The 136,689-nt window shown below is 47.5% G+C and overlaps 1 protein-coding gene across 5 annotated transcripts; it reads right to left on the bottom strand.

Annotated features, from left to right (window-relative positions):
* Positions 1–51,408: 51,408 nt before the first annotated feature.
* Positions 51,409–133,251, bottom strand: TNC (tenascin C). 5 transcript variants are annotated; one of them, XM_087822862.1, is made up of 28 exons: positions 133,097–133,251; positions 107,538–108,128; positions 103,626–105,035; positions 102,103–102,366; positions 100,992–101,107; positions 100,117–100,273; positions 97,732–98,001; positions 96,765–96,950; positions 96,437–96,526; positions 94,792–95,055; positions 88,930–89,202; positions 87,828–88,100; positions 86,954–87,226; positions 83,640–83,912; positions 81,112–81,384; positions 73,702–73,974; positions 71,899–72,171; positions 67,811–67,933; positions 66,583–66,726; positions 64,402–64,521; positions 62,473–62,616; positions 61,605–61,735; positions 58,267–58,399; positions 56,555–56,706; positions 55,678–55,774; positions 54,643–54,804; positions 52,286–52,449; positions 51,409–52,142 (listed from the first exon to the last, which is right to left on the bottom strand). In XM_087822862.1, exons 2-28 carry the CDS (start codon positions 107,992–107,994, stop codon positions 52,032–52,034), a joined length of 6,606 nt encoding a protein of 2,201 aa, XP_087678988.1. In that variant the 5' UTR covers positions 107,995–108,128; positions 133,097–133,251; the 3' UTR covers positions 51,409–52,031. The 5 variants fall into 5 exon arrangements, with proteins under 5 accessions (XP_087678988.1, XP_087678989.1, XP_087678987.1 ...); XM_087822863.1 differs by having other exon boundaries at positions 133,160–133,251; XM_087822861.1 differs by lacking the exon at positions 133,097–133,251 and adding an exon at positions 118,547–118,980.
* Between the last annotated feature and the right edge of the window lie 3,438 nt (positions 133,252–136,689).

Below are 136,689 nucleotides of genomic sequence, written 5' to 3'. Positions count from 1 at the left end.
CATTAGCTGATGGCAATGTCGGGACTCAGACTCTTGGTCTCTTCATTTCTTTTTCCAGTGCTCCACTCTGCTTCTTTACATTAGTCAGGCTAATACTAGGGTATGCAGTAATAACAAGTTAGGCCTGCAATATCAGGAACATAATAAAATAAAATTTTGTTATTCACTTACGTAAAGTCTAGTGGTTGATAGGTAGCCCTTGTGGCTTCCCAAGTGGCTGTGGAGAAGGAAGACAAAATGGAAGGTTACACATGGAATATTCTATGGGCCAGGCCTGGGAGTGGCTCTTGTCACTGCTGCCTGTATTCTATTGGCAAGAACTCAGTCATCTGACCCCAATCTAAGTATGGAAGAGGCTGGAAAATGTAGTCTTTGTGTGTGTCCAGAAAGAAGCTATAGTGTGGTGAACAGAAAGCATTTTCTCCACACACCCTGTCAGAACTATGCCTTAACAATTGGCTTTCACAATTATAAAGAAAACTATATAAATAAGGCCGAGGGCCCCATCCCCATGCCTATCCTTCACAGGAGACTGTATTAGTCTGCTCAGGCTGCTATAGCAAAAGACCACAGACAAGGTGGCTTAAATAGCAGATATTTATTTCTTCCAGCTCTGGAGGCTGGTGCCACCATGCTGGGATTCTGGTGAGAGCTCTCTCTCTGAGTTGCAGATGGCTGCCTTCTTGCTATGCTTCGCATGGCAGCGAGAAAAAGAGCAAACTCTCTGGTCTCGTGTAAGAGCACTAATCACAAGGACTACACTCTTGTCACCTCCTCTAAATCTAATTACCTCCAAAGGCCCATCTCCATTTATCACCACATCGGGGGCTAGGGCTCCAACATAGGGATTTGGGAAGGATGCAAGCATTTAATCCAGAACAAAGATCTTCTGCCATGTTCTGCCTACACCCAGGATACTATATGATTAGAAATATGGATACTTGGATTCTGGCCCATCTGTGACTCTGGAAACTGGAGTGTCTAGTCATGGGACTTCTTGATGCAATAGCTTCCTAAAATACCTTCCTTTGAGCTGCAGTAGTGAACATGAAGGACATTTATAGAAAGTGTGGTGGTTATTGTGCCATGGCCAAGGGGGAGAGATTGTGTATCCATCTTTTCATCTGCGTGTATTTTGAGCACTAAGTGTGAAACACCTTCCTAGAAATTAGAGATACAATGGCGACCACTAACACACTGGCTAGCTGCACAAATCCTCTCAATTTTTTTTTTTTTGCCTAGTCAGGAACATCGACATTACTTTTATGATTATTTGAATTATACATAATTATGGATTGTAATTAGTGCTGAAGGAAAGGCACTCCATCACATGAATGGGCAAGATGAAGGTGCCTGGTCTAATTTGAGGGATATTAGATCTTCCTGGAGCAAGTAATATATGATTAGAGGTCTGAAGGATAATTTGGAAGTGGAATAATCATTAATGATGGTGGTGATGACAGCCCTTACTGAGAGCTTATGAGTGCCTCGTGCTCTTTCACCCGCCTTACACGTGCCATCCCAATGGTCTTATTACCTCCCTTGTTCCTCACAGTCACTCTATGACCTAGGTATTACTACTAGCCCAGTTTTACAGAACTAGTTGGGTGAATCTCAGTAAAAGAGAGAAGCCAGTGGGCAAGTCCTGCTGTGGGAGAGAACATGGCACTGGGCGCATTTGAGGAACTACGAGAATGATGAACTATCTGGAATTATTTCTTGTAACAATGCTAGGGGGAAAGACTTCCCCTTCTCATCCAAGTGTGGATGTGTTGAGAGAGACAGAGGGGTGCAAATGTAGAAGTTTGTGGTTGGGTATCAAGTGGAGCTGTCTGCAGACTTAGGAGCTATGGAGAATTTGATTTAAAAGCTTTGTGTCTGGATTCCCCATTATGTTACCACAAGAGCTCAGAGAAGTCTAGTCTTTTGGAAGCTGCATAAAATCTCAAGACCAGGAGGAGGGAATTCAGAGTTTGCTGGCTCTCTCCTTCCTTCGAAGCTGCAAAGTGGAGTCTGGCAGCTTCCGAGGTTGGTGGGGAGCAGAGAGCGGGGAGAAGGCCTCCGCTTGGCCTTATTTGAATCTGCAGCGAGGACCTGGGACGTTAACAGTTTTGTATGATACAGTGAGAGCTCCTCTAGTCTGGCTCAGAGTGTTTTCAGAGCGGCTACTAGGAAGGACTTCTTCTCTTCTTAGAAAATGATCAGCTCTTTTTGAAGTTACAGCGTGACTTTCTACTCTAGGCAGCATTTTGTTTTCATTGAATTGACTTTGATGTGAAATTTCCTGGCATTTCTTAATTCTGTAGAGGAGGTCGCTCCCTCTGAAGCTGAGATAAGCGGTGTTAATTATTCGTGTGGCTATGTCCCTGAGTGGTGCCTGAGCTCACACGTTGGCTGACGGTATTTACTTATTCAGCACCTACTATGGGCTAGGTGCTGGGGATGCTGCCGTGAGTGCGCCCACGAAGCACGGCCCATCTCTTCGTGGCCATGGCATTCACAGCCTGAAGGAGCTTATAGACATTCAGCTACAAAAGGTACAGCAATAACAATGTCATCGAGTGCTCAGATGGAAAAGCACAGCTGGCTGTGAGGCCCAAGAACAAGGGGGCTTACCTGAGCGAGGGAGATGTGCTGGGAGCCTCTGTTCGCCCCGTCAGCCCGCCTCCCACCTTCTCCCCCCACCCCAGGAGGCTGGCCAGAACCAGGCTGGCGAATTTACTTCCCTAGGCCGTCCTCTACGAGGCCCCCTGCTTAGCTGCCACCCTCTCCTGAAGGCCACCGGCTCTGAAAGGCAGCTCCTTCCCGCCCCTACTCTGCCCGGGTCCCTGTGCACCTCCCCTCCCCTCCCGCTTCAGGCCCGCGCGGGGCGATGTTGCTCCCTGGTGCCGGCCACGGGACACGCCTGCTTCTGGCTGGTGCTTCTAAACTGTGCATACCTTCCTACATAGCCCTTTATAACACTCACCCCACTTGGTACGTGACACCTGTTTCCTGCCAGGGCCTTCACTGATATATATCCAAGAGGGTATTTTTGTTTCGTTTTGTTTAAAATATTACAGATGTCCCTTTTTCTCCCCAAGGACCCATTCCACCCCGCCCACCCCCCTCCCCAGTCCCTCTCCCCACCATTGTCCGTGTCCTTGGGTTGTGCATATATGCGTATACATTCTTTGGTTACTCTCTCCCCCTCCATCCACCCGGCCTCCTCCATCCCCAAGAGGGTATTTTTTTGAGGATGTGGCTTTTAAGGCGAGACCTGAAATGTCAGAAATTGTGGACCAGGAAATTAATGGGAGGAAGTGGGTTTTAGAAAGAGAAGAGCCTGTGTGAAAGCCCCAAGGCCAGAAAGAATTTTCTATGTTCAAGGGTCACCCAGGGGAGAGGCATATATGCAGGACTAAGGGGAAGTGGTGCCAGATGACCCTGGAGAAGTGAACAGTCACACCTGGCTTTGTAGTTGCTATGAGAAAGTTTGGGTTTAATCTGAGTGTAATGAAAGCCATTGAAAGAGCTTTGGAAGGAGAGTGTCATAATCAAATTTCATTCATTTATTTATTAATTTCCCTAATGTCATTAATTGACACTTGCTGTATGCCAGGACCTGTACAGAGGAAGGGGAGAGGGAAGCACATATAGAGACATGTAAGACATAGTCCTTTCATCAAGTAGCCTACTGGAGGGGTTAGGATATGGGTATAGGGAATGCTAATGAATACAAGACATGATGTAAGTGGTAGGAGAGGGAGCACCAACTACACATTTTCAGTGGCGGTGAATAGGGAAGACTTCCTGGAGGTGGCAGCATTTGAGGGGGGATAGGCAGATCTTAGAAATTGATGATAGAAAGGCATTCCAGGGAAAGAGCAATGTTTTAGGCAGTGCTATTCAAAGTAGCTGGTCTGAGTACCAGTGAAATAAGAAGCTTGTGTCCGAATGGAAGTGCATTGCTTCCTTCAGCAAGAGAGTCTTGCAATGGGCCAGCTGAGGAGGCAGAGGGTAGGGAGAAGGAGAAGTCTGTGAGAGTGGGGTGCAGCCAGACCACAGAGGGGCGCAAATGGCTGGGTAAGGAGTTGGGATTTTAGGCTGTGGGCAGTGGGGACACTGGACATTTTTGAAAAGAATGGCAAGTTTAGAGCTATGTTTAGAAATATAATCTAGCAGGACAGGGCTGGATCCAAGCGGGAAAGCGTGAGGCAGTGGCCAGAAAACCGCCATGGCAGCCGTTGTGGCCATTCAGTTCTCTTTCTTGTGGCTTCATTAACTTAACAGGAGCTGCTTTATCTTTGAAATAACACCTATGGTCTAAAACCTGCTGCTATTTACCTGCTCCTTTCTATGCTAGTTTTTGAGATGCTGGAACAAAGCCTCAGGTCTTCAAAGAAATAAAGCAGAAATCTTGAGAATGAGAGCGAACTGTCGTCTGCGACTTCTTAGCCCGTTGATTTAGGGGAGGGGGCAGAGGGTGTACCGATCTAATCAGTAACCTGTATGAACTTGGGCAAATTGCAGAATTTTGGGGGGTGGGGGGAGGAGGCTATACATGTCTATTCTTAACTTGTGTAAACTTGGGTAAATTACAGACTATTAGTAGGGCGGACCCCATCATTTTTAGAGCAATGTCAAAGAATTATGCAGAGAAATTTGGCGAATTATCAGCATGCTGTTCATTTGTAGAAAAAAGAGATCAATCATTTTAATTAACAAAAGGATTTATAAAAGAGAAAAGGGAGTGGGGGAGGAAAACAAAACCCAAACAAATGGAGGCAGCCTAGGAAGAGGGGGGCCCCCAGGCACGTTTTCTGGGTAACCTGGTTAGCCGGCATCAAGCAAATTGTTCTGCGTGGACAGCATCCTTGCGAAGACGGGCTCTGGGGAAACCGTCCCAGCTTGTGGACTCTCTGCAAAGACTGGAAAGTTTAGCTGTGGAACGTACGTGACAGCCTGTGAGGGTGGACGGGTTCAGAGTGTTCCCAGGCAGAAGGAAGGGCACCCAGGAAAACCCCAGGCCGGAGGAACCTGGCACAATTGAGGACCTGAAAGATCGCTCCTGTGGCTAGAGCACAGAGAGGGGAGGGAGGCCGGAGCTTCTGCACAGGAGCCCTTCTGTGGCACCTTGAATCAAGGGGCTGTGCGAACGTCAAGGGTGTTGCTGCACCCTCATTACTGTGACCCCCATCACCACAGCTACCACTTTGGAGGGCTCAGCATGGGTCAGGCACAGTGTAGGCCCTGCCCATGCATTATTCTACAGGAACTCCCCATAACCCTGGGAGGCCAGCTTTGCCATCCCATTTTACCAATGAAGGTCCTGAGTTCCACAGAGTCCCTCGACTTGCCCAAGCCATACAGTTCGTAAGTGGCAGAAAGGGGTTGGAAACCAGGCCCAGCTTCCTGCATGACCTCAGTGCTTCTAATGTACACAATGCTTCTTGCTGTGGCTCTCTTCCTCCTCAGTTACAGCTCTTGGCACAGTGCAAGTTGGTATTTGCTCAGCTGATTATTGCCATGATTACCATTCTGCTCAGGAGATGCCAGGTTTAGGGCATTGCCTCCACCCCCATCCCAAGTGGTATAAATAAGAATGAAGGAGGCATGAAAATAAGACGCCTGCATCCTGAAATAGGAGTCTATGTTCTAACAGATGCAATAGAATCGAGATGAACTATCGAATGAATCATGGATCCAAATGAGTTGCCCACAATGACTGGTTAAGGGCAGGGTGAACCCCTTACTAAGGTAAGTCCATCACCTTTGAGTGACATCACTTTCACTTTGGACTCTGTGTGTCCACCCAAGGAGTCCCACAGACCCTGAGGCATAGCTGATGCATGCAAATGTTTAAAAAACCCCCACCAATGTCCTTACTAACAAATGCTTTCTTATATGTAATGAAATATAAACATATCTCTTCCCTGCTTGGTCGGCAGGATTAAGTGAAACCCCAAGTCAGAGGTTCTCAATGTGTGGTCCAGGGACCCCCGAGAACTCTGTGTCCCCCTGAGAACTCCGGTGCCCACCGGATCAAAGCTATTTTTATGACAATACAAGATGTTTTTGGCCTTTTTTATTCTCTCATCTGTATAAGTAGAATTTTCCAAAGGTTACATGAAGTGTGATCTCTGCAAAAGTCTATGAAGGGGCAGATGTGAGAACCCAGCTGTCTCCTATTAAGCCAGACATGAAAGAGATTCCCAAAATTGTAAAACCAATGCCACTCTTCTTAGTAGTTTTTGAAAATATAGTTTTTCTTTAAAAAACTAAAAAATGTCATTTATGTTAACATATAATGGCTTTATTATTAGTATTTTTAAATGAATTAATAAATTAAGATTCTTAAAGTTTCCCAGTTTTTATTTCTAACTATTTATAGATAAACCCACATTTTGTAGTTCTTGATTTTTAAAAGACTAAGGAGTCTGAGATAAAAGTGACTGAGAACCACTGATTAAATTAATGTTTAGGGCACATGATTAACTCAGTGTTGCCTCATCCCAGTTCAATAAAAATAATTTGTAATTAATCCTTAGTAATTTTTACAAGAAAATGCCAGCAGCAATAATGTGGAGGCTTCCTGCTGCCTGAAAGGAAGCAAGAGTTGATAAGCAGAGACACAGTGCTATTTCACAAAAATAATTACATCTGGTTATTACTCTAACCCAAGAGCATGCATTGTAATATGTAACCAGAACACATTCTCTTAGCTATTAGCTGCTATTTCTTTAAAAGGGAAAAGATTCTTTATTAATGGAGGGGAGAAAGGAGGAAATTCACCTCTTGGAATTTCAGTCTCAGGCTCCTGTCCACAGGTGTGTAGAGATTTGTTTTTCTGAAGAGTCTTAAAGGGAGGAACTCACAAATCCAAGCGTTGTGGCCCTGAGCCTGCCATCAGCTTGCAGTCTGATGTTGGGGAAACCTTTCCCTGGGGTCCAATCCTCATGGAGGTGGAGAGAGTGCATCTATTGAGTCCTTCCTTGAAGGACCCATGTCTGTTTTGAGGCACCTGGAGCAGAATGATGAAAGGGAGAAGAACAGGGACTTAGAAAGTCAGCCGAGTGATGGAGAAGATGAAGAATTTGGATTTGGGTAAAGAGAAGCGAGAGGAGATGGCAGGGAATCGTCCATCCAAAATTCCAGGGTGTGGGGCTATGGAGATGGAGTAGGCAGGGTTGGAGCAGGACTTTCCTTGAGAAAGGCAGGTCACTTTTTTCCCCCAGTTACAGTTGACATTCAATATTATATTACTTTGAGGTGTACAGCATAGTAGTTAGACATTTATATAACTTATGAAGTGTTCCCCCTGATAAGCTTAGTACCCCCTGACACCACACATAGTTATTACAATATTATTGACTATAATAAGGGAGGTCACTTTCAAAGAGCCAGCAAGGACATTGGGAGGTCCCCTTGCTGCGTAGAGATGAGTTTGACAGGTCATGTTGAAGGAGACAGATAAAGTCTGGCTCAACTCTTTTTTTTGTTTTGTTTTGTTTTGTTTTGTTTTGTTTTGTTTTGTTTTGTTTTGTTAATACTCACTGGAGGATTTTTGTCCGTTGATTTTTCAGAGAGAGTGGAAGGGAGGGGGAGAGAGAGAGAGAACCATCGGTGTGAGAGAGACACGTCCATTGGTTGCCTCCCGCATGGCCCTGACAGGGGCTGGGGAGGGAGCCTACAACCGAGTCACGTGCCCTTGGCCGTGAACCAAACCCGAGACCCTTCAGTTCTCGGGCCCTTCAGTTCACGGGCCAGCGCTCTAACCACTGAGAAAACTGGCCAGGGCTGGCTCAACTTTTTGACTGTACAATAACTTTTTTTTGTTAGGTTGTGGACTTGAATCTGTTTTTATGCAAAAATCATGAAAGGACAAAATGTATCCCAGATGGTGGCCACAGTCTTGTGACAGGTTTGTGTAATTCTGCTGATTCAGGCAGCCAGTGCTCAGCAGTGCCTTTGGGATGCTTCCCAGTGACGTCATGGCCTCTTCCTTGCAGCCTTTGCTGGTTTGGCCCCGAGCACTCCTATGCCCACGCTTTCTCGTTCAGCCAGTCCCATCCAGCTCAAGTCCTTCAAGTCATCTCGCCTGATCTCACCCCTGGCCTTTCCACGGACCAGTCCTATCTGGGAGGTTCCTTCCCCCGAAGTGGCTGGCTGGCTGGCTGGCTGGCTTTCAGGTTCTCGGTTTAAATGTCATCGCCATAGAACCAACTGCTCTAAGATAAAGTGAATTTATGGTTTATCTACCTCCAACATTCTGTTTCATGGCATCTTCTTTTGGGGCTCCATAATACCTACTGTCTTTTGTGATTTTTGAGATTTAATTGCCATTTTGAAAGTTAATTGCCATTTTATCAAACATTATGTGTACACATATGTTAAAAAAAAAAAAAAGCTTTAAAAGGTTTATAATGAAAACAGTGCCCTGAGTACTAATCCTTACCTCATTTGGTCCTGCTCACCAGACAAATCACTTTTTAACTCTTTTCATTACTTCTTATGGCATATGCCTCTATATTTCTAGCAAATATGCTTATATTGTTATCTACTGATTGATCAATGTCAGGTATCCACTGACTTTCTGTTACAGTAGATGAACATTTAGAGCTTTTATGCATCTCATGTCTCCTCTTTTAATATTTATATCATAATTTTTGGGTGTGGCTGTGTTCCAATAAAACTTTATTTACAAAACTAAGTAACAGGCAAGATTGGAACATGGGCTGGAGTCTGCCAACCCCTGTTCTAAATGACAAAGCACATCAGATGCGAACTTGCATCAGTTTTTATTTTCTTGCAGCCCTCGTCCTGGAGGCCCCACCCGGAGCCCTCCGCCCTGCTGTGGCTGCATGGGCCTCCCCGTGGCGCCCCGCCCTGCCAGCATCCTGGAATTTCCCTCCCCGGCTTTCCTATTTTGGACTCCTGGGTCTCGGCACCTTCCTCTTTCTTGCTTTATTTCTTTGCTCAGCTGGAGGGCATTGTAGAATAACTTCCTAAAAAAAAAGGGTGTGCATGAGAGGTACATTTTCTGTCTTCCTGTGGCTGAAATGTCTCCTTATTTTTGTCGATAGTGGAGCTCTGTCATGGCTTCGACATTAAAAATTTCCTCAGGAGTTTGAAGGCTTTCTCCAGTTTTTTTTCCAGCTCGTAGCATGTCCAGTAGAAGTCTGACTGCAACTCTGATTCCCATTTGTTTGTGTGATCATTTCCTCCTCCCGCCCCCATCGAGGAGCTTTCAGGGTCACCTCTTCAGCCGTGGTTCTGAGCTGCCACGGGGCTGCGTCTTGGCCTGGTCACTTCTAGGCCAGTGCCTCAGCTCCGTCCTGCTCTGTGCCTGATGTATGTGAGTCTGGAACTTTTCACACAATTTCTCCTGACACTAGCTCTCTTGTCTTTTGCTTGTAAGGTGGCTGTCAGGCTCTGTGGGCCAAAGCGGGACATCTAAGGGTCTAACTCTTCCGTATCCAGCTGTGCAGCCTCACATCTGGCCCCTTGCTTCTGTAGAACTTCAGGTGTCCGAGTGCCTCGTCTTGCAGGCGTCCTGCTGAGCACATACTTACGTTCAGCATTTGCCTCCCAGTCTCTTTAAGTTGATGTTTTCTCCCCTCTGCTAAGTCGATCATTGCTCACCTATCTACCCTGTCTTCCAACATTTGATTATGTAGTTTGGTGCCCACTTATACCTTAAACCTTTCTGTGGCCATTTCACTGGGAAAAGGAAAAGACATAAACACCATGGTCAGTTTGCCACGCTTCCCCAGGAGCTCACAGTTTGTCATTACACGGGTGAGTTCTTGCCTAAAGCCCGTCTGCTCCCCTGTGTGTGCAGAGGCCGTGTCTGTTTATGCACCTACTGGTTCCCTAATGCCTGGCTCAAAGTGGGCCTTCTCTAAATATTTAGTGAATAGAATGACTTATGCTGGGGGAAATGGTGTAAGGAGCAGAGGCCTCAGGTAGGGGCCTCTGGGAGATGATGCTGGAGAAGCTGAGCCCAGATTTCCGAGAGCCTTGAACACCGGCCCAAGGAAGGGCCTCTTGTCCAGTTGGAAGGCTGTTGATGGTTTTCAGTCATGGTGGAGGGTGGTGGTTGGAGGGTGTTTTTCTGGCTCTGGTATAAAAGCTGGGTTGAAAGGAGTACATACGTAGTGGGGTAAAACACCCTGAACTAACAAGAACTGTGAGAAAGGAGGAGCTGGACTGCAGAGAGCCGCGGAGAGAGAATCAGCCCCATTTCTGTTCTGATTCGATATGGGGAAGGGCTGAAAATGCATCTCGGTGACTGGTGGTTCCACTAGCCGAGAGAAAGGCCCACAAAAAGGTCCATAGGGGGATGGAGACGAGCAGATAATGTTTTTTGTTTGTCATATTTGAGGCAATAAAGGAACATCCAAGTGGAAACATGTAGCAGGCAGTTGACTATATTAGAGGTAAGGAATGAAAACACGTATTAGGAAGTTACTCCCCCAGAGAAGTCAAAGGACAGAAGGACATAAAGAAAGATTCTTATTTGCTTAAGTGACAGAGATGACAACAGACTGACCCAGAATGTGAAGTCGGATCTAAGTCCATTCTCATGTTCAACCCAAGAGCGTCCTAAACTCTTAAACCTTCCTCCAAGATGCAGCCGGGAAGAGGAGGGGCTGGGGCTCGGCCTTGGGAAAACTCACATTCAGCGGGACATGCGACTCTGGGACGGAGGTGGGAGGCGCAGGGGGAGCTGAGGAGGTCTGCGAGAATGCTGACCCCAGGGCGCGCAGAAGCCTGGACAGGGCGGCGGGACCTGGGCCTTCGGTGGGCCCCCTTGGCCTGGGCGCCCGCGGAGGTCTGCGCAGACCCCACCTGCTTTCACTCGGCGGCGCCCCGGGGCCCAGCTGTGCTCCCTTCACCCGCACTCTCCCACCCTGCCCGCCGCGGAGCCGGAGAAAACCACGGCCAGGCAGCAACTAATTCTCAGAGCCTGAGCAGGACAGAAGGGCTGCCTGGTTTCCCCAGGGCAGCAGCCCCAGGGGCCCGGGGAGGCGGTGCCCAGGGGGCCCCAGGGAAGGGCCCGCTCCCCTGGCCGGCTTGGGGTTCAGGGCTCGGGCTGAGCAAGGAAGAGGGAGCCGCCGCCTGAGAGCAGGGCCCTGGGGCGCGGAGGTTGTGAAACAAGGTGAGAAACCTCCGGCCCCGCGAAGAAAAGTTGTGTTCCTGGAATGTGGAATTCAGAGTTTTTCACACTCAACATTTCTGTGACTAGAAGGTGAGATAAAGATTGATGTCATCCCACTGGTTTTCACATTTGTTTTAAATGATCAGATTTTAAACAGAAATTATCAGTGTCATTTTGTTTCCTTTTCTAAACTGTGGTTGACTTTTGTAAAGGGCCGAGGAAGACGGCAGAGCTGAATCATAGGAAGTGTCGGCAGGCGAGCTGGGTGCCCGAGGTTACAAAAGCCTGGCCGCCGACCTTGCTCTGTGCTGTCCCTGACCAAGGCTTCCTCACCCCGAGGGCTGCGCTTTCCGCCAGGGGCAGCTTCTCTTCCTTTTTCCTACCCATACAGCCTCTTGGAGTTCATGCTTAATCTAGCGAGAGAGCAGGGGTCTTGAGTTCGAATCCCACCTCCTCCTCTTTCTTACTGGGTACTAGTGGAACATTCACCTAACTTCTCTGAGTTTCGGTTGTCTCCCTAAAGTGCAAATAGGAAGATAGAGTATATCCACATCTATATGTATACATAATGATTAATATATAGTAAATGATCAAGTAAATGATCAATATGTCTCACACATATGATTAATTATTGCATTTCTATGATTAATCTATTGCTGGCACTTTGTAGGTGCTGAGATCATGTTCATGCCTCCCATTGAACAGGGTTGGATAATTTTTTTCCTATTGCTAGTCACTGACTCACCAAAAAAAACCATAAAAAATGAATTTACTGTATGCTGTTAATTCAAGGGAGAGAGTTGTGGGTGTTTGTGTTTTGGATCCTATTTTTAGACATTACAAAAATGTTCCATCCACTGGATTTTGAAATTAAAAATGGGGAACATTATTTATATCTGAGTCAGATTTTACAACAGATAAAAATATTACAGGTATGAGTTCAGTTCTAGGTTATAGGCATTTCAAGGAGAGAGAGAGAGAAAAGGGAAAGGAGGGAAGGGGAAAGGGAGACAAGAGACATGAATTGGCAGAGAAACAAAGGACACAGCAAGGGCAAGCTCACTGGGTGCAAGCACTAGAGTTTGCAGATTTGGGGTGGTGGGAAGGGCTTCATAGAGGGGGGGATGCTATACTGGGTGTCAAAGGAAATGCAGTGACTTGGTAGGCAGACAAGATTGTTAGGTGTGGGGGAGATTAGGTGTGTGCTCTGGGCAGAAGAAAGCTCCGAATAGCTTTTGGAATGACCCAGTCCTGTGTGAACTGGGAGCTGGTTTATTTGAAACACAGCTCTGTGTGCTCAGGGAGCCACTGTGGCAGGTAATCAGGGTCATGGATGTTGCAGTGGACAGGTAAGGATTTAATCTTGATTTACCAGCCCTGCGGCTTTGGTCAAACTCTTCACCTTTCTGAGCCCCAGCTTCTTCATGGTTGAAAGGAGGGTGAGACTCTGGAACGTGGTAAACTTGGAGTGAATTGACATAGCACATGTAAAAGTTTTGTGCATTGCTGAGCACACAGTAGACACTCAAACTGAAACCAGTATTCTCATTTTAACGTTGGATCTTAGTGGCCCTCTGAGCAGGTTGGGTCAGAGGTGAGAGGTGATCCCCTGTAAACAAGTAGATGCTATGTTATTTCTGACTTGAATTCTCCTCTTGAGAGGTCTTAGACACGTTTCTGAATCACAGTAACTCTGGCATCGCTATGGACATTTTCTGTGGAGTGCACGCCTTTGCAATTTCTAAGACTGGAATGAAATCAAACCAAGGGTGAGAGGTTCACCATCTTCGCTGTAGATTACGCCTTGGTGATAAAAACCTTAAAGCATTAGCTCCTGAGGGCAGAGCTCTTCAGAAAGCGACCATCTCCTGCTCGGGGTAAAGCTGTTTCCAGGCTGTGGTTATGAGTGGTACCAAGGATACCCACCGGAGAGGATGCTGCAGATCTGGGTCAGTTCTCTTAGAACAGACACTCATGTACAGGATGTAGAGAGAGCAAGTGAAACCACGAGGAGAGAGCATGAGAAGAAGGGAGTCGTTTTCAACCCCGAGCCGCTTGACGTTGGCTTTCTGTCCCCTGGGAGGACAGTTCATCCCTGGGAGGTTGGCATGGGATTGATACCAACTGAGTGGGCCTCCAGCACACAATCCTTCCTTCGCAGGTAACACAATGTGTCCAGATTGGTTCTTTACTTTTTGAAAACAGAACTAATGCAATTTACATACATTTGCAGAATTCAAGGACACATTTGATTTTGTTAAGAAATACCATGAATAAAAATAGGCGAGATGATATCTAAATATGCATACAAGTAATGCCATTAATAAATTTAAGAGACACACAGGTATTCATACTAGAGAACACTTTTTCTCCAATTATTATGTAAATCCTGAACCCTGGCATGCATAAATTATATGAGCAGAGGTGTAAAGACATTATTAGCCCCAAAGAAGGTAGGTAGATGATCACTGCATGGGGAATGATCATTACATAGTGAAGGCCTGTATTTGTTCCGATTGAGGAGCATGTGCTACTGTTGACATTCTCTGAAAAAAGGACACAAGACGAATAAAGACAGAGATGTAAAAAGAGAAAGCAGCTGACAGTCATCAACTTTTTCCTTTGTAGTTGAAGTTTTTCAGCTAGAAATATTAAGGGGGGAAAGTCATTCTTCTATGTTTTTTTACTAAAATGGGGCAATAAGTGACATCTATGTTTTTACAGAAGACAAATTTCTGAATTTTAGCTAAGCTTGACATAATAACCAGTACCCCCATCAATACTTCTAATTACTATGTGCTGGGCAGTGTTTTAAATACCTTGAATATATTAACTTGTTTAATTATCAGAATAGCCAAATGTGATGGGTTTAATTATGCTCAGTGAAAAAGCTGAATAACAGGAGGTTAAAGCAACTTGCTAAAGGTCACTTGCTAGTAAGTGATGGTGCCAGGATTTGAATCTGGGCCCCAGAGTCTACGTTTCCAATCACTACACTATACTACATCTTTCAAACAAAACAAAACAAATTAAAATTTAAAAAGCAGTGCATGCATTTTAAATTGTAAGTCAAGTACATTTTTAAAATTTGTATATATTTTTACTTCTGGAAACAGATTCAGTAAATTTCCTTCCATTCAGTCTTTTCTTTTCCCCTTAGATGTTAACAAGAATATAATATATCAGTTACTTATTGGTACACGGACATCTTCACATTAAATATTAAAAAAATTAATCATGTATTTTTAAAAAATAAATACAATGTATAATAGTACCTTGCACAAGACACATGACTTTCATTTTTAAATAACTACTATACAAAAGTGTATTACAATAAAATTTATGCACCCCTACAAAGTGATCCTAATTATGTTTTTTAAAAAGAAACTGCAGAGGCTTTCTTTTCTCCACTGTATGTTTTTGACTCCCTTGACAAAAATGATTTGATTATAGACGTGTGGGTTTCTTTCTGGGCTCTCCGTTCTGTTCCATTGGTCTGTGTGTCTGTTTTTCTGCCAGCACCATGCTCTTTTGATTACTGTTGCTTCATAGTATAATTTAAAGTAAGGGAGTGTGATTCCACCAGCTTTGTGGGGGTGTTTTTCCCTCAAGATTGCTTTGGCTACTCTTCCCCAGTCTTGTTAAATACCCATCACTCTGCAATACTGTTGGTAGCAATTTTAAGGTAGAAGTTTCTGATTTACTGTAATTATTCTTCATTCAAAACAGCCATAGAACCATCATTTTAATAGCCTGAACTTTGACCCATGTTTCATGAGAAACTTCATCTGGAACCCAAAGCTTAGCTGTCTTTTTTCCTGAAACCACCAATTGATCAAAACTCCAGCTTCATTCCTTTGTAACTGTCTGGATTCTACTCTGTCCCCCAACTACAGTTCTCCACCAACAATCCATGGCCTCCCAGGGCCAGGCTGAGGGGCAGAGCCTGCAGGATAGCAGCCCCGAGGGCAAGGCTGGGTGAGGAGCTGGCAGCCAGTGGGAGCCAGGCTGGTGAGAAGGCCCTGCTCATTCTTTATTTCCCTGCGCCTTTGGCCAGAGTTGATCTTAGGGCCATGTTCTCAAACTTGAGTGTGCATCAGAATCTCCTTGTTACAACACAGATGGCTGGGCCCCAACCCCACAGTTTGTGATCCAGCAGGTCTAGGGTGGGTGTTGAGAGTGCGTTTCAGAAAGGTCCAGGTGATGCTGGTGCTGGTGGTCCAGGAGCACACACCAAGAACCATCGATCGAGGAGCCAGCAACTGAGCTACCTCAGTATTATTCCTTCTGGAGGGGGGCTTGTGTTTATCCTGAAAAAGAGAGGAATAATAGTGTAAGGGGGGAAATTAAGGTGTTCTCTAATATCTGAAGATCTGTTGTGTCAAAGCGAGAATGGGAGGTAGCTCTTAGCAAGTTGCCTATTATGTCCCAAACTACACAAGACATTTTTAACCATTTAAATGATTTGAAAATGAGCAGCTTTTGGTTAAAGATGATAGATGGAACACACATTTATCCATGTTCTCTCCTATGGCACCAATCAAGTGACAGTGACTGACCTTTTAGCACCGTGAACTCTCAAGGACAAATGGAGAGACGCTATAATGAGAAGACTGAAAGCTGGCCAGCAGTTGGGCAGCTGGTTTTCGTGGACCCCAGAAGTCTGATTCATTAGCTGGCAGAAGCAGGAGAGCAGAGAGATTTACACCCTAGAGCTTCAGAAAGGTTCTGGATTCTGGTACTTCTGAACAGGGTGAAGTTGGACCAAAAAGAGGGCGACTGGTTGAAAAAAATCTGTAAAAGCAAAGGGACCTCTAGATCACCCCAGCCAACCACATTGGGTGACATCTTCTCCTACTCCCTGGGATATAGCTGGAGGTTTACTCTTGAGGGAGAGAATCAGAAGGTCCCTGGACTTGTGGACACCAGGTGCAGCTGGAAGAAGAGGTTCCTTACAGAAAATGGGTGGGAAGATTAAAGGAAAGACAACACTTGGAACTTTCATACCCCTGGCCCTCCACCCATACTAAGCTCCCAGCATCTTGACCTTCAAGAGCGTGCCTTCCAGATAGTAGTATAGGGTTGGGATTTAGAAAGTACTCAACCACCTGTAGCTATGACACAAAAAGTTTGGGAAAGGGTGGAGGGGGCTAGTGGTGCAGGGGAGGCCTGCCAAGGGTGTCCAAAATTAATTTAAGTCAACACTGTTGTGGGGCAGTCACTTGGCACCGGAGAGCAAGCCATGAGCTCTGATGATTCAATAGTGAGTGAGATTCAGGGTGCCCACCCCTCAGAACTAGACGAAAAGGTTGGGGGAAGGAACAGCCTGTAGAAAGACAGACAGCAGTGAGCGAGCATGCTGAGTTTGTGGAACCACACGCGGCTCAGGGTTTCTGGCATGGAAAGTGTAGACGCGCAGGGAGCGTGGGAGGCGGGGAGGCCAAAGAGGCGCTCCTGTGTTTACTCGCCCGTGTTCTCTCAAAATGTATTATTATTTCATATGTATTTTGGATCTAGAGAAATGTATCCATTCTGTTTTTTCCTTTCTTTTCCCCCATCAAAGGCAATGTTTTTAAAGATCTATGTTGCTATGACAATAATTAAGCCATTCCTTTGAACTGTCTGATATTTCGTGGTATCCTATGGTGTGTATCCACCTATTTTTACCTACCCATTTTCTCAGGGATGGACACCAAAATTATTTTCCATCCCCTCCTCCCACTTGCTCCAAAAAAGGCACACAGCAATAAACATCCTCAGGCGTGTCTCTGATGCACCTGCGTGAGGACATCGCGTGTTCATACCCTGGAGAGAAATTGCTGTCTGTGTACAAGGAATGGGGCTAAGTATTGACGGTTTGCCCTTTAGGATGGCCCACCACCGGGGCATGTTGACCATCCCTGAATCCAGTTCTGGTGTTTTTGTTTAACCCCCAAAATTTCCTTGTGCCTCTTTGGGTTACTATTATTAATTTGTAAGAACACTTAACATGAGATCTATCCTGTCAACAAAATTAACTATAGGCACTATGTTGTACAGCAGATTCTAGAACTTATTCATCTTGTATAACTGAAATTTTAGCCATAATTGAACAACTCCCCATTTCCCCCTCCCCAACCGCTGGCAATCATCATACAATTCTCTGTTTCTATAAGTCGACTACTTAGGTACTTCATATAACTAGAATCGTGCAGTATTTGTCCTTCTGTGACTGGCTTATTTCGCTTAACGTAATGTCCTTCAGGTTTATCCATGTTGTTACACGTGGCAGGGTTTCCTGCCTTTTTAAGGCTAAATATTTCATTGTATGCATATATCCCATTTTCCTTACCCAGTCATCCATTGAACGTTTAAGTCGTTTCCTTATGAATAATGTTGCATTGAACATGGAAGTACAGATATTTCTTCGAGATCCTGATTTCAGTTATTTTAGATAAATACCCAGAAGTGGGATTGCTTGCTCATTCGGTCTTTCTATTTCCAGTTTTTTGAGGGATTACCATACTGTTTTCCAAAGTGGTTGCACAGTTTTACGCACCAACAGTATACTAGGGTTCTAATGTCATAGCATCCTTGCCAACCAAGTTCTTTGACACAGCTTTATAGTTTTGCTCGTGTGAAATGTTTATAATTTTTTCTGAGCCCAAAATGTCATTTGCATTTCTTTAATTGCTGATGAATTTAACCGTCTCTTCATAAGCTTGTAGCTTCTGAGGCTTCGTCTTCTGTTTATATCCTGTTGCAATGTTTCCAGTGGGGCAGCTGTTTCTTGTTGGTTTGTATGATGTTGTAATATATTTTACCTATTAATCTCTTTTTGCATGCTTATCTTAGCAATGAGGAATGCCCTTCTGTCGCAAGGCCTGCCTCAAAATGTAGCTATACAGTGTTAGAAACAGAAAAATGACCTTGAAACTTGAGACAGAATAAACTGATGGTGATGCTGTGTGTGACATATTTATGACTCCAAGGACCCCTGGGATTACATTGTCACTAAGTCTTTCCCCTTTCATCACTTCAGTTACTTCAGCTATAGGCACGGCATATTACTACCATTATCATTTTTCTTTTATTACACAAATGAAAAATGCTCTGCTATTGAAACATTGGACAATACTTAAACTGATAACAAAATTATTAAAATCCACCCACAACTCTGCCACCTAGACATGACTGCAGCTAATCTCTTAGGATTATTCCAATCCTTGGAAGTGAATGGCTGAGAAGATATAAGCATCAACGTAATATGTGCTTCCACCTCTATGCTCTATATTAATCTCTCTTGTAGAACCTTCTACATTTTACTATAGTTATTTGTTCAATAACTATTTGTAAATAACTCTTTACTATAGTTGTTTAAAAATTGTTAGAACAGGAGTCAGGTGACTTAAGTTTTAGTTTCATCTTTGATTTGTCAAAGCTTTCTTTTTTTTAAAAAAAAGAGGAGACCTTGAAAATCTTGCAAAAGCACTTTGATTCCCTTCCTTAAATGACTGGGAGCTGTTGAAAGACGTCAAGTGGTTGAATCACCCAACATAAGTTTGGTAGAGGAAGTTCTCCCTGGAAGCAATGATACAAGAATGTAAGCTAATAAAAATAACATTTATTGCACTAAAGGTGTTATCTACAGTGTTTCACTGGATATTTTTAGTACTATAATATAAGGATCATCACCCTCAAGTTAGAGATAAGAAATTTAAAACTCACTGGGGTTAAGTGATGTGATCAAAGATGCACACAGCTAATTTGTGTTGGAGCAGGGAGTCAAATCCAGCACCTTCAACTACCTGGTTTCTTTTCAGGCACAGAGGCTGGTTCGAAAGGCATCTCAACAGCCTAGGTGGGATCACTTTCTATGTAATGGTGAGAAGTGCAAGTGCCTAGCAAGCTACATGCTTACAGCAGCTGCATTCATTGCTGGCTGTCCCCAGGGGTTTTTCCCTATGAGTCATACACAGCAGGGGAATCCTGAGGGAAGCTCAGTGTTTATTTCTTGAATTTTAGAGTCCCAACAGACACCGTAGTGATTGCAGATAGAGATCTACATCCTTGCCAACAAAGAGATTGACAAAGGAGAGACCTTGGGTAAGTCCCTTTCTCTCTGGACCTCAGTTTTCTTAACCACAAAGGATTAAATGATCTCTGAAGTTTTCTTTCATTCTCACACTCAAGGATCCCTCATCTTGCCTAATGTGATGCCAGGTTCTAGGTGGAGCTCAATAATGGTATTAATGATTTGCAGGAATTGAACCAACTGAATATCATTACATGCGGATATGCTTGAAAATAGGCTGTAGGTGGGCAAAGGACCTGAATAAACTGTTCGCCAAAGAGGACGACACACAGATGACCAACAGACATATGAGAAGATGCTCAGTGTCACTAATCATCAGAGAGATGCTAATTAAAACCACAATGAGGTATCGCTTCACACCCCTCAGAATGGCTCCATCAACAAATCAACAAACAATAAGTGTTGGCGAGGATGTGGAGAAAGGGGAAAGGGAGCCCTGGTGCACTGCTGGTGGGGATGCAGACTGGTGCGGGCACTGTGGGAAACGGTGTGGCGTTTCCTCAAAAGACTAACAATGGAGCTGCCTTATGACCCAGTGTTTCCCCTTCTGAGAATATGCCTGGAGAAACCTGAAACACCCATTCGAAAGAATACATGCAGCCCTATGTTCCTGCAGCATTATTTACAATAGCCGAGACCTGGGAGCAGCCCCAGTGCCCATCAGCAGATGAGCGGATAAAAAAGCTGTGGTGCATTTACTCAGTGGAATACTACTCGGTCATTAAAAAGAAGGAAATCTTACTTTTTGCGACAGCATGGCTGGACCTGGAGAGTATTATGCTAAGTGAAATAAGCCAGTGAGAGAAAGACAAATACCATATGATTTCACTCATATGTGGAATCTAATGAACAAAATAAAACAAACAAACAAAAAAATAGAAACAGCCTCATAGTTACAGACCAACAGCTCTCAGAGGGGAGGAAAGTTGCAGGGCTGGGTGAAAAAAGGTAAACGGATTAAGCAAAACAACAACAAAAAACCAAAACAGTCTCTTAGACACGGATGACAGTTTGGTGACTCCCAGAGGGAAGGGTGCAGGGAGGCAGAAGAGGGTGAAGGGGGATAAATGATGACGGAAGGAGACCTGGCTTGGGGTGGTGAACACACACTAAATATACTACAATATACAGGTGACGTGGTATAGAATTGTAAATTTGAAACACAGGCAATTTTATTAACCAATGTCACCCCAGTAAATTCAATAATTGATTAACGAAAGCAAAACTGCTACTAATACATTGTGGATTTTAACTTTCGTAGGAACAAATTTTATGAGAAAATAGCACAAAGTACACAGGGAGGTCCCCTGGCAGGACATCAGCCGCAGGTCGGCCCTGCTGTTAGAGATACATGTCGCGGGCTCCAGGGAGCCAACAGGGGCATTGAAACAGGATAATGGAAAACAGACCATCGGAAAGAAGACAGGGAAGGAGAAAAGGGGGAACGAGAGCTTTCGGGACAAGTTCAAAAGAAGGAACAAGAAGGTAAATTTAAACCCAATTGTACTATTAATTATACTGAGTGCAAGTGATAAATGTCCCCATTCCAAAGCAGAAGCTCTTGGAGGGTAAAAATGTGAGACCAACTATGTGCTGCCTATAAGGAACCACTTTACACATAAAGGCACAGGTTAAAATGAAAGGTATTGGGAAAAGAGAGAACGTGCACATTCTAACCATAAGAAAGAAAAACTACATATATATTAATATCAGGCAAAGTAGCACTCAAAGCAAGGAACATTCCCAGGACTGCAGAGGGGCATTTTTTATAAGAAAATGGGTATAATCCATCAAGAGGACTCAACGATCCTACACTGTACCCACTTAATAGAGGTTCAAAATATATGACTCAAAAATGGACAGAACTGAAAGAAGAATTAGACAAATTCACAATTTTATTTGGAGACTTCCAACTTTCATCTTCTTATACCTGACAGATAAATAGGCAGAAAATAACTAAAGACATAGAAGAATCGGACAACATCATTGCAACGGACCTAACTGACATTGTAGAGGGCTCCACCCGTCACAGCAGAATTCAGATTCTCCTCAAGGCCTCATGGAACAGTCACCAAGATACACTGTATGTGGAACCGTAAAACAGTTCTCAGTACAATTAAAAAGACTGAAATCATGGAGAATCTGTTATTTGACAATAGCAGAACTAAATTAAAGATCATTAACAAAATGATAATTTCTAAATATCTGAAAATTAGACAACAGACTTCTAAATAGCTCATGGATCCAAAAATATAATAATACAAAGGGAACTAAAAACAGCTTGAACGGGAACCTAGAGGTGCCTACTACTTGCAAGTCGAGCGCTGTGTAGGAGAAGGCAAGCCCTCTCCATTTTTCTCATGCCCTGCTAACTGGAACGCAGATGCGATAGTGGGAGCTGGAGCAGCCACCTTGGCCACAAGATGAAAATTATGTTAAAAGCAACAGGTAGAATCTGGATCTCTGATGATTGTGGAGATATCACCCCAGTCCTGGAAAGAGAAATAACATGTGAGTGTCTTTGAATCATTGCTAATTTGGGCCTATGTTACATCAGTGAAGCCTCTTGTACTATTACCATCTTGGGACAACCAGGACTGTTTATAGGAGGCCAGGCTGTGAGGCTCGAGCTTCGCCACTGAGGGAAGCTCTGTCCAGAGAGTCATAACGTCTCTGTCTCCCCGGGCAGCTGTCTCAACAGATGCGCTCCCGTGGCTCGGGGCTCACCCCTTGGCTTTTGCCTGGTGCCTTGGGAGACACAACTCACGGCGGAGAAAAGAAAGAAAAAGCATGCAGCGATTTTCCCTTAAAGGCCTCAGCTTGAAAACTATTGCTCTTTTTTCTTTTTTGAGAATGTCTGAAATGATCTCGCAACCAGCACATCCAGGACTGAGTAGCAGAGTGGGTGTGTGCCTCGCTCAAACCATTTCCCGTCATTAAATGCCTCTTTGGAGCTTTTCATTACCCCTCTGGTGGAAAGCAGGAAAATGACAGGATAATTCAAAAGCAAATTCCAAATTCAGAGCAAATTCTGTCCTCACCTGTCCCCCTGGGGCCCTGGGTGAAGAGGTCATTTTTTTGATTGAGTTACATTAAGTCGGAGTCGAATTCCTCAGCTGTGAAATGGGACAGCCCTGCGTACCGAGGCGGGGCGCCCTCGGCCCTTTAGGGAGCGGGTTTATGCAGCTCCCTCCAGCAACGAAGCTGCCTGGAGGCTCTATCTATTCTGCTTTCTAACTTAGTGAGCTTTTCACTATCTTAATAGCTAGTCCCGAGATCTGCCTGTAAAGGAATCCGATTTACTTGGAAAGATCCTATGTCGAGTCATCCTGAGCAGCAGGTGAGTCCCAAAGGGGCTCTGGAGGAGCTTGAGCGAAAGAAAGCGCTGGCAGCTGGCCCTGTGGCCCAGCGGTGTCTCTCTCCCCATCAGTGAGGAAGAGCAGAGTCAGGCAAATGTAATGGGGGGGGACCAGGGGGATGGCCTGTGACTGAGGATACTGTCGCTGGGGACAGGCGGAGCTCTGCTCTCCACTGCCTGCTCGTGCCCGGGTGGCCCGGCGGTGACTCTGGGGAAGTCATCCCATGGGAATTCCCTCCAAGCAGGGTGAGCAAAGTTTCACAAGGGAGAGACACCTGCCGTTGGATTCGCGGGCGTTGGTACGCAGCCCTTTCTTATCTCCTGCGTAGCTCTCCCAGCCCGTGCGTTATACTCACAGCTCTTTGGGCGAGACGCCGCCTCCGTGTGGCATGTGCACGTGGAGAGGCTGAGGAAGGGCTGGATTTCTCGTCTGGTTTGTCGCAACGTGGAATAGACGGCGGAATCAGTTACCCACCCCCCGAAATCTGCGGAAATCTCACAGGCTTGGCTTTTCCACGGAGCAAGGGGTTGATCTGAGCCGGCTTTACCTGGATTTTATGGGGCACGGAGGAAGCAAGTGCCATCCGGACGCCAGTCCGTCGTTTGGTGCCTCCAGCAATGTGTCGTCGGTAAGTTTATTTTATTGGCTGTCTGTCTCTTGCTCAAGTGAACTGCTGTTGTATCCCGGGTAGTTTACACAAATCACTGAGGTTTTAAGGAAGCAGTTTAAAATGCCAATTATATGAGCAAATGGAGATTCTTATCTCTGGGATACAAAGGAGGGTAGTTCATCTATGCGCCATGCCTTTTGGAATGTATTTTTATATACTCGGTAATTGGATGCGGTGGCCAAGTGCAATGCGTGGCATGGAAGGGTAAATAGTTAGAAGCCCTGGGTTCAAGACCCAGCTCTCAGGCTAAGTTGCTGTGTGAATTCGGGTACTCTCTAGCCCTCCCTGACATGTAATTCTCCTGTGATACAAGAGTGTGAAACACATATTTGTAAATACATTGGATTGCAAAAAAAAAAAAAGAGAAAGAAACATACACACAGCGAAGTTGTGGGTTATTGCATTTTTGTACATTTCTATATTTAATTTTTTTCCCTAATGACCATGCCTTCCTACTCATCAGAATATTTACTGCTGTAGTTTTTGATGGAATGGCGTGTTAATATGATTCTCTTCTAGTTTATACAGGGAGATCCAGAATATTGTCTGCAAGGAAGTGCCAACGAAGTCAAAGGCTAGGACGCTGGGACCCTCCTGGCCTCAGGAAAGACTGGTACAAACTCCTGGAGCTGGGAGCGGGCCATTTGTGCCAAGTACTGATCTGAAGTATGAATGAGAAGGATTGTATTACTTCTCTCCCCTCCTCCTCATTTCTTTAATAATCTCATGGCTGCTAGTAAATAAGAGAGGGGCTGAGATCTGGAGAGTTAAGGCACCCATAGTAGTACCATGTTTGTAAATAGACATGTTCTTTGGAAGAATCAGGTAGAAATATCTCCAGTGGTAGTGACCGAGCCTTTAGCGGAAATGTTGGAAAACCCCTGCTCTCTATCCCTGTTGGCAAAAGTGCATATTAAGGCGTCTTTCTGGAATCCAATTTGGCAACAAATATCAGAAGACATAACACGTGTATACCCTTTAGTGTAACAATTTTATGTTCAAGAATTTAAAGAAACTATCTGATGCTCACAAAGCTCTGTTTATTTAAGATTTCATTGCTCTATTACTGTCAACACCAGAAAATTAGAAATACTCTGGCTGTAAAAAATAAGGAAATTGTCAAAAAGTTATGGTGCGGGCATATGTGTGATACTATTAAACCACTAAAAACCACGCTTTCAAAAAATATGTAATGATGTAGGGAAACCCCTCACTGCAATGCTGAACCGTAAGAGGTCACTAACAATACGTTCCAACCCTCTTTTCACATGGACTTTTCCCCAGAGGGTCCTCTCATGGTTTCTATTCTCGCCGCCTTGTCTTCTGGGCCCTGCTCTCCTCTCCTCCTTCATGTGAAGAGTGAATCTTCACTTTCTTGGAGGTCAGGGTTTCTTAACTCTTGATATGGGGGCTGGAAGACGCTTTGCTGCAGGCGGGGCAGGGCCGCCCTCTCCTCGGCGAGATGCTCAGCAGCATCCCAGGCCTCTGCTCACTAGATGCCAAGGACAGCCTCCTCCAGGCAAGACAGCCAAGCACGTCTCCAGACGTTGACAAATGTCCCCTTGGGGGATAAACCACACATCCCCTTCTTCAGTTTGGTGACTATCCAAGTTTGGTGATTAAGTTATTTTTGCCAGTAAGAGGAGAAATTAAGGATTCTTCCCAGTCCCCCCCCCCCACACATACACCCCCCTCCCCACTTAAACACATCCTCATACTCTCACATTAACACAAATACTAATTCTCTAAGACGGCTCAGTTCATTGCACAGCAAGCATTTCTGTCCTTGGAACATTCTCGGCACAGATCTCTCCCCACCGGGGGAGAAGGCGCTGTGAGGATGCAGCCCAGTCCCTCCTCTCATCCCGCTCTGGTTTCCCATGGGATGGAGGCACCTGCACTCGCAGAGCCCTGTGATCAGGAACGGGAGCTGAAGCCCCATCTGACTTTACCCGTTGTTCCAGAAAATTCTTGCCCAGGGAGATAAAGCTCTAACCAGTAAATAACTTCGTTGATGACCTCAGGCACCTCATAAAACCCATTTATCCTGCTTGGGGACAATTGGATGCTCATCTGGGCAAAAAAACCACCCTTCTCAGGGCAATAGATTGCTCAGCTGAGCAAATCCTCTTGCTTATCCAACAACTGTTCACTCATGAGCACGTCCCTCCAGAGGACTCCAGGCTTTCGGTCCTGCATCCTAAGCGATTAGGACAAAGGCCTGCCCGAGACACTCAAATCCAGGTCCTCAGACCCTGCACTCGTCAGCCTCGACCTCCCCTTTCTGAGACACACTGACTCTTTCAAGGTGGTCTCTTCCTTACGTGGCCAGCGAAAGCTCAGTGCTGCCTGATAAGTGGAGGCCTCTATGGGAAACAGGCAGCTGCTTCTTCGTGTCTTTGACTAGATGCGGTTCCTGGTCATGCGCCCCCACACTGCCCCGTGAAAGAAGAGGGAGGCCGCGGGGGCGTTTACCGTTCCCCTGACCAAGAAATGCAAGTAAAGTGGAACAGAGTCAGGGCCACAAGTTTCATAAGGACAGAGAAAAGAAAAGGGCAGAAACACATATACATTTATTAATATACACATTGGACTGCAAAGAGAGAGAGAGAAACACACACAGTGAAGTTACGGTTATTGCATTTTTGTACATTTCCATATTAAATTTTTTTCCTAATGAAGATGCCTTCCTACTCGCCAAAGTAATTACTGCTGTAATTTTTGATGGAATGATATGTTAATATGATTCTCTTCTAGTTTATACAGGGAGGTCCGGGATATTGCCTGCAAGGAAGTGCCAAAGGCATCAAAGACTGAGACGCTGGGACCCTCCTGGCCCCAGGAAAGACTGGCACAAGCTCCTAGAGCTGGGAGCGTGGCACTTGTTCAGGTACTAACCTGAAGCCTGAATGAGAAGGGCTGCATTCCCCTCTTTCCTCCCTCGTGTGTCTTTAACAGTCTCATGGCCACGTCCTAAATGCTCTCGGCAGTGAGATGCGGCGGATAAACTGTGGGCGTATGACAGGATGTAATGACAAGGCTCTAAAATTAATGTGACCACTGATCCCCAGAGACGTGGGCAGATGTCAAAGCCGAGTTGCTCTTGATCCAATAGGTCACTGTAAAGAGCCCTCTGGGTTTGAGACCGTGAGCCAAATGCTTCACTTTCGATTCCAATTTCTTTACCTGCAAAGGCTAGATACTTGTACCTGCCTAATGAACCCCATGGGTTTATTATAAAGACCAAATAATTGGCCCCAGGTCACACAGTTCATCAACAACAGTGCAAAAATTTACAGCCAGCTGCATACATTCCACTGAACCTTACGCTCTCTGAGTAAGGAAAGGCATCTGGGGTTTGTAGATTAGTCACAGAGGAGGGGACAACATCAGTGCTAGATTTCCTGCTATAAATTCTTTTTAAAAGGTTTTTATTTACTGATTTGAGAGAGAGAGAGAGAGAGAAATACTGATTTGCTATCCCACTTATTTATGCATTCATTGGTTGATTCTTGCATGTGCCCTGACCCGGGATTGAACCCGCAACCCAGGCATATCGGGACAACGCTCTAACCAACTAAGCTACCCAGCCAGGGCCTATAAATTCTTTGTGTCAGGCTCAGGTGGCAAGAGGGCCGAGGGCAAACAACGCAAGAAGAAATGAGCAGAATTTATGCCCAATTATACAAATCATCATAGAAGTGAGTTACATTTAATAAGGGGCAGTTCCCAGGGCTAAATGCTCTTGATTTATTTCCCTGCCACTCTCCGCATTTCGATTTCAAGAATCAAATAATCCAAGAATGTCATAATCCAATGTTCACAGAATGACACATGCATGAAATTTTGCAAAAATAGCTAAATATCCTTGTATCTATTTTCTCTTTTCAAACTATTTTTGGGTGTTGGGTAGAAATGACTTGAGGCAATGTTGTCCCACTTCTTTGACTCTTAAAATGCAAACTGGGGAAAGTACCTGAAAACGGAGTTTGATAGGGCGAGGCAAAGATTTTTCTAAAATCCCTCTGACCTGCTCAGAGGATGAATAAAGTCACACATTATTGCTTGGGAACCCACACGCCCACTGGCAGGAAATGCCCTATTCCCTTTTTTTTTTTTTTCAGACTCCCTGCACTTTTCCAGATTGCCCACAAACCTTAGGTGCTTACTCAGTTCCATGGGGATCAACAGTCCTCTAAATTTCGAAGCCTGGAGAGAGAACTGGAGTCTGAGCGTCTGCTCGTCCCTGCCACACAGTGGCGCTGTTGTTACTCGGTCCCGCAGAGCCCTGAGGTGGTTTTTCCCAAGTCCAGTAACATACTTGCTGGTCCAGGGCCCTGTCCAGGCTGCAAATCATACTTGGTCTCCAGACTAATTGTTCTCTTCAGTTACACCCACGAGCCGGGACATTTTTGCCTGTATCACTTCATTTGGGTTGAGGTGTGGGGTGAGGTAAAGCAGAGCACTCCAGCACATTCTTTCTCTAAAAATGCCCCGGTTCTTTGATCTCCTTAGCCTCTGGAAGAATTCATTGTAAGCCCTTTCATAAAGCCAGCAGGTGAGTGATGGGGTCATGTTCATCGCTGTTGTTATGTCTTAGCATGGATGAATTTCTGTGCTTCAGACTATGGGGTATTTGATAGGTATTTCTTTGTAGGAGGTCTTTGGCGGGAAGGTTTTCTGCACAAACTCCCAGGGAGTGAGAGAAGGTGTTGGTAACATGTTTTTACGCTTCATTAAGGCCCAAAGGTTTCAGAATCAGGCCCCACTGCCATTCACTGGGTATCTGCTCTTCTGTGCCCAGCCCTGTGCTGGGCACTCAGACGTGAACAAGGCCAGGCTCCCAGCTTTGGGACTTTGGGGGTTTCAGAGCTGGTTGGAATTGCTTTCCGAGTAAGTTCTATGCAGTGTCCCCTACAGACAGGTTAAGCCTCAGTGACAGAGTGAGTCACCAGGATTACACCGCGGACTTCCCCACCTCGAGGCCTTCACTGCACAGGTCCCCCCGCTTGTGGTGACCTTCCTCCCTCCAGTGTACCCGTGCTCACCCCAAGCCAGGAAGCCTGTGTGAATTCCTATCCCGACCCTCTGAACCCTCCTCTGGGCAGCTCTAGCCCTTCTGCCATCTGCCTGGGGATGGACCGAGCTGCACATGTATCTGTCTCCCCAGCCGGACTGGGAGCCCTGCCAGGGCAGAGCCCAAGGCTCTTTCATTTCTGTGTTTTCTCAGATGCCCGTCATAGAATGGAAGCCATCCAAGTGCACCCTTGTGCCGTGAGTTTGCTTGGCTCTCGGTGCATAGAGCTGCCTCCCCTCCTTCCTGAGGGCCTCCCTGGTCCTGAGGCCTGGGCTCTAGAGAGGTCTCAGCGAGCGGCTGTCCAGCTGGGTGGAAGGGGCCCTGGGCAGAGCGTCAGGATGCTTGGGTTTCTATCCCTGCCCTCTCAGCTTCCGAGGCCTGGGCCAATTCCCGAAACACTTTCCCTTTCTGGGCCTCAGTCTCCACCTCTGTATTAGGGGCTTGTCCCTTATGATTCTGAACAGATAAGAATCTGTCACTATTTGCTCTGCATCTCTCAGATCAAACCTCCCCTGTGTCTGTCTCAGACTCTCTTTCCCTCCCCTCTGTCCTTCCTCTTAGGTGCGTAATAAATGAAGAGTTTACAGTAAAAGCACAGGAAGAGCTGAGTGATGTGTTCTCTTCAGGAAAGTACCTGGTCCACCAGGGAGCCAGCGGTGGCCTCAGGAGCCCATCCTCCTGAGCTGTGGCTCCTGAGGCTTTTCAGTGTGGACCCAGCAGCCAGCAAGCCTTTGATGTAGCTTCGACATGCATGCCACACAGTGGCCCTGATTCAGACTGTGGGAAAGGCCCAAGCAGTGGTGTTGGGGGGCAGTCAGAAGGTCCACTGGGGAAATGGCACAGAACATGAACCTCAATAGTCACACCCCACAGGAGGCCCAGACATCAGGCAAGACCAACCTCTTTCTCCACCGAAGCTCTGCTAGAGAGGAAAAGAGGCCCTTAGAATCCATCTGTGTGCACCTCGAGAAGCCAGGAGATGCCGAGAAGAAATCCCTGGAGAGACAACGCATAGACAACCCCCAAACCTTCAGAGGTATCTGCCCTCTTATCAAATACTGAGGAATCCCCTACTTATTTATTCATGTCTTGCTTTTCTTAGTAGAAATAAAGGTGATGGAGGAACCTGAAGGTATAGTCTCAACTAAGGGCTTTCATTAAAGTCATTCATTCATGCATTCACTTGCTTTGCAAAGATTTGAGGACCTATGTCATACAAGGCACTATGCTGGACATGAGGGATACAATGATTAGATAGATAGATGATAGATATAGATAGATAGATAGATAGATAGATAGATAGATAGATAGATAGATAGATGATAGATGATAGATAGATAGATGATAGATATAGATAGATAGATAGATAGATAGATAGATAGATAGATAGATAGATAGATAGATAATAGATAGATATAAGTAAAGATATAGCTAGAGACATAGACATGGACATGGACATGGACATAAACATAGACATGGACATATCTACTGGACCCTTGCAAAGCTCAGAGTCTGGTAAGGGACATGGGCATTATACAAACAGTGGCACAACTAATTGTGGTAACTGCCTGGAGGGAAGACTGGTGAACCACAAACCTATAAAGTGGGGAAATCCTGATTTATTCTGGGAGTCAGGAGAGATGTCCTAGATAGAGTCATTTGATAGCTAAACTCCAATGAAAGGAGACCACCATTTCCCAAACCCCTACCACAAACACTTGTGAAACTGTCATGTAGGTCTGACTGCTTGAGTTTCAATCTGTCTCTCTATGAAGTAAGTTTTACAAAGTCATTGAGGACCCAGGTGTCTTCTTTCTACCATCCTGTCTCCAGCCCTAGAAGACTGCTTTCAGTTTCAGGTCACAGAGTGGCTGCTGCTGCTCCAGGCATCACGACTATTTTCAGGTGCAAAAAAGGGAAGGACCAAGCACTAAAGGGGTTACCCAGAGCCCCACCCATTCTATTCTGCCAGCATCTCATTGGCCAGAACTGGATCTTTCTTACTCTAGGATCTACTCCTAGTTGCAAAGATATGTGGGAGCAAGGAGGGGGATTTTAAACCGGGCACTTTGTCTCTTTGAACCAAATCTGAGGGGAAAGGGTGGTAAAGTAACTGTACCTGCTCGAGGCAGAGTTCACACTTATTTCTTTTTGATCATCAATATCTTTTCCCCATGTTGGGCAACACTGACTGAATTTTCTCTCTGGAAATGAACTTCCTCCTACGATGGAAGATCTTGGTGTCCCGCCTTCATGAAACCAAAGAATAGACCTTCAGAACTCTGAATCCTGGGCAAAAGAGACAAAGATGATAAAAGGGCTGGGGTGCATTCATTCCAAGGCATGCACAAAACGATTTGCTATTTCCTACTACCTAGAACTTGGGAACTGCCAGGTTTCTGTTCTTTTAGACTTGGTTTTCTAGTCTTCTCTCAGGTTCGGTGGGTCTAAGCCTCTGGGCTCTCTTCCTGGATTCCTCCCTTCCCCATTCCCCACCTCCACCCCACCCCAGCCCCCAGCCCCCAGCCCCCAGCTCTTCACTTGACCTCAGCCTAGTCAGGTGGTGGGCTTTTCTGCTTTAGGTCATTGATTTTATGTCTGTGCCCCTCCCTGCCCCACCCACTGGACTGTACACTTTTTGAGGGCAGGGATGGTCTAATACATTTTAGGGCCTCTGGTGCCTCGCATGGTGATCAGCACGTGGGGTTTCTCAATACATGTTAATTACTTTTTTTTAATGTATCCAGCAAGGTACCAGAATGGTCACAGAACAGACAAAGCAGAGGGCAAGAGTCTTCTTGGCCGTGGAGAGAGATTCCTGACCATGTCTCCAGACCTTTCTCTGAATCCTGCTAGCTGGACAGACATACTGACCCCTTACTCTTCAGTTGAGTCCTGACTCATGGAACCCTCCCCTCCACCACAAATTCTCCTCCCCGCCCTCCTCCCCCTCCCCCTCCCCCTCCCCCCTTCAATGTTGTCATCATTAATTTCTCCACCATTAGTAACTCCTGTTGAGCATTTCCCATGTGCCAGGCCTGCTCTGAGTTTTATCTGTGAGGATAGGCCTCTCGCCCAGGAGTGCAGCTAATTCATGGCAGGGTTAGGACTCAAATTCAAGTCGGTTTGGCCCAAAACCTGTGTTCCTGTCCCTTCCCTCCAGCTCTCAGCCACAGAGGCTGCGGGGAGCATGGGGAACCCTCTAGCCGTGCCCCACCTTCAAATCCTTCCATGGACTCTGCAGAGCCCGCCGCGGTCCACTGCAGGCCCCTCCCCCCGATGACGGGCTCTTCCCTCTGTTGGTACAGAGCCGTCCTTCACCTTGACCTGTGTCCCACTTCACATGTCAGGGAGGGTCTCACGCAACCTCTGAGCTCTCCCAGCGGCGCCTGCTGCATGCACGTCCTGCCCCCCACCGCCGCCCCCGTCCACCTGTGGGAGTCCTGTCCTTCATGCGAGACCTGCGTTAGGCGGCGGAGGCACACGAAATCCTCCCGGATGCACCCCCTTGCGCAGCTGAGCTCTCTCTTTCCTACACCTCCTCATTTCCTTGGTGTCAAAGGAAGCCTGGGTGGGGGCGTAAGGGGACTAGGCGTTGGAGACAGTCACGCTCTGTTGAAACCCTTATTCGGCCCGTATTTGCTTTATGAATTTTGGGAAGTTACTCAGCCTTTCTGAGTCTCTTCGTATCTGTAAAACGGAGATAATAGTGTGCACTTTGGGACTGTGAGACAGTTCTCATAAAATGGCTTATGTCCCTGACCCCAACCCCGACCACCACTTTTTTGGCATCTGCCACCCACCCTCTCTGGACAGAGATGCTAAGCAGCCGGCAGGCCTGGCTCGACAGCTCATCTTCCAGGGAACAGATCATCTTCAGTGATAATGGCGTTAAGAGATGACACCAGGGGCTTTATCACTTCTGGCTCATCTGCCAGGGCACTCGAGTCCATCCTGGTGATTTCCTGACCTGATGTCTCAGTCCCCCAGTGGCTGGTGAGCAGCGCCCTCGACACAACTGCTTGCCCCTTCAAGGGTGGAAATTCTGCCTCAGCGGCCTTGCCGCTGGTTCATGCTGGTAGGTCGGATAAAGGGCACTGCTGACGGGGGTGAGGGGCATTCACATGTGAGAGGAAAAACAAACTGGTTCTAGCTGTGCGGCTGCCTGTTACTCACTGTGCGACTCCATCCAGTTTCTGCCCCTCTCTGGCCTCTGTTGCTATCCCTCCGACGGGATGGCGGGACTCGATCCCCATGCCACGTCCACTGGGCTCTGTGAGCCTTGCTTCCGGGCAGGCAGCTCGGCTTCAGGTGCCTTATGGTGACTGGGGATGGGCGGTTATTGGTGGTGGGTCATCCTGAGCTAGAGTAGTGTGAGGTGTGTGTGTGTGTGGGTAGGGATGGGGGACCAGGACCAGAGGGGACTGCTAAAGGGATGTGTGACATCGAACTAGGGATGGTCACTGGAAATTCAGTACCATATGGAATTCTTGAAGACGCTGGAAGATCCTTTGTAGATAACCCTGAAGGCAAGCGATTGCTGTTCGTTGGGGACCTCCCGCCTACCTAGATGATGCTGGTGGGAGCTTTGCATCTCTATGCACATTTTCTACGCAGATAGTTGTTACTCCAATACTTCGCCTCAGGGCACAGCATCATCATTGCTCCGAGCAGCCTCTCTTACTTTGCTTTTAGCTTATGAATATTATGTTTCTTCCCTGCACACTTGGTCCCTTCTCCCATTCTCTCCCTCAGGAGGAGATGTGTACATTTTTGAAAATGTGTAGTGTTGATGGTGAAGGCGAACACTTTTAATTTACCCAGATGGTGCTGTGATAGAGATCTCAGTCAGTTTCTTTTTCCTGCACTCCCCATCTTATTTGAAGACTCTGTCCAAATGAATGGATGTACTTCTGGCGGACATTTGTAGCTGCTACATTATGTCTCAGTGTGGAACCAGCACACTCCTCCTCCAACGTATCGCCTTTAATGTCCAGAGCAGCGGCCTGGTCTTGTCCCCTGGGACACTTGTCGCTTTTCCCCAGTGCTTTTCAAAGGCAGACTCGGGCTGCCAATGAGGCAGTTTTAGGTGCTGCATCGTGTGACTGTCACTAACGTGGAATGATACACTATATTGCATCATGAAGGTCCCATCCGTTTGGTGCTAGTAACTCATTGCTAACCCTCTTTGCTCGCTTAAACTTCCCTTTTTTAATAGTTGAGGAGCAGGCTTTAGGCTAACATATTTGCAGGAGGCACACTAGCTGAAATTTAATTATGTTGGAAATACATAATAAACGTAATTTAATAAAATATGTGCATTTAAATGGTTCCTTCTACTTTTAATAAGCAACCCTGGCTTTCTACTCAAAGAGATGACATTCCATATCTAGTAGAATCTAAAATGTTACTGATTATAAAACATTATCATCATATATTCTAGTAAGACGGAAAAATAATTTCCTAATCAAACGATCATGCACCATTGACTGTAAGAAGCTGGCAGCTTTCAAAGATGTTAAAATGTGAACAAATGGACATCTGCTGTTGTTTCCTTTAACAAATAAGGTTATTTGAGTAAAGAAGAGGGTTGGTTTAAAGAAAAAATAGTAAATGAGTGACAACTGTGGTGCTTAAGTGACTTTGGTAGAAAGGAGGACACGGGTGCAGGAGAGACTAGAGTTTGGGAAACAATGCGTTCTCCCTCGAGGGTGGTCCTCACACCAGCTTTGTAAGGGAGGGAGGTGGCTTAATCCTGTTCCACGGGCAGGGACAAGTGGCCTTCTCAAGGCCACAGGTTAAGAGCAAAGTTATACCCAGGCAAGTAGGTCAAAAGACCTCACTTCCAGGTACCACAAGTCCATAAAACTCGTGGCCTGGTTGCAGCGTGGCCTATCTCCTGCCCCTTCTGTCTGAGAGGCCTCGAGGGGCGCCCAGCTCTTGTCCTGTTTCCTTCCAATCCTGAGCCTCTTCAGAGGCTTCCGTGTGAGCAATCACCTGCTGCTCCCGTCTGAGTAGGAATTAGCGCATTCTGGCACCTTCCTCACTGTGGCTGCATCATCAGCGGAAAAATAAAATAATATTATATTTTATTATAAAATAAAATAATCCCCCACTAAGGGATGCACACTGAGGGCAGAGAATATCTGTTAATCGTAATCGCAGCAGCAATTGCTTTGTTAGATACAGACTTTCACTTGTATTTTCATCTGACCCCTATCACAGTCATATGAGTAGACACTATCGCCATTTGACAGGTGGAAAACTGACAATGTTGGTTTGACCCAAATCACGAAATTTATCATCGATAGACCTATAAGTAGGTCCATGAAGGCACTGCCTTTTTCTTTTTTTAAAATTAAGCTTTTATTTCGAGATCATTGCAGATTCACTATTGTAAGAAAAGCTACAGGGAGGTGCAAGAGATCTGCTGTGTTCTCCCATTGGTGTCACGGTGCAAAACCACGTAACCAAATCACACCGAGGGCGCTGACGTCGGCACGGTCGGGATCCAGGCCATGTCTGTAGATCTATCCCCGGCGTCGCCCTTTTATACTCGCACCCGCCTCCCTGTCCTGCTCCCATCCCATCCCGACTCCTGGCAACTGCTAACCTGTTCTCCATTTCTGTAAATTTTGTCATTTGAGAAAGATGTTACATAAATGGAATCGTATAGTGTTTAACTTTTGGATGATACTGTTGTTTTTTTCACTCAGCTTAATTCTCTGGAGACTCGTGCAAGTTGTTCAGCACATCGGCGGCTGGTTCCGCTTTATCGCCGAGCCGTGGTGTGGAGGCCCCACACTTCGTTTCATCAGATGTCCAGCTACTGAACGGTATCTGGGTTGTTCCACTTTGGGGCTCTTACGAATAAAGCTGCTATGAACGATGGGGTTCAGGCGTTGGTGTGAACATAAGGCTTCATTTCTCTGGGATAAATGCCCCAAAGTGTCCTTGCTGGGCTGTGTGGTAGATGCGTGCTTCTTTGTGTAAGAGCCTGCCAGGCTGTTTTCCAGACTGGCTGTTCTATCCTACACTCCCCCCAGGAATATATGAGTGACCCCGTTTCTCCCCACCCTCACCAACGTTTGGTTTTGTCACTAATTTTTATTTTACCCATTTTGATAGGTGTGTAGTTCTCTCTCATTGTGGTTTTAATTTGCTTTTCCTTAATGGCTAATGTTACTGAACATCTTTTTATGTATTTGGTTGCCCTCTTTGGTGAAATATTGCTTCATTTCTCCCCGCCGAATTTCTTTTTAGTTTTCCCCACTGTCCTTTTTTTAAGTTAAAATTTGTATTGGGATAATTGTAGATTCATATGCAATTGTAAGTCACAATACAGAGATCCACAGTAAAAAGATGAATAACCCAGTTAACAAGTGGGTAAAGGATTTGAATTGACATTTATTCCTCCAAAGAAAACACACAAATGGCCAATTGAAAAGATGTTCAGCCTCAATAGCCATCAGGGAAATGCAAATGAAAACCACAATGAGATACCACTTCGCATCAACTAGAATGGCTGTAATTTAAAAGGGGAGATGATCATGAGTGTTGGCGAGGCTGTGGAGAAATCGGAACCCTCACACACCGCTGGTAGGACTGCAAATGACACACCTGCTTTGAAAAACAGTCTGGCAGCTTGTAAAAAAGGTAAACATAGAGTTCACTCCTAGGTATACACTCAAGAGAACTGAAAACATCTGTCCACCCAGAAACTTGTACATGAGTATCCATAGTAGTATTACCCATGAGAGCCAAAAAAGAGAAACAACCCCGATGTCCATCAACTGATGAGATAAATGAAACATGGTGTAACCACACAACAGAATATTGTTCATCAATGAAAATAAATGAAATATTGATACATGCTTGAATAAATGCTAAGTGGAGGAAGCTAGTCACAAAAGGCCACGTGTTGCATGGTTTCATTTATATAAAATATCCCAACAGGCAAATCTACAGAGACAGAAAGTAGATTAGTGGTTACCTAGGGCTTGGAGGGGGGTGCGATTTGGGAGTGATAGGTAAACGATTGGGGTTTCTTTTGGGGATAATTAATATGCTCCCACATTGTGGGGATGGATGCACAACTCTGAATATACCAACAGCCACCGACTTGCACACTTTACACAAGTGAGCTGTATGGTATGTGAATCAGATCTCAATAAGCCTGTTTTTATAGAAACAAATGACACAGAGGGATTCTGCGTGCCCTTTCCCCAGTCTCCCCCAGTGGTAATATTTTGCAAAACTATAGTAGGATAGAATATTGAGGCCGGGATTTAAGATTGATAGAACGCACCGATGTTTAGGTTCCCCCAGCTTTAGTCGTTCCCATTCTGCTGTGTGCATGTGTGTATTTAGCTCGGCATGTTTCATCCCTTGTGCAGGTTTGTTTATCCACCTGCATGGTGGAGATGCTGAACGGAGTGTCGCCCAGAGACCTTCAGGTCACCCTCACTGTCAATAACCAAAAGCAAGGCAGCTGCCCTCTTGCCTCCTAGCGGGTAGAGCATCCTGCTCCTTGCTGTCAAGGGCAGATGTCATAGAGGGACATGAATTACCACCCACGCGGCAGGCGCGGAAGGTCAGGATTGCGGGCCCCATTCATCTAGATTCTAGAGTCACCCACACTTCAGAAAGAGTAGGAAGTTATCTTACCAAAAGGAAGAACATGAATTCTGGACGGGGGCACGCCCCCGTGTCTCCGCTCCCCGCTCTCTCCTCCCACCGAGTTCGGAAGCCATCTCTGACTCCCAGGCCCAGTGGGTGACTTGTCAGCGCTTTCAGAGAGCTGGTATTTATTGGGTTGCCACCAGCAAGTGCTCTCAGGGAGAGGACTGGCAATGATTCATCTGTACTAATCCCTGTGTTTTCATCAGCCTTGCTTCTGTGCATAGGGACAGCCCCGGTGGCTCTTCCACGGCATCATCACTTTGGTTTCTCTCAAACTGTTTGCTCAGAAAAAGCCCAGAGTTTGGCCTCAGCTTATTCTGGGCTTCCAGGGGAATTTCCCATCCTCCTCGGATGCTATGGGTGAAGTTGTTAGAACATTCTCTCCTTACCTGGTGGGACAGAAGAGAAACCGGGCTTCAATATAGATATTTTTTTTTTTTATCAGAGACAAACTTACTAGGATTGCATCGTTTGGTTTAAGAGACATGGGAAGAAATAACCATCATTACTCTCTGTCTTTCAACTGTCATCCTACTGCCCCCGAATCACTGGTCTTGTCATCGCTGACCACATGCTCGTCCCAACTCTACCCTCCGCCTGGATCTTAGAGCCCAGCCACGACTTGGCATCTCAGACTCAGCTGTGCACATCCACCCTGTACAACCCCAACTGCGTCCCCTGAACTCTGACTTATCATTCAAACCCCACCTCTGCAAAACTTCAAACTCTGCTTCTCGCAAGCCTAGTTGAACTTTGCATTGTGACTGGTGCACGGTGGCATCTCCAAAAGTGAGTACTACTATTAACGATAACGATGAAATCTTGATTAGTTGAGCAACTTTGTGAGACAAATGGAAGCCCAGAGATGTGAAAAGACTTGTCCAAGATCACACAGTGTAATGGTGATAAAGATTTTAATAACAAATGTAAGTTTCTCTTTTTAAGCTATGCTTTCCCTGCAGCCTCCTACCTCCTTCAAGTTTATTATCCCAGAGGATAGTTACTTGTCTTCCTAAATAAGACCATCGCCTTGCAAACTGGGCCTTATAGAGAAGAAAAGGATGACCAGCAGGCTAGAGACCCAAGGAAGAGGTGATGTTGTAGCTTGAGTCTGAAGACAGTCTTCTGGAAGTTTTCTCTTCTTTGAAGGGAGGTCAGTCTTTTCCTTCAGGCCTTCAACTGATTGGATGAGGCCCACCCACATTATGAAGGGCAATCTGCTTTACTCAGTTTACTGATTTAAATGTTAATCTCATCTAAAAAATACCTTGACAGCAATACCCAGACATGTTTGATCAAATATCTGGGTACCATGGCCTAGTCAAATTAACACATAAATTTAACCATTTCACCAGCCTACTGTTTTATGAAAAGGAAAAGACTTGGAAGTTAAGGAGAGGGGACTGAATCATCCCATGAAGTCAGTTGACCAAGAAAAGAGAAGTACTTTAGACAAATGAAAGAAACATCTATTGCTTCTACTCTCTGCTTGGGGAGCTTCCAGGCAGAGCTACCCCACAGGATGTCCTGTTAATGTCAGGGCAGCCGTCTCAAAATAAATGTGGCAGTGTAGCATTTATGAGGCTGAGGGAGGCTTAGAGGTTTCGCCCTCTCAGGCTGCTCTCCTCTCCTGTGTGCTGTGGACAGCTGGGTGCTGGGCTGGAGTACCAGTTAGAAGGTCCATCATAGCAGGGCCAAGGCGGTTCTGTAGAGAAGGCTGCAGAGATGACAAACCATTTGGGCTGAGGCAGAATGGATTCTCAACAGCCCTATGAAAGGTCTGGAGGTGGTGGGGCTGAGTTAGCCAGAGAGAACCTGGGCTTCACCCAAGCACAGAGAAAGAGAGAGCAACTCAGCAGACCTCCCTTCACTTGGTCAGCAGACTTCACTTGGTCAGTCTGCATTTAGGTGGGTCCAGGCATTACTTCTGACACCAACATCCAACTGGCTTTGTGCCCCTCATCCCCAGTGTTTTGCTTCCATCCTGAGGTTGCATAAAGGACACCTAGGTACCACCTTGGATAGGAGTTGGGGATGGCAGGCAGGAAACCATCCTTTCATAAATTGGATCTTTTCTCCACCCCACTGGCTAACTCTGGCCAGCCTCACTCCCACCCTCTGACCATGGCCTTCAACCATTCACTCTAAGGCCAACTTAGGCTAACTAAGGGAGGGGCACCTTCATCATTCTTTGCACAACACATGGCTATCCTTTTATCTTGAGAAATTTAAAAAATGCACAGAGGTATTAAGAATAATATCACATATAATGCCACTATCCAAGTTAATGTGTCATATTTGTTTCTAGTCTTTTTAAACATGAGTGAAATGTTATAGATGAAATCACTGTCCCCTTTGCCCTTCAGCCCTTCGCCCATTTTCTTCCCAGCTTCCCCAGAAGCAGCCAGGTTCATGAGTTTGAGGTGGGTTCTTCCATTCCATTAAAAAAGTACTTTCATATACACAGATGCACACATCCACGGAAAATACAAATTATTTTGCACATGTTTTTAAAATCAAATTAAATGTACCCAGCTGTGTACATAATCTGAAGACTCCATTTTCACTCAATCTTAACGAGACTTCATGTTAATGATTCTAGTTAGTCATCTGCTATAATGTATTTGCTTTTCTATTGATGGACATTTAATTTTTCCCTAATTTTTATACCAATAGCCAGAATCTCAGCGGTCATCTCTGCACATTTCCCCGAGCTTCTAGAAGAGGGAGTGCTGGTTTTCTTGCACAGGTGTGAGGTAGCCATCACACTAGGAGCTCTTTCCACCTAGAGGTGGAATTCCTTGAGGTCAGGGCTGTGTTTTTTCCGTCTCTGTGTGTGCCTGACACATAATGTTGAGATAAATAAATAGATACATCAATGAGTGAAATGCCCTCATCCCTCCCCCTGCTTTCCCAAGCCGGCTTCCTCTCTCAGTCTTGCATGATTGGCCAAGGGAATTTCCTAGCACGACTTGAAATGTGTGTTACTAGCACTATCTTGTTTAATTGCCACAACTTTCCGAGATGCACCATTTGACGGGGGATAAAACGAGGCTGAGAAAGGTGAAGTGAATTCCTGTCATCACACAGCCAGTTAAGAGTGATGGTGGGACTTGAACCCAGGCCTGTGCAAATCCAGAGCCTGTGGCCACTCCACTCTCTTCCGCTCTGTCTCAAACAGTGGGATTCGCTTTTATGGAACAGCCTGATCTTTTGCCTCCATAAACATGACATCAGCTTCGGCAGTGCTCTTCCTTCAGTGAAACCTCCCTTCCCTCAGCCTGCTGGAATTCACCTGCATTAATTATCCCGCAGCTCTGACTCATTAACTCACACCTTTCTATCTCGGGCCTTGAGTCGACATTAGGATCCCAAAGCGTTAGCAGGATGCTTTGTATCAGTGGGGTAGCCCATGATTCTAGAGATGGGAAAGCCAGACCAAGGAGCGGAAGAAACACACGCCCCAGTGAAGCAGAAGCCAAGCCGAGGCCAGCACCGGGTCTCCTGTGCCCAGGTCTGGTGTCCTTCCATCTGGCTTTCAGGTTATCTGACGGGGCTGGTCCTTCTCTAACAAGGAGGGAAGCTGAGTGGTGTATGGCTTTGCCATCTCACTGATTGCGGGGGTGGCAAAGAAGGGCACGGGCGAGACTCGGACCTGGAACGGACATCCAAGGGCCGTGCGCTCAGGGCAGTCGGCGTGGGAGCGCCCTGCCTGAGAGGGCCTGCGCTGCCCGGGGCTGGCCTGCTGCTGGACACACAACTCCATTCGCTCCGTGGCGAAACTAAAAATGAGCTGCTTGCTCACATCATGGTCCAGGGCGGGCACTCCCGGCTCCACGGCCAGTGGCTGGGATTTCTACCACACTGTCCTTCCTGCCTCTCAGCATCTCGGACCCGTGCGCTGCTCTCTGAAATGGGAGTCACGCGGCCTGCTCTGCCCTCCCTCAGCGTTGTGACTTCAAGCCCTGGAAAATGTTTGTAAGTGCCCTGCAGCCTGCCCACCCCAACCCGGAGTCCTTTCCCTTCGGGCCCTGAATGTGGATGACAAATCTGAGAAACGTTTTTCAGGAGTGGAGGACAGCCCGGGACAGGGTCACTGTCGCCAGGAGGCTCAGGCCCAGGAAGCACCTCTCTCCAGACGATGCTGGTGAACCCAGGCTGGGGTGCACTTTGACACTGAGAATCAGCTCCTACCTCTCCTAGCCCCTCGGGCCAGCAGCCAGAAAGCCCACATCTGCGTGGTCAGCTACTGGCCTTGAACTTGGGCTGTGGCACCGCTGGACCCTGGTGGAGTAGTGGGTTGGCTGGAGCATGGGATTAGGAACCCTGCGACTCTGGACCAGGGTCTTGGTTCTGGTGCTCAGTGGGCTCACTTTTCTCTATAAAATAAGGAGAATGACTTATGTGGTTGTTTTGACAACTAAATGAGCTCATTATGAAAACTGCTTAGCAGATTGAAAACAAGCAGCGCTCAGGAAAGCTGCGGTTATTTTCATGCCATATCCCATGTGCTCGAGATGACTGCCGGGCACTTGCATAAGGGTTGACTCAGAACTTCCCCTGTGGCTTCCCAGTGGCCCCATTTCGGTGAGCAGCCTTTTGCCTCAGTGTCCCTTTTCTGCCCATCCCAATTTTCCCCCTGAATCTTAGCTGGCTTAGCAGAGGCTCAAAGACTCCTTCTAGCCCGGGTGAGGCCGGATCCCCAGCCACTGCCATCACCTGAGGCCTTGGCTGGATTCCCAGCCTGGGCTCTTCCATCCTGAGCACCTAGGCGGCGAAGTCTGAAATCTACAGCTTTTCCGTGACCGTTCACTGGTGGGCTGTTATCGACCTCAGGGATGTGATCTTATGGAGCACTTCTGATTCTCACTATAACCACAATAGGCTTCCCCCGCAGCTTATCAGGCCTAGAGCAGAGCCTGAGACAAGGGCTTGGGAGGTGATCCCAGCACGCAGGACTGAGGGTGTGGGCAGGGGAGACAGGGAGGGAGGAGAGGCCAGTGTGTGCTGCGCCCGGTTCCCTCCCGCTGGGCTCCTGTGAGAAGCATGGCCAAGGTGCTTTGGGATTGTCCTGCGGAAGGAGAGGAGCCTGGGACATCCCCCCAGAGCTCCCGCCCCTCACTGGTGAATCTGAGGGAGGGAAGTCAGGTATTATTTTCAAACTGGGGGAGTCCAAGTGGGGACTCTATGCACAATTTCATGTTTTTAATGTTCTTGCATCTTACTTTTATGCAGAAAGATTTGCAGTAGTTTTTGGATTAAGCACAAAGTAGCATGGAACCAGTGGGATGAAAGGGAGAGCAGAGGGCGGTGGAAGGACTTGGGAGGAAGAGACTGTGCACACACCTGGGCCATGAGGGTGGGAGAAAGCGGGCCAGGGATTTGTCCTACTCTCCTGGCAGTGAAGGCGGGAGGCACATATTGATGGCATCTACTTCACGTCCAGATCACAGCATCAAGCACACATCCCTCTGCAGCAGTAAACTCCTCGGGCGCAGGGACAGGGGACCGGACACAATAAGAACACAGCACCAGGTTCCTTGAGGCATAAGTCACTGTGAGTACAGTTTACTGTCTGTGTAGCTCTACTGATGAAAGGCTGTTAAAGGTGTGACTTCTGCCCTAGCCCGTTTGGCTCAGTGGTTAGAGCGTCAGACTGAGCACCGAAGGGTCTTGGGTTCGATTCTTGGGTCAAGGGCACCAACTTGGGTTGTATGTTCAATCCCCGCCCTGTCGGGGCTTGTGCAGGAGGCAACAAATCTACGTGTGTCTCTCTCACATTGATGTTTTGATCCTCCTCCCTCCCTCCCTCCCTCCCTGAAAATTCAATGAAAAAATATCCTTGGGTCAGGATTCACAAAACAAGAAACAAACAAAAACAGATGTGACTTCTGTGACTCCACTAAAAGATCTGGGGACTTTGCTTTTTGGAGCTGAAATGGCAAAGTAGAAATCGTGGCCTGAACCACGAAAGACAGACACAAGCGTAAGCAGCCAGCAGAGATACACTCGCACCTTAGGTTTCCTCTCCGCCCTCTGCCCCGGCTCTCCCGTGGAGCAGCCGCCTGAGCTCAGGCTCACCAATTCCCCGGTCCGCGCTGCTTTCTGAATTAACGGAGAGCACTCTTCTCAGGCCCGCCCACTGATCCTCCAGGCACCGATCCTCACTGATCCTCCAGGCACCGATCCTCACTGATCCTCAGGCCCACTCCTGATCCTTCGCTTCGCGTGGCCTGTGATCCTAGGCGGCAGAGGGGGCCCGCCACTGGCTGAGCACCTCCTGCAGGGCGGACGCCCTCTGGGGGACTTCGGACACATCATCGGCTCGCTGCAATCACGCGGGGCGGCTATTATCCCTCCCGATTTATAGATTAAACAGTCTGCAGCCCCGGGAAGCTATTCCGCTCGACCAAGTGAGCCCTGAGGCGGAGCCAGAGGTCAGAGCCACAGCGTGATGGCTCTGGTCTTGGCGCACTGAGGCCTCCCCCACCTCCCTCGCCCGGTGCTGCCAGAGAGAAGCTGCTGGGACACGACGCCTGCCCCCAGCACCCCCGCAGGCTGTCTGGGGAGTCGATCTCCTGGCTCCATGTCTAGTGGTCTTGTTATAATCAACCCCAGACTTTATTATGAAAACATGTATTATTTGCTGTATACTCAGCTGTTTGAGCCGGTGTTTAGGTGAAGTGCGAGAGGGAATGAAGTGGTGACTGAGATGGGAGCTGAGCTGATAACCGTGTAGCTCTTTGCCACATAAGATCTCCTTTGTAGAGACTCCTGCAGCCTCCTCAGTGAAGGTTTAGAAAGTGAAATTTAGTTCCCATGGCCCAGGAGGCAGTGAGATTCTCTGGCAGTTAGTCACGGTTGGAGCTGCACATTTCTTTTTCTGTAAGGAGCTCGCTTCGGAGAAATGAATGAAACCTACTATTTTTAGGAGGTTCAGGGTTTTGCCAGCTTGCTGGTTCCCTGGAGGAAGGGCTCTGTCTGTGCAGAGGAACACTCAGCACTTTTATTTCACCTCCTATATCCTCAAGGGGCCATATTCTTTTTAAGAGTAACATCTGTGCTCTGTGGTGTCTTAACTCTTTCCCGATTTCTTTTCCTTTCTGCACTTGAGCCTGAAAACCTGGAGCAGAAACATTTGGACATCTCATAGGAAACAACTAACTGAACCAGAGGCGCAGAGTAAGCCCATCTTAGGGCTGGAGGAGACATGATGACTGCACCATTTTCAATCTCCAAGACCAAGGACCCTGCAGTATCAGGTGCTCACTGCTTCTGTGACAGCCTGCTTGTCCTTTGGATGGCTTTGGTCTCTAGAATTCCTTTTCTTACTTGAGTGCAATTTGTCCCCCAGTAGCTTTCACCATTGAATCCAAGTTCTTCTCTCTGTCACCCAACAGAACACGTCTTCTCTCTCCCTTCCATGGCAGTCCTTCAGAGATTTTGAGACAGAGATTATGTCCCTATTTGTTACCCACTTTTCTCTCTCTAGAGAGGTGGTGTTTGTAGTCTTCTCACTATCCGGATTGCCTAAATACGTGCCATTCCAAGGATGACAAATATATTAACAAAGTATCTGTTAAGTGAGTGCAACTCTTTTTTTTTTTAACCATGTTTTTATTGATTTTAGAGAGAGAGGAAGAGAGAGGGAGAGAGAGATAGAAACATCAGTGAGAGAGAAACATTAATCGGCTGCCTCCTGCCCACCACCTACTGGGAATCGAGCTGAAAATCTGGGCATGTGCTCTGACCAGGAATTGAACTGGTGACCTCTCAGTTCATAGGTTGATGCTCAATGGCTGAGCCACACCCACTGGGCATTTTTTTTTTTTTTTTTAAATGGGTTTGTTGTGACCTCTGAATCTTCCCCAATATCTTGCAGGCAGTTACTATAAGTTAATTTCTTAATAAAGGACTCCTACCTGTGCAGCTACTGTGTTCGAGCTTTATGCACTGTGGGTGCAGCCCTGGAGATGCAGTGTGAACCCCGTGGGACCACCTGTGCCCTCATGGAATTTGTAGCCTGCTCTGGAGCTAACCCTGCATTGCACCAAGTTAAAAGTCCTTTGCTACCTTGGAGTGGGCTTTTGGGTGGAGATAGATGTCTTTCCAAGCCTGACCCTGAGGCTCACCTGAAAGGTGTCCAGCTGGAGTGTGGTCCTCAGCCTTCCCCGAGCTGGGGCCACTGTGTGTCTCTCTCCTAAACCCCTTTCACACACCTGGGGCCTACTGCCTCTCTCCTCTGCTAACTGCTTAGAGGGCCAGAGTGTGGGGAAATATAGACAGAGAGAAGCCGAATGCCCCTGGGGATGATCCAGCCTCAGTTTATAATAGGAAACAGAGGCCTTTTTTGGAGAAGCTCTTGAACCCACAACTAGGTGAATCTAGTTTAGTGATGTTCCTCTTATACCTGGAAAATATTCTCTGAGTCTCTCTGTCCCTATCATTTTAGTAACATTTTTAAAGTCAGTGCATGTAAATAAAAGGCTTGGGAGGTCTGCTAATGTTTAAAAAATTGATTTTAGAGAGAGAGGAAGAAAAAGGGAGAGGGAGAGGGAGAAACATCTATGTGAGAATTGATCAGTTGCCTCCCATATGATGGGTATCGAACCTGCAGCCTGGGTATGTGCCCTGACCTTGGAATTAAATCCATGACCCTTTGGTACATGGAACAATGCTCCAACCAACTGAGTCACACCAGCCAAGGCAGAAGGTCAGCTAATTTTGCTCACTTCCCATACATCTATGAGATAGGATGGTTCTCGGTATGGTGGGGCAGTAGGGCCTGTTCAGATCTGGGAGATGCTCTCCAAGAGGCCATGTGTGTGGAAAGTCCCTGGAAAAGTGATTTTGGTTGGACATATATCATGTTCTGTCTTTCAAATGACTTGTATTTATGCTGTTTTCTCTTTAAATGCCCTGCTGGATTTCTCTCTCCTTGGCTGTAAGACATGGGGAGCGTGCCCGAGGGAAATGAAAGTGAGCCACACATGTGCTGGGAAATGAGCATTCCAAGGTCTGAAGTGGGCGAGTGCTTGCCAGTTTTGACGAACAGCAGGACAGCCAGTGTACCTAGAGCATCCTGAGAGAGGAATTGAGGTCACAGAAGTATAAGGGCCAAGTCTTCAAAGGCCACTGGGACACCTTGGGCCTTGGGCTAAGCCGGGAGGCAAGCTTTGCAGGATTTTGCACAGCAGAATGAGATGACCTGACTCAGCATTTCAAGAGGATCACTCTACAACCCTTTGGGGGCATAGACTGGCTCTAGGAGGCAAACGTTGGGGACACAGGGCCCTTGACTTTATGTTCAGTGTTGCCCAAGCTGCTCAGGATAATCTGAGGGATCGCCATCTAAACCAGGTTTTAGTGGTGAAGAGAAATAAAAAATATCCAGGGCGACAGGAGCTAGTCCCCAGCTCCAGGTGTGCCTCACTCTGTGCTTGAGAGCTGAGCTGTGGGAAAGGATAATAGAAGTCTTGTCTCCGAGGGGCCAGGTACAAGCCAGAGCAACAAGCATTAGACAGCAGGAAAGTAGGGGCGTGACCTTTACAACCAGCGGCAGGGAGCAGGGTAGGGAGCAGAAAGCAAAAGTAACTTAGTGGTGGGGCATTAATACAAGGGAGCTGTTAAACATGCCAGAGACGGGTGGTCATGGCCCTTGCCAGGAGGTCCTTGCAGGATCTGAGTGGGGGTTGCACATGTGGCCAGAAGCCCTGTCCCGGTCCCCGAGTCCCTGTTCCCCACCCAGTACAGATTTGCAAGAGGTGACAAACCAGAGGGTTTGCCGTTGTTGACAGGAGGCTTTGTGCAGCAGAGGGGGAGGCGAGAACTGTGCTGCTCCCTGAGCAGGGTTTGAGCCCCTTATGGAGGGGGATTAGAGTGGATGTGAGGGTGTTTTCTCGAAAGTTTCTGCGAGCCTGGGAGCCCAGTTGGCGTCGCAGGTCCACAGCACCACTTTCACCCGGAGCTCCGCATTGAGAGCCCTCCTACCCTCCTAAGGCCGGGGGAGACTGCCATCTGCTGGACGACGTGAGGACTGCACCCAGGTACTCGGCTGGGACAAAGGCCTTACATCTTCAGAGACAAACCTGTGCTGGCATTTTCTCCCGGCCAGGCACTGTCCATTTTCTCTTTTAAATCATCACAGATTCTCTCCCAGGAAGGTCCTCCTCAGCTTCATTTTTAGGAATACTCAGAAAAATTGAGCGAGTAGACCAAGATCCTTAGGTAATGGGAAAACTAGGGATTCAAGCTCATCTCTGACTACGAGGATTCCTTTGAAGTTATGATCACAACTGCTCTGCAAACTGTACAGCGTGGCATGGGAACTGGCAAATGGCAGGTGTTCCCTGTGTCCTGAGTGAGGCGATGGAGAAAGGGATAAGCACACAGGCCTGGCCGGTGTGGCGCGGTGCTTAGAGTGCCGGCCTGCGCACCGAAGCGTCTCTGGTTTGCTTCCCAGTCAAGGGCACGTACCTGAGTAGCAGGTTTGATCCCCGGTCAGGTCCGGGCGCCTGCGAGAGGCAACCGATTGATGTCTCTCTCTCTCTCTTTCCCCCTTCCTCCCTCCCACTCTCACTAAAAAAATCAGTGGAAAAAACGATCGGAGCAATTATGAAGGAGAGACCCTTCTCCTGCTTTTCTGAGCTTTCAATTTCTTTTGGGGGCTCACTGGGGAGGGAGGAGGGTGAGAGGAGTGAGCCCTCTGCTGGCCACTCACTTACCGCGCATGCTCGCAGCCTGGCGGGGTGCGCAAGGGAGGCTCCCAGCACAAGGGGACACAGGTGGGGGAGGCTGCCTTTCTAGGGAGCTTTCTAAAGGGCAACGCTGATCACGCTGCTCCTGCCTTAAATGCCTCCTGCAAGTCTCAGCTGCGCTCCGAGGACCACACCTTCAAGGCCAGGCCCGGCTCCACCTTCCACCTTTGCGGCCAGCCACGGCCTGGTCAGTCTCACCAGTGTCTCACCCTAACCACGGTGACCTCCGGGGAGCTCCCCCCAGCCCCTCTCCCACTTTGCCCAAATTCCGAGGAGAGACACCCCAGTGCTCCAGGGCCCTGCAGCCTCCCATTCCTGGAGTTCATGGGGCCTCGACTCGAGCTCCCCACATCTCTAACTGGGCTGGAATAATGGAAATGACACCGTGTCTAGAAAAGAAGCCCTGTGGGAATTGAGGGCAGCTCAGGAATGGGGTGCGGATATGGGGAAGCCCTGTGGTTATTACCTTCTAAACCCCTCTCAGAATCAAGAGCTCCGACTCCAGGACACCACGCTTATCCATCACCTTTCACAGGGACTCCTGCTGTGACCTCCCCAGAGGCCTCTCCCATCTGGCACCTCCTGACCCAAATCCAAACCGGCACAAAAAGATGATTTTTTAAAAAGCAGACATGGTCATAACACTTCCCTGCTTAAAATTCCTTAGTAGCCCCCTGGCTGGCTGGCTCATTTAATTGGAATGTTGTCTCATACACCAAAAAAAAAGGTCGTGAGTTCCATTCCCAGTCAGGGCACATCCTTAGGTTGTGGGTTCGATCCCCAGTGCTGGGCATATGCAGTGCTCATTACTGACTTTTATTTATTTTTATTTATTTATTTTTAAATATATCTTTATTGATTTCAGGGAGAGGAAGGGAGAGAGAGAGAGAGATGGAAACATCAATGATAGTGAGTCATTGACCGGCTGCCTCCTGCACGCCCTGACTGGGGATCGAGCCCGCAACCCGGGTATGTGCTCTGACCGGGAATCGAACCCCAATCACCTGGATCCTAGGTCGATGCTCAACTGCTGGGCCACACCCGGCTGGGCTCATTACTGGCTTTTCAATGGAAAGGGAAACCAGAACCTTGGGAGGAGAGATCCAGTGAGCACAGCCCATGAGGAGCTCTGGACGCTCTGGGGCTGGCACTGCTCGGCGGGAAGGAGGGTGGCTTTGGGGGAGGGGGCAGGTCGAGGCGCGGAGAAGGCGGGATGGACCCTAGTCCCAGAGCACGGGATGTGTGGGGGCAAGCAGCCTCACAGGCTCCTGGGTTAAATAATAGTCCCTATGCAGGTATCCGAAAGGCAAAGCCTAAGTTATGTGCCCGTGCCTGGCTGCCATGGGGAGGAGGAAGGGGTACTCTGTGTGGCTTCCATGGTGGCAGGCAGGGTCACCCAGGGGGACGTGCTCCAAAACTAGAAGGAGCTTGGATGCTGGGAAGGCATTAGATGACCAATGCCTGACCCTGGGAGAGGCGCGAGTAGACATAGTGAGGCAGGCCAGCGGGCAGCCTTGCGGGTGGCGCTGAGTGCCGAGGCACCCACGGGAGTGCGCGCACCCTGAGAAGAGTTTCAGCGCAGGGGAGGGGCTGGGGAGAACCGTGGGGGCTAGCAGGGCTCCCCAGGCCTAGCAGCTGAGGTTCGGAGACCGCCCTGGGCCTGAGGGGCAAGTGCAAGGGCAGATTCCTGAAGCCTGAAGAGAGACTTGTGTGGAGGCGTCAATCGACAGGCCTTGTAAACTGTTTTGAGGGAAACTGTGAGCCCACCACGGCACTATAGAGATGGGCATGAACAGCAGGTACCCTGACTCCCCCTCCAGCCCCCAGGCATGGAAGCCCATTGAGATAATTCACACAGGTGGCCTGGAAGGGTACAGAGGAGGGGGAAGGGAGGCGAGCAGGTGGGGAAGGGCAAAGGGAAGACTGAACCCGCTCATGGGGGTGGGCGTGGGCTTGGACTCGGGGGCTGCAGGAGAATTTCAGGGGACTTTTGAGATGGAGGAGATGGCTTGAATGAAGCCACAGAGTCAGCGACTGGCTGAAATGCATCTGAGAAATGGTGACCTCGCACTTGCAGAAAAGCCAGAGCTTTTCAAGCAGAGCTTGGTGTGTATGGACAGCTTGAGACCAGCTGTGAAGTACTGAATGCCATGGCCTTCGGCTCTTCTGGGGGCATCTACACCCTTCCCCAATGCCACCATTAAGGACTCTGTTCATGTGACTTCCTCATCAATCAGAATTTGATTCTGGTGCAGCTCTGGGGAGCGCTTTACCGGCTCAGCTCTATCTGTCTTTCTTGGGAGGGGATGGGACTGGAGCTCAGAGACCTCCAGGGCAGCAGCTTGCAGAGGGTTAAGCCTCCTACTGGGGCTTGATGGTTGCAGGGCACCCATTTGTTTGGGTTTCTGGAGCAAGGCGAGCGTTGCTATGGCTGAATTGCAGGCACTAAGCCTTATGATCTGGAGCAGCACATTGTATATATAAACAAGACAGCGCTTATTAAAGCATGATCGACTTGGCAGCAGAGGGGCTGGCCAGAGCCCCGAATTCCTACGGCCCTCACTTCTGAGCCATCCCATTCTGTCTGAATGAGTCCTATCAGCCCCAACATTTTCATTAAATAAGTCAATTTGCTGAAGGTGCCTCAGGGATTGAACTGGGAATCGCTTTCCCCACCCTCCCAACGCCCTTGTTCTAGGAGAGAAATGCGGACAGTGTGGTTCTCACTCATAGTCCCCGAGCCCAAACAGATCCGCCTGCTGGGCAGTGAGCTCCCCTTTTACTAGATGTATTCAGGCTGAGGTGGGGGGATGCTGGGGTGTCTTCCTTTCGGGGGGCTTTGGGTAGGGGTGGAGGAGATATTCCTAACAGACATTCTTTGCAGCTCTGACTCTGGGGTTGCAGGATCCTCATTTGGCAGGATCCTCATTCTGCAACCTGTAGGTTGTCCCCATGGCTCACATTTCCCAGGGAAGGAGAGTTTTCATCAGGGCGCGGGGCCCAGCAGGGACGTTGGGGCCAGAGTTTCAATCCTACTTCTGTTACTAATTGGGTAAGTAGCGACAGACACGTCATTGCACTTCTGGGAACCCCAACCCATCATAGGTAAAGGAATAGTAGGATAACTAATGCTTATTAGCACTTAATATATGCCAGGCACCCTGCTAAGGGCCTCCTATAAAATAAATGATCTTTCAAGAAATGCTTTGAAATTAAGAAGTGTGAGCACCCCCACTTCACTGATGAGGAAACTGAGACACGGAGAGGTTAGGGGCGGAGGGAATGGTGGAGCCAAGATTTGAACTCAGGCAGTTCCGCCTCTGGGAATTTTAACTCCTGCATGATAACAATTCTCACCTCCTCTATGTCATAAAATTGTTAGATCACGATGGAAAATAGGTGTAAAAACATCTTGTAAACCATAAACTATTAGTCTTGGAAATATTGAGTAAGAAGCTGAATCTTAAGTTGTAAGCTTTTTCCAACCTTGTTCAACTCTGTCCAAAAAAGGGTTTCCCTCCCTTCTGGCCCTTGCCTCCCACTGGACGACCACCCCCCTCACCCTCCCTTCCAGCATCCCCCCTTTGTTCAGATACACTGGCTTTGGTGGAATTTAGGCTCAACAATGAAAGGCAAAACAACAGGCCCATTTAAAAGTACTTGTGCTTTTATTAAAAAAAAATACAATCAGGTACTGTCCACATGTGTTTTGGAAAGGAAGATCTCTTTAAAAATCCTTAGTTTTCATCAGCATTATTATTATATTAATAATATTAATTATATCCTTAAAATTGAAACAGGATTGCTTTTCTGGGTTCTGTCATATGAAATGTAAAAAAATGGGGATGGCTCCCAATGACGCACACTGAATCATTGCGAACAAAAATCATGATAATTAATTATACAGCTCTGTGTAAAAGACAGCCGGTTCTACAACAAACTACCACTGTACAGCCGGGTCACCCCTCTCCCATTCCCAGAGCCACCCACGAGAAGGAATACCATTGGGATGCTGTCCCTGGAAGATTTTTGCTGATTCAAGCAACACAACAGAAACCTGTTGGAGACGGTCGTCTTTGGTGCGGAGGAAGGAATCGCGGAGTGGGGAGGCCAGCGCTCCTGCCGTGGGCCCGATGCGCCATGGTCAGTGTTAACTCCTGCCAAATGCCCAGGTGTGGCTTGTCGCTTGGACGGGTTGTACTGGTACTTTGGTAAAATTCTTCTCTTCCTCTGGGCCCTACACCTTTCTCACCCAGTCGTCCCTGGATTTCACGCCCGTTTGCGCCTGCCTTCGAGATTTCGGAAGCTGCTGGGTCTCACCTTCATCTCAGCAAACTGGATGGAATGTTCGTGGCCCTTCCAGTGGAACCAGTTAACACCCTGTGAGAAAGAGAAGACCTCCGGGTTGGTTTCCAGTAGGCAAGGTGTTCACTGGCCATTGCTATCTACCCGAGGTGCTGCCTCCTAGTCTCACCGCCAACCGGCTTCCCAAGCCCGGTCCCGGGTCCTCACGGTCTGCTCACCTGACTGTGGTTATTGTCCCCGTATCTGCCCATCAGGTTGACGCGGTGACAGTTCTTGTACCAGAAGGCCCCCTTGTAGGACAGAGCACAGTTGGTGATGGCTGAGTCCGTGTCCTTGTCGAAGGTGGAGAAGGACCTGCCGTTGTGGTAGGCCATCGAGTCACCTGGGAGAGAGAGAGAATGCGCCTGAGAGCCCAGCTGGGGTTTCCTGTGGGCCGTGAAGGGCAGAGCCGGGGGTGACAATGGCAGGGTTCTGGGGTGGGCTGGTCTTGCACATTGGACCAGATTTAGGATCACACACGGGACTGGATGAGATATGAGTGTCACCTAAGGGCGCATTTCTGATAAAAGCAGCATAATTTGGTAGAAAAGGGCTGCGGGTGGGTTGGAGGGTCCAGCTTCAAGTCACGTCTCTTGCACTCCCTAGCCGTGATGTTGCATGAGTCAAGCCTCTTGCTGGACCTCAGTTTTCTCCTCTATAAAAATGGAACTAGCACATTGATTCTATCCACCTTGGAGTGCTGTTGGGGCCACATAGGAAGGTATATGCTAAAAAAGTAGAGCATTGAACAAATTGTTATGATTGGTGTTATTTTTATGATTTTTTTGCATTCCCTTTCCATAAAGGAGCTCACTGAGTAATGTGAGAAATCTGTGTTTACGAATGCTTTCCCCCAAATACAAATATTTCGAGCCATACTTAGAATCAAACCCTTCAAATATTAGATGTCACCAAATAACCTGAGTATCATATAGTTATTTTTCCAAGTGTTTATGGGACCAGAGTTCCCTGATTCTTAAACAAGAAGCCCACTATACATAGTGCTTTTTGGTAATCTAGTTTGTAATTTAACACATTGAATTCTGGGAACATTTAAGGGCCTTTAAGTGCCCTTTCTTTCTGTGCACACTCACTCCCCACCCCGCCAACACTATGCATCAAAATATCAAGACGCCCAGGCATCTCCCCTGACATGGTGGAGCAGGTTGTCAGAGGGATCAGATGCCTGTTGACGCTGCCGAGAGCGAGAGCACGGCAGGCAGACACTGATGAACGAGGTGCTCTCCCGTGAGGGACACAGCCCGGCTCCTCTCTGCAGGGAACACAGAGCCGGTGGAGGCTCACTCACTCCGGCTGCTCACTCAGTGACTTTGCCAGGTAACTGTATCCCTCTTGCCGAAGCCATCTCAACCAAAGAGGTATTCATGGCCAGATAATAAAATGTCAGGCTTCTCTGAGGGATAAAGGAACACAAACAGTTTTTGCCCCTGGGTCTCTCTCCTCTCTAAAGAGCTCTGTCTCTCCTTTGACTGAGCCTGGCTTTTGGTGAAGGTTTATCTGGAGATGTTTTCCTTCAGGGCTCAGAGAGGCTGGAAATGGACCACAGAAGCTCTCTCCTATTCTCATGCACATGACTGAAAGCCACCCAAAGCAGGAACGGGTGGCACCGGGTGGGCACTCTCAGATCTGATCCCCCTGGTTACGAAGAACAACCTCTGCAGCCAGGCTGTGCCCTGGGCCCACCTTCTACAGGCACTTTCACCTTGGGCAAATCGCCGAACTTTTCTCGGTTTCCACCTCTGTACCTCCCTGGCATGGATTTCATGAGAGTTAAATGTGGGTAAAGCGTGGGAATATCTGCCAAGGCATTACCTAGGCAGCCTGAATGCATGTCGTGTCCTTATTGACTGAGCCAGACACCACACGGAGGCCAGGCCAAGTCAAAGGAATCTTCAAGACCTGACTAGGTTATGGACCAGACAAGGAACGAAAACGCTGCTGGGGAGGGAGAGAGAGCGCTCCTGGCCACGGGGTATTCAGACTGAGGCTGGATGGCCATGTAGGACAAAGCCTTAGAGGGGACTCAAGCATTTGGGCGATGGGCTGGCTTGTTTGCTGCTCCGAGTACAATGCACTCACCAGCACCCCCCCCCCCCCCCCCACAGCGGCATGACCAGGGAGCTTGTGAGAAACACTGCGTCTGGGTGGGCGGGTCAGCATCTCCGGGGCTCATATGTACATAGTGAATTGGGAAGTACCAGGTTACATGAGTATTAAGGCCCCTGAACGACTGTTTTTCTGTCCCTCTGCACTATCTAAAAATGGATAAGACATATTTTTAAGTGATGGCAGCTACAGATCAGTCCTGATTGTCCTGCTTCCAACCTACTCTGCTTCAGTGACCGAAGTCTCTACACCCGACTGTGTTCAATGGCAGTTCTTCCGAATTAGCACCCAGGAGGGATTCAAATGTTTGCTGATCCAGTAAGTGGCTGGATTAACGAAGGGTGGGGCTGCCCCGAGGAACCTGCTGAAAGCACGGGAGGCCCCGCGCCGCGTGGCCGTGGGCGCCTACCTGCCGTCCCGCTGTAGCCCTCCACCTTCAGCCTGTAGCGCGTCTTGGCGTCTCCCACGCTGAACTTGTCGTAGACGGCGTAGGCTGTCTTCCCGTGGTCCCGCAGGTCCACCCGGAGCTCGTACTGCCCTTGGGACGTGATTTTGTTCAGGTTGTCCAGCCCTGGGGACGACAGGCAAGGGTGAGGTAGAAGCACAAGCGCCCGAGGTGGTTATTTCGACTCCACCGCGTCAGAGCAGCGGCTGGTGTAGGGTAAGGAGGGTGACACAGGGTGACACAGGCCCTGGCTTGCAGCTTGTCTGCTTCTTGCTGGTGCAACACCAGGGAAAACTGAGCCTCAGGGAAAATCGGGTTTCAGCTTTGCCTGCTAAACCCCTAGGGTATTGTGAAGATCAGAGGAGCTAAGGTGGAGAAAGCCCCTTTTCAACTCTCAGGGTCTTCAGAAGAGAAAGGTATGGATGATAGTGGGATAGAGCCCCCCCCCCCCCCGCCCCCTCCCTCCCTGCCCCCAGGCACCGGTGCAGAGGACAGTGCCCTCTGCGGGCAGGTGGTTGGAAAGTGTGAGCTGTGTGGATGGATGGGTGAGGGCATTGTGGTGCTGGCTTGGGGGATTTCCAATTGCAGCTCAAATGCTCACAGTACTGGCTAGATGCTCCTCTAAGGCTCTGATTTCCCGTGTGCGAGATGGGAATTTTGTACCTTGCAGGGTGCTCAGAGGTTATGGCTATAAAGGGCCCATCTCAGCATCAGAAGCAGTTAATGGTATCAGGAGAACGGTTCTTAAATGGTCAGTAAATGACCTATGGCTACGCTCATTCGTAAGGCCTGGCTGGTGGCTCTCCCTTGACCAGATTTTCATTTTTAATGACCCAGAGAATTGAAAGTATTTTCTATTGAGAAGATGAAATTCTGTGTCTGCTACTAGAGCTGTTTCCTCTTCATCCGTTTCTCCCCCATAGGTCGCTGAGGGTCGGGACAAGTGACAAGGGGGACAGAAATGGACATTTCAGACACAAACATGCAGGGCTGCGTTACCAAGCCAGAATTCTTCTCTGCGATCCCCAAACCCAGCGGCATAGGCTTTCCAGTTGCGATAGAAATCCTCACGTCCATTTTTGCGTCTCAGGAACACCTAGAAACACACCCAGTGAATCTGCGGCACTCAAGCTAAGGAAGGGAAGAGCAGGCCTCTTTCGGAGAGGGAGAGCACCAGGCTGTGGGAAAAGCACCTGTCCCCAGCTCTGTCCATGGCGAACTCGCCAGGCAACGCCCGGCAGGTAACCTCTCCTCTCTGAGCCTAGGAGTTCTCACCTGAAGAGTAGGGACTGAAAACACCACCCGCTCTAAGTGATGACACTGTGTCATCGCCTGTAGCAAAGGCGCCATCCTGGGGCGGGATGTTGATGGTGGGAGAGGCTGTGATGTGGGGACCAGGGTAAGTGGGCACTCACTGTACCATATGCTCAATTTTGTTGTAAACTTAAAACTGCTCTAAAAAATAAAGTTTATTAATTAAAAAAAAAAAAAACAACTACCTAGATCGTATGACAGTGAGATTGAAATAATTCATATAAAACTCTTAGCACAGTGCCTGGCAGATAGCAAACACTAATTAATACACATAGTGGGTTTATGACCACGGTCATTTTTATGCATCACAGAGCTGAGGATCCGATGAGATAAATTACAATAAAATTGTTTTCTTCTGTTTTGTTTTGTTTTTTTAAAGCAACAGCTTCTTTCCCATTCTTTTGTTCAACAGATATTCCTTGAGTGCCTTCCTGTAACAGGCACTATCTTACAAAACCTCATGCACCTTGGGGTGAGAGTGCAGGAGGGGGGCCCCCGTCTCTCCTGCCTCCATGTGCCCTCTGCCCCCACCCCCCATACCTGAGGTTTTGGCGATACTCACGATCCATCCACCCCCATCAGAGGTCATGTCACAGAAGACTTCCAGAGGCTGGGCCTTACTGCCATTCAGATAAACGGTGTAGAGGCCAGAGGTCGTGTCTCCATTCAGCATTGCTTGGGAACAGTCCCTGGGGAATGGGTACAGGAGTCCAACTGTGGGACAAGAGGAAAGAGTGACTGTCAGAGCAGGAACACTGGGGTAGGAGATTTCAAATTTCAGCTCTACTGTTTATTGGCTAGATGACTTACTCTCTCTGAGTCTCTGTTCCCTCATATGCAAGATGGGAACAAAACCCATTTTGCAGGGGTGCAATGAGGCTTAGAGGTTGTGGTTATAAGGGACACATCCATCTCCATCCTTTATTTTGAGGGCAGCTGTCAAGGATGTCAGTGCGAGGAAGGCTAAGCCACTATGATGGGCATGTGCGAGGTTGGCCTCGTTCCCCCTGGAGTCTCCAGGCAGCACCTGATGGCACCCAGGTACCGGCTAGGATGGCGAGGTTCCTAGTACCCAGTGGGTGGCTCACTGGATCAGGGCATTCTGTTAGGCTGGATGCATCTCAGTGTCATCAGACGATTCACAGGCCCAAGACAAGGGTTCCATTCCTGAACTGGCCAATTCCTTGCCTTGGGACACCAGAGTGCGCATTTCACTGCCCTGAGCCTGGGAATCTTAGGCAGAGGAAAACAAGAGTGCCTGGGGGATTTCGCAGTGGAATGATGTGCTGCCCAAAATGAAAACCTTGGTAGTTACAGACAATCTAGGGTCTGTGCTTAGCAGATGACATGGAGAACTGACGGCCACCGCAGTTCTTTTTTCTGATCTGACTCCTCGCTGTACCTGGCCTTCACCTGAGGTTGCAACATTGGCTGTTCTCATCTACTTCACAGCCCTAGTCTGGGATCATCTTTAGGGCATACTCAGATTTTTGTGTTTCCAGCCCCTGGCGTAAGTTCTGCAAAGAGACGCGTTTGCCTGTGCCCCTCCCTCAGCAGGTGTGTGCAGGGTGAGCAGAGTGAAGTGTGAAGGGCAGGAGGCAGCTCTGGGATATGCTCCATGTATCCCAGGTTCAGGGTTCTCCAAAGGCCGGCTCCCTTCCTTCCCAGGAATGGCTGCTTCCTCTAATTCACCAATGGAACACCTTGCACGTGTGCCATCTGCAGAAGACGCCCAGTGGCAGGGTGCAGGGGTGGTTCCCTGGTCCTGCAATGTCTAAGCCCAAATCTGACTGCACCTGGGTGTGGCATCACGGCCCACCGCACCGGCGGGTGGGAGGACTGTGTGTGACTGTGAACATGGACAGACTTTGCAAATGCAAAGGGAGGGACCTACGCTTATAATGAGCCCTGAGAATGGACCACACAATGGGCTAGGAGCTCAAATACAGTACAAGGGCCTTCACAAAGTCCTCGTGAAGGAGGGATGGTTAGCAATCCCATTGTATAGGTGAAAAAACTGAGGCTTGTAGAATGGCAGTGACTTTCCTGAGTCAAGTGGTGGAGATGAAGACTGAATGCAGGTGTTCTCACTACTGACCCTCCTTCCTTCTCACCATGAGCCCTATTATTCTTGCACCTCCATTCCTTGGGCTTCCAGGGAGTGGCAGGGAATTGATCCTGCTCAGAGGTTTGATGGGAAAATCTAATGTAGCAGTCGGAGGAGAAGAGGGGGGTTGGCTCATTCTCACAGAGTTTGATCCCCGAGCTCCTTACTTGTGGTGAAGATAGCCTGGACCAGCTTGCTCTTCAGGGGCCCGTTCAATGCCTGGACCTTTGCCGTGTAGTGAGTGGATGGGCTCAGCTCTGCCAGGCTGTAGGAGGTGGTGTCTGGACCAACAATAACTTCCTAAGAGCAAAAGAAAGCGTCTAATAGCTTTTGGCCACATAAATCCTTAGGATACAGATGATTCATTCATTCATTCACCCATCCATTTATTTCTTTATTCAGTGAGAACCCACTGGGTCCCACTCTGTGCCAGGCTCCATTCTCACATCTGAGATGTCAGAGATGGGGAGGCAGCAGCATAAGCAAAGGTCCTGGGGCTAGAAGAGGCAGGACTAATTAAAATAATATGAAAAGACAATGATCTACCTCAACCATATTTGGTTTTTTGGTGGGGGGAGGGGTGATGGAAGAGGTGGACAAAGACCAGGTAAAAAAGGGCCTTCAAGGCTACGCTATGGAATTTAAAGTTTATCATGATAAGAAATGGAGATTCCCAAAAGGTTTTTGAACATGTGAGTGACACAAACCCAATTCAACCTGGTAGCAAGATGAATTACACACAGGAAAAAGGGTTAGACTTTGAGGCAGTTACATCAGTGGTCCCTAAATATGGCTCTTTTTTACATCCTCTGGGAAGCTGTAAAATAATGCAACACCTGAGCTCCATCCCAGACTGACAGGACCATGAGGGCCGGAAGTGGGGCCTGGCCAGGTGCATATTTTAAGGAACTCGCCATATGATCCCGGAGTTTGGAGATGTCTCAAGTCAGGAGATGGTGACGGTGCTCAGTGGGCATGGCAATGGCACGGTGAAGACCTGAACTGACCCAGCACGTCTCTCTTCTAGAACAGAGATATCTAGGGGAGGCAGATGTGTGCAGCTGCCGCAAGACCTGTTCTAACTACGCTGTAGTTTGTGACTGGTCACAGTGCTGCTGTCCAGAGGAGGTGATCAGTGTCAGTCTGCAGGAAATTCTCTCTCTTTCTAAATCTTCTTTCTGGCTTTCAATGCCTGTGAAGTCACCTTTCAGCAAATGACCTTGGTGTCTGGGATTGGAATTCAGCCTACATTCCTAGCTAACCACACTGGTACAATGTACAATCTGCAGACACAGTCAACGGGTTTAGGCAGGAACAAGTCAGTGTGGAGGCCTCTGGGAAGTTCTCTTCCACCCTCACAACTGGGCAGGTGAAGTTATCCGGATTTTTCCAGTGGGGGTGGAGTTTCAGAGAAGCTGAAGGACGTGCTCTCGCTCCAGAATTTATCGGTGGCAGAGGATGGTCTCGCATCCTGTCTCCCAATAGCCTGACCAGGACTCCTTCATCCTACACCAGGCTGCTTTTCTTGAGTGAATCGCATAAAGCTGGGGATTGGGCATGCAGGAAAGTAAACTAGGGTGAGCGCTATTTGATACCAGTGACCCAGTGACCCTTGTGTGGCCCCCAGGTCTGGTCCTTGGGGAAGGACCAGGTATAAAGCTGGGCTCATTGAATTACTTGGGGATACAATTACCTATCAGGTCTCCAGGCTGCTGTGCAAAGTCATTTTCTAGGCAGCTGGATACATTGAAATGAGACTCATGAATTCAGGTAAACAGCAAATCCTGGAATGCCTGACCAGGAAGGGACCTTAGTGACTGGCGGGTCCACTGCACTCATCTTATGGGTATAAATACTGCCCCCCCCCCCCAGAGAAAGTAAGGGACTTGCCTCTGTTCACACAGGGAGTTAGTTCATTGTTGTACCAACTCCAAAAAGGGCCATGGCAGTAACTAGAAATGTGTGTCCGCTCTGGTTAAGCATGGCAGGCTGGACATGCCAGCCCATCTCTGCTTGCTTCTGATGCCCACTAAAGTGAGAGTAAAGGGATATAAAGTATAAACCCCCAAAGTGAGGGCAATGGCAGAGAAGACAGCCACAGGCATGCGATGTCACTGGAACCTTGACAGACAAACGTGCGGTGCAGCGGCACCTGAGGGACAGGATGGAGAACGCTGGGGGTCGAGCGCGTGGGCAGGGCCCGGCGGAGGCTCGCTGGCGAATGGCCAGAGCCCAGCAAGCTCAGGAGTGGGACGTACACAAAAGCAAAGATGCCGCTGGAGGTCAGTGTGCGCTCTGGCTGAGTAGAAGTCTGCTTAGAAACTCTGCATGAGAAACAGAGTTCCAGCTCTAACAGTGCGAACACTGCCCTTCCCAGGCCAGGTGGGAGGCTGAGGTTTCGTCCCTGGAAGGAATGAGCCAGAGAGGAGACTCTAGATTCAAATCCACCAGGGCCCGCTGAGGGGAGGCCGGGGCATCACACTGAAAACAGCTCTTTCTCCAGCGAGGCTCCCAGCAGCCTGGCTTGAAGGAGTTGCGGGACCCTCTGGGAAGACGGAGCAGCTCCAGAGAAAAGGCTTACAGTACTGATATTGGGGAGTCCCCTGTACAATCGCTGGGTACTCGCCCAGTCCCTCTCCAGTGAGCCTAACTGTTGACAAGCCCTGTAGGTGTGTGATTGAAACTCCCACTCAGCTGCTTCATTCTTGGCTCCAGTAAAAAAGACAGACAGACATAGGGGGACGTCTCCGACATGAACGACGGAGACTTAAACCAAACCAGCAGCAGCAAAACAGAAAAAAGAACATGGAAGGAACGCTCTGTAGGTTGTAGAGTAAAATAACAATAACATATATCCTCATGGGTAAAGCGAGGATGATGCAGGAAACACGAACAGCCTTCTAGAAGCAGATGAAAGGGCAGAGCACGAGCAAAAGGTCCCGGACATAAAAGTTATGAAGGCTGAAATTAAAAACCTAGTAACAAGTTTAGAAGGTTCAGTTTGGACAATCTCACTGGTGTGAAGGTCTAAAGTTACTTCAACTTACAAAGTAAAAGAAAAAAGCTCATGGGTGGAGAAAAGAAATAAATATGAACCATTTTGGTAGATAGTGTTAGCAGTTAACGTCAGAACATGGTGAAGTGTATTTCAACGTCTAATGGAACAGCGCCACCTGGGAGACAATAGACATATATATGGCAAGAAGCCTTTGGCCTTTGCTCAAGAAAATATGAAAGGACCAAGAATCCAGCTCCTAAAATGACCTCAAGTCTTATGAGCAGTGGTTCTTGACCTTGGCTGGCTACCAGCTCTGGAGTGTGGTAGAAAGGAGGGAGCCTGGAGCCTGTAATTCAGAAGGTCTGGCACCCAGGCCCTCTTAATTCCTTGTTCCCTTTCCCAGTTGCACTCAGGTAGGGAAGCACACCCAGGTAATTCTTTCCTGCTTTGAGGGTAACAGAGACGTTTCAACTAGCAGTGGGGAACTGTTTATAGACTTCAAGGTACCTTGACTGTACCGTCCACGGATTCATACACCAACAGGTAACCGGTGACAGGTGCCCGGGGGGGTCGCCAGGTGAGCAGGGCAGTTTCCGACTGAACCTCAGTAGCGGTCAAGTCTCTGGGAGAATCGAGGTCTGGAGAAGAGAAGACATTCGAGAGCAAATAAGTCAGCAAGTGTAAGAGAAAAATCCTGGGCTGGGTATCAGGAGGCCTGGCTCCGAGTCCCTGAATGGAACCTCCCCCATCTATAAATAAGGAGGTCAAGCCATACAATCTCCAAAAACATACATGCTCTGGGGTTCAGCTCATTCTAGGGGCCACGTTTTCCTGAGCCCAACATGGCCTTGAATGGCCTCGGTTGGACTGGGAGAGAAAGACACAGCTGTGAACATATTTACTGATGTCCCTTGTTCCTAAACAAGAGGACAGATGGATGCTGGTATCGGTGCTCACCCCTACTGAGAGGACACGTTCTCCATTTCCCTGCTTGCTACAGTTTGTAAAAAGATCTCATTGTATAAAAACCCAAGGGACACCTAGGAAAAGTTGCCTGAAAAATCCTTCCCTTAACAATATTTCCCTGCCTAGAACACGGATCATTAAACACTGGATTTAGGGCCAGTGGGGACTGGTTTTCCACTTAAAAGCTCTTCTTCTAAAATTATTTTCTATTCCATGGGGGGAACAGGTCATTTTGGTTCATAAGGAAATGGTGTGTTTCTCCAGGTCCTGGTCGAATGGGCACTGGTGAATTTAGCTGGTGCTGATATCATTACATTGCAAGGATCTGACTTAGGAAGGAAGCTGGAGAGAGCGACTGTTTAAGAGGGGGCTGTGGGTGGGCATCTTCCAGCTCTTGGTGTCTCCGTACCTGTTGTGAACTTGGTACTGATGGTTGAGCTCTTCTGAGGCCCTTTCTCTGCGAAGACCCTCAGCGTGTATTCGGTGGCCGGCTCCAGGTTGGTCAGCACATACTCCACCGTGTTCCCGGACACCGTTCGTGTAATTTCTGGCACTGAACAGGAAACACACAAACCGAGGCAGTTACCTCTCCTGGTCTGAGCCGTCAGCAGGCTTGGCCAACGGTGCACACACTTCTTCTAACACATACACACCCTCTCAGTGACCCTGCAGAAACGCAGGTTTGATTTCTGAAATGACTCACACCCCTTTCCCTCTCTTGAGCGCGCACCTCATATACAAAAGATTCATCCTAGGGAGACTGAATTTTTCCAGGCACCAAATCAGAAGGAAGGGGAACTGAGGGTCAGGAGAAGTTTCCAGATGGTGCAGCTGAGGCTCCAGAACCAGCCAGAGGGGAGATGCAGGCAACCTCTTCGAGCCTCAGGCTGCCCACATTTAATCTGTCCATGGCTTGTTCCTCTCCTTTTTACTTACTTACATGTCCTTTTATAATTTGCCAAATGTTGTCAAACCAATAGGCTGGGGGACGTCACAAATCGGGCGGCAGACATACCAGAGCCTGGTCACTGCCTCTGAGACCCACCGTGTCAGGTCTAATGGTGGAAACTAAACACCAGTGCCCAGGTGTGTTCATTTCCAGTCACTGGGGACCGACCACCCTGGCTGCCAGGGTCTGAGGGGCTTCCTAGGGTGTGGGAACTTTTAGTGCTAAAACTGGGAAAGTCCCAGGCAAATTGGGACGAGTGGTCACCCTACCACATCACCTATGAACCTCTCACTCCATCGCCTTGACCACGCCCTTTTTGAGGCACCAAATCAGAAGGAAGGTGAGCTGGGGGTCATGAGAATTTTCCAGATATATTTTAGGTGAGACAACACCATCTTCTTGGACTTGGAAGAGTTCATGCATAGAGAATATTTATGAATTAAAGAATAAATGCAAACACCTCTCCCTCTCCCCCTGCTCCCCCCAGGCTCTGTCCTTGCAGAGAACTCTCTTAGGCGGTTGCAGGGTCTGAGTTAAGATGTTCAGAGGCCACAGATTACAGTGCCTTCTCCTACTGTCACTGAAAGTAAAACAATACTGAGCCATCAGATATAAAACTCACACACGCTCTAATAAAATAGTAACATTTTTTCCTAGAGGCGCTCATTACGAAAGTATGGTTCATTCATTGGAAAGGACCTGCTCTTCCCTCCCCTCTTTTGTTTGGATTTGAGTTTAATGCTCTGCTGGCTGTTGTCGGCTGGAGCCCCAAACAAGTGTTTACTTTGCCAACTGAGTAAATTAGCAAAGATGCTCGCAAAGACGAAGAATGCTGTCTTCTGATTTCTCAGTCAGATTTGCTACCACTGGCCTCCTCTGTGGCCTCTGAGAAGCCCAGGCTCCCCAGCGTCACCTGAAGTAGCCTGTTTAAGGTTTTAGGTTCTGGACTCCTTCCCTGTAAGAGATGACAGCTGCTTCCTAGGGAGGGTGGCTCACGGCCACGGGTGGAGGCCCTCGCAGGAGGAGGGCCGGCTGGGGAAGCACGGCCAGGCTGCGGATGGGCCCTTAGGTTTTTCTTTAAGTGGCCTGCGGATTCCCGTGACAAAACTACAATTCGGAAGCTCTTTCTCTGGACAATTAGCAGAGGGAGATGGCAGGGCCTCCGTGCCTGCCCCTGACCAGGCCCTTCCACACCCACCCACGTACCCAGCCCCAGCCCCTGGTCTGAGGTGCCAGTCGAGAGCCACAGGACATTGCTGGCCTTTCCTGCCTCCTTGTGCATTTTTGTCATGCTTTACCAAACATGGCCGGAGAAGGGAGAGAGGGAAAATTTACAGCAGGACAGACAGACATTCCTCAGAGCGGGAAGGGCCTTGGACCCAGCCTCACCTCTCTCCCCTGTGTAGGAGATGACATAACTGTCCACGGGGGCGATGGCCGGCTGCCACATGGCCAAGGCTTCTGAGTCGGTGATGTTGGCTGTCACCAGGCTGGATGGGCTGTCCAGAGCTGCACAGAAAGAGGGTCATGTGTTGGAGAGATAGGCAGACATGGGGTAGGACCTCAGCCCACAGCTGCTCCGCCGTCTACACTGCTCCTGGACTCCTGGTTTGGGACACAGTGTCAGCTGCCCAGAAGATTTAGCCAGGGTGACCTGGGTTTGAATCATGACTTCTTCCCTTGCTGGCCAGGTTACCCTGGGGCTCTCTTTCCCCATCTGTAAAATGGGAGTAACAATTCTGCCTGGCTGCATCCTCAGTGCTGTTCTGATTGTCACATGATGTTGCAGGTGGAAAGATGCTATATAAAATGGAAAAGGGTGAACACATGACAGGGTTAGCATCATAGTTCCTATCACTTTCCCAGGGGAGAGAATTTACAAAAACAGACAAACTTTTGGAGTGAAGGCTGCCAGAGGCTTTCCTGGGCTTTGAGCAAGAGCCCTGGTTAGGTGGCTTGGAGATGATATGGACCCGGGCTCTGGAGCTCGGAGGTCTGGGTTCTACCTTGGCCTCTCTGTCTAGGGTCTGTGTGGCCTGTGTCATTTCCCTTCTCCAAACCTCACTTTCTCCAGTTGTCAAAGGGTGGCTGCTGTAAAGATGAGCTAGACAGTGTATTTGATGTGTGCTATGGGGTGTTATGAATAGACTATTCATATTTGGAGTCATAGATATGATTTCCAAATGACATGTTCTGAGAAAATATAAATATTCCCAGGGCCCAGGCCCTTTAACTGACCCCTGCTGCTACCCAACACCGCTTTTTTAGAAACCAAACCAAATACGACTATTTTCCTCCTGGGTTCCCATTTACTACTCAGTTATCCCGGGACGATAGCCCCAGAGGACCCAGGGCAGCTGTCATGAGCTAGTTTTGCTGATGAAGTGCCTGAGCCCCAAGAGATGCAATGACTGGCCTGCCAGTCAGGAGTGGCAGAGTAATTTGGGGTCCCATACTGTCCGCTGCAGGTTCCTTACTGCTTCATCAGGCCTGTACAGACGCTCCTATAACTGACGAGGACAGTGGGGCCTGGGAAGAAACCCATCCGGCTCTTGTCAGGTGTTGCAGTGGAGAATCCATGAATGAAAGCTCTGTGGGGGACGCAAGGGGCTGTGTGGCAGGGTGGACAGGGCTCTGGGTTCAGATGGGAGGTTTTAGTTGCATATTATAAACTCTTTGAGACTATTAGGATATTTAAAAAAAATCTCTGAGGCCCATTCTTGGCATCCTTGAATGGATTAAATTGATAATTGCTCATATATTACAGGATAAATTGTTTAGGACAGGGCTGCCTGAGGAGAAATTTCCCACTTCCTTCCCCTCAGTGCGATTCATTATTTCCCCTCCTCACGGTGTGCTGTCCAAATCAGGTTATAATAGGAGAGTAATCTTGAATTTTAGAACACAGAGCTTGCAGTGAGAGGGGCCTCAGTTCAAATTTGCTTCCAGCGTTTACTAGTTATAGGGCCCAGGGGCTCAGTCGTTTCCTCTGTAAAATGGGAATGATAATAGCCATTTTAATGGTTTAACTGCAAAGGGATTAGTAACAGGGCTGAAACACAGTAGCTGCTCAGTTACTTTGCATCTGTCACCGTCACAGGTCTGTGTGAAGGGCCTGCCTGAAAGGACCTCATGGTTTCTGGGTACCAGGCAGGTGAGGGGAGGAGACTGATTTTGCACAGTCATCACATAACAGATGCTTTACGTGTATCGTTCCATGTGATCTTTACAGCAAAGGAAGCAGAATTGTACCCATTCCACAGAGACAGAAACTAGAGCCTCCAGAAATGAACTGACCACTCATGTTTCTGGAAGTGGTAGATTCTGGATTTCAACCCAGGCCAGTAAGACCCCCAAACCTGAGCTTTTTCTTCCACTTGGCCCTAGGAAACGGCGGCCTAGGGAGGTTAGGGGTGAAATTGAGGTTCCCCGGCCCATAAGAGGCTGGGGGTGCCCCAGAAATGAGGCGCGTGGTCTCCGAATCGGGTCCCCTCCCCGCTAAGGTTCCTAAATGGAAAGCTTTTCCCAGCTGCTGAGTCGCGGGCCGGGACGCTGACGGTGGGACCGCACCTGTGGCGAACGTTCCTGACACGGGGTCGCTCTCCTCAAAGCCTTTCATGGCGACAATGCTGACAAGGTACTCGGCTCCAGGTAAGAGTGCCGTCAGCCTCGTCCGAGTCTTGGTCCCATCCAAAGTGACCGTGGAGGGTGTCCCTGGAACACAGCAAAAGCAACACGGGGACTGCTGAGCATCACAGACGCGTGCTCCGCGTGGCCCCGGGAATGGACGTGTCTGACTTGGAAATGACACTACATCTTCGTCCTGTGCCATTTTCTTGACTTCTCATCTGCTCCTACCCTCTGGCATAAGAGAAGAGGTCTTGCTTTTCGTATAATGTGTTTTTCCATCCAGGCAGAGGCCAAAAACCAAGCCAGGAGAGGAAAAAACATGAAGTCACAATGTGCTAAAAATGGCAAATTTCCGTTCAGCAGAGAACTGTCGTGTTGCGCAAATTTTCCTTCTTTTTCTCACAGAGAATATGGGAAGCTCACTACGTGATATATATCTAATACATTTAACCCCTTGTCTTAGGTTAGGGATAGACAGGCTCCCTTACTAGCTGAGATTCTACTCTTTAAGAAAAGACCATGGTCATAGTCAAGTTTGTACTCTTATAGTTATTAAGAAGTCCAAAACTTATATTTCTTACAATTTCAGGGCTGGTGAGGAGCTTGAACATCAGCTGGCCAAACTCTCCGTAGAGATGCTATAGCATTCCTCTGAAGAGGTTGTCAAGTACTCTCTCTGTACACACTTCTGCTAACAGGGAGCTCACTACCTGCCAGGATGCTTTTAGGCAGATTTGACCGTTTCCTCCATGGCCTCTGTTACAGCCCATGTGCTCTACGCTAGAACTCCCGATTTGACTAAGTCACAACTTCTCGCCCTTTATTGAGAGACAGATCCAAAGGCAAAACCTCACACATATCTAGGTCAAGGCCAGCTTTTCAGATGAGCATGCTCAGAGAGAAAAGGTCATTGTGTGAAAGCAATATTGGGGATCTATTTCTCATAGATGTTTACAGTTTCAGGGCTGGAAAGGGTCTTCATAAAATGACCCTCACAAGGTAGTGTCTTCTAAGGACCTCACAGCACTTTACGAACAAAGTCTGTCCAGATGGTCTCAGACATAAGGATGGCCATGATGTCTGGGGTGACAGGAATGACCAGGATCTCTTCAGTTTCCCACCCAAACCCTCCAGGCTCCTCCTCCCGTTCCCTCCCCAAGTCCCCTACCTCCTGCAGTGGGCACATAGGTAATCCGGAAGCTCTCCACCTGGGCAGCGGGTGCCATCCAGCTGACAGCAGCCGAGTTTTCAGTGATGTCCGAGAAAATGATTTCCTTCGGGGAGCCCATGGCTGTCCAGGAGAAAACAAAGGAGAAACCCAGAGTCAGTTAACTATCCTGATTATGAAAGATTCTTCCTGGATTCCTTATCCAGGCGAAGTCAGCCCCTAGTCCGTGTCTGGGCTGAGCCTTTAGGATGGAGAGTGTGGTGATCTGTGGCCGAGTTACGACTTGATAGAAACAACCATTCTTCCATTCAGGTACAGGGCCCAGGGATGTGGAGCTGCCATTTGGTTTCATTCATGGAGAATGTTAGCCCCACAGCTGACGTCTAAGGAAGTGTGGGCAAGTGGATCCTCGGCTTGAAACACACTGTCCTTTAATTCTGGATTTTAGCATTTTAAAAAACTTGGCTTTCTAGTTCCTTTTATTAAATGATACCAAGACTTCACAACTGTATAGTTCTTTGCATTTTGTAAGGATGAACCCTCATTCGGAAAACCCTGAGAAGAAGGCATGGTTAGTCATTTGGCAGAGAAGTAAACTGAGGCTCGGTTTCCCAATGAACATTCTTGTGATGTGACCCTTCTGGGTCCTAGGACTGGGCAGTAGAACTGAGTATAACCCCAGGATCATGGAAATAATGTTCACATGGACATTGACCTCGACAAACCCATTCCCAGAACTGGATGGAGGTCCAGAGCCAGGGGAGTAACCTTGGGCCCATCACCAAAGCAAACAGCCCATGGACATTGGGTTTACCTGCGGCGAAAGCTGTGCCCAGGGGCCAGTTTCTGCTACATAAATACTTCCCCCTACAAACCCGGTGTCCTCTGGCTTTTCTCAGTGTATTTTTTGGCGTAGCTTTCTGCCCTCTTTAGCTGACCATGCTTAACCAGAGAATTCAGGAAACAATTTTCAGCTCTCCAGGGACTCTCACTTCATCTTTTCCCCTCTCCAGCCCACATCGATCATTAAGTTCTGAAACCCGCAGACGATTTTGGAGAGGGTGTTTTTTGTTCTCTCTCCATTTCTATCTTTTTCTCTCCTCCTACGGCTTTCTCTTGCAACCCTGCAGCCACCCCCAGACTCTGTGGCCACCTGGGGTTTTGCCCTCTCCTGGGAGATCTTTGGAAACCACAAGAGCTCTGGAGCCTGCAATATCTTGATTGTCCAAATACTAGGTCCCTTCGCTTCACTGAGCCTCAATTGCTCCGACTGTCCAGTGATATATGGTGCCCACCCTCAGGGATGTTTTGAGGATTAGCAGAGATAATGGCTATAAAGCCCCTAGCGCAGAATCTGGCACACAGTAAGAATTCAGTAAACACAATCGCCCCCTCTTTACTTTCTTTCCCGTGTGACCCTTTCTGTCACGGGCCACCTTGGATTTTGAGGTAGCCCCCAGGAAAGATCGAAATGAGGCCAGCTGAGAAACAAACCCCAGGGAGCAGTGTAAACTCAGGCTCCAAGGCTCTCCTGCAAAGTTCACTGATGCAGGTCCTAGCCCGTTTGAGAGGGTGTATCTTGAGACCACAGCTTTCTTCTCCAGATCCCAGTTTTCTCATCTGCAAAATGGCAATATTATCTGCCCTATCTGAGAAACTGTCGGAGCCAGTAGTCTCACCCACCATGCCCTCCTGAATGGCCTGGTAGTGGTAGAATTTCAGGGTCGATGTGTGTGATGTTTCTGGACCACAGACCTACCTAAGTGTGGAAGACTATTTGCTATTTGAGCATGTCTCCTTCTGCACAAAGGGCCTGGACCCTCCAGAAGGGAGGATCGCCAAGTGTCTCTGCAGATGCGTAGACCCAGGCCCCAGATCCAAGGTCACTGAAACGCTGTGGTATGTGGTTTCAAGTGCATCCGAACTGGAATTGAGCGGAGGAGTTAAGAGGCTGTTTGGCTGGGAAAGGTGGGGTGCAGTTGGAGGGGGCACATTCTGGGAGTTGGGAAAAGAGGCACCGACTACCCCCATTGGCCTCAGGGGTGCATGCCTGGGGCTCCCAATGGGGACAGGGTAGGAAAATCCAGCAGAGAAAGACAGAATCATTTTACTTTGCTGCTGGATGTGAACTGTTTTCTGTCTGTTCTAGGGCCTGTCCAGATGGTGCCCAGAGGTGTGTTGGCACTGAGCTCCCGAGGCAAAAGAAGCTCCTGGCAACTCTGCGCCTTCCAAAGGGGGGCAAGGCTATGGTGAAGGAGGACATGGCAGATGCAGGAAACGACAGACAGAAGGAGCAAAACAGTCATAACCTAAGTATCCATCAGTAGGGAAATGGTCACATAAATAAGGTGCACGCGTTTCTCTCTGAGATCTATTAATAAGCAAGGAACACACACACACACGCATTTCTCTTTGTGAACTACAAGGCCCCAGAGAAAGAAAATAAAGAAAGAAAGGGCTTTTCAAAAAAGTGGGGTCTGCCTTTTCTTTTGTTCTTAAAAAAAAAAAAATCATGATTATTCATTCTCCTTTGGCTTTAGAACTGCAGGAAAAAACTTGCCTCTAGAAAAAAAGACCCACGAAACAAAATCAGTGATCAGAAGTAAACTCTGAGAGACAGTGTTTATAAACCACGGTCAAAATCAGGCTCTGCCTCTGATCTGCAGTTGTTTTATGGGCAGCCACAGGGGGGAGGAGACAAGGGCCCACGTCCCGGGGATCGGGTGTCCCTGTTAATAAGAAACAGGGTTTTTTTCCCCCTGACCGAATGGCTGCCTGGATCCCAGCGTTTCCTCCACATCTACACACATTGGTTGTGATTTCTACAGGTGGCTTCTGGGAGCTCATTAGGTCCTGAAACTCGCTCTCATGAAAAACCCACCTCTGGACAAAGAGAAGATCTGGGCTAGTGGAATGCCCTATGCCTGTCAGAGTGGCAAGGACGTGCAGGGTGGGCAAAAGTAGGTTTACAGTTGTTTGTATGGTAAATGATGCAATAATTAATAAACAGTAATACCAGAATAAACTGTGTTCCGGGCACTCACAACTGCGAACCTACTTCGCCCATCCCTGTGTGTTTATTGGTTATCTGTCATCCAGCCTGATTATATTTAATAGTATTAAAATAAGTTTGGGCTCTACCCCGAACCTGGCTGTGTGACCTTAGGCAACTCACTTGATCTTTCTGGGCCTCAGACTCTTCGCGCACAAACAGAAGCGGCCGGGCTACAGCAGTTCTCCGGTCCCCTTCACCCCTCCCTGTGGTTTTGCGATTCTTTCCCTGGTTCCCCTTTGAACAGCCATCTCTGGCTAAGGCTACGTCTCCCCACTTCCCTCAGTTCTGAGAAGGGATTCGCCCACCTGGTGTAGGCCTCTCCTCTGCCTTCTACGGAGCCATCTCAGTTTCCATATTATTATACTTATAATAAAGAGTCGGGCTATTAACCATCTTCCTTCACTCTCCTTGGAACAACTCATATGGAGTGGGTTTCCACGCCCCGCTAGAGCTTTCTAGACCCTTCTAGACTTCTCGAGTCGCCGTGAGTATCGAATGCAATCAGCGGGCTTCCTGAGCTGCAGCCCTCGACCCTGCCCGCTTCCTCTTTTCTCTGTCCTGATTCCGGTACAGATCACTCACACACAAAATGTAATAAATACTAATCTTATAGGTGGCGTGTGGTTTGAACATTTGACCAAAGACCGAGGAAGTATATCCTCTGGATAAAAAATGATGAGAGATAATAGGTAGAAGGAAAAGTCTTTGGAATGAAGCGCTGGTGCTGTACTGGTGACAATAATGAATATGTAAGTTTGCTGAGCCCTTGCTATATGCCAGTCCTGCTTTGAGCCTCCCATGAATTACCTCATTCAATCATCACAACACTGTTAATTAAATGGCATCATACCCATGCCCTTTCTGTGGAAAGACTAAGCCAAATGGTGCAAGGTCACCCCGTCTGCAACGGAAAGAGCCAGGGTCTGAAGGCGAGCTCGTCTGCGCGCACAGCGCCTGGGGTTTCCCAGCCCTGCGAGGACAAGGCCCCCAGGGAGCGCGTGTCCGTGCCCTGCTCCTGTGCCCTGTACGGTACCTGTCGTTGCTATGGCACTGACTGGCTGGGACCGCCTTCCTCTGCTTATTCCATAGAGTTCGATTTCGTACGCGGTGGCCTCGCTGAGGCCTGTTACGTCCCTGGTACGTTCGGGGGCAAGGAGGGTTATTTCCAGCGGCTCAGACTGCTTTTTGGTGTCTCTGATTTTGAGAACAAAACTGTCGAAGACCCCTTCATCAGCCGTCCAGGACAGACGGAAACCGTCCGGGGTGGCATCTGAAACCAGAAGGTTGTCCACTTCTGGCTCGGCTTCTAGAAGGGGAGAAGGTGGCGGGAGGAGGAGAGAAAACATCATCGATCAGCGCGTGCAACGCCCCCTCCGGGGGATGTCAGTACGCAGAGGTCCCGCGCACCGCAAGGAAAACCGTTCAGCGTGAACGAGTCTAGCAGGCCCAGCGGGGGAGAGACGGTGCGGGCGCATTCACTACAGACCGGGGGGATGCTCGCGTTTGTGAGTTTTGTCTAAAAGCAAGTCTATAAATCCACATCTGGACTCAGCCGTGGCCCCTCCCCTGCGTTATTAAACAAGTTCAAAGCCAGTTACTTGTTTACATTTGCTCTCTGTCTTCCAGTGGCTGAGTGCCCATCCTCTGTGAGATCTTTCTCTTTTCTTTTTGGAAAGACAAATAAACCAGCATTAACGATCTGTACAGATGCCTGTGATGATACCGCTGATTATATTTCCCTTGATCATGAGCAAAATGGCTTTTAAAATGATATAAATGTTAGGATCCTTCGCTTTTTTTCTTGGAGCCGTTTTACTAAAGAAGGCTCCTACTCCTGACTTGCTCGCTTCCTTTTGTTCCCATTAGATAAGTGCTAAGACGGTGGACCTGAGGCTTGGAACCTCTTGTGCTGAATACTTTGGACTTAAGGTATTATCTTGGATTGCCTGATCTAGACAAAACTCAACGTCAAGACAAACTTACAGCTGAATTTCCCAAAGTGTACGCACAGAAAACTATTCCTGTTAGATTTTCTTCCTTAAAGGTATCCATTGTCCAATAAGCTTGGGAAATACTGCCTGGGTAAGTCCCTCTTGGAGAGACACATACACCTTCTGGATGCTCTGTACGGCCTTGTGGTCAAGGGTCCTGTTAAACTATGTTTAAGTCAGTGTTTCCGAAACTTATTTGAACATGGGACTTCTTTACCATGTAGGACTTTGAATATTCTATGAAACTAATAATCTCTAGACTTTGGGAAACACAGATTTCTGAATGTTAATGCTGTTAATGCTCTATTTCTCTAGGAATTATTAGTCTTGAGAAAATTATGGATTTAGTCTGTGTTGAAGAATATCTATGATATTAGTGATTACCAATATAATAAGTTGATCATTGGTTTTCCAGTGACGAGCCCACCTGGTAAATTTGTCCAGGGTATAGTTGAAACTTGGAGATGGTAAATGTAGTAAGTTTTTGAAATATACTCATTGGTATATTTCTTCTGAGAAGGCTGAAATGTAGCTGGGGCCCAGCCAGGATGAACACAGGGGAAGGGAAAGTAAATGCACGAGAGCTATGGATAAGACATGGTCTAAAGGACTTGGGACACCAAGTGGAAACATTTCAACCTTCTTGTTTCTGGGGTGGGAGAAGGGGAGTGCTCATTAGAGACATAAGACAAGGGAGACTGTGGTGGGGGGACGTAAAAGAACAGGCCACATGTATGGATTGAGTAGACAACGTGGAAAAGATGTTAAAACCATGGTGACCCGGTAAAGAGGCTACGTGATAAGAAACCAGAAGGGAAGAAAATGGCTCACTTGAATCAAAATACCTGTAACAATCTCAGCCCTCAAGGGCTTGGTTTGGTGCCCTTGGGTGAAGCCAGAGATCATGACCTCATAGCCAATGCCGGTTATGAGGCCTCTAAGCTCCAGCTTCCTCTGGGTTCCTGAAAGTGTGAATTCCTGGGGATCCAGCAGCTTCCCTGAATCCACCACCGTTACTAGGAAGCTGTCAAAGGCATTCTCCGATGCCATCCAGGAAACTGTGAACCCGTAGGGATTAATGTCGGAAATGGTTAGGTTTTCCAGAAGGGGCAGAGCCTCTGAAAGAAGGGAGGAGTGAAAAGAACTCAGGTTAGCAGCAATGACTCTGCCAGGATAGCACAAGTCTCCACAAACACTGACAGATACCCCATCAACAAGTACATGTGTTGCATGCTCAGCAAATGGATATTAGTAAGAGTTTACCAGTAGCTAGATGATGGTATCTTCAGCCTATGAGATAGATATTATTTGCATTATACAGGTAAGAAAATTGAGCTTCAAAGAGGCTGATTAACTTGGCCAGAGTCACATAGCTAGTATGTGACAGAGCAAGGGTTTTTAGCAGAGTCTGACTCCGATGGCCATGAACTCCTATTCGACTGGATATTTCGTGTTGGGTTTGGACCCTTTCTCTACTTCCCACTTGTCTTGGGTTTTGAAGCAAATCAGCTTTTTACACTTCCTTTTTGGTGTACTCACATGTTTCTATTCCACTTCTAGTTCACATTTTGAATCAAGTTGATTAGGCCAATTAGTGACACATGTCCACAAGGGAGATAAAGGGAGAAAGTAAAAATTTTCATGTGCCAAAACGAACAAACGATGGTTATGGCCAGTGAAGAATACTAAGATTTGCTAATTCTTTTGATGTGTATTTTTCTGGATCTTCAGTAAGTTCTGTCATCATCATTTGTTCATTCATTCACCAAATACCTATATGCCAGGCACTCTTACTTCTATGTACCAAGGGGTCTTACCACACATTGGGATCCCCAAGAGGAGTGAGCTTATACCAGCTGAGTTTCTGTCAATACTTCCCCCCTCCCTCACATCTAAAGAAACAGAGAGGTCAATGACTTGCCCAAGGCCACACATCTACTAGGTGGCTAAGCTCAGATCCAATCCAGGTCATCAGACTCCAAGTTCAATGTTTTTTCCACACCCTTAGCCAACACCTAATTAGTCAACCTCACCAGTGCTGGCAAGTCCTGAGGCATGAGCAGGATTAGTAAAGGACCAAAGCCTCCTCTCTACCAAAACAAAACACAGTAACGGTGAGTGCATTTATTTTTTATCAGAAGGGGCATGGACACGGGACTTCCACGGCCAAGGCCGCTGTAGCTGTGTCTAGTTCAGAGCCTTCGTTTTCATTGCAGCTAAATGGAAACTTTCAAAGAGATAAATGACTGTACACTAATGCCCACAGTCTAAACCCGGGATGTAAAGAAAAATGTTTTAAAAAGAAGTGTTTGGTGAGTGAATGAACAAGTAAATAAATGCCCTCATCCCCTGTGCAGGGATTTAAATTTTCTGAGGCTTGGACCTTCTATACTTATGTTGAAACACTTGGTGTTTATTCTGAGACATTTTTTTTTAACCATGTAAAGATCTCTCCAGAATCCTAACTATGTCAAAGGCAAAGATGAAATCACATGTACTGTGCAAACAGGCTGCCTTGTCTGGAAGACAAGAGTCTCAAATTCCGTCGCTGGGCTTTGCTTAGATAAGCGGCGCCTCACGTTGGGAGCTGGCTTCTCTGCACCTCCAAGCCATCAAAACAGCGCTTTCTGATGAAAAGGAGCGCGTTCAGGCTAATTAGCCAGCCAAGGGCCTGTTATTTGTAGTCTCTCATGCTCATTCCCCCCTCGCCCTATTTAAAATATGCTTCTTTACAAATGCAGTCCTTTCTCTTCAAGGATTAGCTGAGACAGCGCTGTAGCTGGATCTAGGATTCCCAAAGCAGCCTTCCCCGCCTCCTTTTCTCCTCTGTTCTGTGACAGGTCCTGCAAGAGGCTCCAAGTCAGGGCCTGATGGCATCTGTGGCCGGCTGTTCCTCGCCTCCTGGGCAGTGGGATTCCCATGTCATAGCTACCCTGCCCACCACCCCCGGGCCCCACTAAGGAATTGGCATGGTCTATGTTTGAAGACCATCGGAATAGTTGAGCTTACGTTAGATAACCGGACAGAAAATATAACCGCTTTTTGATCTCACATTAAAACAGGTCCAGGATTCTCTTAAAAACAACAGCAAAGTCCCGATTGCATAGGTCTGTTGTTTCCATCTAGGCTGGCTGCTTATTTTTAAGAGCATCACTTTCCTCGTAGTGTTGGGAGAAAGCAGAGAGGACCAGCATCTGTAAGATGCCAACTGGATGCCAGGAAGTTACAGTTCATCATATCCACTTAGTTCCTGTGACACGGCTGCCAGAGGGACCTGTGGGTGTCCTCTCTTCATACATAAGGAAATTGGGGTTCAGGCCAGTTTCTTTAGTTATATAACCAGACAAGGTTACAAAACTAAAAATACATGGGAGAGGATCAGAAACCACTCAGGCCTCATCCCCAAATCCTCACTCTTGTAGGACACTCCATTGCCTCCAATTCAATAGTTACTTGAAATTATTAACCCATCTCATTTATAGCAACCTAGACCCTAGGAGAGTCCTGGTTTAATGTGAAAACCAGATGGCAAAGCTACTTCTCCTGTTTTTCAGACTAGATATTTGGTAAACTGACACTTTTTGCAGCCTGATTTAGGATGATCTCAGGAAAGAAAAGACAAAAACATTTCTTTACTTAATTCAAAGAGAAGTTGGAAGTCAAGCTTAATGAGTGGGTAAGGTTAAATTAAACTTGGGATTTATCTACTATCCTAGGTTGAGCCTTCATGAATCTGTTAAGTCAATTTTAGAGAAGTATTTTTTTTAGGAGAAAAAGATAAATTATTATATTTCTAGGACAGGTGGTTTATGGGCTGACTGCCTTACGTAGCATGATTTATGGACAAAATTCCTGCCCTAGGCCATTATTAACTTCAAGCTCACTCTTTAGCCAGGATCTCCAGACTGTGAGTCAGACAGCCTATAAAACTGAGCATAGACATCCGTGGATGCTTTATACAACTGTTGACCAAGCCTCTTGGCAACAGTCTCTGCTCTCCCTTCACTTAGAAGTTTATATATGGAGTGAAGACGAGGTTTGGAGTTCAATTTCTCTTTAGAATGCCTATTAGCTTCCTCCCCTTTACCCCTCTCAGAATTCTAAGCAGGCAGGTGAGAACCTTTGAATGAGTACCTGTCACAACAAAGGCACTGAGGGGTCTGGTGGGGTCCCCCGCCCAGGTGGTCCCTGTCACACTAATGTCATAGCCAGTGTTCTCCACCAAGCTGGTGACGTGAGCCTGCTGTGTATCTCCTGAGACCGTGAACTGCTGGGGCTCATGCAGTGCATGAGAATCGCTAACACTGATAACAATCTTTGCAAAAGGCCCAGCTCAGGTGGCCCATGACACGTTGAAGCTGCAGGGAGTAATATTGCTAAGAATTAGCGTGCCCCACTGTGGCTCTGGCTCTGAAGAGGAAGAAGGGACATGGGCAGAGAGAAAGAGACACTGTTAGCGGAAGCGGTGGATCTCTCCAGAATGTAGCCACAGAACATGAAAGTATCAATCCCTCCGAAGAGTGGATGAAAGGTAGTACATTCGGCTCCACTGCTTCATGGGCAGGCACAGATTTTTGCTCTTTTTCAGTGTAGGCATGGCCACTTGCTAGTCAGGTATGAAGGAAAGAAACAAGCTAGGAGAGCAGCAGACAGGATTAATGCACAGGTGTTAAGGGTACAGCCGTTAAGGTCTGTAACGGGCCCTGACTTTGTAAGATGTTCCGAGAAGACGGCTCCTTGTGGAGCAGGCACGGTAGACACGGAAGGCAATACCTCGCCCTGGAGATCTGCAACGCATGCTAGCATTTTAGAGACTCTGAGATGCTGGTTCTATAAAGAAATCTACTTGATTGTGGTTAGCACAGCATTTCATAAACTTATTGATCCATGGGTCCCCTTTATGAGGGATATTCTTTGAACATCTCAAGGAGCTAGTCTTAGAAAATCTCCTTTGAAGTTTCCTTAGTCTCCTGCATATCTATTTGGATATTAAAAGTAAATATCTGTACAAGAGAAATGCTCAACAGTATTTATAAACCCAAATGTATATGCCATAGGAAAACCTACATCTCACTCCAAAGGCTGTAAATGTGAAAATGGCTTTCATTGAAAAATGCCTGGGGCATGCAGACATGAAAGAAAAACCTGAAGTTGGGGGTTGCATTTTTCTGATTGGCAAGTTCACGTATTGGATCCTTTGGAAAGGTGGATGGTTCCACTAAAGGTAAGTGTCTCTTGTCCCTTGAAGTCTAGACAATCAGTGATAAGAGCAACCCATTTTTAAAGCAGAGGGCCTGTACCGCTGCTTTCAGCTGAGATGCGTGTGGTCTGGCCTCCTAAATGCACATTTATCAGATAATACTAACACTAAAGTAAGTTCAACCCAGCCTGTATTTCAGAGAGAGGCAGGAGCCCTGGAGGGCTGCAACACGAAAGTGGGGATTTAGGGTTGGGAAGGAGCAGACTGACCCTCCCAAGGACCTAGGGGTTGTTTTGCTGCAGCTACGGTATTTGCAGGAAGGAAAGGACTCATTTGGATAAACTTTAGCTGGACAATTGCACAGCACAACTCCATGCCATAAAATCCCTCGGGACAAAAAGGATCTGGCTCAGAAGCAGAACGTAGCCTAAGTAATGGCATGGGATTTCCTGCCTAGCAGTCACTTTGAGAAGCTAATGATGGTATAATTTTCAGCCACAGCTTTGGCAGATTCCCTCAACCCCACAAAAGGCAAAATCCTCCAAAAGGGACTCTGTTCGTCCTATATTTGGCTGTGGGAGCAAACTCCCGAATTAAGGATGCACGTGAGGACTCTCCTCATGCGAGCAGACAGAGACCTGCAGTGCCAACACACTCGCCATGCTGAGTAAGAGCTGGCTTCTCAGGGTCAGGGTTCCTGCCAGCCGTCTCCCGAGGGGCAGCCAAGCTGAAGAGGGAGATGCAAGAAAAACTCCGCGACAGAAGGTAGTTAGTGCTCCATGCGAGCTGGGGGTTTTCTCTCACCGCTTCTCACCCTTTGAAATGACTCCTTGACATGCTGAATTTTCCAAAACGGAATGCTCTGATTATTCATCGCATGCTCCAAGACTTGGACAAGATGATGGATGAAAGGAAGACTCTTTGTGACAGATTTCAGTGGATGACAAAACATGCTTGATAGAGTAAATGTGAAAAAAGAGCAGTCTGTTTGTAGGGCATGCAGGCAAATGGAGGTCCCAAGGACAAGATGCGACCACCGGGTCCTCTCATGTGGCTCTTAGGATGCATTTTAGGGTCTTTTCTCTGCATGTTAGTGGCACTGCTTTTACAATCTTTGTGGAGAGAAAGACAATGTCGAGCATTCTGACCAAGGGCCCAAAGATGGCATGCACACACCTCTCTGAGTATGACAAAGGCAAACTCTGATTAGAAAGACCACAGGCAGATGATAATGAGAGGAGCTGGAAACGATTACTCAAGACCAGAAGAAAGGATGGTTTAGAAATCCAACCAAAGCAAGTCAGGTTAACTCTCTACAGACAAACAGAGCAACTCCAGATGCGAATGCATATTAAGAAAAAGAGGTTGACAGTGAAGTTCCTTAATTTCGGGTGAGAGTATTTTTTTTTTAATCTTTAAAGCTCTGGTTTGGGTGGCTCTATCAAATTTGAGAAAAATCTGAAGGAACTAGGAGGGTGAAAAAATGGGGAACGAGTGATTTTTTGGAATGTTCAAAGGAAGTTCAATGGAGAGTGAAGAACCCATCACAGGAAATACCTGTGGTTGTTTGGACCACCAGGGTCTGAGTGCACTGCCTGCCAACCAGCCCGTGAAGGTGGGCAGTGTAACCAGAAGAAAGTTCGAGGTTGGTGATGACAGAGCTGCAGGGCGCGGCAGGCACTGAACACAACATCGCCTCCTGGAGGTGGTCAGAATTGCTAACTTCTATAAGAAAGCCATCAAAAGCAGCTCCGTGGCTTTCCAAGAGATGGACACACTGCCCCAGGGCACATTTGAGATAGTGAGGTGGCTGAGGAGAGGTCTGGCTACTAAGGCAAGGAGAAGGTTATAGGAAAGCATGCCAATTTAGAACATTCTTCCAGGGTCAAAATCAAAACACATGTGACTAAATCCATAACGTGTTACACTTTACTCTCTGGTAAAGGAACTGGTCCATTGTTGGAAACCAATCTGTATGGTTGATTTTTTCCCTAGGTTTTGTTATACTTCAGCCTGGCTGAGATGAGAGCTAGATAACGCTGGCCCTCTGACTTTTCTGTGGACCACCTGATAGCAATTTGTGGTCTTACGCAGAACGAAAGACAGACCCTCCCTTGGCCATAGGTGACTTATATGAAAGATAGTTTTGATGCTACAATGTCTACTTTTTTCTTGAATCCCCCAGAATATGAGATTGTGAACTACAAGAAGAAATTCTCTTGTGCTTCTTCCACAAATAACTTTTTTCCCCCCAGCTTGTGATGTCTTACTTGATCTGTCAAGAGAAGGCATTGTCCCAAATGTGCTAAGAGTGCTATCTTGAATGGAAAAGGCTCTCCTTTCTAAGTTCATATAGAATATCCTCTTCTGTGGCCACCACAGAACATCTGCCACAGTGTGTATGTCACGGGCACTACCCATTTAAAGTGAGAGCCATTTACTCTTCTGCGGACCAAGCTCCTTGTTTAAACATGGCTATTTTACTTCTGCACTTGGCTTGCCACTGACCATTCGCTATCCTGGGGGCCAGGCTGCACGCTCTGGTCTTTTCTCTTAGAGGTGGCATTGGAACTGGGGTGTTCTGGATGGTCTAGTTTCCTTCAGCACTCATCTGATGAGGAATCTGCTCTTTCTCGTTGCTTTCCCAATTGAAAAAAAATGAGCCCCAACACAATTTCATGCAATCATCAGGATATTTGGGTATTAGGAGGTCAAAGGCGCTAGGAAGACAAAACCTATGATTTTTAAGACCCCTTTGACTGATGCAGATGTCCCACCCCAGGGACAATGCTCATTATGGCTTTGGGGGAGGGGAGAATGCTTTCCCCCAGATCTTATATAGCAATCTGGACCAAACTACATCTTATGCTGCAAATGTCCTGGCTCTGTGGGACTCCAGCACGTGGCCGCTGTTAGAAGAGAGTTGTGTTAAATAGTTCTGCAGGGCGCGTTGCTGCACTGTGGCCTGCGGGTCAGGAGGCAAGAAGGATGGCTTCACCCTGCAAGGAAGACCCTGGAGAGAGAGGGCGTTAGAAATGGGAGCGTGCACGTGTACCTGTGGTGGCTGTGACATTGATGGTTTTGGTCCGGATGCCGGGAGCGAGTCCAGAGAGGTAGACAATAAAATCATTACTAGGGCGGAGCCCTGAGATGTGGGCAGTTCGTTCAACACCAGGGATTGTGTGTTGTATCATCTCCAATGACCTATTGGAATCAATAATTTCAAGGGTAAAGGTCTCGAAGGCTCCATCGGTAGCTGTCCAGGAGAGATTGAAACTCTCAGGGGTTATGTCGGAAACATTTAAGTTTCCAATTTCAGGTTCTCTGGCTGAAAAGAAAAAAAAGGGTGGGGTAGGGTAGGAGAGAAGAGACAAATAAATTTCAGTTAATCATTTGGCTGCGTTTTGAGGTTGAGGTTGTTAATAGAACCGTAGGCGGGTAGAAAGATCGGATACCTGAGGGTTATGGCGAAATGAAGCAGTGTTACCAATCAGTGCCAATGAGGGAGGAAAAGGGGATTTGTTAAAAGAAAAATACGAAAAGGAAGGCAGGCATGGCAGTTAGATTTCCCTGCTCTGGAGCAGCCACTCGTGGCCAGGCTGCTGAGATGTGGTGTGAGAGAAACTTGCTGAATGACTGGGGCTGGACCTGCTGCGCCTGAGCCCAGATGCTCCCAGGAGCCCCACTCGGGGGTGCTGGCCATCGGTCAAAAGATACGAGTGCTGGCAGCTTCCAGTCTCCTGAATGGCACTCAGGAGACCAAGATTACTTGGCTCCCTCCTGCAGGCATCCTTTACTTTGAGGGAGCTCCCATCTATTCATGTGAAGACTAAATCATTCTGACGCCATTTCCCTCCCAAGATGGTACCTGGAGGTTTCTTCTGATTTTGCGACTTGAAGGAAATGGGCAACTTGTCAGTGTAATTCTTGGTATTTTCTTTATTCTTCTGACAAGGGCCGGCCGTTCTCATATTCTGTTAAAATAGCTTGTCCTCTCTTAACTGCCTTCTATGTGGGCCAAGAAGACTAGTACTGCACTGCCAACAAGGAGGCCTGAGCCAACATGAGGCAGTCAGGCCAAGAAGTAACATTTGGTCCTGCCCGAGCTTTTCTGAGCAGCAGGAATAATACGTGCAGAGGGCAGGCAGAAGCAGGGTTTAAAAAGCTAATGCTGTCTCTGTGGCAAGGAAGGAGAAGGCCTTTCCATCCCAGCAGATTTGGTGCAACACAGATCAGATGCAATTATGGCCCTTCCTCCCCCCTACTGACTCATCTGAAGCAAGAATGTTGCTATCACTGAAAAGAAAAACAACATAAAAATACTAAGAACACCCAAACCACAAGATCGGCAGGAGAGATCAGAAGTGGAGGATGGTTTCTCTGCCTTCTGAGGAGGGCTGGTCTGTGGACAGGACATGAAATGAGCCACAGGTCCATCCAGGACATCCTCAGCTGCAATTTTAAGGTATTTCAGGGTCCCTGTTCACGCAGCAGTTAAGTTACTAAAATGACTGAGGCTAGAATATGGAGCTATGTTTTTGGTAGAAGCAACTAGGAAATACAGGTTTGCATAAAAGTTTAGTTGCAAGCATTATCTAAAAATGGAGCGTGCATGTGCAAGACCAAACAACAGCCTCTACTGGGCTTCAAGGCAAAGGTGGCCCATGGGAAGATGAACAATGGAAAATGTTGCTGGCAGGCTGCTTGCTTTAGTAGCTCCCAAGGAACACTGGACACCTTGTCACTCAGCAGAGCCATGAGCCAGCTCTGAGGACCATCCTGGGTCTAAGCCGGGAGTGTGCCATCCAAAGGCTAACACTCCAGGGCGCAACTCTTGATTCAAAGAGCAAAAAGGGCACCGGGTCTCTGATATTCAGAGCCGGGGACATTCCTCGCTTCAAGTGCACTTCTCTTAATGAATGGCTTTTTCTTTGGTACCGTCTCCAGTCAATTGTGTGATTTTTCTCTCCCTTTTCGGTCTAGCTATCTGCTAATTTGGTGTTCTAACAATGACTCAGTATCTGAGGGAATTGCCCAGAGGGGGGTAATTCAATTCTCTTATTATACTCAGTGCATTTTAAAGAAACATTTAAATTAAAGCATTTTTTTAAAATGCAAGAACAACAGTGCCCATACTCTTGAGGGATTCGGGATAGTAAAGCACTATTTCCAATCAGCAAAAAGACTCTCTAAAACAAGTGATCTGTGCTCCACCAGAACTCACACATGGGAAGGGTTGGCCTTTAGTTAAATCTAGGCACTGGAGAGGAGAGGGGAACCCTTCAGGCTGCCCTCGGAACCAGAGGCATCATTCAACAGACATGAGATGCAGCTGGAGAATCAGACAAAGTCTGGGAGAGGCTAGAAGCTGAAGGTCAGAAAAGGCAACATCTGCACTGTTCATTCTCGAGATGCAAAGGCATCTGGACCAAGGCACAGCCCACAGGGAGGTCTCTGACCATGCACAGCCAGCAGCTAAGGGCACACGGAAAGGATGCAGACAGGGGAGAAGCCGACTCCCTGACCTCCGGGGGAGAAAGCAGGGGACCTGGGGAGAGAGCACGAGCATGGAGAGGAAGGTACCTGTGGAGGCCTCAGCGGAGAGCACTGGGGTTCTATAGCCACGGATCACCCCATAGATGGTAACTCTATAAGGGGTGGCGGCCTTGAGGCCCGGGATGTCCACGGCCCGCAGGCTGCCGGGCACCGTGAGGTTCTGAGCCGCCTCAACCTTGTTGGCCTCCTGCACCTGAATGACAAAGTGCTCATAGGCCTGGTCAGCTGTGGTCCAGTTGAGTCTGAGGCCATCCCAGCCAACCTCGGTCACGGCTAAGTCTCCCAGCTGGGGGAGCTTCTCTGAAGGACAGAGAGGGAATTGTCAGTTCTGGAAACCCAAAATGAGGAAACCAAACGTCCCACAGCCCAGGGAAGAGAGAACAGGGCGAGAGAGTTGCGCGCGTGTGCGAGTGCGTGTGCGAGTGCGTGTGCGTGTGGTCATTCTTGGTCTCTGGGTGTTTCCAATTTGAACTGTGGGAAGCCGGCCCCAGCTGTTTTCAGGGACTGAAGATGGTCAGCAAGGGGATGATCTGCATCGTTCACCCCTGAGATGGCAATGCGGTTGGACCACCGCACAACCCACCGGGGGGTCTCTGAGCAGCCACAGCCAGAACTTAAGAGACAACTGGAAAAGGTGGGACTGGGGGCCAGGATAAAGGAAGTGGGAATGGCTGAAAGTGCAGTCTTCAGAGGCAGCCGGGCCTTGGTCAGCATCCCAGCGATGATGTTTGCTAGCTGCGTCATCTTGGCCTGTCCCCCAGCCCATCTCTGAGCCTCTCTCCTCACCTTTCAAAGGAGCTGACAGCCCCATTTCACTGGGCTGCGTGATGATTAAGTGACACTATTTATAACACTCTGAGTCTACCACCTGACACATAAGTGAGTGCCTGGTAAGCGGCAGCCTAACAAATGCATCATTGTTTTGATGTTGTAACTGCACAGGAACTTCATTACTTTCAGATGACTTTTTCCTTAAATCCATCCAGCTTAGCCCTGTCTAATAAATAGCACCATGACTCACTTGCCTCCTTCTGACCAGATCCCTCCACCTTCACACACGCTGCCCATCCGCTCCCTGCTCACTAAGCCCTCAGGACAACCAGGTCCTGGTCAGCATCAAACTCCCTTAAAGAACAGAGCTGCAGGTTTGCCGATCAAGAGAACAGAGTTTCTGACAAACTAAAGATAACATCTTGACCTCGGCTCTGCTTCAGTCTGCCAGACCCATGAAGGTGGAACAAGACCTACTGACCACATCCTCTCGAAATCAGACGGAACAACACCGTGGCTGACGTCAGGACCAGAAGCAATGATCAACCATCCCCTACCCTGGCCCCGACCAGTCAGTAGGGCCCATGACCCTAACTCCCTTAGTCGCCATGACTAATGATTTTCCCTCCATATAACCCGTTCCCTAGAAGCCATTGGCGAGCCAGATTTTAGAGCATTAGCTCACCTGTGTCTCTGGGCTTGTTCCATTTCCTTTAGCAAATCTTTACTTTCTTTGCTGCTAATCTCCATCTGCATCTTACTGGGCTTTGATTTGTGCAGGCAAACCAACCCCTTCAGTTCAGTAACAGTGTTTCCCCTTGGGGTGTCTTGGTCATGTGGGAGAGGGTTCCCTGCTTTATTTCATTACTTGACCTTGACGAGGTCATCTCATTGCTGGCCACATGCTGCCTGACTGGGTTTATAAAGCCTCAGGTTTAGGCAAGGCTGATGTTTTATCTCTGCACTTTTCCCAGCTTTCAGGGATCAAAAGTTCTATATGGGATTCTTGGCCCGGTTCGTGCCCTACCAGACTTCCGCCAGTACTTTGTGTCTGAATGAAGAACACCTTCATCACGAAGCAAGGCCCTTTGTGTGAGGTGAGGGCCCAGTTTTAGTTAAAAATGATCATTGCTTGGTGAATGGTGCTGAGCAGGGCCCACTATTTATTTCTCTGCCATGTAAGAAGGGAATTTTATGTAGTTGTTATTGCCGATTTAGAAAGTTAAGATTCAAATCTGAAAAATAAGGCTGAAGTGGCCATGGATTCGAAGTTAGAAACAAAAATAACTGCAGGAATTTTTACTGTGAGAGTCTGAGCAAAGTGGATCATTTAGAGGGGCTGTTTTCAAACTGTGTTCTGCATAGACTAGGTTTCCCGGAACTGGGTTGGGGCCGTGGGTTTAGGCACCCCCCTCCCCCTTCCTAGCTCATGGAGATCAGCTGTCTGTTTCGCTGTCATAAATGGGGTTCCTTATAAGACTTCATGTGCCAGGGAGTTCTGCTGCTAAAAACAAGTTTACAAACGACAGATATAGACTGTTAGCATCCTGCACCCAGATTACATATGTCTCTATGTAATCTTTGTTCTTTGGTTTGAAACTACCCTAGGAAATATAGGACAATGACAACCTGGCCAGCTTAGGTGGATTCCAACACTACCTTTCTCATTTTGAGAACTGCGTGTAGTTTCTAGCAAGGACCAAATTTACTTGCTATATATGACCAAGAAAACCAATTCTTTGAATTAGATTATTTGACGGTGTTATCAAAACAGAATATGTAGAAAACATCCTGGGCTTTAGGCTCAGATAAAAACCCTACTATCAGACATCTGACCCATTTTCCCACAGCCCTTTTTAAAGCTGTTTCCAGAAACTTCCTAAACAGTATGGAGTTTTCTATAACAGATGGAGCAGCATATTTTCAGGGGCTAAACTGAGATGAATTGTTTTTCCTCCCCAAATCGAATGAAAAAACCTTGAAGTCAAATGTGGCTGTCCTTTCTTGGAAATGTTCCCACCTTGAGTGTCTGTTAAGAAGAGAGAGACTTGGTAATTTTAGAAGATGGCAAGATCATTTCCAAGGTTACTCTGTAGAGATCTGACTCCAACCTGGATGGCAGTGAGAGACTCTGAGGCCACTAACAATAAGCTTTCTCTAGAAAGTTCTGACCTTGTTCTTGTGCCACAGCCCTACTGGTTAAGCCGCTTTTATCATGAGATGTTGCTCTCTGATAAATTTAGCCATTTGCTCTTCAATATTTATTATGGGATGGGCACTTTGCTAGGCACTCTCATGATCTCATTTACTGCTCATGACAGTGTTCTGAGGTAGGAGTGTCATCTGGGATTTGAAGGTGAGAAAAGAAGGCTCAGAGATGTAAACTGATGTCCCCAGGAATATTCAGCCAGGAAGGTGGAATTCCAACCCTGACCTTGCTGAGCTACAGCTTGTGTTCACGCTGCCTCTCAAAGGCACTGAGATAGGCTCTCGCCACAATGGGGAACTTTCTCTGTTCCCAAGACCGGCTGGCTCAATCCCGTCCCCGGTCTGAGAGGAGGGTCCTATACCTGTGATGACCTCCGCAGCAAGGGGTCGAGTGCTGCGGCCCCTGACCTCGCCGTGCAGGGTGACCGTGTAAGGGGTACCGGCCCTGAGGCCCGGGATTTCCACGGAGCGAAGGCTGCCAGGAACGGTGAGACTGTGAACTTCTTTGGCCTGGCCGGCCTCCTGGACCTCAATGACAAACTGCTCATAGATCCCGTCTGGGGTGGTCCAGTGCAGCCTGAGCGCATCCCAGCTAAGCTTGGTCACTGTGAGGTTTCCCAGGTCTGGAACCTCCTCTGTATAAGGACACAGAGTCGCTGAGTTACTAAAAAAGGCACGTTGGAATTCAGGTAAGACGGCATTTGGCCGGGGTTGGGATGAGCTGTCCTGTGAGTATCGACTACAGATGCATAATTTATTTAGTGCGGCTGTTGAGATCACTCTAACAGTTGGCACTATAGCCACGGTTTTCCTGTTCAGCCTTTGGGGATGAAAGATAGTTCTAGGGATTGTTCACAGCTCCTGTTTTTGATGTACAAATGGAGCCTTGGGGAGTCCTTTGGTTTGTTCTTAAAATGAGCTCAGACCAATTCTTTTTCCACTTGCAAACTGTGCTTTCCAATGTCTTAAATATTATTGCTGAATCGTGCTTTGAAAGGAAAGTCACCTCTCGCTTTTGTAAAGGAGTAGGTGGAGTTTTCCTTGGAACCGGCTATCATGCTGGGACTAGGACATGGCCATATAAGGGACGTGACATTTGGACTGAAGCTGGGTGATTCACCACGGGTTTGCCCCAAGGTAGCAGGGGCTGAGCCCAGTTCAGAGCAGGGAAGGGCTCTGATCCGTCCTGAGCATAGAGAGTGGGAGGAAGCAAATAAATGAATTCGTTTAGGATACCTGTCAAGACCTCAACAGAGAGAGGGCTTGTGCTGGAGTCCCGAGTGACCCCGCGGATGGTGATGCTATAACGAGTGGCTGCTCTGAGCCCGGGCAGGTCCAGGGCCCGCAGGCCGCCGGGGACTGTGAGGTTCTGGGCGGCCCCTGCCACGCCCGCCTCCTGCACCTGAATGAAGAACTGCTCGTAGGCTCCGGCCGGAGCCGTCCAGCTGAGCCGGAGGGCGTCCCAGCCCACCGCGGACACGGTGACCTCTCCCAAACCGGGCACTTCCCCTGGAGGACAGAGAGCCGGTTTAATAGCCAAGTCACATGAGACCCAGGGAGTCTTTAACTCAGAATAAGCAGAATGTGACTTTAAAAAAATGTGCCTTTCTTTAGATAAATGCACATCATGAAGCTGCCTAAACTTGTAAAACAGAATGAAGGGTAAGGTGTAGGAAAATGTTTGCTATCTTACTTCTTTAAAGAATTGCTCTAACCTCCAGTAGACAAGGAGATTCGTTTTTTCCTGTTTTGGTTTTGTTAATCTTCACCTGAGGATATTATTTCCCCCCACTGATTTTTAGAGAGAGTGGAAGGGAGAGAGGGAGGGAAGGGGAAAGAGAGAGAGAAACATCGATGTGAAAAAGGCACATTAATTGGTTGCCTCCCACATGTGCCCCGACCAGGGCTGGGGATGGAACCTGCAACCCAGGTACATGCCCTTGACCGGAAATCGAACCTAAGACCCTTTTGGTGTGCATGCTGACTCTCTAACCACTGAGCCACACTGGCCAGGGCTAGTTTTTTCCTTTTAAATAAAATGCTTTCACTTCCCTTACCAGGAGGGAGCCTATTTGTGAAGCTAAAGGTCCCTGCCACTGGGGCTGTGTGTGTAGTCCCCAGGCCGGGCTCTGCTGAACTCCAAAGGGTGTTGTCCACACGGGGTGCAGTGTGAACACTGCCCCTGGAGTCGTGCAGCCTGGTGCTCCCCATCCTTAGACACCATAGTGCTATGACTTGGGACAGAACAAGTCCATGCAAAAGCAAGTTGCGTCTGATTATCCCTGGGAAGTTTCCTGTTAGGAAAAACAGAAGCTATAGAGAGAAAGGTAAAAGGTACCTGTGGAGGCCTCAGCGGAGAGCACTGGGGTTCTATAGCCCCGGATCACCCCATAGATGGTAACTCTATAAGGGGTGGCGGCCTTGAGGCCCGGGATGTCCACGGCCCGCAGGCTGCCGGGCACCGTGAGGTTCTGAGCCGCCTCAACCTTGTTGGCCTCCTGCACCTGAATGACAAAGTGCTCATAGGCCTGGTCAGCTGTGGTCCAGTTGAGTCTGAGGCCATCCCAGCCAACCTCGGTCACGGTGAGGTTTTCCAGTTCAGGGACGTGGTCTGAATAATGACAGAGATGGGGTCAGTTAAACCACTCCTCAAAATGCTTTCCTCCTGGGAACCCAGAAAGGGCATGCTGGCGGCCCATGCTGGAACCCCGTGGGGGCCTGGGCGCAGTGTGTCGCGACCGCATCCCTGAACGGTGCTCTTGCATTTAACACCAACAGAAGGATCAACGTCCTACTTATGTTGCCTTATTGAATATTTGGGCTTGCCTTTTGGAAATGGCATTTTCCTCTTGACCTGTGTGTTTAGAAAACTCTGCCCGTCTATGTTAGTCCAGCTCTGGGCTTCAGTTTCAACTGTGGAAAGTGTCTCTCATCATAAGGATGAGATCAGAGAGAACAGCCTTCGGCTATTCTTCAGATTCTTGGTCTGAGCTGTCCAGCCTTATGTGTTTTGAGAAAATTGGCTCCTCTTATATTTTCTTCCTTTTCACGCTTCCTTCATTTCCTCTATATTATAGTCTCTTTGTGTTGGAATTTTTGTCACTTTTCCTGGGCTCAAATCAGTTTACATAAACCCCTTCAGGAAGAGGAGAGATAAATTAACACAGTACACGTAAGGCTGAACTGAGCAGGGCGGTGAGTCTTTGCAAAACTGTCCCTTACTGTATAGAAAGAAACTCCGAGACCGTGGGAGAAAGAATTAAAATGGAATGTGCCATTGTCATTCATCTGAACACACAAAGTTCAGTAAAAACTCTCTTATCTGAATGTGCCTCCAAGGTGATCGTATGCCCAGGGCTGAGCTCACATGGACTGTGCAGGACCTAGAACGAAAGGACTTTCTCTGGAAACGGATCCTGTAAACAACAGAGTAAGCACTGCTTTGACTTCATGCAAAAGAACCGTGTTTCCCCCTCTGTTTATGTCTCATACACGTTGCTAATTTCAAATGAGCTCTGTGTGTCCATGAAAGCAGGCGTCTAACTTGAAAATCTTAGTTTCAATGGGATTTTAGATATCCTTTCAAAGGGGAAAACGTTTCTTTTCAAGAGCCTACTGAATCCAGACTTTCCCAAGTTCTGGGGAATGTTCTTTCTAATTGTTTCAGACTGGCAAAGCGTATACTCCTTCGGCTCTTGTTTGATCTAGAACAGGGGTCTGCAAACTAGGATCTGAGGGTCACATCTGGTCATCAGCTGCCTGTTTTGGTAGCAAGCAAACTAACAGCAGTTTTTATATTTTTAAATGGTTGGGGGGGGAAAATCCAAACAAGAAGAATACTTCATGATGCATGAAAATAGATGAAATTAACGTTGTAATGGAACACAGCCACGCTTGTTCATTTATGATTGTTGATGGCTGCTTTTGTGTTTCAAAGGCACAGTTGAGTAGCTGTGACAGAAACCGTATGGCCTGAAATACTTACTCTCTGGCCCATTTCAGAAAATATTTAGGATATCTGACCTTGAACTGCATTCTATGGACTCCTCACTTAACCCAAATCTGTGTCCTGAAGTGCACAGCCAAAGCCTCACAGCAGTTCTAACCACACAAATCTGGCCTCAGTGAGAAAGAGAGGAGCCTGAACTCAGAGTGATGTATCTAGTCTGGGCTACAGGAAGGGGGACTCGGCCATCCTTAAACCCAGGGGCCCTTGTGAGGCCAGGAGCAGTGGTCTCGATATAACAGTTGTCTCCTTGACCTTGGGATTTCTGCCCGGCTGCACTCAGGAGCACATCCTTGTCAAGCATTCAAGCAGTCCTCTCGCATACAGAGGCATGGGACAAACCCAATCTCAGCAAAACGGTAAGTAAGGCCAACGAAATGGATGCTATGGCTCAGAGGCAACCCCTTATCCCATCTCCTGCTTTCTCGCCTCCTGCTGTCAAAACTGCTCGTCAGTGCTTTGCCGACACTGGCAATTCCCCCTTTAAAGCTGCCTCTCTAATTCTGACATAAAACATTTTTTTTTTTTCCCCATGAAAGAAATTTCAGGTTCCAGAATATAAGAGAGATGAGAGTGACCTCACTGGGAAAAGAGGGGGTGGTTACAGATTATCGATTAAACTGTTGCAATAAAGATGGATGGAGAGGGGAAAGGAGATCCACAGTGGAAACAATCTCTTCCCGATGAGAACCATCTCTTCTCTCTAAATCAGTTTTTCACAGGCCACTGATGCTCCTACAATCCTGCTTCATGTGCTCAAGTGGTTGAGAGAGTAATTTTCGCCTAATATTATGTTGCTCGGTAAATAGTAATAATCATGGTAATGGTACTTCGACCACAATTTTTGGCTATTCTTTCTTCTTTTTTTTTGGTCTTTTTTGGGGTAGGTCAGTTGAGAAAGCGCATCGGTTTATATTCAGTGAGCGAGGCTGTGACCGGCTCAGGAGCCAGTGCTCTTGTCCCACCCAGCCCCTCACTAAAGGAATGTTGGTCAGATAAGTAACAGGTGCAACTTCGATGAGTAAAATCAGTAGGTAAATTAAAGGAAGAGAAATAAGAATTGTAAAAAGAAAGGATAATGTTAATAAAAATTCAGCAGACAATAGTTGAGGTGGGGACCAAGGGGCTTCCCATAATGAAACAAATGCAGATGCCACATTTTACTAGCAAATGACACACTGTGGGCTCACTGCCCCCGAAGCCCAGTGTTTCCCTTGTCTAGCTCCACACTCAATTTCTTGGCATTTCCTTATGAAAAGGCTGTTGTCTTTTTCTTACAGCTGTGTGCTGGCATCTACCCTCTGAGCAATGTCAGTGGGCCTGGGAAATTAGAATTTCTGTGCTGATGGTGGTTTGACCAGCTGGCCCGGAGGAATTTCTGGCTGTGCCAAGTTTAAATCTTTAGATTCCCAACATCTTGTAGATGGTACAAGGGCACAATTTGCTGCTTTAAAATATGCCTCTTTGCAAAATTTATTATTTTAAGGTGGTCATTTTTAAGAAACAAAAGACTCAAGAAGAACCTTTGACCTTCTCCTTAGCTGCTTAAAAAAATTTAGTTACAGGACCTGCTCCAGGAAGAGAGCTATCATCATAATACCTACAGCTTATTTTTATTTATTTTTTTAAAAAGATTCTTAAAATTGATTTTCAGAGAGAGAGATATTGAGAGAGAGAAAGAGAGAAAGAAACATTGATGTGAGAGTGTAATATCGATGGGCTGCCTCCTGCATGCCCCCTATAGGGGATTATGTCTGCAACCCTGGCATGTGCTCTAACCAGGAATCAATACCCAACCAACTGAGCCACACGGGCCAGGGCAATAACTACAGTTTAATATGAACTAGGTGTGATAGACAAGGAGGAACTTCCCTTCCCCTCCCCTTCATCTTTAAGGGAGAGAATTTGGGCTGTCAGTGCAGAGGTGGAAGAGACCAGAGGGTTCAAAGGAAATATTATATCTGGAACAGCTGAGGCCCCCGACGCTCATCAAGCACATGCCTTGTGCTGGGCTCTGTTAAAGGCCCTGGGGATGCAGCCCTGGATAGAGGCAGCGTCCTTCCATTTTGGTTGGTCGTAGGAGGCAGACCATGGATAAATAACCCAACTACTGGATAATATCAAGCCAGATAAATGTCACGAGGAACCCTGGAGCAAAATGGAGTGGTAAACCAGGATCACTGTTTTATATCGGTGGCCAGAAACGGCTTTTGAGATAACACATGAGCTGAATGCAGTGAGAAAGAGGCCATGGGAAGAACTGAGAGAAAAGTGGTACCTAGGCAGCAGGAATAGCATGTGTAAAGGTCCTGAGGCTTCCCTACTGGAGAAGGGGGATAACACAGCCATAACCAGAGGCCAACAGGACTGAGTGGAGCTAGGAAACTCTCTTTGATTCAGCATCTGTCAAACTTAGGGAAAAGCAGAGAGAGAGAGAGGAGGACCAGGGGAGGGGAAGAGGGGAGGAATTCCCTCTTTTTTGTTTTTCTGATTCTTTGTTATCCTTTGATACCTTATAATAAGCTGCAACATTCAAATCTGTACCACAGATTTATTCCTTTTTGATTCTATTCTGCCGCCCTCTCGTCTGTGATTAAGCTTCCCCTCCAGAGCATCCTTGATGAACATCTCAGCTGGGTGGGGAGCAGTCCATGCACAGAGTCAGTAGAACTGACCACGGGAGCTTCCTCTACGCTTTCTGAAGAGGCCGCTTTTTGTCTACCACACAACCCTTCTCTCTCTCTTTTTCACAAACAACCACATTTTTATGTGGCCAGCAACCTGCTCAGCCAGAGACCACCTGTCCTAGACTTACTTATAGCTAGAAACAACCAATGAAATGTGAGTAGAAAGAAAGACTCCTCTAGTAGGTACTCCTTTAGGGTTTTGTTTTATGCTGCCTAGAACACAGATGTGAAGGCTGTATTGCAGCAGCCAGATTGTGACATGGAGGTGAGTTTGAGAAAGGAAGCCAAGAACAGTGGAACAGAAACAGACAGGGAGCCTGAGTCACTGATAATTTGGAGCTGCTATGGTATCTCTGAATCACCTAACCTCAGTTTTACTTTATGAGGGAGGAAACCAGCTTCTATCTTGCTTAAGTGACTGTTTTTTGAGAGATTTCTGTTATATGCTGGTGAAGGTATTCATAAGTGACAAAGACTCAAAGGCACTTTCAAAGTTGTCCATCATTAGAAGCTCTTTTCTGTTCATGGAGTTTAGCTGGAGTAACATCTCTTCTATGATACTTTCTCTGATTGCTCCTGACTCCCCCAATCACCCCCTTTCCTTGATTGAGTTCTATCTAACATTCTGAAATCTAGTCTTCCCCAAGATCTATGAGCAGGAGCACATGAGCCAAAATGACCAAGCTAAGTACATGACCCACTTGTGCCTCAAAGTACAATGTCTACAATGTATTCTGTGGGTTCTCAATAAATACTTACTAATTAAATTGAAATGAAAGACTATTACTTGTCAAACCCTGAAGAAATAACATCTTCCATCTATACAGCTTTTATATTTTTGACCCAAAATTATTCGTGCATATTTTTCATATAGGAAGAATGATTTTTTTTTTTTCTTTTTTCATTTTAGCCACTGAGGAAATGTGGTAGCAGGTACAAAGAAAAGGGTAATTGGTCTGGAAGGGACACTGGCAGTCAGGATCAGCTGCCATGGCAAGAGAAGTTTACTCTTAATGACTAAAAGAAAATAAGGCATTTTGGAAGGCTCCAAGGACCGCATGCAACTTGTTGGGTAACCTTAGAGGAAAGCAAAAACCTGGAATAGAAACATTTCATGAGAAATAACGAAAGAATTATTACCAACATCCTGGTCATCTTGAAAAGAAATAAAATGAAAAGTAAATTAATTGTTAGGCTAAAGGAGGGGAGGGGACAAGAAACAATTTGAAAGGCTGTATAACGCACAAAATTAAAAAAACAAAAACCAAAAACCAAAGACAAGCACAAATCCTGATGCTTTAAGTTCTCCTAGGAGGAAAAAGTTGAAAACCATGATTGATCACCCAGCAAGGGGACTTGGCTGAACCAGCTGACAAGAGGAAAAGGTAAGTAAGTGGCCCTTTCAAAGCGGCATTTAGAGGCTTCCACCTGGCGTCCTCGGGGAAGGCGGCCGCGGCTGGCGTGAGGCCCGGCGTGAGCAGGGCGCGGGGGCTGGGGCGGGCCTCACCTGTGGACGCCTTCACCCGCGCCGCCTTGCTCTTGTGCCTGCCCTTCTCCGCTCTCAGCACGATGGGATATTCCCGCCCGGGCTCCAGGCCTCTCAGCACGTAGGAGGTGGCGTCCCTGGGAAGCTGCACCTCCACCGGCTGGCCGGAGGGGAGGCTGTAGTTGAGGCGGTAATGGTCGAACTTGGCCAACGGTGACCTCCAGAGCAGGGTCAGGGTGGTCTCCCCAGTTTCAGACACCCGAAGGTCCTTGGGGGCGTCCATGTCTGGGAGGGAAACACAGAGATGAACACTCCGTGGGCTGTGAGACAGGCTGCGGCTGGGTGGCCCCAGGAGACTCACCTAACAGTCTCAGTTTTCACCTTTGCAAATGAGGCTATACGTTTGGTCATCGGGTTTTTGGAAGACCGAAAAGAATATAGCAGCATGCACCATACCGCAAAGTGTCGCTCAATTAAGGGCATTGGGAAGGAACCGACCACTGATACAAGAAACAGTTTGGTTGGACCTCAAGAGAATTATGCTGCGTGAAAAGGCCGATGTCTAAAGGCTGCAACTATACGATTCCTTTTATGTAGTGTTCTTGAAATGACAGAATTATAGAGAAGAACAGATTAGTGATTGCCCAGGGTTAGGGGCAGGGAGGGAGGGAGGTGTCGTGGCTATAAAAAGTGAAGAGAGGTCCCCGTGACGGAACTATTCTGTGTTTTGATTGTAGTAAAGATTAAAAAACCTACATGTGATAAACCTGCAGAGAACTAGACACACACAGATGAGTGCGTGTAACGCCGGGACCTCGGAGTAAAGCTGACAGATCCTATCAATGTCAGCTTCTTGGTTGTGACGTTGCTCTATGATGAAACAGTTGTAACCATTGGGGAGGAATGAGCGAGGGGCTCAGGGGGCTCTCTCTGTGTTGTTTCAATAGCATGCGGCTCTACAACGATCTTAGAGCTCAAGCAGAATTTGCAAGTGCTCAGCATCGGCCCCTGCATCGCGAGGAAGCTGTGAAGCACCGTCTGTGTCCCCTCTGACTCCAGCCTCTCTCCTTCACAGTATCTGGGCAGAGGTGAGGAGGGGGCTGGCTCAGAGAGAGAGGAAAGTGTTTTCTTTTTCACAGCTTTCCCAGAAAAAAAAAAAAAACAAAACACTTGAAGTATCAATGGCTTCACATCAGGTGGCCCCTCACCATCCTCACCCAGACCGGAGCTTCAGGTGCAACGTGAAAGAAAGGGCACAGTCTCACTTGAACTGTGTTCTCGCCACTATAACTTGTGTGACCAGGGGATGTACGTTGGGTGCGTTCTAAGAGAAACCCCCCAGATGTGTTTTGATCAGTCAATGGTATAAAAAAAGAAACCTATGGGATTGGTTACAAACTTTAAAAAGTTTGTAGATTTCTTATAAAGTCTGGTTCCAATTTTTCCTAAAAAGAAATTTGCTGTTCCCCGTCCTGTACTGAGAGCAGCGGCGTCAGCATCGTTTGGATGCGATGTGCCCACGTTACTTTCGAATGAGGCATCTGGGCTGCATGATCCTGGGGGTCCCTTTCTCTTTGGGGCATCTGCTGTTTCCCTTAAAGCAGGTTTTCCGCCTCGCGAGCCCGTGTCTGTGAGAGCCAGCCCCGGGGCGTCGGGCGTGCCTCACCTGTGGCCGCGTTGATGGTGGCCGGAATGCTCTCCATGTCCCCCTTCACAGCCGACACTCCGATCCCATACTCAGTTCCCGGCCTCAGACCTGAGAGAGAACGCGCAGGTTGAAGTTCAGCTTCCAATCGGAAAGGCTTTCAGAGGATCACAAAAACGGCCCTGAGCCGTCCCCGGAGGCGATGGGTTTTCAGTGCCTAGGATGTTCTACAGACGGACTCACTGCACCCAAGGGGGAGGGGTCGCTGGGAACTGCACTGCGCCCTCTCTCTGGGGGGTGCAGGGTGGGGCATGTCCCCGGGCGGCTGGGTCTGGGATGCGGATCTCACCCGTGAGAGTGGTCTTGGTGGTGGCCTGCTGGCTCCTTGGGACCTCGACCTCGGCGTGGTCGCCTCCGGAGATGGGTGCATACTTAATTCTGTAGCTGTCGACGGCCGCCTTGCCGTTCCTCCATTCCAGGGTGACGCTGTTGTCTGTCTGGGACACACGCCGAAGATTCCTGGGAGCATCCAGGCCTATTGGGGCGAGGGAGGGACATTTGTATGGAAAACACCAAGCGCCAGGAGAGTGGGAGTCTGACAATTCAAGCTGAGACGTGAAAGTTTCCTGACATTGGAGGAAAATGACAAACTCACCCCACACCCGTCTCAATAGCCGATGCCCGAATCTAAACAGATACTACATAGTTGGCCCCTTCCTCATTATTAAAATGCACGATACTTTAGTCATTCACGTCTTCCTCAGATTTTGTGTGTAAAAAAACCATATAGAAACTCACACATAAGTTCTATGGGAGTAAGAACTGGTCTGCTGTACTCATCACTGAATTTCTAATGTTTCTTATTGAGCTCTGAAAAAATATTTTATCGAATGAGTGATTGATGCTATGGTACTTTTAAAAAATGCCATAGGCTAAGAGGCTAGGAGGCATCTGTCATTCATGTTTTCCATGTGCTATATTTTATTATTAAAAATTATGTTTACTAGAGCTTTTGTCTGAGAATGTCAGACCAACCCCTTCTATGTATGTGCAGATATATATATATATATATATATATATATATATATATATATATATATATATATATAGCTTTGGAAGGTTATTTGGGGTATTTTTTTCTTTGAAAAATTAATCAATCAACCAGTACAATGATTGAAAATAAAATTTAAAGGAACAAAAATTCCCTTTCTCTATTCTTGCTGTTAGAGGAGCCTGGAAGACACCTCAGCGCAGAGTGGATGGAAGTCTCGCAATCCTTCGTTTGCTGGCGCTGAGACCACGGGAAGGCCCCTCACCTGTTGTGAAGGTCTCTTTGGCAGGGTTGCTGGACATGTCGCCCCTACGGGAGATGAGGGACACCTCGTACTCGGTGTCTGGCTTCAGGTTCCCAATGGAGTACTGGTTCTCATCGTGGGTGAGGTCGATGGTGGTGCGGTCGCCCGGCGCATCTTTGATCCCATAGGAGAGCTCGATGCCGTCGATCTCAGCCAGGGGCTTGAACCAGGTGACCAGCGCAGTGGTGTCCGTGACATCTTTCACCTCGATCTGGCTGGGAGCGTCCAGGCCTGTGACGGGCAGAGGATAGCGCTGTTTCAGGGATCAGGGGCAGTGCCAGGGCTGAGCAGAGAGCCAGCCATCCTGACCCATCTGTGCATAATCAGGCGTAATATCGACCCCCGACCTTATTTTATCTTTCCCTGTTCAACAGCTGTGCATAGCCACGATGCCACCTTGCAGGGCTTGTTGCTTTTTCTAAGTCAAGGAGAGGACAACTCTTGCAAAGCATCTGGCAGGGAGCCCCGGACATGGCAGTGCATCATGGGTGGCTGTTACTCTGCTATTATTATCATTACTGTTTCATAAATTCAAGAAACAAGCTTAGGGGCTGCTTCATTTGAAAAACATTGCCTTAGTCTCTTTTGCTGTTTAATTAGGCAAAGCTGGTTGATGATGACTTCTCATTCGGAACTATGGCGCTAAGCCCTGCGCTTTGTCCTTTATGTCTGAACCCTCATGACAACTCCGTGGGCAGGATACCATAAGCCCATGTTCCACATGGTGGGCCGGAGGTTTATAAAGTGAACCTGCCCCAGGTAACGGCGAGTGGTGAGGCTGGAATTCACACTCAGGGCCGTGTGGGTCCAAACCCCATGCGATTTCTTCTTCTCAAAAGAAGGCCTCTCAAAAACATTCCTGTGCCCCAAATGACTGTAATACTACCTCTAGGAAGATCAGAGGGAAACAGTCAAAAACATTTTGGCACCAAAACTTTAACTTAAACCCGAAAAAAGCAGCAAAATGACCAGGTAAATATCTGCCTCTCAGTGTTATATTTATGTGATTACAGAACTTCTAATGTTAGGATGTTTGTCCTGCAGTAAGAAGGAAATAAAGCAGCCAATGCCTACAGTGAGAGTACAAAGAAAAGGGCCGATGAAAGCAGTGCCTTTGGTACTCTCAGCGTGTCTTCTCTGTAACAAATAAGCATTTGTTCTCTATGCCTTTCTGATGATCTAATGATTTTTCTCCTGTTGGTACCTGCCCTCTACCCACCACTGAGGGATGTTGTCAGGGTGACGGAAAACACTTGCTTATAAAGGAGACAATCCTATAAGGTGACTCCAAGCTGGGCAAAGTGTGCAAATATTTAAGTGCAAGGTGTTCTTTCTTGTCATCAGTCAACAGATTGAACTTCCCAACAACACCCTGCCAAAAAAGTCCAATTCTTAAGCAGTTGGTACATGTGTTATCTTAAAAAGATAAAGAGGTTTTCCCAAATGGAGATGAAAAATGTTTTTATTTATTTATTTATTTATTAAAACTTTGCTTTCTGGTAGAACAACTCCAAATTCAGATTCCCCCCCCTCCCCCCAAATGATCTAGCGATGCCAGATCCTATTCTACCCCCAAGAAGTTCCGGCATCATTACTACTGAGTGGCATTTCATTTAGATTCCCATGGAAGACATGGAGTTAACATTCTGCACACACCAGGGCCTAGTCAGTGCTCGTGGTAATGCAAGGCGTTGGCTAAAAATTGTAGTCCCGGTGGTATCAACCATTTGGAATTGCTTAAATGAATTTAGTTTCTCTAAGCCTTGGTTTCTGCTCTTGAAAAATAATAACATTAATATTTGCCCTGCCTCTTTCACAGGACTGGTGCTAATATTAAATTAGGTGGCGGGTAGATTGCTCGCAATGGTCTCAATTATCTTGCATCTGCACCACTTTGAAATGCTGTGTTGAAAGCTCTTCAAGAGATGGATCTGTTCCCCCAACCCTTAAATCTGCACTGGCTTTGAGATTTGCTCTGGTGGAAGTGATATTAGTTCCAGTTTTGAGCCTGGTCAGCTAGTATCAGAGCAAGGCGGGGTAGCATCCTGGAGGCTGAGAGACCAGCAAAGCAGAAAGGCTGAGGCCATCCTAGATCAACCAGCCCCCAGCCCACACAGATGTAAACATGAGCCCAGTTAAAACAGAAAAATTGTCCGGTTGAGCCCAACCTTAAATCACCAATGTGCAGAATTATTGTTTTAAGCCACTAAGTTTGGGGCTTGTTTTTTACTTAGCAAAAGCTAATGAATACAGGCGCTACTACCTAGGAGGGCATGTTACACCAGAAATACTATGAGTTGCAATCAGCTTGGTCATTGTGTCAGTGATAATAAGGAGGATACTCACGGGTGGTTGTCACCCTCTTCAGGCCTGGGCCCCGAGTATTGTTTTTCACGATGTGCAGAGATATCTCATATTCCTGTCCAGGAGCCAGGCCAGTTTGCCGGTACGTGGTCTCTGGCCTCCTCAGGCTTTTGGTGATCTCTTCTTCATCTTCTTTATTCTGAAAGACAGAAGCACCTTGGTAAGGCCTGAAGGAGGTGCCAGCCTCTTCGTTTATGTGAGTCATTCATTCCACACTCATTCATTCCTCTGTTATTCTTTCCTCTGTTCACTAAGCACTTATTGTGCATTGGGTCCGCTTGGTAGGTGCTGAGGATACAAACATGATAAAGACATTTCTCCAGTGTGTTTCTCTCTCTCAGAAACTTCTCTACTCACCCCTTTGACACTCAAGTTAAGGGGCAGAATGTGAGTCAAAGCGATTCTGGAGCCACGGGCTTAACCTCTCCTTCGGCAGAAGAAAAAGGCAGCACCGTAGAAGTCGGTGACTGTCCCAGAGGTACCTGGCTAGTTAGTGGAAAAGCCTGGGCTTGAACTCAGGAACCCACTTCCCCGCCTCACAGGTACTTTAGGCCTAGAGGCATTTTGAGACACAGACCATTTCTTCTCTTCTTTGCCTCTGAATAGAGATGTTTGAGACTATGAGAAATAATTGAAACCTAGAGATGACTTGCTAGCTTCCATTTGTCTAGGCTCTCAGCCTTAAGGGCTGTGCTTATTGACTTATTAAAATCACTTAAAATGTATATCCAAACACACAAGGGGCCATCAGAGCCTTGTCCTCCACCCAAAGCCGAGGAACTAGAGTTGACAGGAGGTCTGCAGAGGCCTCTGGCCGCTTTTAGACTCATGCCCGTCCGCTGCTTTGTGCTCCCTACCTTGTTCCGGAAGATGATCTCCCAGGTTTCGAAAGCGATGTCCAAAGGATCCCACTCCACTTCCACAGATGTCTCCTTGATGGACTTGAATTTGAGGCCTTCGGGTGCAGGCAAGTCTGTGAGGAAGAGCACAGAGAGGAGGTAAGGATGGTGGCATGTGTGGCAGAGGCGACAATGCCCTGTTCCGCTGCTGCGGTCATCTGAGCTGATCATCTGAGCTGAATTCTATTTAAGGGATTTTCTGGGATGCTGTCTGCTGCAAGCCAGTGTGGAAATTAACATTAGGACCAACCGTATGATTAAATCTTGGCAATTTCACATGGTTAAACCTCATACACGCACAGGCTTTGGAATCAGACGTGGGCTAGAATCTAAGTTCTACAGTTACAAACTTTGTGTACTTGGGCAAGTTGCACAAAATGCCCCGAGCCTCAGTTTCTTCACTGGGGAGAGGAACATGCCCCTTGGGAATGTCTCCGGGACTGAGTGGTATATTCGTGTAGACTGCTGGACATGGTTCCTGGCATGTACCAGAAGTTTAACATGGGAGCCAATATTATCATGACTAAGCAAAAAAAGACCACTTTCTAGCCCACCTTGCTTTTCAGGTATAAAGAAAATTATACTGATGTTGGATTCTTAAAGCAATAACATGAACCCTAGTGTTTCTACTCTTAAATATATGTATAGACAGTAAGCTCCAGAGGAATGTAGGCATAGAATAGAGTGGTTAAGAGCATAAATCTGCAACTGGACTGCCAGGGTTCAGATCCCATCTCCATCACTTTTAACTGTGATTTGGGATGAGATGTTCAACTATTAAGAGTCCCAGTTTCCTCATCTATAAAATGGGTTAACAGTAGCTCCTAATCTTACAGGGTTATAGTGAGTTAAATGAGTTAGTGTACAAGGAGTTTCTTTAAGAGAATATTCAGTGGGCTTCACTGGAGTCCAGGGCCTTAATTGTGTAACTATGAAAGGGCAGCTATGGAGCTATGGGGAAAGGCAAGGCGATAACTCATGGGGGCAGTTATGCACTGGGGGGAGGGGGGAGGGGAAGCAGGAAGGGGGGAGGGGGTTGAGGCTGCCAAGGGCAGCTCTGCTCACTCACAAGTGGCCACCCTGGCGCTGACGGGAATGCTCCTCTTGTTTTCCAGGATGGCGAACACGCGGATGAAATACTCCACGCCAGGCTCCAGCTCCCGGATGGTGGTGGACGTCTGGTCTCCGGGGACGCGGAACTGCATTTCCAGGCCATCCTCGTGGGTGGGTGTGTACACGATGAGGTACTCCGTGACCCGCATCTCATTCTCCCAGGCCAGGTTTACGGTCTCCTCCGTCACTTCTGTCACTATAAGGTCTTTGGGAGGGGACACTGGTGGGAATAAGGAAGGACAGATGGGGTCAGTACTGGGCCCTGAAATTCTTTCTTCCACTGGCGGTCAAAGAGGCCCGAGATCCAGCTTCCGTTTTCTAACTCGTGAAGGAACCCGTGCTGCACCCATCTTTAAAAGCTTCGGTGGCCACCCATTGCCTTCAGGCTGCAGTCCCAGGTCTGCAGTGTGGCCTGGAGGGTTCTTTGTGACCTGGCTCCTCCAACTTCTCCAGTCCCTGGACCCTAGTTCAGATTCAGGCCATCTGCATGGGAGGTGCAGTCTGAGCTGAGCTCCCTGCTGTGCACTTCAAGTCACACATCCTTAGTTCTGGGAAGGAAATTTGGGCTCCTCTGGTCCAACCTTTTCACTTTCTAGATATGAGTGAGGTGGAGGGACTTGCCCAACTTAGCTCATCTCATCAAATTTGGGACTCACATCTCCCTGCCAGCCTAGAGTTCTTCCCAGGCAGCTTTTTTTGCCTTTACCACACTAAACACACAGCTGTTTACTTATTCTGATCTACCAACAGTCTTAACCAAGGTAGAAATTCCCCATTATGACAATTATAATATGGGTGGATAAGAGAAGTACAAAGAAGACCCTCATTACTCATGAGCATTTTCAGCCTGTGTTATGTTTCCACTCAACCAGTATTCACTGAGCACTTACTGTATACCATGCCTGCTGTTAACTGTAGGGATACTGCTCCTTCAAGGAGCTCACAATCCTTGGGATCAAAGACAGTATAGAATAGATGATTTAAGAGACGGGTGTGCCTCATAAGTGATCAGCATTCAGTCTTTAGCTGAGTGTGCATTTAAGACAGTTTGTTTTCTATAATCTCACTGCCCGTTCAATTTAGCTGAATCTTTATTTCTATCCAAATAGAGAGATCTGGCGTATCATTGGTTTGGTGTCAGTGGGAAGCAGGAAAGAAGGCTGATGCTTAGCGAAAGGGAGGTTATCATTTCATCTACTTGATGCTGGGCATGGGTGTTAAGCTCAGTATAGATGAATGAGGCACTCAAATATCAGCTTTGTGATGTATTAGCTGTGTGTCTTTAGGACAATTCCATAACCTCTCTGAGCCTCTGAGACTTCACATAGGTAGCCCTGTAACAGGTGAGTAATCAGGGCCCCTTCAAAGAGTTGTGCGTGTGTGTGTGTGTGTGTGTGTTTAACACTTAGTTCTCCAGCTCCTACCAGGCGTACAGTCAATTATGGCCATTATCTTGCTGGTCTGAGCTCTGGGACTCACCCTCGGAGCAGTCTTCCGCGGTGTAGCCCTCATTGCAGATGCAGCGGCCCGCCACGCACTGCCCCAAGCCACTGCAGTCCTTGGGGCAGGAGCGCTGCCCGCAGTCCAGGCCCGTGAAGCCCTCGTGGCAGACGCACCGGCCGTCCACACATCGGCCCCGGCCGTTGCAGTCGCCGGGACACCTGCGCTCCCTGCAGTCTTTGCCCAGGAAGCCCTCGTGGCACACGCACTGCCCGTTCACGCAGCGGCCCTGGCCGTGGCAGTCGCCGGGACAGGAGAGTTCGGCGCAGTCGCGGCCCGTGAAGCCGTCCTCGCACACGCATCGCCCGTCCACACAGCGGCCCCGGTGGCTGCAGTCCTTGGGGCACCGCAGATCCCGGCAGTCCTCGCCCGTGTAGCCGTCGTCACAGACACACATGCCGTTCACGCAGCGGCCGTGCTGGTGACAGTCACTGGGGCAGCTCATCTCGCTGCAGTCGTAGCCCTGGAAGCCCTGCTCGCACACGCACTTCCCCTTGATGCAGCGGCCACGGCTGTTACAGTCGCTGGGGCACCGCAGCTGGCCGCAGTCCTGCCCGGTGTGGCCGTCGTCACACACGCACTGCCCGTTGACGCAGTGGCCGTGGCCGCTGCAGCCTTTGGGGCACCGGAGCTCACTGCAGTCAGCGCCTGTGAAGCCGTCGTCACACTCACACTGCCCGTCGACGCAGCGGCCCCGGTTGTGACAGTCGGCGGGACACCTCCTCTCGCCGCAGTCGGCGCCTGCGAAGCCCTCGTGGCACACGCACTGCCCCTCCTCGCAGCGGCCCCGGCCGTGGCAGGCGTTCGGGCAGGCGAGCTGCCCACAGTCCTCCCCCGTGAAGCCCTCTTCGCAGTAGCAGGTGCCGTTGACACAGCGGCCCCGGTCGAAACAGTCGTTGGGGCAGATGAGCTCACTGCAGTCATCGCCCGTGAAGCCCTCGTCGCACACGCACTCGTTTTCCACGCACCGCCCACGGTTGTAGCAGTTGTTGAGGCACAGGGGCTCGTTGCAGTCGTCGCCCGCGAAGCCGTCCTGGCACACACAGCGGCCGTCCACGCACCTGCCGTGTTCCTCGCTGCAGGGCACCGGGCAGAGCTCCTGGCTGCAGTCAGCCCCCGTGTAGCCTTCAAAACAGACACAGACCCCATTCACGCACTTGCCCTGGTCGTTGCAGTCGCTGGGACAGGCCAGCTGGCTGCAGTCCTCCCCGGTGAAGCCCTCGTGGCACACGCACTGCCCCTCCAGGCACCGGCCTCGCAGGTGGCAGTTGCTGGGACATTCAGGCTCGGAGCAGTTGGGGCCTTTCCAGCCAGGCTCACACACACAGCCGCATCCCTCGGTGCTGAAGTTCCCCCGGCCGCTGCAGAAGGGCCTGGTGTCCAGGCGGCCTGCAAGGGAAACAGAGGCTCTCAGCCGAGCACGGCAGCTCAATTCCTACCCGCGAAACCCAGATTTGAGTTCAGCCAGACCACGGTCGCACCCTAGGGCCCCATCTGGCTCGAAAACTAGTTGCTTAGTGTGTGAAGTTAGATGGGACTCATGTCTAATTACACTAGGTAGGAATTCTTAACTCGAACTCTGAAATTTGTAGATTTATATGTAATGACTGTATGTTTAGGTTTGTAGGTATGTGTGTTTTTGTGTTTCCACCCCTGGGGAAAGGACCTAAAGTTTTCAACAAATTTTCACGTAGTCCCATGACCCCAGTGGTAACAGGTCACTGCCTAGTGGCATGGGGCATGCTGGGCTACGCTGCTACCTCGGTGTCTAGCCAAGGTCAGGCACATGAGAGATGTCCAAGAAATAACTGTTGAATGGAACCCGATGCTGATTCTTTGACCCAATAGCTATGCTGCATTTGGGAAGGGCATTAGCCTCTTTTTGGAGCTCAGTGTCTTCGTCGGTCAAGTGGGACCAATGGGCCACTTCCCTGGGGTCTTTCAGGGTTAAAGGGGGACATTCAGATCTGACTTCTGTGCTCGTGATGTTCTCTTGCAGAGCTTTTAGGGTTGATTCAAGTTGGTAAATGGGTTCACATGGCCAAAACTTTCTAATTTTCCATAACTGAGATGAGGCACCTAAGGAGTGGCTTTCTAATTCTGTCAGGACAACCTGCAATTTGGCTCTGCCCCCACAGGACTCATGGGCTTCTGTCTTTTTTCCTCTTTTTCCTGGAGGCTGTGGTGGTGAATGAGCCTGAGGAACACAGGTCGGCACTGACATGACTTCAGCTCTTTAAAGTCTATATAATGTCTCAGCTCCATTTATAGGTGTAATTGGCGTGATCTCTGTGGAACCCAAGGAGAAGCAACACAACTCACTCCATTCTCTCTGCATCGAAATACAGTGGAACTAATATGCTTTACTCCCTCCTGACAGCAGGAAGGAAGGCAATTTCTAAAAATGTTGGTTTGAAAAGTGAGAATCCACGCCTGTGCTGTATAGTACGGTGGCCACTGGACACGTGTTGCTCTATTAGGCGATTGAACTGTGGCTGGTCTGAATTGAGATGTGCTGTAAATGTCACATTCACACTGGATTTCAAAGGCTTGGTGCAAAAGAATGTAAAATACCCATTAATAATTTTTATATTGAGTACAGGCTGAAATATGGATATTTTTGTTCAACTGGGTTAAATAAAATAGATAATTCAAATTATCATTACTTGCTTCTTTTCATTTTTTAAATTTGACTACTGGAAAATCTAGGGCTATACGTATGCTCATGTTATACTTCTATTGATAGCACTGCTGCTCTAGACAATCATTTCAACCCACTTTTAAAATTGATCCTACTGTGGAACTCCCATCTATTTTGCCAGGGAGTTGAGAGGTGGAAGATAAACTAACTTATGCATAAAGAAAACTTTAATAAAATTTTTTTCCCCCCTGAGAATCCTAGAGCATGTCTTTAGTACTCTCCACTTATGGTGATTAAGTCTACTTTTAAAATAATTTGTCTAAGTAATTTATGGTAATTTTTTCTGAGTGGCAGAAAGAGAGATTTTCATCTCTGATTTAAAGCTGTTGAAATTCCTGCAGTTCTAGCTACTTTAGAGGATGGAGATGAAGACATAATTTCAAAGCAGCAACATTTCTTTAACAACGATGCAGGTAGGTATTACTGGAAGATTGGAGATACACAGGCCTGTTCAAAGCTCTGACCTCTTATTATTACCCTTTGTGTGAGTCGGTTAAGTTCTTTGAGCCTCAGTTCTTAGATCTGTAGAATGGGAGCATTCAGCCTTATCTTAAAGGGTTGTTGAGAGGCTTAAGTTAGATGAATGACATAAAAGGGGCTGAAACCATTGTCCTGATCAACATCTTCATTGCCATTCAACTGGAACATTTATTCCAATTCCCGGACCTTGTACCACCTTGGGCAGCCTTGTACCTTTGTAACAATACCAGGGTGTGGAAGACTGTGGTTTACGTCCTAACTTGGCCACTCATTGCAGGACCTTGAGGAACCCCATCCTACCTCTGGGCCTCAGTTTCCCTATTTGTGCCATGGGGTAACGGGGCTATATCAGTACCTTTCAGAGTATGACCTTTGGGTCAGGAATTCATCGTGTGTTCACAGGTTTTGAGGTAGAGCGAATGTGTACATTTCATGGTCAAATAAGTTTTGGAAACTAGTAACTAAAGTGAAATAGGGTTTTTTTGAAGCAAGACGTCAGAGGCCTGCGAATTCCTCTGAGAAACATTTGTCACTGAGGGCCAAACAGAGATGGTTACATTCCCCACATTTATTTGACCATAAATCTCTTTGTAACGAACAGCTTGTGAGGTCAGCTTCCCCGGGAACCCACTTTGGGAAGAACTGATGGTCCTGCGTGCCCGTCCTTTCCCCCGTGCACAGCGAGGGCCGGGCCAGCCCCCAGCTCCTACCTTCCGCGGGCTGCAGGCAGCAGCCCCCTCCCGCGGCGCACTGCTCCCGCAGGGACGACACCAGGCTCTCCAGCTCCTCCAGCCTGCTCAGGAGCTCCTTGATGTCGGGAGCGGCTGCGCACCCACAGGCCGGGCGGGGGATGTTGATGCGGTGCGTGAAGACGATCTGGTTCTCCCCATCCACGGTGTGCTCCTGGAAGCTTTCGCTGGGCTCTGGTGGTGGCGCCAGGTCCTTCTCCCCACTGGCTGCGTCCAGGTCCACGGAGCACTGGGACCCTACAGGCAGCTTGATGTTGTAGACGTGGTTAAACACCACTGGCTGGTTGTCCTCCGGCAGAGTGAAGTTCACCCCGCTCTGTCGCTTGTGCCGAATGACTTTCCTGAGGACCCCGCCTTCAGCAGGGAGGGCAAGCACAGCCAGGCAGATGCCTGCCAACAGCCGAGTCACGGCCCCCATGGTGGAGGTGGGTTTGGGGGATGTTTCTGGGCCTCTAGGATCCTAGGGTGTCTCACTCTCAGGCAGAGTTGGGGACTTGGAATCAGAGTTGAATCTAAATCAGTTGTTCCTGGTCTTCTTGAAGGAATTCTCTTCTACAAGCAAATAAAGAAAAACAACAAGCTTATTAGTATTTTCTGCTAATTGAACCTATTGACTACCTGTAGTTGTAAATCAATTTTCACTTTATGTCTCATATACATTTATTTATTTAATTTTTATTTTTAAAACTAAAAAAAATATGTCTATATTGATTTCAGAGAGAGGAAGAGAGAGAGATAGAAACATCAATGATGAGAGAGTCATTGACCAGTGGCCTCCTGAATGACCCCAACTGGGGATCGAGCCCGCAACCCGGGCATGTGCCCTTACCGGGAATCGAACCCCGATCACCTGCATCCTAGGCCGACGCTCACCCGCTGAGCCACGACGGCCCAGCTATATCTCCTATATTTGAAGCTCTCCTGGTATTGATTCACTATGCACCGCAGTGTTGACATACGAGGAGACAGGACTAGATACAAACGGAGGTCGGAGGGGACAAGCTACCGGGAGGCAGCCCCTCCTCTGCTAAGTGGTCTAGTCATCTGCGCCGTGGATTTGGCTGCACGGCAGCCAGGGAGCCGAGGAAAGGGCAGTTGTCAAAGCAGCGAGAAATTACTGAGTAAAGATAGGAAGACAAAGTGACGCTTGAGGTGGTTATGATATTGATTGGATGCCTATGAGAATGATCTTGACCCGGTATGACATCACTGACAGGCCTCTTTTACTAGAAAATACACCTGACTGCAGTTCAAGAAAATAACAGGGAGCTATGTGTTTTTTCACAAATTGATATTTTCCTACACCCATGCTATTCTTAGAGTTGCGCACTCTGAGTTAGTTATTTATGTCAATCAGATGTGGGATTTGGATTGCTTATCTTATCAAAGGTCCCCCCCTCCCCCCCCCAGGAAGACCTTATCCCATTGATAAGATGCATCAACATGATCCCAAGTCACCATCTCTTCCATGATGACACAGAGTCTTGCATAACCTGGAGAGGGATTGTGGAAGGGGAAGTTGAACCAAGAAGCATTTCCGTAGGGCTGAGCAGGGGCCTGGGGACTCAGAAAGAACCAGCTGTGCACAGAATCAAGAACTTCCTGTCCACACCACATCCTAATTGTGTTCATATTTGACATTTCACCAACTATCATGTAACATCTACTTAGGGTTTCTACTGCTTGGTTAGGATGAAAACAAACAAACAAACAAACATAAAAACAAAGACAAAAAAAACCAGCCTTTTTCATTCAAATTAGTTTCCTAAATAAGAATCAGTGGATCTATAATGTAGGCGAGCTCACTGAATAAAAATTATTATGAAGAGGAGAACTTGGCAGTTCCTCTTCTCTCAAACCAGCAGAGCCCATCTTATTTGTTTACTGGACAAATATTTATTGATTGTCTGCTCTATTGCAATTGCTTTCTCTCTTTCCTTCCACAGAGTCTTCCCTTTCTACCCACCCTCTTCCCATCTATTCTTAGCTCCTCCCCCCCTTTTTTATGAGAAAGGACCATGGGCCAGTTTGAAATGTTTTTGGACTTCTACCCAACACTTTTGTGTGTGTAGCTAAATGACTTAAATTTCCATTTAAAAAGCCATTAGAGTTGCTGGTTGGGAATCTAAGGCAATGAGTCTGGGGTAATAATGACCAGAGTGAGGGTCGAATGAGGATTTTTCACTGTGCATGTAGGAGACGTGCGTTGGCACAGCCAAGGGCTGCATTGTTGGGAGGGAGGAAGGAAATGGGCTTCTTGAGGGCTGTGTATTTCCCATGGGCTCATGGCCGTCTGAGCGCAAGTGGATGTTTTTTTACTCTGGGAAAGAGCCATCATATCTTCAGTGTGGTTGGAACGGCCTCAGCTTTGGAACTAGACACACCTGGGTTCAAATGCCGCTCACCAGCTCTCTGACTCGGGGAAAGCTATATCCCTCTCTAAACCATGACCTCATCTGTAAAAGGGGGTCAAAATTCTTCTCGAGGAGACTATAGATTAGCTCGGCATGGTGTCAGACCCATAGTAAGCACACACAGAAATGTGGCTGCAATTTTGTTGCACTTCTAGGACTAAAACCTAGCATGAGTCCATGGCCGTAGCCTCCTTTTGCTTAAGCTTGACCTTCTCATTGAATCTAGTCCTGAACTCAGCAGCAACTTGAATTGAGGTCAGGGAGGAGCTGCAGACATCACTGAAGGGTGAGAGGGTAAATCTTATGAATATAAATGTACTAGAATTGGACATATTTACACCAGAGAGGCAAGAGACAGAGAGCAAATAATACTCTTTAAGAATGTCACATGCAGACAACTGGCTGGGTAATGTCCCCTTGGAGGAGAGACATAGGGGAAACTACTGTAGATTGCAGTTTGTGATATTTAGGTTCGACATGAAGGGTCATGTTCTGATGGTAGGGCTTTTAAAATTTGAGAATGAACAAGTTATTCTAAAGAGACTCTTTAAAAAGCACAAGCAGATTCTTATCTTTGTATGAAGTAATCAGGCAAATGCAGAGTCTGGAAAATATCTGGCAAAGGCAGGAGTGTGGACCTGTGCGACCCTCCTGTAGCTGGAAAAGCCAAGATTGAGAGGAACAGGGTTACCAAGTCTAAATCCTGTGCAAGCAGGAGCTGGCTTGTCCCTTGTGGCCCCAAAGGACAGAACAAGCGACGATGTGTGTGTATGTTGAGGGTGCAGAAGAGGGTTGGTTAGAAGACAAGATTCAGCACAATAGGAGAAATGCTTTTCTCCTTGGAATTATCCATCGAAAGGGCTTCTTTGAGAGTGTAGCAAGCCCCAAGGCGCCGGAACGGTGGTGACATAGGTCTGGAGAGAGACAAGCTGTCTCAGGTTTGAGCCACTGTTTAACCATGTCTTCTTCTGCGAGCCAGGGACTCTCTACCACTGTTAAGCCAGAGTCGTGCCATCAGTAAAATGTGGTAAGAGTGTCCTCATAGGACTGTTGTGAAAAGTGCACGAGACAAAGTGTGTAATGGGAATGGTAAGCTTTGCAGTAAAAGATACAGACTTCACTTAATATCTTTTCCAGGATTTTCTTTCTCCCAACTCTTGAAAGTTTTTTGGCATATGCAGATCTGCTTTTTGTTTGTTTTTTAAAGCAAGGGCTAGACTTTCCAGGCAAATATACCCTAGGAGATCTCTCTCCCCCCATCTCTCTCTCCATCTCCTTACCTACATACCTATCTTTTATGGGGAGATTAAAGGATCTGGTGAGCAATGTTTGCAAAGGAAGGCAGCAGGAAGAGACACAGCCTTGGACGTGCTCAATACATAGACTGGTGGGGTCACGTATCCAGGACAAAGTGTCTGGGTCGAACCATGCCTGCTGTCTTGCTCTGCACCCCATCTCAGCATAAATATTAAATGCAGAAAAATGCAAGTGTGGGACAGACTTTGCTTTCTGTCTTTATCAAAAGAAATTTTTAGAGCCAAATGAACTACTGCGCATTGTTTCTGTGAAACTCTTTAGGTGTCTCCTTTCCTGTTAACAACTCAAAAGTAATGGACCTGTAGAGAAAAAATTACCATAAAAATTTCCCCATGAGAGAGGTTTCAGAAGAGGTAGAAACTTTGAATTCATTGGCCTAGAGCTGTGCTGTCCAATATGGTTAGCAGATAGCCACAAGTGGTTATTAAAATTATAATGAGTTAAAGTTAGGTACAATTAAAAATTCCATCCTCAGTTGTACTACCCACATTTCAAGTGCTTAATAGTGACATGGCTAGTGTCTATAATAGCAGACAATGCAGATAAAGGACATTTCCATCATTGCTGCAAGCTCTATATTTTTTAACTTTTATTTCTTGATTTTAGAGTGAGAGAGAGGAAGAGAGGAACACTGATTTGCTGTTCCACTTACTGATACACTCGTTGGTTGATTCTTGTATGTGCCCTGACCTGGGATTGAACTCACAACCTTGGCATATTGGGATGGGCTAGGAAGTTCTATTGAGCAATAATGGTTTAGAGGGTTGCTTGGTGATATTAAGCCCCTGGTACAAATGAGGAAACTGAGGCTCAGAGAGGTCAAAGAGAGTCTATAAGAAAGTTATGATATTATTAAGTCTCCTGTCTAATGAAAATGGGTGAGTACCTCAGATAGAGGTGCCAGGAAACCAGGGAGTTCTTTTCAGTAACTCACCCTAACACAAGCAAATTTATATGTGAGCTGTCATTTCCATACCTTGGGTGTTCAAACATATCCAGGTACAGGTGAGGACTGGTCTTTATGGCTAATGTCCTCAAATCTGAAGGAACATCCACCTGGCCCCAGGTCAGTATCTTTCTTCCACATCCTGCCCTTGGAATAGGACATTTTCTCCTTTCTCTCTCTGTATACCTTAAAGCCTTAAGTTTTACAGGAGATGCTTCCCCTCAAATCAAACCCCAAATAAGCTGTTCCAGAAGCCACTGTGGCCACACCTATCATCTTGTCCTGCTCTGCCTCACCCTTCTCTTGGGAGCTCACAGAGCTTGTAAGAGATAACTCACGATGCTCCTTCTGTTGACCCTGCACTACTTTGCTCCAGAGTTTTTAACGGAACTCAGTCCATTTCCTTTAGAAGTCTACACAATGCTGTTGATGAGCAGCTGGATGTGGGAGAAACAGCCTGGTCTCTGGAGAGAAAGAGACCTGTGTTAGAATCCCGCTCTTCCACTTACTAGCTGCTGCTTCCACTTGCCTCATCTCATATATGGTTGTACATATGTCTAGTTCATAGTTTTGTGAGAGGATGGGATAAAATGAGAAGCTACTAACACAGTGCCTGACACACAGTAGGTGCTCATTATATGGTAGCCAATGACAATGGAAGCAATAATAATAACATTGGTCAATCAGACAATAGATCAGAAAGGAAACTCTGCATATAGAAAGGACGGAAGAATCAGGGAGATGCATCATGACTACAATAACAATATGATAGGTAGCAAAAGGGATTGACCAACCTTAAGCCTATTAAAGCTCAAAGTGGAGGGAGGGTACATTATTTTGAGGTGCTTAAGACACCTTGAAAGAGATGGACCTGAAGGACGGGTGAGTGTCTAGAACCCAGATGGATACAACTGCAGTAGGGGGCATAATTTGAAGCCTGCAGAAGTCTAGAGAGAGGGAACAGCACGAGGAAAGGCGATGGAGCTGGAATGCACGGGAGGAAGGTGATGAGAGTAACAACTCCTCTCTGCGGCTGCCTACCACAGGCAAAGGCTGGGCAACATCATGGACTGCTACAGGGGTGCAAACTACATCTAGGGCATGGAAAGAAGAGGGCACAAGAGTCAGGAGAACCACAGTGCAGAGGACACAAAGAGTCCGTGTGAGGAGCTGGTACTGAGCCCCGTGAGCAGTGTCTCTCTCTAAGGCTACGTGCCTAATTGCTCACAGTGTCATCTGTTGAAAAAACACAGGCTTCTGTATTTAGTCCCTTGGTCTCCAAATACCTGGCACATTTATGGTGCTTACTCCCTACAAAACATAAAAACGGTATAAAAACAATGGTCTTAAAGGCATTTTTTTTCTGGAGTGGGGTTGGGGGTGTTAAAGTATTAGGACTTCATTACTGATGAGAGATGAAAATTAGTTCTTGTTTCATTCTTTAGTGTTACACGCTACTGATGTAGGGCAATTCTCCAGATGTTGTCATTATAGATTTTTATTCCGAACATTGCTCTAAGTTACTTCATTTTGCAGGGAAACCATGGTCCATATCATGGCAATCATGTCCCAGGGGCTTTTTGGTTAATAATTATACTTGAAGATGCCTCTTGGCTTGTTATCAAATTTTCCTCCCCCTGGAACCCCCCAGAAGAGCTCTTTTGGTAGCTAACCTTTGGAGTCAGCATGAAATAAACTAAGCGTTATTTTTAGGCACCTCACCACAGGACAAAGACCATTGCTAGTTGAAGGAATCAACAACCTTTGGATTTTTCCTTAGTCACAGCTGGAGAATAAACAATTTCATTTTTAGATAAAGATAAAACTTCCAACAGGCTAGAATCATAATTCAGAATTAGTTACTGGTCATTTCATTTTTAGTAGCTCAAAGAGTATATTTATCTTGTTGATTTAGGCACATACGTGAACTATCTGAGGTTTGGGGGAACAAGGAGGTTCTCACTGTTCAGTAATTCAGATGAATTTCTTTCCACATCATTTTGGCAACGCACGAGACAGCTCACACCAAGAGAATGTGTGTGTGTGTGTGCACAGTCAGTTAAGCACGGAGTTGCTTAGACGGGCGTTCTAAAAGGTTCTAGAAATTCCTCACTCGCTGTCCTTCCCAACATTCATAAATTCCTTCTTGGAAGGTGTGGGGAAGAGAGAAGAGCCAGGAAACAGCCTTCAGTGTGGATTTTTTTCCCAAGGACATCTGATCTTTATAGTCGACGGAGTCCAGCACAACCTGTCTTAAAAGAATCGAGAGAACTCTGATTGCCAGAGCCAAACCCTTCCAAGCCCTAGGTGTTTGAATCCCAGCACTGAAAAGCATTTATCCACTTAGATAACATGGTGGCTTAACTGGTGCCCAGTTAGGATGCTGGTGGAGCCAGCAAGCTTCCCAGAGGCCTGAGAGTGAATGTGTTATAAAAATCATTTGTTCTTGCATTCAACAGAGGTGAGTTGAAGGAGTGCTAAGACCAGGCTGGGAGGTGGACTTGCTCTCAGTGAGTCCAGCAAAGGAGACAGACGTGTGAACAGGCATTTGCAGGGGAGAATGAGAGGTGCTACAGTGGACCAGTGCCCACGGCCATTCTGTGCAGTGTTCGAGAGTATCTGCTCTGGAGTCAGTCAAACACTATCAGATCCTGGTTCTGCATTTGCTATTGGTTTGAACCACATGGAATTGCCTTTTTTGTAGGTAAACGGCAAGTGATTGGATAGAGGCAAGTTCATATGGCTCAGTCTAGAGGCTATGACCTTAGATATGTAACACTGCCTCTCTGAGCCTCAATTTTCTTTCTTTCAAATGCAAGTGAGAGAAAATGAGATGAAATGGGATTATTCATGGAAATACTTAGGACGGTGCCTAACCCAAGGGAGATTTTAGTAATTGGTGTGTGTTGTTACTGTGTGAGGAGTTGTGCCTTTTGTTTGGAGAAGGCAGTTAGTGAAGACTAGTCTCTGAACGATGAGGAATGCAGAAGGGAATTCCTGGGAGGCCCTAAAGACCAGGGATACTCTGAAATCCTTGGGAGACAGAGGAGGCTGTGGCCATGGTCCTGGTTCCCTCCTAGCCTGTCTATTCTAATTCAGTAGCATGAAAATCAAGCCCATGAGCTTGGGTGGAGCTCTGTTCTGGGAGGTTAGTACCCTGGCCAAGAAGCAGAGCTGCTCCTGGGCTGGCTGTCGGCGCTGCTCAGCCAGGCTTTCTCCAGAACAGGCTGCTATGGTTAATCTTCCAAGACATTGCTCCTGACGGGAAACATTTGGCTCAGGTTTTCAGCACTTTCCACAGACAGGGACAGACATCAGATTAGAGAATCAAAATCAGACTTGAGCAGGGCTTAGGCGCAACTGCAGACGATCACTGACTCCGGGGGCAGGGCCTCTGTGCCCCCACGTGCTTCCGTGCGCGTGGCAGAGATTTCTAATCAATATCAATGTATTTCTGTGGAGGTCGCCCACTTCAGAATCGTTATGATACATCACTCCAGGCAGCCACATCCAGGTCAGTAGACAGGGTACATGACATGAAGGAAAAGGACAGAACTGAAACACCCAGACAGGGCCACCAGCTAAGTAGTGGTAAAGCTGACATTAAACCCACAGATCCTGCCTCTAGATCAGGACATTTGATGGGGGTTTATCTCTTTCCCCAGGTCACTGGGAGAGCTTCAAAACTGAGTGCATATGAAAGGCTTCTGGTAATTCTTAGTCTGGGGTCGATTTAATGGTCTCCAGAGAGAAACAAGCAATGGGATTTCAGAGAACATCTGTGTTAAGAGATTTCCAGATTTCTTGGTCCTGTAGCGTTTCTTCATTTTTCCATCTGTCATTCATCCCTCCATCCATTCAATCTATCTGTCTCTTTGGTACATATTTATTAAATACCTACCATGTGCCAAGCCCCGTGTGAAGTACAAGGGACCCAACAACAAGGAAGAGAGGCATGTCCCCTGTGATTGTAAAGTTTACAGTTTCTTCCTGAAAGATCACAAAATGGAATTGATTTTAAATCCACATAGTGTGGATTTTATATTTGTGGTGTTCTTTTTTAAAAAAAATTAAAAAAAAATCTTTAATGATTTCAGAGAGAGGAAGGGAGAGGGAGAGAGAGATGGAAACATCAATGATGAGAGTCATTGATCGGCTGCCTCCTGCATGCCCCCCACTGGGGATGGAGCCCGCAACCCGGGCCTGTGCCCTGACCGGGAATCGAACCGCCATCTCCTGGATCCTAGGCTGACGCTCAACCTCTGAGCCACGCTGGCCGGGCTGTGATGTTCTTAAGGGTCACTGTAGACTGAGAGTATGGTGCCTGCTCCCGAGCCAGCAAAGAGAGTAAAAATGCGAAGATTCTTTTAAGAGCTACTTGCTGTTTGCTTACTCTGTGCTACACAGTGTGCTGGGTGCTGGGACTGCTCTCTGACTCTGGAAATCTCAGAAACTAGAAGATCACACACGCAAGTTTCAGGCGCAGCGCTGGTCTGAATGACCGGAGACTGTGCTAAGCGCTTTAAATCTCCAATTTCAACTTCTCACAAAATGGTATGAGGCGGTATCTTTATTTTCATTTTGCTATAGAAGAGATCACAGAAGTAATTATATTAGATGAGAAAACAGAGGCATAGAATAATTAAGTGGTTTGTGCAAATTCTGATGTCTATGAAAAAGCAGGGTTGGGATTTGAATGCTGGTCCTTCTGAGTCTAAAATAAGTGCTCTGATCCACCATGTGATGTAGCCTTTAGTGCTGGAGGGCCAAGGAGAGGAGCCATGGTTCAAGGCCAGAGCCCAGCTCTGTCTATAGAACCTCCAAATACCTGGTTCAAAAGAGAATACTCTCAACGCCCTGGACTTAGGGCCTCGTGGAGTCTGTATCCTGTGGGTGCTATAGAGAGAAAGCACACTGACCGGCACCTTGGAGATTCTGCTCCATCTCAGTTATCATTGGGAGAAGATTCTAGATGCCTCGAAGGCTGCTAGAAAGCCCTTTACTATCTCTGAGTGGACAAATCTATCTGTCCTTCAAGATAAATCTCAAAAAAATCTACTGTTAGAAGTTTTTTCGGGTAACTTTTTCCCTCTTCTGAATTCTCTGAGTACTTTATCTCTTATTTCCATCACAGGTCATTCTAAAAATGATTTGGGTGGCTTTATTATGGGTGTGTATCTTCCTCTTAGAGCAAGAGGCAGAGTCTACCTTGTGTTTATGTCAGACTATAAGCAGTCTGTGCGTGTACCGTTAGTCCTTACATAGTTAGAGTGTATACAGTTAGAATATCTGTAGACTATAAACTCCATGAAGGCAGGAGCTGTATCTGAGTCATTCACCTCTTAATACCCAACACCAAGCACTGTGTCTAGAACATAGTAAATGCACAATATATTGATAACAAATAAAATAAAGCTGAATATATTTCTTAACTCATGTACAGCAGGTGCTCATATTTGTGAAATTAGTAAACAAACAAACACATGCTATTATTTTCCCGATGGCCTTAATATAATTAGTTCTGTGATCTCTTCTATAGCAAGATACACCAAGGAATTCATCGTAGCTACTCTCTCAGAATCAGTTCATTTTTATTCCATCAGCTATTTGGTGACCGCATGCTATGTGCCAGCACCACTCTAAACACGGGGTTTATGAAAGTAGACAAGACACACACCAGGCTCCTTCCCATAAGATTCTAGTAAAATTCCCCACGGTTTTTGAATTCTGATCCATGGTTCTGACAATCACTCAGGTGACCTTGGGCAAGTCACAGGCACTCTCCAGTAAAACGAGCAAGTATGTGTGGCTCCAGTTCTAGCATCCCTTTGGTGCTAGTTACCCATGGTCCATTGTAATTCAGCAATATTTCTGCCAAACTTAATTTTGGCTTTTATTTCATTCTTTTTTAAATCCTCACCTGAAGACATGTTTTCATTGATTTTAGGGGATCGAACCCAACCCACAACCTGGGTATGTGCCCTGATCAGGAACTGAACCTGCAACCTTTCAGTGTATAGAACGATACTCCAACCGACTAAGCCACACCAGCCAGGGCTTGTTTTTTATTTTAGACTTAAGTCAAATGGCCAATACTAATTACAAAACCCCTCAAATTCTGTGTTTCTTCCTTTAGTTGTTTGACTTAAACATTGGTGTTGCTTTGTGGCTTCCCCTCTCCCATCCCCCAAACAGAATTTTCATTACCAACCAAATTAAGCCCACAAATCTTAATCCATAAAACATTTCCACCCAGACACAACACGGAGGTTCATAGTTGTGGTTTAGTATACCTAAGGAAAGCTCAGATGAAATATGACTAGATCCATTGATACATGCAGACCACAGACTGCCTTAGTATGGTCTGGTTTCAATTTTTGAAATAAAAATTCTGCAGAGCACTTGCTTTTCCTCTTCTCTTTCTTGCCTAGACAGAAAATAAAAACAAAAAGTGGTCTGACCAAGTGGCAACAATATAGGTTCCTGACAAATTCTGGAAAATTGTTCAAAAATAGATCTGAATTCATTTCCCAATGGAAAAATGGCCTCCTCTCCTGTGGTCTTCATCCATAATTTTAAGAACTCTAGTTGACTCTTTCAGAAGTATTGGAAAGTGGGTTCTGAGCTCTTCGGCCATGGTTAAAAAATTAAAAGAGATTTATCTAGGTAGGACAAATGGACACATAACTAAACTAGAGATTTTCTGAAAATGGCTCTGTGACACGGTGGCCTTTGTGAAGCTGTTATCAGTCACTCAATGCCAAAGATGTGGCCTTGAAAAGACTTAAAAAAGCCTTACAGAGGGACTGTGATGGGAGAGAGAACATAGCTTTCATGATCAGGAAGACCTGAGGTCCAATTCTAATCACCTGCTTGGGAGCCTTGGACGAAGTCCTATGACTTTTCTGAACTATGGCCTCTTCACCTGTAGTATAGAGAGCTCTCCAGGGCCCTTGGGGACAGTGAGTGGGACAATGGAGTTAGAAAAGCCTGGAGTATTAATGCTAAGTGCTAACTGAATGTTAGTATCTACCCCCCTTTTCTCTCCCTTTCCCTTGGCCTCCCCTAGGAAGAAGATCCACAACATCGAGGTTCATGTATCAGTGAGGAGATTGAATTGGGTTGGGACGGCAATTCAGTTGTAGTTTGTGTGCCAACTTCGGTTAGTTGATATGGCTCCCGGAGCTGCACTGAGAAGGATTCTATGGCCATGTTTGAACTCTAGGGGAAAAAAAGCTGTGATGGATTAGCAATGTCTACCATGGGTACAGAACGGGAGAGTGTTGCTATGTGTGCCAAATACTTGGCATAGTGAAACCAGATAGCTTTGGCAGCCTTTGCAACCCAACGTGCTGATATTCCAATGAATGGAATGCTGCTTGATGGGGGCCTGTGTCAGAGGGAGCTGGAGGGAGCCACTGCCAACTATAAAAGCCCATATGAATCAAATTCAATAAAGTTTGATGCATTTTGATAAACGCTGACTCCTGAAATGAAAATATGCCTCTAGCAGGAAACTGGACTTCCAGGGAAAACTAAGACTATTCCAGTAATTTATTTGTGTGATCCCGGGCAAGGCAGACATTGTGGCATCACCTACTTTCTCTTTCTCCAAGTGGGGGCATTTGCATGCTACAGTAACATTTAACATCGACTGAACACACCTGGGCTGGGAACTGCTTTACCTGCCTCATGTGGATTATCTCCTTGAACCCTCTCCCAGACCTCTAAGGTAGCGGCCTTTATTTTTCTCGGTTTACAGATGAGGGAACTGAAGCTCACAGCTCAAGGTCATGCATCTGGAAAGGGGGAGCAGGAATTTACTTCTGGTGGACTGATTCATGAGTCAGAGAGCCCATTCCTACCCATCAGCTCTGCTGTCCTTCTTTTATGATGTCCAAGAGTGGTTTTTATGTGACTAAGTTAAGACTAACTTCAAAAGGACCCAGTGGTCAGCATCCAGAATAAATATTAGCCATGAAAGACATTTATGACTTACAGAGAGTGCAGGAGGAGTTGCCCATGAGCCTGAAATATAGAGATATTTCTAGCCCTTGACTTTGATTCAATTTAGCTGCTTAAGCAGTATTTTCTAAAGTGTAACCCACAAGATGCTGACAGGTATTAATGCAAGGGGAAAATACTTCTAATTAAACATTCTTGGCAAATGCTATTTGGAACCAAATGCTCTTTGAAACCAAACAAATTACACAGCTTTTGGGTTTTCCAGGGTTTACGTGTTTGTGTTCATTGGAAATCTCCAAGAAGGGGAGAGTTTGTAGCGTGTTTCCCAAACTTCCTTGGCTATTTTGTGTGTAAAGCAAGTCACAGGAGTAGGTTTGACAGCACAGAATGGGGAATAACTCCTAGACACTTTCTTTTTTCCTTTCCTTATACAGGGTGGGGCAAAAGTGGGTTTACAGTTGTTTGCAGGGAAAATAATACAATAATTAATAAATAATGATACAAGAACAAACTGTGTTTTGCATCTTGAAACCATAAGCCTACTTTTGCCCCACTCTGTATATTAGGCAGCAGTAACGAGATGCCTGCGAGTGGTCTGTGGCTAAGTGTGAAACTTCAGGATGGAGGCTCTCTAGCAATTTTTTTTTTTTTTCAGCTTTAATTTATTTTATTCATCTTTCTTCATACATAAAACTAAAAAAAGACCAGATGAGGTGTCTATCATGTCAATGAACCAGTGGCCTTACTATCTTCCTCCCACCCAGGCGTGAGGTTAGAGCAGGTTCTGAGCCTGGGTGATTTACACCGGTGTCGGTGGTTTGCATCCTGTTGCCTTGTGACTGACCGGCTTCTGCCTTTGAGCCTAACCTCTTAGCTCGTGCTCCACTTGGACCATAGGCGTGGTTGTTGAGAACCCCTTTCCTAGAATGTGCTTTCATTTTCTCTTGGGCCACACTCTGCAGCCCATGGACCATCTGCTCAGACAGTTCTGGCTGCTGGCACCCCTTTCTGGGTCGCACCCCTGCTGCTACTTAACCAAGAGCCCTGATGGCAAACTCTGGCTCTAAGTACCACAATTCTCTTAGTGTTTGTAAAGGAATATTTGCCTTTACATCAATTTTCTCTCTAGCAATTTAAACGAAGGTTGAGGCAAACAGTTTAACATTTATCCTATGCCTGACACTTCACAAATGCCTTTTAGATGGGACACCAACTTTATGAAGCAAGATTCATTGTTGAGTTTAAAGAACTAATATTTATGCAATAAATATCAGAGGGAAATTCAACATCACTGATGGAAGTGGAGTTGTTGGATTCCTCAAATGGGACCTCCTGGAAGAATGGTGTTGGGGAGTCGGGGTGTACATGACTATTTTATTTACGTGTTTAACTTGAGGGGAGGCACAAAGCCAAGTGTGCTATAACATCTATGTCTCGGACAAATCCTTAAAGCCCCTGGAAATAGCTAACCCTCCTTGAGTCTGCCCTGGAGAGAAAGGGAGTGAGAGAAAGATAAAGTGAGAAGTAGCAGACAGGGGAACTTAAACATCTCTCCTTTCTGGAAACTCAGGCCTCATGCTATGTACTATCTGCAAACTAAACAAAACAAAACAAAAGGGCTTCCAAGAAATTAGTCAAGGGCTGATATCGTTTCAGAGGGTCTAGACATTACAACTTTTATTTTTGAAAGAATGGATTTACATGAAAAAATAAACAAACAAAAAAATAAGATCCCACTAAACATAGTGAGGGGCAAAGCAGGATGAATCACAGAAATGAGTAACTCTTCTAACATTTTTCAATGCTTCCTGCAGGTATAGAGTTTGGCATATGTTTTTGGAGGGAGGCTTACTAGATGAGTATTTCTAATTCAATCTCTTTATATCTATCAGTATAATAATACCCAACTTGCTAGGTTCTGGTGATTGAGAGTTATGTATGTAAACTTAGCACACTGACTGACAAGAGTCAGTCAACTTTTTTTAAGTGGCCAGATTGTATATGTTAGGCTTTCAGTCAGGGTCTCTTCCATAATTCAGTTTTCCTACTGTAAAGAAAGTAGCCACTGATGTGACATAAATGAATGAGCAAGGTTGTGTTCCAATAAAACTTTATTTAGAAAACTAGGCCACTACTCAATATATGGTGACCCTTGCTGGAACATAGCAGTTAGTTAATAAATGACAATAGTATTATAAAAAACCAAATATAGATTGAGCTGGACAGGAAGGAAACTAACATTATGTTGGGAGCCTGCTATATCCCTGTTTTGTGCCAAGCCTACGCCAGATGATTTTGTTATACATGCAGTCATTTATCTTGTCATTTGTCATGGCAACCTGGAGAGACAGGTATTACTATGCCTGTTTGGAAGTTGAATCGATACTCAGAGAGCTTCAGCAACTGGCCTAAGAGGCAGAGCCAGTGTTTGGTCTTTTAACTACTACACTGGGTTGATTGATCAAGCAACTTCATATAAGGGGCAAACAAATCAGCACTGCTCGATAAAGTGAGGAATCAGAGCCCCAGCGATCCCTTCTCCTTCCATTCCTTAGATCTGAGGCCGTCCACGAGGAAGCACTGAGATATTTGACCTCCGGCTTCCTCCCAGAGCCTCCGCCGGGAGCTCGAGTTTTATACGCATCCCCTTTGGAGGGTGCTCGAGCCAAGGTGTTCTGTTTGCAAATGCTTATTAGCTTCTAGGAAGATGTTGGCAAGTTTCTTTTGGCCTGAGCTGGGGTTCCAGAGTCTGCTGAAGCCTGGCTGTGCTCACTGATCATCCTAGCCAAAAGGAGTTGTTAATTAGAGTGACATCCTGCTTGTCTCTACCCCTAGAGCTGGTTTTCCTGCTCTGGGCATGCCTGTTTTGGCCCAAGTGGTTTGTTTGGCTTATTACTGTAGGCCTAGATGAGGGAGGCCTGTACAGTCCTTTAAAATCCACAAAGCACCCGGCCGGGCATGGCTCAGCGGTTGAGCGTCGACCTAGGATCCAGGCGATCGGAGTTCGATTCCCGGTCAGGGCACATGCCCGGGTTGTGGGCTTGATCAATGACTCTCTCATCATTGATGTTTCTCTCTCTCTCTCTCCCTCTCCTTTCCTCTCCCTGAAATCAATAAAGATATATTTAAAATAAAATAAAATAAAATCCACAAAGCCCTGTGCTCCTGTGCAGAATTTACCAGACTATATTCTAAGATGTTTTTAGCTAGATGTCCTGTGGGAAAAGGTAAAAAAATTGGGGGGATGCTGGGTTAAACAAAGCTGAATAGATTAGCTGCTCCTGGATTTCTCGGGTCCCGCATTCTTCTACCCCAAATCTCCCATTGGCTTCCAAGCACACTCAGAATAAAATCCTACTCAGAATAAAATCCTAACTCCCAGCCGCTACCTACAGAGCTCATTTCCTCATTTCATTCAGGGCTCTGCTGGAATGTCACCTCCATGGCCCACCCTGTCAACAAGAGGACAACACTCTCAGCAATAAAAAAAAAAAAAAGACCCCTCACACCACCAGCCATTGCCTACTCCCTTATCCTATTTTATATTCCTTCTTAGCAAACATCTACCTGGAATTGTACCATGAATTTTATTTCTTTTCATTGTCTACGCTCTTCCACCAGAGTGCAGGCTCCACGAGTAAGAGGACCTTACAGATCTTGTTTTCCACGGTACCTCCAGCCCTTAGAACTGTGTATTAAATGGGCTTATGAACTATGAATTTCCAAGGACAGGGCCCAATGTCAAGTATTCCTCAAACTCTCTTGGCCGTAAGACATTTTTTAAGGTGCATCTCATGAGAATGCTTTCCACAGGACACACTTTTGGGAAGTGCTTGTCTAATGGCGTTTTATTACCAGGAACCATTTCAACCAGAGGTCACAGCAACGCGCACAACCAAACGTTCCTACTGAGAGCCGGTGTCTGTGCTCAGCCATGTGCTTGCGCCATGCCGCTGAATCCCCACAATGACCTTATGAATGGGTGCTCCCATTTCCCTTTCAATACAGATGCGAAAACTGAGACTTAGAGAGGTTAGGTAACTTGGCCAAGATCATGTAACAAGCAGATATCAAGCTCTTGAACCCAGAACTTTCTACTGCTAAAGCCATACTGTTAGTTATTCAATCCTTCCCCTGGGCTGTGGATTTCTCTGTGTCCTAAGATAGATATCTCTTTGTCTCCTCCCTTTAGCCCTTGCCTTCCTCCCACTAGTCTAGGCTGACCCTTGTTAGAACCTCCAGATTTTCCTCTCTGTGACTCAGCCTCAAATCCCCAGAAGGGCGGGCCTCCTCTGTCCTTGGTACTGGTTTTTCCAAATCCCAGGCAGCGCATGCTGTGATTCTGGGGGCGGCCTCTGAAAGCAAGGGCATTCCTTGAAGTCTGTGCCCTGGGATGGTTTCCTGTCCCCAGACTGTGCTGGCTTCCCCCTGTCACATACGATGACATCACTCTGCATGGTTGAGAGCCTAGGGGGGCAGAGTATGAAAACAACTTCGAGGTCTGGGCTTTCTGAATGAAGTCTGCTGAGCAAGGGGAGGTCCAAGTCTGGGGAACAGCGAGTACCGCTCTCTGTCATTGAAAATTAATTTTATTCCAGTTGTGCTCGATTTCAGATCAAATGAATACAGGTTCTCATTTGAAGAATGTCATTGGCAGGAGGAGTTGACTTATGAGCGGACAGGCAATTCCAGAGCAACATGGTAATGACAGGGAAAAACACGGGGCGGAATGGGGTGACAGTAAAGGGTCACCTCATCTACCTGGAGAAGGTGGTTCCTGAACTGAATTTTGAAAGGAGGTTGTGAGTAGGTGAAGAACAAAGGGAAGGGCATTTTAGGAAAGAGGGAGCAGCGGTTGGGAGGGCACGCATGGCATGACATGGTCGGTTGGCAGGGAGAGCATGAACCATAGCGCAAGCACAGGTCTGTTTGGAGACCAGGAGCCAGGTCATGGAAAACACTGAACACCAGGCCGGGAAGGTGAATTGTTCCTGTGGCCAGAAGAGAACCACTTGCCAATCTTTAGGCTTAGGAAGGATGTGACTCCCACAACCTAAGGCTGGTGGGATGCGGGCCAATAGGGAAACTGCTGCAGTGGTCCATCTGTGAGATGCCACAGTCTGAACTGGGGTGATGGAGGGGATGGGGGGCAGAGATTCACTAGTCAAGGCAGAAGAGTCCACAAGATTTGGTGTATGGTAGAGTAGTAAAAAAAAGTGGAAAGGGAGATGGAGTTAACCTTAGATTTTAGTCTTTATTATAGCTGATAAGAGAGGAATAGGTTGGGGAGAAGGGCAATGGATCAGTTTGTTTTGCTCACTTCGAATGTCATGCCTTTGAATGGAATACATTTGAAGTCCTTGCCTTAGAAGATTGTGTCCTGAGGTGATGTTTAAGAGGACCCATGGGTCCCCAGTGAACTATAACATTTAATGCAAAACATCTGCCTTCACCTTGCAAATGGGTAGGAGGCTTAAATAAGACACAGTCTTCCTTAGTAGCTGCCATATTACTGATTGCTCATCAACAGAGGTACAGGTGGGTTGGATGATTTGTCGTTGATAAGAAGTTGTCAGAAATTGGTGACACTGGAGTGCTGAAAGCATGGGCAGGCACTCTAAGATGGTTCCCAATGGCGCTGCCTCCTGCTTTTCCCGTCCTGTGTAATTCTCTCTCCTTGAGTGTGGGATGGTCTACTGGCTCGCTGTGACAAATATAATACGGCTAAGGTGATGGGATGTCACTTGCACTATTAGCCTACACAAGATTATGATGTCCGTCTTGCTTGCAGGCTCTCTCACTCTCTTGCTGGCTTTGATGAAGCAAATGTCAATGTTGGAGAGGCTCATGTTGAGGGATGTGAGGGCGGCTTCATGCCAACAGCCAGCAAGGAGCTGAGGTCCCCAGTCCAACAGCCCTGAAGGGGCTGAATCCAGCCAACAGCCACATGAGTGAGCTTGGAAGCTAACCATTCCTCAGATGAACCTTCAGATAAGGCCCCGATCCTGTGATTGTAGTTTAGTGAGAGACCATGAGGTAGAAGATCCATCTAAGCGGGGCTTGGAATCCTGACCTACAGAAACTGTGGCACAATAAATGTGCATTGTTCAAAGGCACCACATTTCGTGGTAATTTGTTAACAGCAATAGATAACTAATACAGAGGACTCCTGGGCTTCATATGTGCCAAAGCTATTCAAAGAATACGACTCTGTTAATTTTTCCTTTTTAAACAATGCATTAACTCTGACACCTTTTATGTGGTCTCTGGCTCCCCAGAGCAAGAGGCAAAGGACCTACGACTCAGTCCTGATCCTGTTGCCAACTGGCGTGAAATCTTAGAAAGGCTTTTTCTTTCTGCAGGTCTCAGATTCACTATCTTTAAAATGAAGGGAATGAAACTAGGCCACTAATTACAAAACCTTTTTATTTGGTCACAGAACTCTTTCATTAAATGACATTTCATGAGGAAGCTCAGTGTACAAAACAGATACAAGTAGAGGTGTTCTAGGTGAAATAAGGTTGAGAGGAGCCCCAGCCTTTTAAACCAAGTCACCAAGCCCCTCCCTGGCTTAGAGATTATTGATGAGCATTGTTGGTTTCAATATTCTAAGTGTTTTAGGGAGATTTTTTTGTTTTTAAAAAAACAACAACCTACCTATAAATTAGATCACTGTCCTTTGACATCTCTGTATTGAGCTACCTCTGTGTGTCCATCCCAGGGCCCAGGGCATAAGGACCTCAGAGAGCAGGCCACGTCCCTTGGGGGAGGCACTCAAGGTGTACCTGCCCGACAGGAGCCCATCCGAGCCCTGAGCCCTCCCAGGCGGCCGCTCTGTCGCATCAAAGCTCTGTAGGTGCCCCTCTCACAGCCTGTCTCTTCCCTGGGGGGAACTCATGGCTCCCTTGTCTGCAGGTGCTCACAGGCTTTCTGACAAATGCTGTCCCTGCTGTTTTGTATCTTGCTACCCACACTGGATGCAGTGTTCCCGAGGGTCCCTGGCTGGCAGGCAGCCCACCGTTGCTCTAGCCCTCTGGTCCAGGCCGTGGTGTGTCTCTTACGATGCCTGGGGTCGGTGGGCGAAGCAGGGAGCTCTGTGGGAACCAGGATGCGGGGGTGTCAGCAGCCTGCGGGGCACACACGGCTCTCCTCGGGCCGTGTCTGATTACGTGCATCCATGCTCCGGGTCTCAGGATAGGAGGGATGAGGTGTGGATCAGCCTTCAAGCTCCTGCAGCTCAGAGCTCAGTAGAGCAAACATATTACACCAGAAATCATAGGCTATTTACTCAGTTTCTACAGGAAGTGAAACCAGAAGGAGCCAGTTGGAAATGGCAACGGTGACGACCTTCCCGAAGAGAACACTAGGGTCTGGAAGGGAGCTTCTGTCTCATTCTGAGCTTTGCTGTCTAGCCCTCGCCGGTGTCAGAAGATAAATTATGGCGCTGAGCACGACTTGCTCACCATGCTGATCATAAACACTTGCTCGGGATTTGAAACTGGCTCCGAGCTCTGGCTCCAGCCATGACTGTCTGTGTGATGCTGGGGAAGCTACTTAAACTCTCACAGCCTCAGGTTCCCCATGTTTGAACTGGGGAGCTGGCAACTATACTTGCTGGAAACAATGGCTTGATTAAATGGCATAATGCCTGTAGAGTTCTCAGTAAATATTAGCTGTTACGATCACCCCCGGGGCCCCTCCTCAGAAGAACATTTTGGACACGTTCATGTAGAAGTTAGCAGCAGCCAACTCACCTCCTCCAGGGTAAGAGTTGATCAGCAGATCGTTCGGAAACAAAGCTGTCTACTCCGAGCTTACGAAACATCTCTGGCTCTTGACACAGGGCGTTTGGAGGGGTTAAGGGGCCAACCAAAGTTATTTGAGTTACTACGGCTGCATAATGAAGCACCTGCGAATTTCAGGACATTTCAAAAATCTGAGCTAACTTGGCATGGAATAACCTTTTATCATTCCCATTAACAAATAGGCTAAAAGTACACTCAGAAGGGGCTTTCCGTTCCCGATCTAGTTTTGACATGAGCGCTTTCCTTTTACTCAGTGATGGGGGGGTCAAAGAGAGCCCCAGTGTGGAGCTAGGCCGAGGCCAAAGCCAGGGAGAGGCTGGAAGCACGGGACACGGAGGAAGGAAGCAGAGGGTTTCTGGGCTGAGGGCGCAACAGGGCTACAGGCAGGTAGGAGCGCAGATTCTTCTCACGGGGAGGCCACTGCTGTTTCTGTCTCGGGAGGAATTATTGCCTGGAGTTCGAGGAGGTTCTCCCCCTTGGAAAGGGGGCTTCATCTGATGTTTCCCACATGTTGGAGGTGTCCACTCTGGCCTGGGATTAGACTCAAGGGGATTCCCTGTAATTGTCTCAAAGTGCGAAGCGGCTGAACCACGGCCCTCACCTCTGAGGATCCAAGGGAGTTGGTGGCTCAGAGCCTAGACCCTTTCCTGATGGTCCCGGGGTTCGCGGCCCCAAGGCTGCACCCAGTTTGCCCTGCTCTCCCCTTAGCCCTTTTAAACCAGGTGCCCAGTTCACCTGCTTGCCTAGGGGGCGCAGGTACAGGTGCTCAGAGCTGCCGCCTGTCGTGCAGGGCAGCGTGCGTGCCCACCTTTCTGCTACGAGTGTCAGCAGTCATGACCCCATCGCTACCTCTCATGTCATTCACCCCTCTCTCGGAGGCTGAAATTTGACCTTTTCTGTTTCCAGGCAGAGAAGGGCCCCACCATGGTTGACCTTTTCTGAGCACCACGAAAAATGATACAGGATATATGCCGGGCTATTCCGTAAAATCAATAGACAGCGATGCCTGCGGGGGCTCCTCTACCGTCTTGGTCTTGGCCAGTCGCCGAGACATTGTTTAAGGTTCTGGGAGGGGTAAGCCCGGGGCCCTGCCTGACTTCAGGACACAAGGCAGCAGAGTGGAAAGAACGGGAGGCTTTAGTCAGAAGGTTTGGGTTCAAAGCCAATGCCACTCCTCGCTTATGGAAACCCTCAGATGAGTCACTCAACTTCCTTGAGCCTCGAATTTTTTTGGCCATAAAGTGGAGCTAGTCATTCATAACTTGCCGGGCTAGAGTGTGAGTGACGAGAAACCACAGGCAAGCCCTCTGTCACACGTGCCATGGACAACCCTCAACAGCAACTGTTTGCAGTGTGTGTGTTTTACCATCACTAAGGATTGTGCATCGAGAGTCAACTAAATGTGTGTTACCTACTTTCTGCTTTTCAGATGGACATGACTTAAGTGTGGAGGGACTTGTTCTTGAAGCCGGCTGGGTAGTTTTCCCTATGAGAAAGCATGGGTGTGCCCTGGCCGGGTGGCTCAGTGGGTTGGAGCAATGTCCTATGCACCAAAAAGTTGCAGGTTCGATCCCTGGTCAGGGCACCTACGGGAGACGATTGATGTTTCTCACATTGATGTTTCCGTCTCTCTCTCTCTCCCTCTCTCTTTAAAAATCAATAAAAACATATCTTCGGGTGAGGGTTAAAAAAAGAAAAGAAAGCATGGGTGTGTGTCTATAGAAATCAAGGAGCATGGGTGTGTCTCTATAGAAATCCAGGGGAGGAGAGAATAGGAGTTCTGAATTTTTTTAATTTGAGGATTAGAAAGGGTAGGATTAAGAGGGACGTGTTTTTCACTCTGTCAGCTTGAATTCCCTTTCCAAATTCCATTCTGGTTATACGATCAGGCTACCGCTGTATTTATGGGTGGCCACAGTCTGGCTGGAGGGGCAGACTTAGTCAGGGAGGAAGTTTATTCCTTCTAAAGGTAGCTCAAGAAGCAGCAGCACTCAGCAGGTATGTGGCAGAATGTGCTTCTGATTTGGGGGTCACGGGGACATGGGTCTGAACACTGGCTCCATCCCTCTGAATCCTAGAACTCAAGGAAATCCTCTTTCTCCTTGCCTTTCAAGCCATGTCTTTGTCTAATAGGTGTGGTCCATTTCTCAGAGACTCGTGGCTGTTTAGTGAGATGATGTATGCAAAGGGCCTCTAGGTTAGAGAGTAGGCTCTCCATGTTTTGGCTACTGCTATCGTTAAATTAATTAAAACAATCATCCTTCTTCCTGTCTGATCGCTGTGGCTAGGACTTCCAGTACTATGTTGAATGAGAGTGGTGGAAGTGGACACCCCTGTCTTGTTCCTGATCTTAAGGGAAACACTATTAGCTTTTGACCATTGAGTATGATATTAGCTGTGGGTTTGTCATATATGGCCTTTATTATGTTGAGAACAAAATAGGTCCAGAGGCATGGATGCATGGAACAGGCTGACAGCTGTCAGGGAGGAGGGGGGAGGAGAGGACTGGATGAAAGAAGGTGAAGGGATTAGCCAAAGAATATATACGAGTAGCCCATGGACACAGACAACTGTGTGGTGATGGCCAGAGGGCCTGGGTGGAGGTGGGCAAAGTGGGGGGTGAGATGGGGACATCTGTAATTGTATCAACAATAAAAATAAAGTAAAAAAAAAATCCTTCATTTAGCATTTTAAACTTCCCACATATATTCTTGTGTACTGTACTACTTAGGAAATTGCTCTGACCTCCATTAGAGGTGGGGACTCAGAGAGGCACAGATCCTTGTCAAAGTGCAGATTTGCAGCCTAAGTGCACACCACCTGGCTTCATGCCTTTTAACTGTGTTTTCTGTGTCCAAGATTCCGTGGAAATGTCCCAGAGGCTGAGAGCAATAAGGTGAGTTTTGGACCCTCCACCCCCATTTCAGCCCAATCAGCCCCGCATTTACCCACCATACATTGGTGTTTTGTCTTCAGTTTCATTTAATGAATATTTCCACTGTTAAAAATGTTTGAAAAGCACTGTCTTAGAACATTAACTAGTCTTGGGCAAGTCCTTGTAAGCAATAAAACCAAAGAAAGCCTCCATTTATTGAGCTCTTACTATGTGCCAGGTACTGTGCCAGGAATTTGCCATATATTATCTCATCTGAGTGTCACAAAGCCTCTGTGAGATGAAGACTGTCACCCTCTTTATATGGATGAGAAATCTGAGGGCTGAAAGGCCAGTAACTTCTTGGGGGTTGGGGAGACAGCTAGTGGGAGATGAGATAGGGAGACTAGGTTTTTCAAACAAAGCATAAAAAATCTTTAACAACGGTTCAGTTTAGCAGCACTCCTTTCAATCTTTATCCAATTCACACTGTTCAAGCAAATCTGAGAATATTCATATTGTGCACCCTTTTCTTCCCCAAACACCGTCACCTCCCTGCAGCTCACAGGGTCAAGCACACTCACTACATCTACTGCAAAGGGCTCGGATGCTATGCCAGCAAGCTTTCCACGGGTTTCCTCAGCACTAGACAGACCTCTTCCCAGTCCTGAGCTGAGCTTGTCACATTGCAGGACAGGCGGAAAGCTGGCTGCGGTGGGCAGCAGGTCTTATTTCTAAAGCACATATGGGAAAGCTCCATAAAAAAGGGGGAAAAGTCCACAAAAACCTGAGAAAGAAGTATTCATTCTTCAAGTGGGGCTCTGTCCTGCTTCCCCTCTGGATGGAAAGCATTCCCAAAGAGTCCCCCAGCAGCATCGTACTTTATAACTGACAGCTTTAGAATCTGCAAATGCCCAAACTCAAAGCCTGGCGCATTCTGGAACCAGAACTCGGCACTTCCAGCCCCAGGCGGCTCCCTTGTCTCCCAATCTGTGCCAGCACAACCTCCTGCTTGTAAAATGCAGCCGAGATTCCGACCTGCCAGCCTAGTGAGACAACTCAGACCTGGCGACATAAAGTAACAGGGGGTGGGGACAGGTGGGTGAGGGGCAACGCACAAGCAGCAATCCGAGGTTGGCCTCTTTGAACTTCCAAGGTGATAGCAGTTTTTGGCAATGCCAATGATTATCCAAACTTCCCAGTTACCGAGCAATCACTCCTTTTCCCTTCATAACGACAACAGAAGTTATTGTGCCCATTTTAGAGAAGTGGAAACTGAGGCTCAAAGAGGTTATGTATTTTCATCAGGATCACATGTGTGGTGGTGGTGGTGGTGGTGGTGGTGGTGGTGGTGGTGGTGGGGATACTAAAAGGATCCCCAGCTTCAAAACCTGAGCTCTTAATCCCCTACAACACCAATGAGAGGGAGGAACCCCTGTGTTTTTTCCACAGTCAGCCAGGGGAGACAGAGCACTCCGCCCCTGCCCCAGGGAGAATCCGTTTCTCAGGGTTTTCTGTGATGAGAGGTGAGGAAGGAGAGAGAATTCTAGAAAGATATGAGATACTGCTGGCTCTCAGCACCCCAAACATGCCCATGTCCCGGCTGAAGGATCAGTGAATCAGGAAGCGTCCGAGGGGAGTCCCCTGCCCTTCAGAACAGAAGCTGGTGTCCAGCGCTCTGGTCTCATAGCCTGCGGCTGTTCGCCTGGCCCTAGGTGTCACCTCAAGGCTCCTGTCCCCAGCCCTCATCACTTTCCATTCTGACCACCGGGTGGATGTTGTGGATTGAGGGGATGACACAAAACTGACAACTGCAAGGTAAGGGCTGTTCGGATGTAAATTTTTGTTGTTCCCTGCACAATCCTCCATCCATCTCCCCGCATCCGACCCCAGGGCAAGGCCCAGCAAACTGCCGCTCGCAGCCTCAGCCTCCCGGACCCGCACACCCAGCCGCAGGTGAAGCCGCGGGCGGGGAGGTGAGCGGACGCTCTCGTTTCTCCTCCCAGGGCGCACAGATAAAACTTTTATAAAGTTCCTTCCATGCGTGACTTCACAGACCTGGGGCGCACAGACAAACGCCTTCAAGACTGGAAGGGAGCGCACAGCCGAGAGCCCAGGTGCACCCCGATCACAGCGAACACCCCATCTTGCCAGCGGCGCGGGTAAAGCCAAAGTTCGGTAATTACGAAAACGCAGCTCACCTGGGACCGGGAAGGCGCGGGGGCGTCAGAGCGACCTTGGGTGGCGGGGCGGGACGGGCTTACCTTTCCCGAGCCGGGGAAGACCTGGCTCCCGAGCGAAGCCGCTCCGAGGACCGAGGCCGGAGGGGCCGCCGCGCGCCGCCTTTGTTCCGAGGAGGGGCGCTGCGCGGGAGAGCGCGGGGCAGGGGCAGGCTGTGGCCGGTGCAGCCAGCTTTGGCCGCCTTATATAGGGAGCGCCTTCCCCTGTAATGGGACGCCTCGCCTCCAGACATCCTTTCCCACTTTCTCGGTTGGCGAATTAAAGGAACAGCCCTCCCAGCGGAGGCGCGGGGTTAGCTCACGAAAGGCGCTCTGGCTGCCTGCGCCTGCCAGGAAAAGAGCCCATTTGCATACAATTTACGGCGAAAGTAGGAATTCCCGCTCCCCCCCTCCTGCCCCAGGCTCAGAGCAGCTGTTAGTGATGTGTGACTTTTGCATTGCTCCCCACACGGATTTTCTAACTGTGAGACAGAAGCCGGGGAGGGAGAGGGGGAGGGAGAGGGAGCCGGGTCTGGCTCTGCACCTCCGCGCGCTGGAAACGTGACCCGCTGCCCCCGCTCTGGGCAGCAGCTGCTCAGTGGCACCTCTGAGAAAGCAAATGCGTTCCTGGAAAGAAGAGATAAAGCCTGGGGAGTTTTGGGTTTCTCTGGGCCAGCAGGGACATCACCCAGGATTAGTTCTCAGCAGGTGGAGACAGTGCCCTGAGCCCAGATCAGTCCCTCTTCTATGGGAGCCGGCCCTCCCAGCTGCCTGGAGGTGACATTGTCCCAGCCCCAGTGCCCTACAGGGAGCAGCTTTTTGACACTGTTTTGTGCCCTGTGCTGGGTCCTGTCTTCTAAGAGGCATCTCCCTGGGGAAAGTTCTCAGATTTATTCTCAGTGCTGAAAGGTATCCACAAGGGGGGGAAAAAATCTTGTGTTTTTTCCTGCAGGGTTTAAGAATTAAATTGACGTGTGATGGATTAACAGGAGAAAATAAAATTTAATTTTGTATGGATGGAGGCTCCGTAGGAATATGCATCCAGCAGATGGTTGGGCAGTGGGGCTTAAGTGCCATTAGGGCCTAAAGAGAAGGGCAGGAGTGGGGCTGCGAAAGGGAGGACAGCAATTCACCTGGAGATGAAAAGACAAATATTTGCTGGGCCAGCAGAGACAATGGGGCTCAGAGAGGACTTCGGTCTTCAACCCCGCCCCCATGTTCTTTGGAGCTATCTCTGCTGATAGCGCTTGTCCTGCACCAGGTCCTTTACATTCTTTTAGGCACTTAAGGGCCAGGCTCAAAAGCCCTGCCTGAGTCTTTCGTTTCTTAAAAATAATCAGCCTAAAAGTATTCCTCATGCCAAAGAGACACATTTTGGGGTGGCAAACTCCTGTTCCCCTCCAGTAACAACTTAATCTTTGAGTAAGCTGCGCCTTTGCTCCCCAGCCTGCTGTGGATCGCTGCCAAGCTCTGAGTCACCGTGGGCTTGGTGGTTTGCATGCATCCAGTACCCTCAGGGCACACACAGTCATTTGAGGGGTGGGGAAGAAGGGAGGGCATGGCACCCACGCTTGAGCTTGTCACAGCACAAGGCAGTTTTGTGACAGTGGAGGGACATGAGGCATCACGGAACCTGTAGCTGGGCCCTCCTTCGTTAGGTGTGTATTAGGTGCTGTGCAAGGTGCATTCTGGACATTATTTCATGACATCCTCGCAACCAGCATGTACAATAGGCGCAAGTGCCGTCTGACCCTTTTCACAGACGGAGAGACTGAGGTTCGGAGAAGTAATGTAAGTCCGCTAAAGGAATACACTTGGGAAGCATTCAGGTTACAACACTGGGCTCTATAATTATTACCATCGCACGTCAATGCCCGGGAGCACTGTGAGCTGATGTTTAAATTATGTTTTATACCCTATTAGGTTATAACACCGCTGGTATAAAAATCACTGCCACACTTGAATATGGAAGTTATGCTTTGTTCCGTAGAGCTAAGTCAGAGATCCTTGAATTCCTTTTTGTTAACTACTAATAATGGAAGTGTCGATTAGCCACCTGTTTTAAATACTGAAGGATATCCTCTCCACACTTGTGATGCTTATTGCTGCAGGCTCCAGCTTCCCCATCTGAAAAAAAGTGGAATAAGATTGTTCCTATGATTGCCCTGGTTCTGGGATTCCAGGATTCTCTGCAGTGACCGTCCCAGACAGCAAGAAAGCCCATAAACAGTCATGTCATAAAATAGCCCGTTTGAACCTTTGAACCATTTGGCTTATTCCAATGTTAGTTGTTTTGGAAATTTTTAATTCTGTGGTTTAGCCAAAGCACATTTCAGTAGCACAGGGCTGTGTCTTCCAACCGGTAGCGAATGCCTCCATGCCTCTAGGCTTTCCAAGCTCTACCGGGCTGATCTCCCGGGCTAGGGAATGAAATACTAGAATAGCATATGAACCATGTCATAGACTACGTTTACGCGAACTACAGAATCAATATACATTCACAGTTATGCGTGTTTTAAATGAGATAAGAGAGCATGCTGGAAAATATGGGTGGTAGACACAGCTTTTTCTGGGAACATCCCAAACCCAACCCCCACACCCTTGCAGTGTTCCAGTCATTGATTAGGGGCTACTACAATTGCCTTAGCCAGGCACCAGGAAGACAAAGCCAAACGTGACCAGGCCGGCCTCCAAGGCAGGAAACAGGCCAGCAGAGCAAACAATCAAGACTACTGCTAAGTGTCAACTATCATAGAAATATATTTCAATAACATACGTAAGAGATGACTAGCTTCATTTGTGTATCTTTAGAAGAGGCTCCTTTAAAAAGAGTTTTCTCCAAAACCTCTGTGGAATCTTAAGTGATGCTCTGGCTTTTGAGTCAGGGGGTGCGCAGACAAGGATGTGGTTCCATCCATCCCTGGACCTTTTGCAGCCTCTGTCCCAGGCCAGTGGGTGTGCATCCACCTTGTGTCTCTAATACCAGATGCTGTACTCTACCTAGAATCCTCACTTCCACCTCCTCGCCTCCACCTATCATCCAGCTCCGATGTGACTTCACCATGGAGCTTCTTAGATTTCTTCCAAGAAACACTTCCGTGCACCCTAGCACTTTGTAACCCTGTTAGGACATTCGTTGTCTCTACATGGTATAATTACGTCTGTGTATATCTAGGTTTCCTCTTCTACTCCAGCTTCCAGAGGACGGTGACCACGCCTGCTTTTTTCTGTGCCTAGCACAGAGACTTTGGTATGACAGAAGCTCAGTGAATGTTTATTGGGTGAAGGAAGTAATGGAAGAACAAGTGAATGTTTGACATGCTGTGCTTTACAATGGAATCCTTTCTTTTTTACCCATAGATCATGAGAAGGAAATTAGATTATTGTATCCAACACATCCATTGCTACAGATGAGAAAAGGGGGCCCAGAGAGGAAGCTTACCCGAGGCATCGTGGCTGCTTTCCATGCAGATGGTCGCCACAGTCAGCACTGAGCAATCAAGCCACCTGAGACAGTCCAGCGAAGGATGTTTATGAGATTCATAGCCATTCATCCTCTTGTTTGCCAGAGGCCA

The sequence above is a fragment of the Miniopterus natalensis genome, chromosome 12 (assembly GCF_054644295.1).
Source record: "Miniopterus natalensis isolate mMinNat1 chromosome 12, mMinNat1.hap1, whole genome shotgun sequence".
Taxonomy (NCBI): domain Eukaryota; kingdom Metazoa; phylum Chordata; class Mammalia; order Chiroptera; family Miniopteridae; genus Miniopterus; species Miniopterus natalensis.
Note: the sequence above shows the minus strand (reverse complement) of the source record. Positions and strands in the feature narration are given on the sequence as shown.

Bases quoted from the DNA above. Each gene is read 5' to 3' on its own strand.
- TNC (XM_087822862.1), bottom strand. From the start codon at position 107,994: ATGGGGGCCGTGACTCGGCTGTTGGCAGGCATCTGCCTGGCTGTGCTT. The intron at 101,108-102,102 runs GTGAGTGAGCAG...TCTTCCTCACAG, and splicing joins CAGCGCCAGGGTGGCCACTT to ACTTGCCTGCACCCGAAGGC. The intron at 67,934-71,898 runs GTACCGTACAGG...TCTCCTGGACAG, and splicing joins CAGTGCCATAGCAACGACAG to CCATGGGCTCCCCGAAGGAA.